The sequence below is a fragment of the Terrapene carolina genome, unplaced genomic scaffold, assembly GCF_002925995.2.
Source record: "Terrapene carolina triunguis isolate 2854851 unplaced genomic scaffold, T_m_triunguis-2.0 Scaffold236, whole genome shotgun sequence".
Taxonomy (NCBI): Eukaryota; Metazoa; Chordata; order Testudines; family Emydidae; genus Terrapene; species Terrapene triunguis.
Genome location: NW_020664587.1, coordinates 8,961,586 through 9,079,566, shown reverse-complemented (window position 1 = coordinate 9,079,566; position 117,981 = coordinate 8,961,586). Strand labels below are relative to the sequence as shown.

Genomic DNA, 117,981 nt, shown 5'->3' with positions numbered 1-117,981 from the left:
CACACCAGCCCAGAATCCACTCCCCCAAACCACCTCATCACTCCCTGTCCCCCAATGCACTGCTTGGGGCCCCTGTCTCCCCAGTCCGCCAGGGACCCTAGCCCCCAAACCACCTCATCACCCCTTGCCCTTCCACTGGATTGCCGAGGGACCCTGTCTTCCCAACTATCCCGTTATCCCCCAGCCCCCAAATCACCCCCTGCCAGGGAGCCCTGGCTGCTAAACCCGTCTTCTGCCCTGGCCCATCACCCCACTGGTGGGGAACCTGCCCCCAATCACTCCTTGCCCAGAGACCCTGGCTCTCCAGCCTGTGAACCACCCCCTGCCCAAGGTCCCTGGCCCGCAGTCACACCCTGCCTGAGCAGGGGAAGCTCTGCATCACTCGCTTTCTTATCCCTCTCAAATAATTCTCTGTCTGGGTATGGGGAGCTCTAGGGTCCCCAACGCCCTTCTACAACCTGCCCCCCCATCATCTCTTGTCTATGGAGGGGGTTCTGTGGGTCGCTTACCCACTCATTGTCTCCCGATCACTCCACTTTCTGGAGAGGGGAAGCTCTAGGACCCCCTCACTCCACTTATTCCCTTTGTCTGAGGAGGGGGGACTCTGGTGTCCCCAGCCCCCTTCCCATTGTCCCCAAGTCCTTTCCTGCCTGGGGTGGGAGAGCTTTATTACAATTGGAATTTTGATTTAAATTAAGTGCAGGTTTAGTTTTAACTAATACACTTTTAAAATCAAATTAAAAATCGTTAGCCTATGTTAAGGCCTAAATTTATCATAAATTTTTTTATTTAATGTTTAAATGATTTTAATAGATTAAGTAGTACGTGTCTCCTGCCAACTTTTAAAGAAAGTTCCACCAGTTCAGTGGGGTAAGTCGCTGTGTAAGCACCTGGAACCAGGGTTTGTTGAAGTGTTAAATCAGCAGTAGCTTCTTCTGCAGGTGCAGAGAGAATATTTTTATCATTTCGGTTTATTCATCTAGTTCAGTTCAATGACTAGTTCATTCACTGTTACAAAACCGAGAGTTGAAGAAGCGGAAAAGCTTGTTTTCCTCTTCTGATCTATCTGTAAAAAACTAACATCTTGAAGGACATGATGATTAGAAACAATCAGTTCAGTTCACTAACTACAGATACTTCCTTTGTTTAATAAATGAGTTTTAGATGCAAAACATGTTTTGATAAACTTTTTTCTTATGTATCCTGCACATTTAAGGTAATTTTATTTAATACAAAAATTATATGCTATTATTGTGTATTTTAAATTGAATTGCCATCCAGACGGAGCTGGGCACAAATCACAAGTAAAAAAACAAAACCATCATCTGGCAAATAATGCATCATTCACCATTTTCTAACATAAAAATGTAAAAATTAAAAATCTGAATAAATGTAAGTTAAACTATATATAGTAATTGCTTAAATAAATGTGTATGCTCCTGGTTAGTAAAAAGAAGTACTAAATTTAGCGTAAAGGTTATATTTAGTTGTAAATCAACATGTTTTAAAGGTTTCCAATCAATGAGACTCAACCTTCCTTTAGGAAAATATCTAAAAAGTATAAACATGATTAAAATTGATCATTTAAATCAAGGTTTTCTGCTTGCTGGTTTAAATCATGATTAAAATCAGGGATTTAAATCACTTTGACTTAAATCAATCCACCCTGCTTCAGAGGCTGTTCTGTCCATCTGTAAAGAAGAAAGCGCATGGCTGCGCTAGGTGGTGGAATTGGTTCTAGTCCAGTGGGGGTTTGTTTGTTTGGTGGCTGTCTTGTTCTGGACAGCTGAGCTCGGGAGTTGAAACAAAAGTTCTCTTAATCCCTTTGAACTGCCTTGTTGTATAGTGAGACTGATTCTTGTCCATGGACACCAGGAGTCGGACAGCTTGCGTGTCTGGGTTGGAGTCTGAGTGATTATCAGTGCTTATAATAGTAAAATCCCTTTGCAGAGTGAGGAGTGGGAGCGGGACTCCAGCGCTGCATTATGTGAACAGCTGCGTGCCTTAGAAGTCTTTAACTGTCTTGCTGTGAGTGCCTGAGCCTGCCCTCCCATTGTCCTCATGTGAGGGCAAAGGTGGGCCCTTGTCTCCAGGATGCGTAGTCACTATTGATGGCTCTCTGTACCTGTTCAGCAGCAGCAAGCCAGCTGCATGCCTGGAAACGAGTTATTGATTTAGATGTGCATTGGCTCATGTTACAACTGCGTCTGGTACAGAAATGTGTCCCTTTTTAAACACCTGGTGCAGTATGAAGGAGACAAATGTCATCTATAGATGGCAAATCTGAATAGAACCAGGGCCAGTTTCCCCTTCAGCTTCACACGCTGGGCCAAATGGAATCGCAGTAGTGCTGAATTTGACCCATTGTCTGTACAGAAAGGTCCATAAAAGGCTCCCACATAACTCATTCAACCTTGATACTCACTGATGTCATTTTCTCAGAAGGTAACTTGACTTCCCAACATCTCACTGATCTTTGAGACACGATTCTGTATCTCCAAAGAAATATAATGGGGACACTTAAGAGCCGGGTTTTACCCCAAATGCCCCCTCCCCACATTCCCACCCACAATTGTGCTGTGTTATGACTGGCTGTTGCCTGCCACTCCAGAGGTGGCTGCATGTCAGTGGTGCTGTGGGTATATAGTTTGTAAAGTATTGGGGGCTCTTTCCATTGAAAAGCACCCTAGAACTGTTCCTCCCCTGAGTCTGCACACATCAATAGGGTATGTACAGGAGTCAGGCAGTGTCCTGGTTGTATGGAGGCTGTTACATTCTAACCAGTCATTCACTTCAGTGTTGGGAAACAAAGTATGATTTGTTCTTCACATGGACTCCCTGGCTCTGGAACTTAGGTCCCATCTTCATGACAAAATCAACTGTGTTAGCTGGGGCTCCTAGGCGTTACCCCTATTCAAATAATAAACAGTAGTCATTAGAACAGCTGATCGAGGAGCTTGTGGGCGAATGCAGGGAATGTAAAAAACTTGTTTGTCTAATTATTTACAGCTGCCCCTTCCTTGCCAGTCACCTGACCCTGGCCATTCCCATCATCGGGGGTGTCCTGTTCTTCTTTGTCATCAGCTGTCTGCTGCAGACGAGCCTCAGAGACCCAGGTATTCTGCCCAGAGCCACCCCCAGTGAGGCTGCAGACCTGGAGAAACGGATTGGTGAGCCTTTCTGTCATGCATTTACTGTGGACTGTGCGTGCGCATGTGTTAGAAAAAGCTAATTCTTTAAAGGCATTTGGGGATCCCTCTCTTGAGCCTTGGCACCCTAGCAGTAGATGGGGAAGGTTTTGATGGGAGATGGCATTTGGAGTAGAGTCTAAGGACACACACTTGTGTCCAATTGATGGTGTCTCAGAGGGCCAAAAATCTAAAGAGCAGGTGATGATGGGAGGGGACTATCTGACCTGTCTAGTGCTAGCAAGCTGAGTCCCAAGATTGGGTATCTTCAGAAATGTAGAATTAGAAGTAATTTATTCTTCTGTTTAAAACTGTGATTCCCAAACTCTTTTGGTCAACAGTACCAATTTCCCGGACTATGTACTGTACCAAACACTACAGTCAACTCTACGTGCTCTTCGTGCCATGGAGCTCAGCTGGCTTCTTGCTTCCCGGGAGTGGAGTAGGTAGTAGAAGGGCAGCGGCCCAGCACAGAGTTTAATTGAGGGAGAGCCTGGAGTACCAGTTACCTCAGCCTGAAGTACCATTATGGGAAATCATCAGTTCAGAGTGACTGTGTACCATGCTCTTAAATACTGTGCCATTACTCTCATCCTAGAGTGTGGAGTAGAGAGAGGTGTGCTGGTTCAGACAGCAGTTGAAACACAGGGCTGGGATTGGGGAAGCCCTGAGTTCTAGTCCTGGTTATGAAACTTACTCTCTGTGCCTTTGGGGAAAGTCAGTTCACCACTGCGTCAGTTTCCCTGTCTGTAAAATGGATATAATACCAACCTCCCTTCTTCTCAGGGCTTCTAGGAGGATTAATTAGATAATGTTTGTGAAGCTGTTTGAACATGAAGCATTCTATGTAAGTGCTAAGAATTTATTCTTACTCCTTTCAACGGCAGGAAATGTGGTAGCACAGGTGTTTTTTCACCTTGGTTGGTAGGCTAATCATAGTATGTGTTGAGTAAGCTCTTCAAGCCCCGCGTATGTTCTGGTAGATCAGATAAAAAGTCTTGATAGGAGCAGAGAGAAACAAAGCCCTTGTTTTGTTTTTGACTGTGATCATCTCCATTGGTTTTGGTGACTAGAACTGGCACTGGGAAGGAGTTCTGGGTAACGCTGTTAATTGCAGGCCACATCCAGAGCATCTGAGACCAGTTCCCCTGGATTTTGTGACTGTGAAGCTTTGTCTGACATCTTTTGGGGCAAATGCTCATGTGGGGTTGTCGGAAAGCCTGTCTTGTGTTAGACACCACAGAGAACATCCCCACGTGTTACCCAAGCGCAAAGTATCTTGCTGCCCTGCTAGAGACGCCTGACAGTTTTGTGGATTTCAGAGCAGCTTCTGATAAACCACAACAAATCTCCACTCATGTAAAAATGCAGACAGTGGGGACTGATCCAAGATTATTTTGCCTAAAAAGGCATTTTAGACCCCTTTTCTCTGCTAGTTCTCAAAGGCTGCGTGTCTCAGTTAGTTTGAATGCAATTGTAATAATGCTAGGTAGGCCCAGATGTAATTGTGCCGAGGCTTGGGCGGAGGGGAATAGGGGTGTTGTTCTATACAGACTGTGCTGTGCTTACATTGTGCTGATAAATAATAACAATGCACCTATACATAAAACTGTAGGCTGGGGTTTTAAAGCAACCTAAGAGAGTTAGGTGCCCAATTCCGATTGAATTTCAGTGGGAATTGGGTACTTAACTCCTTTAGGCTCCTTTGAAAATCCCAGCCTTAATATTAATGAAGCATATCATACAACTGAGTCCAGTGCCAACAGAAGACTCTCCTCAGCACTCCCTCAACAGCTGCTGCTGCTAACTACCCACGCTCTGATTCCCCATTTGACTGTCCCTCTTTTAGAAGTTCAGAAATAGGTAGCTGATCCCAGTAACTGACTTGTAGACTAGATACTGAGCCCCCTGGCTATGTATCGTGATATCTTCTTACCGTGTTGCCAAACGAATAGCCAAAATAGTTGAGTCAGAGTGCCCAGTATAAAGTCCTATTACAATTTATTAATGAATTTGAAACAGTCCTCCTATCAACATCCAGCGGAATCTTCCTCTTGATTGAAACTGACTTAAAATCTCTAGTTAGAGCTTGTATTTACATTGGGCATTTATTCTGCAGATTGTGAATTTAGGGTAATGAATTTGGGAATGAATGCTTTTAGGGGCTAGGATTTGTCACTAGCCTGGTAGGACTCCTGTATTCACAGCTCATCACAGCTCTTATAAGAGGACAAGCATTGATGTAATGTCATGTATGTTTGTGTTTTTATGATGGCTGTATGACGGTAAGTGTGTATGTTCAGAATATATGGCTTGCTTTTTGTGGTGTTACCCATAGTAACGAATGCTCTAGCAAAGCTACTGTGAGACTTCTGGAAATGATCAAAGAAAAATAATTTCTCTATATCTGACCACATAACCATTTTGTGGGTGATTTTTAAAACTAGCTAGCTGTCTGCTTCACTTTCTGTTTCAAAATCCCCTGAAGTAGTTAGTCCATTAGCCCACTGCAGGGGCTACCTGTCATGTCAGCTGTTGCTCTTAATACAGTCCATTCATTTTCTTCTTAACATGCTTGACTGTGTCAAATCAGGTTTTTGAAGCCTTCATAAAAGCATGTGGTGCCCTCCCTGTTGTGATATCAAAGGGCTTATTTTTTTTTAAAAGTGACGTGCATGAATGTCCAAAGCCGCCCTTCCCAGCACTGCACCCATCCAGGACAGCACCCTCTGGCTACATGCAGAAGCGTATCTTGCAGTGTCCTGAAAAATCTCCAACCGGGGCCTTAGAGGAAGTAAATTCCACTTGTGCTACTAGTATGTGTCAAACTTCAATGGGATCTGTCTGAAACACTCAAGAGATCACCCCTCCACCTTGCCCCCAATTCTACTGCTAAACCACCCTGCCCATGGGCGGTGGGTGAACCTCCCCTTCAGGAAGGCTAGCTCCCTGGCCACTCCCCTTCTGCCGAGGCCCCGCCCTCCAGAGCCCTGAGCGACCCCCCAGCGGCCGAAGCCAAGAGCTGCCCCTGTTCCTTCCCTCCTTCCCCCTCCTCACCCCCTGTCAGCCCAAGCCGCCCCAGCCCCTGGCTGCAAGCCCGTGCTCTAGGCCACCGGCTGGAGCTGAGCCCCTGCTGGCTTCAGGGGACGGGAAGTGAGGACAGGGCTTCCCATGACCATGCCCCCAAAGGCTACTGCTCCTTAACTGTAGCTGTTTATTTGAGCATAAGCTTTCGTGGGCTACAGCCCACTTCATCGGATGCATAGAATGGAACATATAGTAAGGAGATATATATACACACACACATCCAGAGAACATGAAAAGGTGGGAGTTGCCCTACCAACTCTAAGAGGCTAATTAATTAAGATGAGCTATTATCAGCAGGAGAGAAAAAAACTTTTGTAGTGATAATCAAGATAGCCCGTTTCAGACCGTTTGACAAGAAGGTGTGAGGATACTTAACATGGGGAAATAGATTCAATATGTGTAATTATCACTACAAAAGTTTTTTCCTCTCCTGCTGATAATCGCTCATCTTAATTAATTAGTCTCTTAGAGTTGGTAGGGCAACTCCCACCTTTTCATGTTCTCTGTATGTGTATATATATCTCCTTACTATATGTTCCAGTCTATGCTTCCGATGAAGTGGGCTGTAGCCCACGAAAGCTTATGCTCAAATAAATTTGTTAGTCTCTTAGGGCTGGTCTACACTGGGGGGGGGGGGGAAATCGATCCAAGATACGCAACTTCAGCTACGCGAATAGCGTAGCTGAAGTCGAAGTATCTTGGATCGAATTACCTGGGGTCCAGACGGTGCGGGATCGATGGCCGTGGCTCCCCCGTCGACTGCGCTACCGCCGCTCGCTCTGGTGGAGTTCCGGAGTCGACGGTGAGCGCGTTCGGGGATAGATATATCGCGTCGTAACGAGACGCAATATATTGATCCCAGATAAATCGATTGCTACCCGCCGATACGGCGGGTAGTGAAGACATACCCTAAGGTGCCACAAGTACTCCTGTTCTTTCTGTGGATACAGGCTAACACGGCTGCTACTCTGAAACCTGTAGCTGTGTTGCTGGTGCACAGAACGGTTGTAGAAGAATCACATGTGTGTTAACAGCTTGTTACTTCCTTTGGTTGAGAACTGTTAGAGAGGAGCTTTGCTTCCTTCCGCTGTGTTCTAGAGATGAGTTAATGTTAGAGTGCTGCTTTAATGCTTACTATGTATATAGTGCCTCTGATTTTCAAAGCGTGGACTGACATTAATTCCTTTCGGCAGCCCTGCAAGGGAGATCAGTGTCATCCCTGTTGAACAGAAGGGGAATTGTGGCACAAAGATTAAATAACACTCTGAGTAATGCACAGAGCTAAGATTAGAGCTCTGGAGGTCCTGGCTCCCATCTTGAACTCAGTCCCCTAGATCACGCTGCCTCTCCCGCTTTCAGATTAGATATGAATGAGCACAGCACAGTGCATGCCAGCCGGCGCTGTGCCATGCAAGAGAGGAGCAAGCCTGCAATGGCTGGAGTGCCCTGTGGAATAGGTCTGTGTGAGCCTGACTCCTCCCACTTCACTTTCACTCCACAGATAGCATGGGCACCTCCACCTACCGCCCGCCTGCCCGGACAATGGAAGTGGTTATAAACAAATACGTGGTGAAATTAAAGTACTGCTATACCTGCAAAATGTTCCGACCCCCCAGGACCTCTCACTGCAGCGTCTGTGATAACTGTGTAGGTAAGTCCGAGGGGATCAGGAGCAGGTGAAATCTGCATAGATAAATGGGGGTCTAGTTTAAGCTCTTGAGCAAAAACCTTTCTGCTTCACCATAAAGGGCTTGAAAACTAACTAACAAACTTGTGATACAATAATCTCTCTCCCTTCTCCCCACTTCTAACTAATGACGGATCTGTACAGTGCCAATGGTGGCCTGTGGGCCGGGTACAGCATGTGCTGTGCTCTAATGCCCTCTCTTCAATAGTACCAGGTAGGATTGCACTGGTGAAATGCAGCATCTCTCCTATTTAAACCAACCTCCAAGCATCTGGGTGTGAAATAAAGCTGCAGGATCTCTGGTCCCTTGGCCACTCTGTGTTGCAGTCAAGGCTAATGTGAAGCAGAGGGGCCAGCATATGTTCTATTTTAGCCTTTCTGCCCCATGGCGCCTGGTGCTAGATGGGAGGGAGAGCTGGAGGCTGAATGAAGGAGTGAAAAAAGGGGTTGGGTACACCCACACTGGCAGATGTGAGGGGGACTGTGAAGCAGCAGATGTTGGTGTGGCAGTGAGGTTCCTGCAGAGTCTAGAGTCTCTGAAGGAGCAGTTTAAAAAGCTGTCCGTCTGGTGCGACGTACGGGCAGGATGGTGGAGTAGAGGTGAATGGCAGATCCACTGAGCACACTTACTTCATTAATTGTCAACCTATCTGAGTACAACCTTCTGTTCCAGTCAGCATGTTGCACTAAGAGTTGTGGATGCTGGGGCAGCTTGGGGACAGATGAAATTACTGATTTGAGAACTGCCACAAAATTCAAGGTCACCTGTCTAAAGAAGATGGCTCAAAGACAGGGAGTTTGAGGACCTACTGAATGGCTTTCAAGGATGAGGCATGACATCAGCGAGAGTCGCTCGGTGGCACAGGATGCAGCCCCACCCAGCTTTGTCAGGCCTGAGCGTTGCTTGAATGGGAGATCTCCAGGATGCTTCAGGTTTTAGTAGCTGGCATTCTTCCTTTTGAACCCAAGCCTCTGCCTAGTATTAAGCAGTGCTGTGCTGCTAGAGTTGCAGTTTTTTGGGTGAGACCTAAGTTGGAGGTCCTGGCCGCTTGTGGTTATAAAAGATGGCTTGGTACTTTTTTTTTTTTGCTAGCGGAGGAGTGTTAACCCATGTGTTTTGGCAAAATTTCTGTGTGGGTAATTTCATTCTGCCATCCTAAATTCCCCTGGCGGTTTCAACTGGATAGGATATTCTTCACATCCTGTATTAAATACCGAGGGAAACGGTATTCCGAGGGAAACGGTGGGGGCGAAAGACCTCTCTGGCTTCAAGATTAGGCTAGATAAGTTTATGGAGGGAATGGTTTGATGGGATAACGTGATTTTAGTCAATTAGGCAATAACGTCCATCGCTGGTAAAATGAGGGTCTGGCTAGAAAATCTTGCCTGTATGCTCGGGGTTCTGCTGATCGCCATATTTGGGGTCGGGAAGGAATTTTCCTCCAGGGTAGATTGGCAGTGGCCCTGGAGGTTTTTCGCCTTCCTCCGCAGCATAGGGCAGGGGTCGCAAGCTGGAAGATTCACTGCAACTTGAAGTCTTTAGATCACGATCTGGAGACTTCAACAGCAGAGTTAAGGGAAAGTGGGGGGGTCAGCTTTTGTGGCCTGCATCATGCAGGAGGTCAGACTAGATGACCATATTGGTCCCTTCTGACCTTAAAGTCTATGAGTCTATGAGTCTATGAAACTCTTAGGTAATGTTACCATGAGCTGTGAAAGAGTTGATAAGTTTCACCTCAGAGGTGGCTGCATTTCAGTGGTGGGTAAAGTGGTGTGCATGTTTTGCCAGCAGTGCTACTATTGTTAAAAGGGCTCTGCTAACTTGAAATCTAGTCCATTCTTTTAAGAGTCAGAAGTATTTTCAGGTATATTGCATCTGCCCTGGGTTCCCTTGCCAATCTTTGTGGCTTTACAATCAAATTTTCCTAACTTTTAAAATGCCTTTTCTCTTCACATGAACAGGGGAAACTGACTAATGCAAGGGAACAGTGAAACTGAGTCCCCACAGTTCTGTCAAATGCACAAAGTATACAGACTGAAGAAATAGAAATGCATTTTCTCTAATGTCTTTCAGTTTTAGAAATTGTAGGTGTTACAAGTAACCACAGTTAGTTAGAACAGTATTCTGGTAAAGTGATTTTTAAAGTTGGTGTCCGTATAAAGTTAAAGAAGGGCACATATACAGATTGCAAAGTACTATATAAATATAGTGATGGTGTCCTGTCATTCAGAGATACTGGGCTAAAATCTTAGGTTGGCAGGGTAGGGCAAAGGGCTGGCTTGTAGCCCCGAGGTTCCCAGAGGCTCTGCAGTGTTCACCCATTTGTAGGGAGTAAGATGTTCTAATGTCCTTCCCTTTCTGCCTTGTTTCAGAGCGGTTTGATCACCACTGCCCCTGGGTAGGCAACTGCGTGGGGAAGCGCAACTATCGCTACTTCTACGCCTTCATCCTCTCCCTCTCCTTCCTGACGGCCTTCATCTTTGCTTGTGTCGTCACCCACCTCACTCTGCGTAAGTACTGCGGCCGCTGTGAGTAACATGTGCATCACCCTCCTGGCCAAGGTGAACTCAGACCATCACCATGGGCACCTGGCTTAGCACAGACAGGGAAGCAGCCTCTAAATTTGTATCAGACTAGGTGATGGATGGCTCAGGTGACGATCATGAGATTCAGGGCCTTTCACTGCTAGGTCATCTGGATGAACTGGTCGAGGGCCGCAGTAGAGAACTGTAAACCTTATTTTGTTTGAGAGTTTTGGTGAGTGGGTTATTGCCCTCCCTAGCAAGTAGGATATAGACTATGTCAGGGCTGCAGTAGGTTGGAGGTGTATGTATACATTGCATCTACGTCTAGTCATGGCCTCTGATAGAAGGCAGCTTGCCTTTCAGCCCCTGAACCTCTTGGAGCGCGTGCTGCACACCAGCATCTAGATTGCGGGGGTTTCTCAGTCAGTTGGGCAGATCCATGTAGCCTTTGGCTGGAGATGTACATGTGCCTTCTTGATTTCAATATCTTGTCCTGTTTGCTTTGTAGGCTCTCAGGGAAGTGGATTCCTCACCACTCTGAAGGCAACACCGGCGAGATATCCTTTTAAAGCCTGCACCTTCCCATCTGTTCCCCTTTTTGTATGCTGACACAGCTGGATCCCTGCAGGGTATTGGAGGAGAGATACTAAAGCTATAGCTCTCTGAAAAGTGTTCTCTGATTTACAACATACAATAAGCCCCTTCTGTCAGGACATTTCACTATACTTTCAAACCCTAATGCACGTAGCCTCCTTACACCACAGGGCGGGGACGGGCAGACTTCTCTGCATTTACAAGAGGAGGTGGTGATCCTGTAGCCAAGCTGGTGAGACCCTTTGTTCAAGACACAGTCTCTTTCTCAGTGCCAGACTAGTACCTTGTGCGCTGTGATGCACAGACGAGGGTTGGAAACAAGCTCCCTTTCTGACACGTGGGAGGACACATGGAAAACGGGGGATGTCACTAAATTGGCCGTAGTGAGTTCTCCCTTGATGGGCACTCGCAGAATAGCACAGACAGTGGGAAGGAAGCTGCATGCCTGCTTTGTTGGCTGGAATGCACTCTCCTTTGCTAGCGAGGACGGACCCTTTTCCCCTAATGTAAGAGGTAGGGGTGAGAATCCAATTCCTTGCTAGGAGTCTCAGCCAGCCACTCAAAAGCAAGGGCACCTTGCTGAGCCCTTCATGACCCTCCCTAAGTCCCTGTGCTTGTGCCCCCCGCCAAGAGTCCTCACGGTTCATAGAATCTCAGGGTTGGAAGGGACCTCAGGAGGCCATCTAGTCCAACCCCCTGCTCAAAGCAGGGCCAATCCCCAACTAAATCATCCCAGCCAGGGCTTTGTCAAGCCTGACCTTAAAAACCTCTAAGGAAGGAGATTCCACCACCTCGCTAGGTAACCCATTCCAGTGCTTCACCACCCTCCTAGTGAAATAGTTTTTCCTAATATCCAACCTACACCTCCCCCACTGCAACTTGAGACCATTACTAGTTGCTGAGAGTGCCTCCATTACTTGGACCCGAGGCCTCCCCTTGCTCTGTGTGTGTGTGTGTGGTCTTGGAGGCTTCCTTGACTCTCTTTTCACCGTGCTGGAGTTGGTGATATGTTTTTTCTCAGTCTGGTCTATTTTGGGCCTCTCAGGTTTTCACACTTACCTAGTCGCCTCCAACCTGACAACGAATGAAGACGTAAGTATCCGTGTGTGTCTCCTTCCGTAGAGTGGGACCAGAAAGGGGTAAGCACCACCTCCTGGGCGTGAAACCCATTCCTTTCTAAGCAATGAAGAGATCAGCCAAAAATCTGTTGCTGTCTCTGCAGAAGTGTGTTAGAGGAAGTTATCTTGACAGGCCCTAGGTGCTTGTGGCACTTTATTACAGAGCAGATAAAAGATAGCACCTTTGGGCTGCCCCCAGAGTTTACACTCTAATTCGAGTAGCCCAGCAGAGCATGACCCCGCATGCGCACACAGGCAGAGTGCATGGGTTTCAAAAGGGCGAGCGGTGTGCGTTGCTTGGCTGTGTGGAGATGAGGAAAAGAGGTCATATTTTAAAATACTAGCTAATACACTTGAACCTTTGGGCTGCCCCTAAGATGGACCACGACCAGCTAACATGTTTGTAAACAGGACTTGCCTTGTGTACGCTAGATGCAAAGTCCTGTTTAAAATCATGTTAGTTAAAACATGTGAGCTTAACATATTTTGAAGCATGACCTGTTTCCCAGTCTAGACGTGGCCTTTGTTAATATTTGGACCACGGAGAGAGCAATAGAGAGGAAGGAGGCTCAATGGGTGGGCATTACTTGGTTCAGTTCCTTGCCTTGCCACAGACTTCCTGTGTGACTTTGGCAAGTCCCATTGTGTCTCTCTCTCTCTCGGCCTTGATTCTTCCTCTATGAAAGGGAGTTGATACATAGGGGTGTTATAAAGATAAATGTATTAAAGATTGTGACATGCTCAGCTACTACTGTAATGGGGGTCTGATAAGTACCTAGATAGCACAGCTGTTTGTATATGTCTGGTTACTTAAAGGGATTTGAAAATCACACTTCTGTCTGAAATATTTGTACCACCTTGTTGTTACAAGTGACACAATTGCTGTCTCAGAGAGAATGGTTCCTCTACTCTTTTACTTAGTGCATTTAACAGCACTTTGGGGCAATTTCTGCTCTCGGTTATACAACTGAGATTCCCACTAAAGTCAATGGGAGTTACACAGCGTGACTGGTGCATTGTCTGTCAGTTTCCTGTGTTGCTTGAGTGGCCTGTTTGTCACAGCAGCTGGGGAAAGGAAGTAAAAAGGGGAAGCGTGATTGTAAACTCTCACAAGCTGGCCGAGGCTCAGGGGCAGAGGTAGGATCTGGAACACCATCTAATTCCTACAGCTGACATGACTAAGATTTCAAGGCGACAGTGTTTCCTTAAACAGGCTCCTGTGGGTGCTCAGCATGAAGAAACTAAAGGGTTTCTTTACATTAACAGAGCTGCCTATGAACCCTCTTGCTGTTAGCTTAGCTCTGTAAGTGCACTATGTGCTTTACAGAAATGAGCCCCTGCCTTGTAGAACTTTCAGTCTAAATTTGGCAAACAAGAAATGACTAAAGTGAAACAAAGGGATGGGAGGGTGGGGGGTTTACAACCACTACACAAAGTGCGATGCATAGTACATGGTGTGGGAAACGTGTAACTAGTGGGCATTGTGACTGAGACTAAGCTTGGGCAAAGGCAGAAGGGCGAGCTGCTCTAGAGAGGACGTGCGCTGCAGAAGGCCAGCTAAAGGTTGCTTGATGCAATGGGAGGGGGAAGCTTTGTCTCACACAGTGCTGTTCTCTCAGCTAGCCGCACTGCCGTGGAGAGGATTTAGAGCCCAGGGAAGCGAGAGCCGTGTTGTGGGGCACAGTGCAAAGCTCCACACCCTCTGCCCTGGCTTGGGTCACTTCAGTCTTGGGCTTTTCAAGCAGAGTGTGGATGACACTGTCCAAGGCCCCCTCCCATGTGACCTGGGCAGTGCACTGACCATCTCCATGCCCTCGCCAGGCTGTCGCTTTCTAATCAGCCTGTGTCCTTTCAATTGCAGATCAAAGGGTCGTGGTCAAATAAGAGAGGCTCAGAGTTTGCCAATCCCTACAGCCATAAGAGTATCCTCACCAACTGCTGTGCAGTATTGTGTGGGCCATTCCATCCCAGGTAAGAGCCTCCGATCCTCACTGGACTCGGGACTTGCACCCTGCCCTGACACTGCAGCCACATGCGGAGGTGGAGACAGGCGAGGTTAATACTGGCTCCCAGGAGCCAGGCCAAAGCGACGGCACAGGGCTCTCGTGTAGGGTGGGGTGGGTAATTCTGAGGCTCAGGCCCAGAGGGAGAGGTAAATGTATAGGCGAGTGCTGACTGTTACTTTTCATCCATTGAAATCTGCTTAATTCAGGGCACTTCAGACTTCATTGTAGGGTGTAAACTGAGTGCAACTGGAATTTCCCCCTGCAGTGTAGTAAGGGTGGGATGTGCCTGTTACCGGAGGGCCCAGCAGCGAATGGTAATCGCTTGCTATGGATGTATTTACTAGATGTGTGTTTCCTCTTTAGATATTTAAAAATCCAGTGCCCTAAGGAGCTCAGGAGGGCTAAAGGATGCATCCTGTGAGCTTTAGCACTACATAAAGAATAACCCTGGGCTTAAAGGTGCCCTGCAAAGGACTTCCCAATACCTCTGACTTCTGGGTGATGGAGAAGTTCTTCACTGCTTGTTTTTACACTACAAATACAGGTCTTGTCTGCCCTGGCAGAGTCTCTGGTGACTGGAGAACTAGTGGAATGACACACTCACCAGACTCAAGGCAGTGAAAGCTGAATGATCGGGAGAGTACAGATTTTAGACTGTGGTTAAATAAAGCTGCTATTATTATTATTATTATTATTGAACAACTCTTTAATTTCCATGACTAACTGACCGACTGGGGGGGAGAGAGCTTTGTCTCACTCCTCACTTGTCAAAGAAGGCAGGAGGGCTCTTGCTAAATGTGCTCTTGATACAGCTCCAGGATCTCCAGGTGAGAGCAGACTTGACATACCTGATATTTCTAAGGTGAAAAACAAGCATCAAAACCCCTTCCATCCCACCATCATCCACTATAAAGAAGGAGAAGTAAGGAGCACCAGCCCAGGTTTTTCCTTTGCAGGTCATCTCTAAGTGGCTGGAATTCTACATGCATCTTGCAGCTGCTTTTCAGATCAAGATGGAGCATTGCATGCTGGGATATGTGGTCTGTGGAGGTCTTCACCTCTATCAGAGATGGGGTAGACTGCAATCCTCTCCATTTTATGCAGTATGCTGGAAACCTTAGCCTTCTGGCAAGTAGCCAATGCTGTCCTTACTCAGACAATTTGGAGACTCTTGCATTAAAAGGACACAATGATTTCCTATTTAATTTGATCCTGACAAATTCCCTTACCTGTGAATTATCTGCAACTGTCATTAAAGCAGGAAGGAATAATGCCAAACATCTCTCTGACTTTTCCTCAACTGTGCTGGTTTGCTTCTTGTTTTTCACTGGGCTTGGACAATGAAACCAGACCAGTGAGTTCCACCCTCTGCTCTTCCCCGGAGCAGAGGACAGGGTCCCTGAGTTGCAGAGTTCCTGGGGCAATGTTGTTCACTGCTTAAACTGAATTGCAGTTTAAAAAAATCATTTAATGAAACCTGGTTTGTACCTTTCAAAAAACAAACAAAAACCCTCTGTTGGATCTAACCTACCTAACATCTTCCATCTGAGGCGCTCAGACTAGACGATCAGAATGGTCCCTTCTGGCTTTAACAGCTATGAATCTAATCCCATCAAAAAATAAAACTGCCATGGTTTAGTCACATGAGGGCGCAGTCGGGCAAATTTAAAATAATCTCTTGTGTTGGGTGGTTGGGAGTTTCATCCCAACCCACGTTTTGTAGCTCTCAGCCTGTTGAATGCTTCAGGCACTTTTGAGACAGTGTTTCTTTTGCTGGGAGGAACCAATTTGAACTTACTGGGAGCATTCCAGAAATACTAGCCCAATGTAAGTGTAATGAAATAATTCAGGGAAGGTCAGCTGTTGTTTAACCTGTGCTCAGGAGGGCTGGTACACCATGAGCTAAGGAGGGTTTTGTTTTCCCCCTCGAAAAAAAATACTTCCCAAGGTTCTTGTCCTTTTCAGTGTCACCGTTACTATGGAGTCCATGATAGTAAGTGAGCTAATCTATTTCAATATGTTGAGAGCCCTGGGAGGCAGATGACTGCTAATGGGATAATAGTATTTCACTCCTGCTCTAGGGGGCCTCTCCAACTCCAGCCTAGCACAGTAGTGACACAACTTTGTCTCTAGTTCTGAGTGCTCAGGAACCCATATCATCCATCCCCCCACTGACACTTTGTCTAGCAGTCCCCACAAAGACAAGCAGGGCTTGGGGAAGCTTACCCTGCTGCTGTCACTATGGTACTGGTTCTGTGGCTGCAGTGGGGACTTGACTGTCCAGGGCGGACAAGCCAGCAGCTTCCAGGTGCACTCAGCTCACACCAAGAGATTTGAAGAAACGCCTTCCTGCCCAGAGTGCTAAGTGTTTTGGGCTCAGGTGGGTGCGTGTAGCCTTGCCGGTCACCTTGGGGTTTAAGCGACAAGTGTTTAAAAACATTCACAAGAAAAGTCTGAGCCATAGTTAAGTGCTGTCCTGTGTGCGGAGTCTGTTCCCTCTCCCCAGTCACCCTCATGAGATTTGGCCAAGGGGATTTTCCTGAGTGCATTCAAATTCCCTAATCTCTGGACAGTGCTGGCAGACACAGCTGTCTTGTGCTAATGATCAAATGCTGTCAGGGTTTGCTAGAATCACAGAAAAGTAGGACTGGAAGGTATCTTGATAGGTCATCTAGGCTTGGCCACTGCACTGAGGCAGGACTAAGTATTATCTACACCATCCCTGACAGGTGTTTGTCTAACCTGCTTTTAAAGGCCTCCAGTGATGGAGATTCCACAGCCTCCCTAGGTAATTTGTTCCAGTGCTTAACCACCCTGACCGTTAGGAAGTTTTTCTTGTCTAACCTAAATCTCCTTTGCTGCAGCTTAAGCCCATTACTTCTTGTCCTGTCCTCAGTGGATACAGAGAATAATTTATCACCCTCTTCTTTATAACAATCTTTTATATATTTGAGGACTGTTATCGTGTCCCCCTCAGTCTTCTCTTCTGTAAACTCAACAAACCCAATTTTTTTCGGTCTTTCCTTGTAGGTCATGTTTCTAGATCTTTATTTTTGTTGCTTTCCTCTGTACTTTCTCCAATTTGTCCACATCTTTCCCGAAGTGTGGTGCCCAGAACTGGAGACACTACTCCAGTGGAGGACTTATCGGTGCTGAGTAGGATGGAAGAACAACTACATGTGTCTTGCTTACGACATTCCTGCTAATACATCCCAGAATTGTGTTCACCTTTTTTGTACCAGTATTATATTGTTGACTCAATAGGTGCTAGCAACTCATTTTTATAGCATCACTGGTTGGCTTAGCACACAGCTTCGGGGGTTTGTTTCTTGATGAACATTGCTGTTTTAACCTCTCCCCTCTTTTTTCCCATCTTGTTTTCTAGTTTAATAGACAGAAGAGGATTTATCCAGCCTGATGCCGGGACCCCGTCCAGTCCCAAGAGTGAAATCCCCTCCTTTGGAGCCAAGACTGACACCAGCATGGTAGGAGGCATTCCCTAGTGGTGCTGTGATATAGTCCAGTGCCTGTCGTGCCTGTGCCTAGCTCCAGTCAGTACCTTCCCGTTATCTCCCTGACCTCAGGCAAGACAGCCCTGTGGTGCAGAGCTGCCAAAGACTCAGTCAAACCAGGCGTTCCTTTTTTATTTATTTATTTTTTGTTTCACTGTGATATGGCTTACCTGGATTTTCAACTGCTACAGCCTGATGCCGAGCAAGACCTTGGCCTCACCCAGGGAGAGGGGTTCGAACCACAGCTGGGAAGCAAGAAGGGCTGTTTGGGAAACCCCAACCTCTCAGAACCATCCAAGCTTGGAGTGTCCGCTGCAGAGAGCTGCCATCTTTCCTGCGGGGATTAGCTGAATGGGCTGCCGGGCCTTGTGGGGGCGGAGGATGGGGAGTCCATGGCCCATCTCCAGTGCTGCATTCTAGATTGGGGGTTGGGTGTTTGGGGATGATGAAGGCTGAAAGCTAGGTCTCCCTGCTGTGTCTCTACACATGCCTCCTGCATCTCTGCCCCAGGAGTGTGAGGGGCAGCTTCATGTGTCAGTATAAACTACGATCCCATCTAGGCCTGTGGAATATGTAGCGTCCCTTTCCCAGCAGCACCGTTACTTTTCAGAATTGCAGCTGGCTGGTTGGGATAACATTCTCGTTCCCAGGTGCTGGGGAGAGCTCTGAGGGTCCAGACCCATATGGGGCAGTGAGCATAGGCAGGGAAATAGATGTGCCATCCCAGTTGCTGTTCAGTGCTGGCTCTCACCTGATCACAGAGAAGGTGCTGACCCAACCCTTCCTAATGTTATAGCCATTTCACCCAGTAAGAAGCCGTGCAAGGATACAGTCCAGAGGAGCTCCTAGTTTTAACTGTTAGAAACAAAATAAGCAAAGTATTTTGTGGGTGTAATGGGGAGATGTTGCCCTTAGATGGTCACCTGTCAGACCTCTGCCCAACACTAGATGGCTAAAGCGTGAGTGGGCTCCAGCGTTGAAGAGGCACAGCTTGCCCAAATTGGGTTACCCTGACTGCTGGTGTCAGTTAGCCTGCGCTTGGTTTGGATTCCTGGCCAGTAGAATAGAGAGTGGGGCCACCTGCTGGCCCTCTGGGAATGATTCCTCTGAGTTTGTCTGCCCCAGGGTGGCACCATACCTGTTGCTGCTCCTTACCAGGTGTTCACCAGTCTGCCTTGTGGATTACTGACACTGGCGAGTGTGTTTAGGAGAGTTACAGACACATTAGCAATACTTGAAATGTGTTTATTAAAAGCTGCTGGGTATTTTTGCACAATTTTTTAGATTTTTTTCTAAGTAGTATTTTTTTATGTGTCGGTGTAGATAGCTGCTGTACATATTCCTGGCACCAGGGTAGAGATTTGCAATGTTTGTTCTGTGTTAAGCCACTTGGTTAGACGCCCCAGGCGTTGCAGTATGTATCGGACCCAAGCCCTTTCATCTTTCTCACCTGTGCTTTTATCACTAGTCAGTGCATTTGTGGGGCAGATTGTCACAGAGGTATTCCCCTGTATTCTGCTTTGCACATCATGAATGACAGCACGCTAGCAGAGAATTGCCGGCTGCTGCAAACATAAGGAGAACATAGGGTGTGTGGAAGGGGCTGGTATTGCTTAAGGCACCCCTCATTCGCCCTACCCTGTGAGTCAGTCTGCTGAGCAGTGGTGAACTTCAATGGGACAATGTTTAAATGCACCCCCCAGCATGGTGTTCTCACATTCCATGCATTCCCTTCCTCTCTAGTTTTTGGCACTCTTTTGTAGCCCAGTTTTGTTGCTGGCCAGAAAATGTCACAAATCCTGACTGTTCAAAGAGCAGTGCATGAGATGTGCCCCGCCCCTCCACCACCCACGTCCTGGGGTTGGGAACTTGGGATCTGCATTTACATGCTGCAGGCTTCTTGCAGAAGGCAGTGGTTTTAGGTGGGGCTTTAAGAGAAGCTTTAGCTGAGAAGAATATTGGACAATTTCAAACCATTCCTTTTTGGAGATTTGATTAAAAATCTGCTCCTGCCACCCTGTAAATGTTCCTCTTGCTTCATGTTTCTGGCTCAGTGCATAGAGAGCTCAGTATTCAAGTGAGAAGGGGCATGGCAGGGGTGCTGTTGTTAGTGGACTGATCTTATAGGATAGCCGGGGGGGGGGAGGTGCTGCTGCCTTGTTATATGTATGGCTGGGGACTGGATGATTCGGGCTTCATATGCTGTTCTCAATCAGTCCCCTTTCCAGCAGGGTGACTAGTCCAAAGCCAGCCCCTGTTCTTAGTGACCAAAAGCATTTACCAGCTGTTCCTCGGAGAAGTATCCTCGCACCACAACCCCCCCAGGATGTTAATGTTCCCCACTGCTGGCAGCTGAGGCGAAGAAGGGTCGCTACCAGCAGGTAGCGTAAATTACCACCTGAGCCCTGGGGGTGACCCCTGCAGCTCAGGGGTGAGGCAGGCTGGCAGGGCCGCTCCCTCTGCAGATTGACACACAAGGCTATAGCTGATGTGCCTTGCCGCCTCCGACGGCTCAATGCAACAGTGTCCAAAGCTGCTGCTGTGTCTGGAAAATAGCCCTCCAAAAATCCTTTCCAGAAACCATGCTGCGCAGCAGTTCCCGTCTGTCTTCCCCTTATCCACAACATAGCCGGTGTTCTTAATACAACGGCACTAACTCTCCCAGGGCCCTGATGCTGTTTCGTGGCTTGTGTAATGGTAGGACTGGCAGATGGTGTGTAGAGGGTCAGTAAAGCTACGCTCTAAGAGGCTGCAGCTTAATGGGAAGGGATAGGAAAACTGACCCGGCCTCTTACAGGAGTTCTGAAGGAGGGCGAGGGAGGCAAACTCTCTCACTTCTATTTGAACCAGTTTCTCTTGTTACTTGCTGTAATAAAGTTATATTTTTAAAGTTAACTGTTTGGGGATTTGTTTGTTTCCTTTTATGGGTTCGGAGGCATGTTCCTCAGCTTCTGCAGTGGGGCGAGTAATGATTCTCTGTCCGTCCAATGAAGGTTAGATGGCTTCTTCCAGCTGCGAGGCTTGCCTGCCCACTGTAAGCACTCCCCGCAGGATCAGGCTGGAAGGTATGCACAGCTGCAAACCCCAGCAACTTGGTGTGGCCCGATGGTTTCTCGGGGTTTCATCGTTCAGCTGCTGAAATTTGACACAGCTCAAACTGCATCTTCCTTCAGAGGCCTTAAGTTAAGCACCCTTCTCCCATCCCCCTCTCCCTCTAACCCAGTCCAGTGCTGTCCCAGGATCTGAGAGTGGCCTGAGACAGAGCGCCCTCTCTCTGACACAGTCTGCCCTGTCCTTGCCAGCGGATGCTGAAGTGCATAATCTCTGGTGTCTTCCCCAGGAGGATGCCTGCCAGGACTTTGCCATTTCCTGCACTGCCTGATGGGATCTAACACCCCGCTTTCTGGATGTTAGCCCTGCTTTCTGAGGGGTAGTTGGTAAGAAAGCACTTTCTTCTTCTCTCCCCAGTCCAGTGACTCATCTCATCCTCCCTGCATGATTTGCTCTGTACAGGAAGCCCCAGCTACCCTCTGGTTTGTGTAGGCATTGGTGTGTAGTGTGTGCGAAGAGCCCTGCTGGGCAGTGAGCCATGCTAGGCTGTGTGGTATGTAGGATTATCCCCAGCCTTGCAGAGGATTAGGGAAAGTTTCATTGCACTGCACTGCAGACTGAGTGGAGGCAGAGCAGATGTGCTTGGCTGAGAGCTGCCGTGCATTACTTTGGGTTTAGGCCAGTTGTTACTAGAGCTGCAGGGTTTAGAGAGTAGTGAGGATTGGACTTAGTTTGGAGGGAGATGGGATGCACGGACAGAAGGGTTAGGGCAGTAGGGCTTTAAGCCCTGAATGGTGGCTGCAAAGAGGCTGGATTGCAGTGTTGACTTTTAGCCCTGGCAAACGAGATGCTGCTGTGGGTGGAAGAGAAGCTCTGCTGATGCAGGGATGTGACATTCACAGCAAGGTGTGGCGTGACCACAGGACTGGGAGCCAGGAACAGATTCGTAATCCTGGCTCTGTCACTGATGCACTTTGTGACTAAGTCACTTCCCCTTTCTGTGCCTCAGTTTTCCTCTCTGTAACATGAAACTCATCCTTCAACATGCCTGTGACACCGGTGAGTAATTTGTAAAAGTGCTTTGAAGAGAACGTAGTGTTACATCAGTGCTCATTACTCCGTGACGACGGCAGGGGATTCTGCAGGGACAGCCCTGCTAACACTTGCATAACTGCGCTTCTCCTTCTTTCCACACACCGCTAATGAGCGAGTGTCCGCCAGAAGGGGAGCACTGATAATGCCCAGCTGCCAGGAAGCGGGATGGACCCTGCCAGTGTCTATTCCCTGTCTTCTCTGCACAGTCCATAGAACAGTTTGTATTTATGACACGAAGTCAGCTATCCCTGGAGCCTGTTCCACTGCTGGTGCCGCCGCTGTTCTCCGCCATGTGCTATCCACAACAAGTGTGGGTGCAAAGGAAGTCATGACCTAGCAGCTGTGGAGTAAACCGATAGTTACACACCTGCAGAGTGTCTAGTGGTGGCTGCACGTGTCTTGCTCCGATTCCCCTTCCTCCTCCTCTTCCTCTCCCTGCTGAGTGCTGTCTTGCTCATGTGGTAGTCTCCTAATCACCCCCTCTCCTACTGCATGATGCTTGAGAGCATTGGTCAGTAATTACTCCCTTATCTGTCTTGTTTTGAGGGGTCTAAACAGCTGATGCTTGCCTGGCATGGGTGTTACCAGAGGTCAGCTGCTTCAGCTCCTGAGGAGAGTGTTGCTGGAGCCTCGCTTGTGCTGCTAACACAGGACTGGCAATGATCTGACCCCATCCTGTTCTGTTATTTCCTGTAGCTGGCTTGGAGGATCCACTCCTGCTCTTGCTCCTGTTTCCTGACTCACTCTGGTATTTCTTGTACTAACCCTCTCTTTCTCTCCTCCACTTTCCTTTCCCTGCACTGACGGGGGGAAATCCAGTATGTTCAGGGGACTAAAGCGCTCTTGAGGACACGGATAATACCTGAAACAGCAGCCATTACCACCGCCTGTGCCTCCCCACGCCAGGGCTACGCTACTGCACCTCGGTCCCTCCCGTGGCAAGAGAGGGAGGAAAGCTGCTGTGCACGTGGGAAAGCCTTTCCAAACCCGCGTGTGGAGCTGACGCACGCTGCTGTCCCATGGGTTTGAAGCATAAAGCCATAAATGCATCTGTTCTGAGTGCAATAACTGGAGTTTTTACCGTCTCCTGCTGCTGGAAAGAGACTCATGCAACTGAACCAAGGCCCTCGCTGGCTCCTTGGAACTAGCCTTACTCTGCAGTGCCGGTGTCGCCCCCTCAATAGACTGAAGATGTAATTATAGTTATTTAGTTGAGCAGGTACGTGAGACTTTACCAGGTTTAGTGCGGTGTGTTCACAGCTGGTTAAGTGGGCTTGTGAAGCAGAATTCTGCCAGAGCTGGCCAGCGGCCGCCTCCCCAGCCGTGAGCTGCTCGCGCCGTATGTATGCAGGCAAAGGACTCTCCTGTCTCTGCGGTAGTTAGTGTGTGTGAAGAGTTCACCTTTCAAACACTTACTAGTAAGTTCTGTGTTTTCTGTCTCTTAGGATACACTAGTTTAGAGGAAGGGATTAAGTGCAGTAGTGGTTTCAGTAGTGACTTTTGCAGCCCCTGTGTAGATTCCTCTGCTACTGCCATCAGCATTATTGAAAGGACAGAGCAGAAAAGAGGGGAAGGAAGCTGGATGCTCTAACACTCTAGCAGCCACTGGGCAAACCAAGTAGGGTTTGTAAAAGGGAGCTAGTGTCAAACCGTGAGCCCCCACCCCTTGTCAGCTAGGCTACAGTCTGGTAGGGTTTGAAATCCATTTATGCCTTTTACTTTTTGTAACAAAATAAAGTTTCTCCTATTTACTGTACATGGGCATCTGGCTGCTGTTTCCCCAGCACCCAAGGGGAACGCCTCCAGGCTGCTGTTACCTGTGTGTGCTTTTCCTTTAGAGGGTGGAGTGAATGAAGATGGAGCATAGAAGGGTTTGCGTATGTCTGTATGACCTCTTGTGTTAACCACGGGGCTGAAAGCCAGGAACTCCCTCAGCCGAAAGCCAGCTTTGGCACTGACTGTGGCCTTAGGGCACGTTCGAGCCACCATTCCCCCCATAAAGTGGGAATGAAACATGGCTTGTTCCCAGGAATGGGAGGTGGTAATTGAAGAGCATCAAATGTCTGGTGCTGAATTGTCACCGTTTTTCCTGATCAGTACTAACCCAAATTCAAACCCTGTCACTGCTGAAATACCAGCCAGAGATCTGAGTCACGTCAGGGCCCTGTCGCCCATCTCTGCAAAACTGAGACAGGGTGGGCTATGGCTCTTGAGGGGCAGGAAGGGGCAGTTCAAACAAGCTTTTTTGGGGGGGGCTCATGGTCCTGCACACGCTCTGCAGGCTATCAGCAAGCATCTGACTGCTACAAGGGGCTATTTTAAGTGGCTTTCTAGAGCGGAGCTAGCAGAACTCTGCCTCAAGCCTCACATGTGAGAGCTGCTGAAGTGAGTGCACAAGACGGGAGGAGGAGGCAGGTGGTGATCCATGGCCCTGCAACAAGACATGGAGACTGGCATCTAGCCTCTGCTGAAGCTACTTAATAGGCCTCCCTTGGTAAGAGCTCGTTTTATATGATATTACTTCAGACGCACGTGTATTTAAATCAGATTGTACTGGCTGGAGGCAACTCCAGGGGCCTTATTTCTCACAGCTGCCCCACAGGCAGGGCAGAGTCCGCCCTAGCAGCATGAGGATGCAATGGGCTGTCCTCTCACACAGCTGCAGTCGGGGTGAGCTGGCTACCGAGAAACAAACCATGATTGAGAGCAGTGTTTGAAGTTGTGCTTAAAACATTTACGACAGACGTGTCCAGGGATGGAAAACTGTAGACGGCCGAGACTGGCGCTGGCTTTGTACTTCATACAGCACCAGGACTCCCAAGGTCCGTCTGTGCCGTTGGCCTTCCCACCGTGGAGTAGAATGAGTAGATGGGAAGAATTGTTTAAAAAAACCTCACACAGCTGCATCGGTGCTCGAACAGCTTTGCAAATGTCAATGGATTTAGTGCTCAGAGTGCGAGTTTGCTGCAAGCCCCACAGAAAGGACAAGTGCCACAGCCTGTAGGTCACAATCTGTAATATTGGGAAATGCATAGACCCCAACCTATTGCAGATTCGAGGTCGGTTAGTTTGTTTGGCCTTTGGTCCTTGATGCAGCTGCCTTCAGGTAAGGTTCGTGTAGTGCTGTCCTCACCAAGGGCATTCCACCAGTCTGGTCCGTGCACTTCAACTGCAGCCAGTTTAAAATGGAAGCCGCTCAGCCCATCTTGGCACAGGCAGCACTGGTGGCCTACACACAGCGACTCGGTGTATGCACTGGGCAAACCAAGGGAGATCGTTGGGTGATTGCTTCCATTTGGTGACCAGTATTAAAAAACAAGCAAAGATTCCAACTGTAACTAGGCTGTCACTTTCCCGGTAACAGACTGGCAGAGCCTTCACCCTGCCAGGAACAGAAATGGTGGGATAATTCAGGGACACATTGAGAACTACTGCTGAAACGTGCTACATAAGAGCTATTAATTCACCACTCGGGCTGGGAATGGAGAGAGTTTTCACAAGTTTGACACACAGGTGGGGCTAGTTTCCTCTCAAGAACAGAGGCGGTGGAATCTCCTTCCTTAGAGGTTTTTAAGGCCTGGCTTGACAAAGCCCTGCCTGGGATGATTTAGTTGGGAATTGGTCCTGCTTTGAGCAGGGGGTTGGACTAGATGACCTCCTGAGGTCCCTTCCAACCCTGATATTCTATGATTCTAGACCGGCCCTAAAGACAAGGACTGCGCTTGCCTCCTATCTGAAGGCAGCAGCCCCCAGCACTGTACAGTGGAGTTCAGTGGTTGGATGGATCAACAATTCCATTTCCTGGGGAGATGAATAGTTTGTCCCTTGGAATGTTCTGTGGGGAAGGAACAAGGATTTTCAAAGCTAGGGGAGGATGATACGAAGGAGCGCTCACCTAGAGTGTGTTAGCACTCCTAGGAGGTGACAGCGGGGACCCGAAGAGGATGGCCAGCCGCCCATGGAAGCCGGTAGTCTTGTGGGGCTTGCCCAGGGTGTCCCCCAGCCTCAGGTACTCAGCCCACAGCACAGATTCAGGCACCAGCATGTAGTTGTCCAAACGGGTCTGATCCCGGTGCCAGCATTAATACCTACGGCTTGTAGACTTCTGGCTGCTTTCAGAGAGATCACAGGGGCCCAGAACTGAGGTCTCAGGTAGAGCAGGACTCTGCCAGCAGCACGGCTGGGGCATTGGGTTGAGCGCTGACAAAGCAGAACCACCACCATTCCCTGCAGCATCTAGGACTCCCAGCCCAGCCTTACTGAAATACCAAGATCTGACAAGTATGAGGCTGCCAGAGTCCTAGCTTAGTGTTAATGTCGAATATAAACACTTGCCCTCAGCTAGGAAGTAGTGTCCGTGGGCACAGGCTCCAGTGGAGCCAGGTGAGAGGCCGGTGGCTAGAGCACTAGGCTGGAACGTGGGAGACTGGGTTCGAGTCCTTGCTCTGTGACAGGCTTCCGGCGTGACCTGGGGCAAGTCACGTGCAGTTGGATTTTCAAAAGCACTGTTGAAAATGGCACTAGTCTCTGTGCCTCAGCTCCCCCTCTATAAAATGGCGATAACAGTACTTCCCCATGGCACATCAGTGGTGTGAAGATGGGGAAGATTGTGTGTGAGGTGCTCAGATATGATTGTAATAGGGGCCAGATATGTACCGTAGTTAGCTACCGCGTCCACCATGCCGTGTTAATCCCATCTCTAGGGTCAGGAAAGTTAGTTTCAAGCCTCAGTAGTGGGTTTTCCTCAGCCCTTAAAAACCAGCATGAGAGCAAGAGCCACACTGGGCCATGCTATTCCCATCTGGCTTCGCTCAGCAGGGACAGGGACCTTCTGCAGCGACGGGCTCACACGTCAGCCGGAGGAGACACTCCGCTGCTGTTTGCACAGATGAGTAAACCAGTGAGTCATGCAGCTATAACAATTTACCTGCAAACTGGGACAGCTGAGTTACTGACCCCACCCTCCCCTCCCCATGTTACACCAGCTATATCCACACAGCAGATAAGGTGAGCGATTAAGGCAGGTTTCAGAGCGGGGAATTTGTCATGAAGCCTTCAGGCGGCATCAGACAGCGAAGCAGTCAGCTCCTGGCAAGTGGGAACAGGCTTAATCAGTTTGAGAGTGAAACTTCAGTGTAACATGAGAGACAGATTCTAATCGGAGTAGCTAATTACAAAGCAGCCAAGCAATCGCAGAAATTGTTTTTCAAGCATCTTCAATGTAATCAAAAAGAAGAATGAGCAATAAATAAATGGAGAAAGGCCTGGTTTGACAATCGGATGGAGGATACAATACAGGGCAGGTTTTATTTCACAAAGAGATGTCTGTGTCTCAAGTACACCCTTTCAACAGCCACAAGTCCCCTCCTGTGTTTAGATCTGAGCTGTGTTCCCTGCCTCTCGCATGATGAGCCATGCTGTTAGGAAGTGGCTTTAGAAGCTCTTATTTTAAAGCAAAACTTCAGTTTCATTGATGTTTGTAGTGGGGAATGGTGCTGCCTCTCATCTGAGGCATTTAACGTCAAGTCGCAGGAGTACACCATCCTGAAATGGGTGGGGCTACTTTAAACATTACTGTCCCCCACCCTCCCATGGTCAGTCCGACTCTCGGACATGCTTCCAGAGAGTGGTGTGCAACCAACTTGGACAATAGCATTATGTTCTCTCTGACACTAGTCTCCCTCAAGGGAAAGTGGCAGAGGTGATTTAAAAATGAACTTAGCAGTCGTGGAAGTTTTCCCCACCAGCTCCTCAGACAGGCAGTGCAGGCTTGTTTAACCATGCATTGCCAGCCTGCTCCTTTGCTCAGTAGACCGCTTTGGGTTGTACAGACACAAGTAGAAAGTGGCTTCTTTCTTACGCCTTCCTAGTTGCCCATAAACATATGCCTAGGGGAATAGAGGTCAGCTCTGATGCATATGGTTCAATTTTAACGGAAGTAAGAGAACTTCAATTTGAGGTATGATTTGAGCATAGGATTAGGAGCCAGAAATTCCTTGATTCTAATCTCACTCCTTTACAAAAGAAAGAAAGAAAAAAACAAAAATCCCCCTAAACTTCTGTGGATTTGGACAAATCATTTATCCTCTCTGCCGTGGTTCCCGAGCTGTACAATGGGGATAAATACTGGGGCCTTGCAGAATTGAAGAGCCCTGTAGACCTGCCAGCATTTTGGAACAGAAACCGCATTTTCAGAACTCTGCCCCATAAAGCTGGAGCTGCTTGGCCACCTTTGGTTTAGGAGCTTGTTCGCTGCCTCTTGCCACTTCTGCCACCGGGTTCCCCTGCGCGGCACCGCTGAGGACATTAGTGGGGTGAAGAGCTGCATCTGAAATCTCCCAGCATTTATGTCAAGCTTAAAACGATAAAATGTTTGAGAGATTCTGGAAGGTGAGTTTAGGGCTGTTGGAAGCTGCAGGATCAGCCACCCCAGGGCTTGATGGCCTCTATCGGGCCAGAGAGCAGGGACGGCAGCAGTGGGACAAGATTCCCCCACACACCCTGGCAGGGAGCCTAACTCCGATCAGGTGGCGCCTCCTCTAGCTCACCCTCCATGGTCTAGCAAGTCGTTGGCTGCCAAAAAGGGGGCCAATTATGACAGTGAGAAGAGTCAGCCATGCAAACTGGAACCAAACAGCAAGACCTCTGCTCCGGGTACCAGCCTCCTGCCCAGCAGGTCTCAGGGAGGGGGCCTTGCATTAAGGTGGATTTCTCTGCCATTGGCTAGTGCATAATCCGTTTAGCTCCAAGGTGAATCACTGCAGTTTTCCTTTTAAGGAGAGCACCGTCTGGGAGGAAGTGGGGGGAGGGGTTCATTGAGAGCTTCTCTGCCACGCCTAGTTGTTGCTCCAGGCTGAGACGCCAAGCCAAAAGCCGATCCCGTCAGCAGAGCTGAACAGAGACTCGGAAGGCTCCCAGGGTGACTGCCTGCTCCTTTTCAAACCAGCCTCCTTGCAAAGCGGTCTCCTTTCCACCAGCGCTCCCAGCCATGGCGAGAAACCACCAGGTGCAAAAAGCCAAGCTGGCCGAGCAGGCCGAGCGTTACGAGGACATGGCTGATTTTATGAAGGCAGTGGTGGAGCATGGGGATGAGCTCTCCAATGAGGAGCGCAACCTCCTCTCTGTTGCCTATAAGAACGTGGTGGGATGCCAGAGGTCCGCCTGGAGGGTCATCTCCAGCATCGAGCACAAGACTGAAGAGGGTGATGACAAAGCGCAGCTGGTGAACGAATACCGGGAGAAGGTGGAGGGGGAGCTGAAGGACGTCTGCAACATTGTCCTGGGGCTGCTGGACAAGTATCTCATTAAGAAAGCCAGCGACGCAGAGAGCAAAGTCTTCTACCTGAAGATGAAGGGAGACTACTTCCGATACCTGGCCGAGGTAGCCACCGGGGATGAGCGCAAGGAGACCATAGAAAATGCTCAGAAAGCTTACCAGGAAGCAATGGACATCAGCAAGAAGGAGATGCAGCCCACGAACCCCATCCGCCTGGGGCTTGCCCTCAACTTCTCCGTCTTCCACTACGAGATCGCCAACGCCCCAGAGCAGGCCATCACGCTGGCCAAAACCACGTTTGATGAAGCCATGGGAGACCTGCACACGCTCAGTGAAGACTCGTACAAGGACAGCACCCTCATCATGCAGCTGCTCAGGGACAACCTTACGTTATGGACGGCAGAGTGCGCGGGAGAAGACGGTGGAGAAGCCGGGGAAGAGCCTAAGAACTGAACTGCAGCCCACCAAGCAATGGTCACTCTCCCTGTCCCTCCTCCTTTTTTGTAAGACACGTCTCGGCTCCCAAAAGCTCTGCCTGGATTCCAACAGCAAAGGGGACTGACTGGTCTGTGCGTATGGTATTCACACGTATATCTCGCCTTTTCTCATGGCAGCTTTGGGACAATTCCCCCTTCCCTGACCTTCCCCCCCTCCTTCCACATTTCTTGTGATCTTCCTGCTGGGGCGGTTACTGCTGTGGAAGGGCACTAATAGCTTCACCCAGACTTGGGTGTCCCACCCATTGTCAGTAACACCAGGGGTTCCTGACTGCCCACCAGCATTGGGGCCTGCGGGTGCCTCCTGGCACCTAACATTTAAAAAGGGGAAGCTGAGTTTGGTTTTCGGGGTAAAGATACCAAAACCTAGTCCATCGCAGCTAGAGCGTGCGCTCTCCTTTGCTTTCTGTAGTGACTTATTCTGCAGGGTTCCTCTACGACCTCCTGGGTATTCCTTGCAGTCGGTAGGAAGCTGGAGGTTTTGGGCCATGGGGGGGTTCTTTGTAGTGGGTTAAGAATGACAAACTTGAGGTGCCTCCTGTATTTGTGTATTGCCAAAGCCACTGCCTGCCTGTCCCTCTCCAATAAAACTGCACTTACACTCCTGCCTTTGTAGTCCTCGGAGTCACTTCTTTACTGCATCCCGGTGCGCGGCGCAGCGCGGCCCTGCCGGGGCACGGCCAGCGCTGCCTGGCACACCGCAAAGCATGCGTTTCCAATGCACTGGAAGGGGAGAGGGAGTTGCTGGCGTGCTCAAGTCTAAGCAGGGAGTGAGCACGGTACTTTTCCAGGCAGGTTCATGCACGCCAGGCTGCCTGTAGTCGCTCTGTGCATGAATGCCGGACCTGAGCAGAGGAGCTAGACTGCAGTTAGCCTTGTGAGCAGGTTGTGCCCACAGAGAGACCAACAGGATGGGAGACCTGGTTACCTTTAGTAAGTGATAGAAATAGGTGGGGTGGAGGAGCAGAAGCTTTCCCAGGGGAGAGGGACTCCGAATGGCTCATGAGTGGGTAAGCAGGATCCCCTCACCCTCCTGAAGGGAACAGCATCAGTGACCCTTCTTCAGGCCATCTCCAGCGCCAGGTGGCATGACCCCCCCCCCCAGCTGTTGCCAAGAATACTGGTTTTAAAAAAACAGCCACTATTCTGTGTATTCCTGCACCTAAAACCCACAGGGCACTAAACGTCACATCCAGCTCTGCTCACAGCGTAGGAGCTAGTCAGCCCCCACACCTTGGTACGGTCCTTCTCTGCATAGCAAGCCCACATGCCTATGACTCCAATTCACTTCTGCTCCTGTGGCAGAGTATAGCTTTGTCCCTGGAACTAGGGGTCAGAAACCCCGAACCTAATTAGGAGCCTGATGCCAGATTCCAGAGATGCAGGGCTTGTCTACATGAGCTAGTGGCACTGGCCCAACTAAAGTGGTTATTTAAAACGGATGTAGTTTAACGGTGGCAAACCCCTGTAGTGGGGACATTTATATTGGGTAAAAAACAGGCTTAGTTGGGTTTAAGCATAAATGAATTAGGATGCTGTTTAAATTAAGCTGAAATCAGCTGCTCAAACCGAAAGGAGAGTGACCAGAGGGGTTTGCCCCGTGTAATTAACTCAGAAAACCCACACGGGTGCAACGTGTACGTAGAAAAGTTCTTGAGAAGATCTTGCAACTGGGAGCCTTTAGGGTCCTCCCCAGGGCTGATCCTGACCAGCCTACACATAAGTAAACACAACTTACTCTGTCTACACCAGGTGCTAAGTTCCGTGTAAGGGTGTGTTGGGCAGCACAGTTTACCGTGCCGTTTTCCTCATCCAGATGTGGGCGACTTCAGGATTTCACATGGGAGCAGCTGCTAAACTGCTACAGGATTTGTCAATGCTGGCACAAAATGTACCCATTTGTCAGCCGTATGAACGTGCCATAGGCTCATGAGCAAGTGGAAGGTCACAAGGGTCCAGTCTTAGGCATCCTTCAGTAACAGCATTAAAGAAAGAGCTGTTGAAGTGTGTTCATTTGTGTTTGCAGACAGCAGTAGGGTGGACACTAGCTGGGGATGTTTGGATTTCACGGACCACAAGCAGGGGCTTGTTTGCTCACAGAATGAGGTGATGTTAATGACAATGAGCTCCCATAGCTGTCAGGATCCTAGCACTCAGGACCCCAAAGGGCCTTACACACGGACACCTTCACACCTCTGGAGCGGAAGGCAGGATGCGTTTAGCAGCGCACAGCCACAGCCTAGGATGGAAGGCAAATACTGCATCCAGTTGGCAATGCAGGGGGAACGGAGGGAGACTGAATGCAGTAAGTAGCGCCACGAGGAGAACGTGCCATGGCGGCTTTAATGACCATGAGTGATCAGGACCTCTGGTTTACTCCAAGCAGCCTGTGGTAGCTTTATTCTAGGCTGAAAGCCCAGCATTAATAACTAGAGAGCCCACTTTTAAACTGTTCTGCTTTTCATTAAAAACCACCGGTAGAGCCCTAGAACCATAACCTCAATGAGGGGTCAATCAGAGAGAGGTAGATCAGACTCAAGCCTAGCGTCACCAAGACATTATATGGGCGACATCAGTGGCGGCGCCATGTGCCCGACGGGAAGGGGGTACTGACAGAGTAGGATTTCCACACAGCACTCTCCCTGCACTGCCAGCTTCCTGAGTCCTCAGCTAGAGAGGAAAGGAACGTTTGGGGCTTGGATTCCTTGGGCTGCAAACCTACATAAGACACGGCGGAGACGAGGGGCTTCTGGGGGGGATGCGTGGAAGACCAGGAAAGCTCAGCAGTTATTAACCTGGCACTTTTCCAGTGCATTCCTTTGGAGAATGGGTGTAGCTGACAGACTGTACTGAGTTCAGCTTTTGCCCGCCACTAGTTTCAACTTGACAAATCATTACCATAAAAGAGAGTCATGCCACCTTGGGCTATGAGCTCATCGGCTCAAGCAAAGCAGAGCTGGGCGGGGCCGGCATTTGGATGGGAAACCAGGCTGCTGGAAGATAGTGGCGGTGGTGAGTCAATAGGCCCTGCCCACACTAGCCTTTCTGTAGATCTCCCACCATCACTAGTGCCGGTGAGAGCGCCAGTGGAGCCAGAGCGCAGGCGGCGACTGGCATTTTGTCACCTTGTCACGTAGGGCTGTTTGAGCAGGGTTAGACAGCACGGGTCTGTCTACATGCGAGCTGCATTGATGATCGAGGGAGTCCAGCGAGCCGCTGAGTCAGTGCAGAACCTGACGTCCTGGGCTGCTGGAGGCTCCATCTTTCAGAGGAGACAAATACCAAGCTCCTGGACACTTGTGGTCATTGAGGTTTGCTGAGTTGCCTCTGAGATCTGGCCGCCCGGCACCCATTAAAGTTAGTAAGAATTTGGGGTCTAAAGCCCTACCGAGGTTTTGAAAGTCAGTCTGGAGAGCCCAGCCTGCACTTTGCAGCTGGGGGGAGAAGCTCGGTGCAGTTACACCTGCATGCAGTGAGCGTCCGGCCTTTGGCGCCATTCAGCGTTGCTGCATCTCCGTGGCAAGTGGTGGTGAGGAGTAAATTCCTGCCTCAGCTGCACTGAGGCGGCAGCAGTTGCACCAGTAATTCCAAACGCCTGCCACCAGTCTCCCCAGTGCACACAGTTCACAGCCCACGAAGAGCTGCTAGCCAAGAGCTGACAATTCCTTGCAGGCTGGGAACCAAGTGGGTGGCCCCCAGCCCCCGAAAAGCCACTCTGAGGTGCTGGCCTGTCTGGCAGACGGCCAGATGAGAGTATCATGGGTAAGCATTGGGACAAGACAATCCCTAATGTCCACAAAATGAAAACGCAGGAACAGTGACTTGCTCAAGGCATCCCAGAGTCAGCGGAAGAGCCAAGAGCGGGGGGGGGGGTCTCCTGACTCCTGGCCCAGAGCTGAACCCCAAAACCATCTATCCTGCCTCGCCCCCAGGAACTCCACATCCTCTAAGGGAGGGGGCTGACAGTCAAACCAATAGCTCAGGCTTCCGCCGCTGCTGCACTAAGCCCCTCCTGCCGCAGCAGGCAATGAGGGTCCAGTATTCGGGGCTACACCCTGCTGCTCCTCCCCATATGGAGAGTCGTCAGCCCATGGACATTAAAGGGGCTACTAGCCAGGAGGACAGAAAACAGGCTCTGGCCCTGTAAAACGACCGGAAGGTTGGGCGTCATGTGCCCTAACAAGTGCCCCCAAAACCCACCTGCTGAGCCACTATGCGCTGGACTTTGCTTCACCAGCCCAGGGGCGGAGGGGTGGTGTGTGACCAAACCAGTCGGGGAGCCCCTCCCAGCAGAGCGCACCGGGGAGCCAGGCGATTTGTGCCGAGCTCAGCACTAACGTCAGCACAGAACATTCCCTGCAGAGCTGCCGGCGTGTGATGCTGCAGCTGAGCTCAGCACCTTGTGCCAATTTCATCTCCAGCCACACCCCTGCCGGGCTCCTTCCAGCACAAGTACGCGGCGCTGAGCCTGTCTCGGCGGATGGGACTGTCCTGGCAGGGCCTCGGGTGCAGCGGCTGTTGAGGGCCCATTAGGTGCAGAGCGCAGCCATGCAGCCCTCAGGAACACTGTGTGCAGGTTGAGATTTGCCGCTGCTGCCCAGGAATGTGCAGCACATCCAGTGTCCTACGCTGGCCCCACTGCGCGCTCGCTGGGCTGGGGAGGGAGCGCCAGTGTCTCGTGCGGTTCATGCCGGGGCAGAGCACAGCACTGCGCCGTGTTTGCGCTAGGGAAGCTGCCCCGGACGTTTCCCATTATTTATCTAAGCCGAGCTGCGAGGGAGCAATGGCCCAATGCCCCAGCACCAGGGAAGCGTGGACCCAGGCCCCCAGCTGGGTGGCATGAGCCCTTCACACCCGGTCAGCCCAAGCGCCCAATGCCTTTGATGGGCATGAACGAATGCAGCCTCAAGTCCCGCGTGAGGGGGCGCCTTAGCCCCGGTGACACCTGGGGAGATTGGTACGGCTACGGGAGTGACGGCCAGCGCTGTGCACAGCTCAGTGGCAGAGGTGGGGAAAGGACCCAGGATGTGGAGGACTCCTGGTTAAACGAGAGGCGCTTCTCCTTGGCCCGGCTGAGTCACAGTTTCCCCCGTCTCTCCTAGACAGCTGACACCTCTGTGACCAGCATGTCCAGCAGTTCTTCCTTGCTGCCAGCCTGCTGCCTGCCCCAGCCAGGAGATCAGGCTTACAGCTGCTGGTTCAAACCCACCCCTGATTGGTAGCCATTTAGTCAGTCCCATCCATAGGCTGGAAGAGGTCCCTGCAGGGCATGTGCCCAGGCCAAGTGGGGACGCCCAGGCTGTCCCTGTGTAATGAAGCATCTCCAGGACTGGCTCACCATTAAAGTTTCAGAGGCATCTGTCACTGGGTCACTGGCAGGCCCTGAGCTCGCTGCCTAGTGCTGCGTGCGCCATCTCTGCACATTAATGACATGCATTATTCTGAAACAGGCCGTGTCAGCTGGACCGTGGGTGAGACACAAGATTTATCAGACTTCACAGCCCACTGCGAGGGAGGTTGCATTATTATACCCAGTTTACAGAGCGGTAACTCCAAGTCAGTGGCAGCGCTGGGAAGAGAATCCAGGAGCCCCCTGTCCTCCCCCCTGGGACTCCCTGAGTTCCAGTTCCTGACGAGGTAACATGAGCTTCCTTGGTGCTTTCCTGGGTGAGTGCACTGATGTAACGTCGTGGGAGGCCAGGCTGCGTAAATCAGAACCTGTTTGCCTGGCTGCATCACCCTGGGCAGTGCTGAGCTCAGCCTGCTGCCTGCAGTCAGTGCTGGGACTGGAGCGGCCCCCACTACCGCCTCATATGCTTTGCCCCCTGCCGCCCCTCCTTCCAGGACCTGTGATGGCCTCCAAGCTGCTCAACCATCTCTCACCCCCGCCCCCCCGCCCCCCTGCAAAGTGCCCCAGCCCAATCCCACCTCCCCTGTATCCACCTTGGCGTTTGCTAGCACCTCCCAGCGTGTTACTCTGGTCAGTTTGGGACTGACCGCTCAGCGGGATGAGAACGGGCAGCGGCTGGAGAATTTCACGGCATGAGTCAGAGCATCGTGCTGGAGAGGAGAGATGGGACCGGCTCAGTGGCCAGAAGGGGCCATTAGATCATTTAGTCTGAGCTCCTGTGTATCACAGGCCATAGACCTTCGTCCAGCTACCCCTTTACTGAGTCCAATAACTCACAGCACCATGGGCTGGAAGAGGGGCCAGAGGGCAAGCAGCATGTTACTGGCACTTACAAAGGATGCTAAACTGGGAGACGGGATGAAGACAGGGCCCTAATGATTCGAATTGTGAGCAAGAGACACAGCAGGAGTCAGCTGCCCCCTCAAAGGGACTGAGGCTCTGGACTTGCTCACCACACTGGGGAAGGCGGGCTGCAAAGAGCAATGCCCAGCCAGGCCTGGCCGGGGTGGTGCAGAACCCGTGAGACATGAGGCGGCCGTGCAGCATGGCCTGTGTGGGGCAGCACATGCTGAAGCAAACTGCACCAGAGCAAGAAAGGGCTAGTCCCGCTCTGCGCCCAGCTGTGGGGCGCCTGCACCTGGAACAGAGTTCAGCTCATCACCAGAAATATATTGATCAGCTGGGGGAGAATCAGAGCATCAGAGAAGAGCAACAGAAATGACTGGGTGGGAATCGATTGCTGGAGGAAGACAGAGGGCTGATTTGGCTTAGCCATGGCTAAGCGCTGGTAGGACCAAGCCACTGGGGGGCATCAGCTATCTGATTAGCTAGGCTACCACCCCAAAGGGCTGGCGCTAAGAATGGGAATACTCTCACCAGGAGAAGGTTCTGCACAGAGAAATGTGTTTAGCAGCAAGTGGAAGAAAGGGCTGGGCGGTGGGAGACCTGGGGGCAAGTTCTGCTTCACCACAAACATTGTGTGTAGCCCTAGCCATGTCCCCTCAGTTCCCCCTCAGTACGCTGGGGATAGTAGCGCTGCCCTGCGGCCCAGGGGGTATTGTGATGCACTCAGATACTAGGGTGATAGGTAACCAGCAGCCTCTTTTCCTGGGTAAGTGGTTGAAGTCCCAGTGCCTGGGACATTTAGAGACAGACAGGCTCAGAGTACAGTATATCCTGTTAGCAGTACCCTGCATCTAGGGAGTTGACACAGCCACCTAACTGGCGGTTAGTTTAAAACTGGGCGATGTGTAACAGAGAGTCTCTAGCCCTTACGGTTATAAACAAAACCTCCCAGCTGGGAACCCAATGGAACTGATGCAGCCAGATCTGCAAACAGCCTGAACACCCCCTCCAAATTGGGGGGGGGGGGGTAGTGTGACCCGCTCCGTTCCTCTATAGAGAGTGTTGACTCTGAAACCTACTGATAACACCAATGTCTAGTTTGTTAACTATTTCACTGCACTGCTGGATGTAGAAGCGGAAGTTGGAGCAAAGGGCATTTGGGCAGCTGGTTGTTCTCTGTTTGCTTGAGGGGGAGAAAGCAGAGGGAGAATGGACAAAGAATTCAACCCCTCCCTGAAAGTCATTTCAGCCCCCCACCTAGCATTCCTTGCCCCATACCAAAAGCCTCACCTGCCTCCTGGGGGCCAAACAAACACGAATGCCTCCCAGCTCAGCAGCCAAAGCCTCCCGCTCGCCCTGCTCTTATAGGGCAGTTACTCCAAGTCAATAGGGGAGCATGGGGCACAGTCTGGGGGAGGGAACAAACCAGATTGATAGCAAGGCACACATATAACACAAGGGATGCAGCCCTGGCAGGACAAGCCAGGGTGTGGGTAGGGGAAGGAAAATTGGGAGTGTCACTATTGGGTAGTGTAGATCGAGCAGACCACATAGGACATGGGCCCCCCCACTGTGGGGAACGGGGACCCACCAGTCCAGCCATGCTCCTGTTCCTGTGAGCTCCATGCTCCTCCGGGCCTGGGGGTGACGCCAGGACTGGCTGCAGAGATCACAGGCAGGTGATCAGGGAGGGCAAGGTGGGATTAGCTCCAGCTCAGTGCCCCCAAGGAACCCCGGGGGTCTCTTGCGGCAATGTCCCCCGCCCCCCCGGTGCTAGCCAGCCAAGGACTAGCCTGACTCCGAAGGGTTAATAGGGCACTGAGGTGGGAGCCGCAGTGCTGGATTTCGACAGAGCCGAAATTACAGTGTTGCTGGGCAGGGTGGGCGTCGATGCTCGCTGCACTCAGAGCCGGTCTTGCAGCTTTTCCTGGGATGTGCCGCAGGGGCCGGGGCTCAGCGGCAAAGCCGCTAGGAAGCATTTTGTGCAGGCTCAGCCTGTGGGACGTTCCACAGGCCCCGCTGGGCCTTTGCTAACGCAGCTCTTTGCAGCAAGATGGCGAGCTTGGGTGGCGGGGGGCAGAGGCAGCGGCAGCTGGGGCACAGACGCCGAAACTGAGTGAAACTCACCCGCTTTTGGTACTGGCTGTGCACGGGGAGATGCGGGCGCCCACGGCTGGGGACTCAGGGGCCCCATGGCGCTTGTGGGGGAAGGAGGGCACTGGCCTCCTCTGGCAGCCCCCAGGGAAGCCCAGGCCTTCCCCAAATCTCAAGAGAGCCCCAGGGTTGAATGGAACCCTAGACACACACCCCCACCCCCCATCTCCAGATCTCAAGCGAGTCTGGGCTGCTTTGCCCGGTCCAATTCCCACGACACTGGCTGGCGCTCTTTGCCTTGGCCAGACTCCCACAACAACCCACACCAAGTAGACCTGGGCAAGGGTTTTGGCCCAGCCACTGTGAAGTGGAACTGCCGAGCCTCAGAGCCAGGGCCCAACCCTGCTCCGTGACTCCACTAAAGTCAGCGGGGCTGTCCGGGTGCAGCTGGGGGTGGAGCCCGCCCTGCAGTGTGGTGAGACTTGAAAGGAGCTGGTGGCTGGGATCCCCCCGTGAAGAAATAAAAGGAAAGCTATAAAACTGCTCGGGTGCATGGAGAACAAGCGAGCAGAATCACAGCCACACGCCCTGCAAAGCCCATAAAGAGGCAGGGAAGCACCTGGCACCAGCCGGAAAAGCACCCCAGGGGAGGGAGCTGCTGACACCTCTGGTGCCTGAGTGGGAAGAGCGTTAGAACGAACAGCTCGACCCCGCCACTCCCTTGCGACATGTGACATTGTAAGGTTCCCAGGCTAAGCTGACATGCCCAGTCTGCCCCTCATGTGTGTGTGTGTGGGGGGGGGAGGCTGCAACCCCCCCATAAAACCTCCAGCCTATTGGGGCTGAACCCGCACTGGGAACAGCGATGGGCTACAAGCCAGTCTGCAGATCCAGCCTCCCCCAAAGTTTGGGGGGCATTCAGAGTCACACCAGCACAGGGGGCTAATTAAGGGGGTTCACCTCTGCATGTACCCTTCCCTGGCCTGGGTGAGCAGAGCGCCCCACAGCTCCTGGCTCTAGTGCAGTAACCCCTGGGTCAAACTCTAAGCCCAAACCCAGTGGGCAGGCAGAGGGAGCTTTTCACAGCCAGTGCTCTGGTTTGGGCCTTTCTCGAGGTGCTCTAAATTAGATGGCTTTCAATCTTAATCTGAATTAGCCCCAGAGATCAGCTCTGGATCCAGATCCAACCTGCCAAATTTGTCCCACAGGGGTCGATAGGAGGAAGAGGCAGGCTTCAGTTCAGGCCGTGCCGTACTGGACATAAGCCCAACTAGCAATCAAGTGCAGCTGGTTATTCTCAACGGGCCTGCAGCGATTCCTGGGTTTCTGGAAACTCCAGCCCAGAGAGAAGAGGGTCTCTATGCCCCAGAGCCTCCCCCCAGCACTTGGCTGGCCAGGTCAGAGTAGAGGATGCTCTTGGGTGCGAGGACAGATGTCACGTGGGCTGCAGCCTGAATCCTAGTCTCTGTGTAGGGACCCTGTTGCGGCAACAAGTGATTCTGCCCAACACCCTCTCCCCCAAAGTGCTGCACAGTCATTGGGCACTAGCTGAGACCTGAGCAGGCCCCTCCGAGCCACAGCAACACAGCCAGGGTGGAAGACCCAAAAATGCACTCAGGGTTTTTTCAACTAATTGCCATTGAATGGCCGTTTGGCCCCGCGATCACTGCTGACCCTCGAACCCCCCACGGCAGCACAGGGCCCAGGATTGCTCCGATCCATCAGTCAGTGTCACCCCCTCTGTGACCCAGACGGCACCAGGGAACAGCTACTCCCGGCGTGGCTGTGACGAAGGCTGAATCGCAGCTCGAGACCAGCATTGGCATCGCCGGCTCTCGGTCTCAGCCTGACCTGGGCTCAGCTCAGCTACAGCATCTGAGCCCCAGACTGCAGCACCGGTAACCCGGCACTTTCCTAATACTTCGCCTGACGTACAACAGAGGTGCGGCTGGGTGTCACGGTGCAATTGATGGAGCCCCCCAACCCTCTCATGACCAAGCCCCCTGTACTGTCACAGGGCTAGGGGGGCCCTGAAGCAGACCCTGCACTGAGCCAATTTTATACTGGCAAAAAATTTACTGCAGGGTACAATTACCCCCTATAAAACACTGCCCTTGCTGTGCAACACACACACTCTCTCATGTGGCTTTCTCTCGCTCTCTCTCTCACACACACACACCTCCCCCTGGTGGCGTGTGCACACACACACACACACACACACACAGCGCCCCCTTGTGGCTCTCACATACACACCCCATCTTGTGGCACCTGCGGAGTAATAAGATGGCACGAAAGCCACAGCCTCCTCCCCCGCAAAAGGAGTGCACTAGGCAGAAATTCCAGCCAGGCTGCTAAGATACAGATTTGTATAAGATCAGTTGCATCTCCACTGCCAAGCGGGAGCGAAGGGACGTGTTGACGCCTGCAGGAGCCTGGAAGAAATGAACCGATTCCCTGCTAGGAACCATCCCAAGCTCTTCCCGGCATCAAAGCCAGCATTCCTCACCCCACTCAGCAATGCTCCAGGAATGCTGTGCATTGCTCACAGGTGAGCACCAGCCCCCAGAACAGGGACCTGCAGGCAGGAAACCGGTCCTGACAGTGAAGCCGAAGGAGCTGTGGCGGCGTGTCCCCTTGTGAGAAGGTGGCAGCCCCGTCTCCGGGGACACTGAGGGAACAGTGTCGGGGCTGAGCCCACCACGAGTCTGCGAGGGCGGTGGACTGCACGGGACCCACAGGCCTTTTCCATTGTTATTTGAAGCATTTGCCATAGCACCCTGTCCCCTCCCTCCTGGTCATGGGGCAGGGTGTGTGTGTGTTTCTTCCACACGCTGGCTTTATGTGCCTATGGCCTGAGGATTGGCGGTGGGGGGGGACCCCCTGAGACTGCACACAGCCACCTCCAGAAACGGTGCAGTAGCCTAGGTCTGCCAGCTCCCCTCCTTCCCAGGGCGGCAGGGGAAAGAGCTTCCCACGCTCCAGCCGCTGTTCCCCCCTGACCCTGGTTTTAGTGCAAAGGGCACATCCAGCAGCAATTCAGGATCCTGGTGCACCAGGACAGGCGGGGGCTGCATTAGCAGCTCCCAGAGAGAAGCTAGCCAGGACGGCCCCCCTGCTGTCTGGCTGCAACAGCTGCAGAGAGGCAAAGGTGCCAGAGTTGTCTGCTTCCCAGGCACAGCGATGCAGGGGGAGGCTACAGGACATCACTGCATGAAGCTGTGGAGTACAGCACGCAGGGGCTCCTGACTCTGCATGGGGCACCGAGCAGGGTGAGGCCTTGAAACTCAGTATATTAACCCCAACCCCCGTGCGTCTCAGGAGCGACAGCAAGAAGTCCCCCAATCTGGAAGAACACCAAACTGCTGAGCCAACAGGCCCACGACGACGGCTTTGGCTTGGCTTCCTCTTAGGGACTAGCCCTCTGCCCCCATCCTGAGCTGAGTCATCCTCAGAGCATGTCCCAGGCCCTACGTCCTCCCTGCTCCCTTGGGAGGGGGGAGAGGCTCAAGTCCTATTTGTCAGGCAGGGAAAAAGGTGACTTACCCAAGGTCACAGCCAGAGACTAGAACTTGGGAGTTCCTGGTTCCCAGGCCTGGCCTCTGGCTACTAGACTCCTTCGTCCCCTAGCCAAAGAGCCACCATCCCAGGGAGCTGGGGGTGCCACTCACCAGGCTCAAACCAAACTGCTCAGACTAAGGGCCACAGATGCCAGCATCTTTCACTCCCCATCCTCACCCCCTGCTGCCCCACGGTGCCCACAGTGAGCGAACATGGTGATTTTAACCCAGTCTATTGCAGCCCCTGGTCATGTGACCAATTAGTGCGGAGTTGCAGCTTTTTTAGGGTAGAGCGAAGGATGCTGCAGATCAGAAAGTCCTTCAGTCGCCCACAGAAGATTGATTGCACCTGCCTGTTTTATGCCTCACTTTACAGGAGCTGGTTTTTAATGAGGAGTCACATGGTTGAATTGGTGGGTGAGGCCCATCAGTGGGCATTAGGTAGGTGAATGGGGACTGACTCCCCATCGCCTGTATCAAACGTATCTTTTGCATTTCACCCAAGCCTCCCCTAATTTCACCCCGGGAGGGGGATCTTTCTGGCAGCTGTCCCCACTTTAGGGGTAGCCTATTGTCTGCATTCACCGGGCATGTAAGGAGACCCTGTGGTTCCACTGGGATAGTCCAATGTGAAGATGATCTGAATATCTTTCTAGAGGGACCCTGAAATAGACAGCTGACCATGTTATTTGCCCAGGACTAGAACAGCAGAGTGTGCAAGAGGTCAGGATTGTGGTGCACTGGCAGAGTGGTGCAGGGCACCTAGGACTGGAAAAGCTGGGCGGGGGGGTGGAGGGGGTATGGACTGAAGGGAATTGGCAGAGGACAGTGGCTGGTGCATTTGCAGTGGGTAGGCTGATAGGGTGAAAGGATGCAATCCAGGAGGCCACAAGGAGGCCTGACAGGCTAGGAGAATTGGGCTGGATTGTGGGAAGAAGCCGCGGTATGCAGTCCCATCGAGCTGAGCAGAGGGCGTGGCAGCGGTGCTGTGTGCATGGAGCTTGCGAGGAGAGGTGCCACAGGAACGGGAAGCATCAAAGCGCTTGCAGCATTCGCTTTCAGGCCCTGAGCTACGAGCGTCTAGCAGCCCAGAGCTGGGAAGCACAGGGTGGGCACAAACCTCACCATGCAATGCCACACTGCAGGTTTCCTTTCTGCTTGCTTAGTGCTAACAGCATGTTGGGCAGGAGGGGTGCACAGGAAATGACAAGTCCATGAATGACATATAAAGCTGCTGATCTCAGCTGGGACGGGCGGCGTTAGTCAGACGTTGCCCCAGGGGCTACCCTTTCACACTCAGCTCTGAGCTGAGAGACATGGCGCTGGTCTCGCTCAGTCCAATAAAAGATATTACCTCATCCACCTCGTGTCTCTCATATCCTGGGCGCAACACGGCGACACCATTGCAAACAACTGAGCCGTTCAGGCATTTTCCTGAGGCTTCGGTTACTACAACAAACAGTCCTGACCCATGAGTGTGTCAATCAGCTCTGGCAGCCTTGCACTTAGGAGCCCTTTACAGAGAAGCTAGTGAGTGAGCTGAAACATGGAGACAGCCTTTGTGGAAGGGGAAGCCCGGCTCTGGTGGGAGTCACTGCGAATGCCTGGCTCTGAGTCACGGGCAGAGCCACAATCCCAAAGGAACAGCTTCGATACTCGACGTCAAGATTCTTCTCTGACCCCATCACCAGTTTGCGTGGGCCTCAGACACAACAGTGAATCTAGCCTCACAATCCCCCGGGGAGACAGGGAAGGACAATTAGCCCCTGTTTTACAGATGGGGAAACTGAGGCAAAGACACGGTTGAGTGACTTGCCCCAGTCTGTGGCAGAATTGGGACTGACCCCAGATCTCCAGTGTCCCAGGTCCGTGTCTTATCCACAAGACTTCCCCCCGCCCTTCTCTTTATCTTTGGGATGTACCTGGCCCTCATTTCCATTGTATCTGACTGAGCACCCCACTGTCTGATGTATGTATCCTCACAGCATCCCTGTGAGGCAGGGCACTGCTTTTACTTCCCCACCTGTAACATGGGGATGAGGCACAGAGCGACTCACGGCATGTCCACACTACGGGCGTGCCAGCAGCCCAGCTCCAGGGCTCCAGCTGCACTGCTGGAGTGGCGACACTGCCTACAGCAATGGAAGGGTTTTTTCTTCTGCGGTAGTAGATCCTCCTCCCCAAGTGGCAGTAACTAAACTGCTGGAAGAATTCTTCCACTGACGTCGCCACATCTCCACTGGAGTCAGGTCAGCATAGCTACAGCGCTCGGGGAGGGGAATTGTCACACCTCTCAGCACTGTAGTTACGTCGCTCTAACTTTTAAGTATAGACCAGGCCTAAGTGACTTGCCCAAGGAGTCTGTGGTGGAGCAGGGTCTCCCGAGTGCCTGACTAGCCCACTAATCACTGGGCCACTCTCCCCATGCTGACTAAAAAGACCCCTGAAAAATAGATTATAGAATAAGTCCCAGCCCCTTTCTTCTGCTCACCTTCCACCTTCACTCCATTCAGCCACCAATTGCTTAGACTACCTCACTACTGGCTGGGATCGGCTTCTCCACGTCCTGTCCTAAACTGATAAGTAGGGTTGCTGCACGCTCTTACACAGCTGCTGTGTTCTGCCCCAGAGGCGGCTGCCTGTCATCGGCAGATAGAAGTCCTACATACAGTAAAGCTCTCTAGCAAAGAATGAAAGACAGCAAATAATTTGCAGAGACAAGGTGGGTGAGGGAATATCTTTGATTGGACCAACTTCTGTTGATGAAAGAGACGAGCTTATGAACTACACAGAACTCTTCTTCCGGTTTCTGAGCTGAAGAAGAGCTCTGTGTGGCTCAAAAGCTGGTCTCTTTCATCAACAGAAGTTGGTCCAGTCAAAGATATTCCCTCACACACCTTGTCTCGCTCATATCCTGGGACCAACATGGCTACAACAACACTGGGAAAAACATGGAATTTAGTCAGCTCTGCTCCCTGTAAGCGAACTGTTCTGAATTAATTATCGTTTGCAGCGTGGTAGTCATGTCGGTCCCAGGAATGAGAGAGACAAGGTGGGTGAGGGAATATCTTTGATTTGGTGTCTCTTGTCTCGCTACATTAATCACATTATCTTTGTTCCAAATCAGGTCTTGTTTCCTTGCCTTCTCCACCACAGCAGAAATCACCAGCCCGGAAAGAGGGACCCCGTAAGTAGCTGGAGGGTGCTAGACAGCAGGAATAGGATCTGGAGCGTCTGGACGGCCAGCCTGCATGCAGGACAGAGCCTGTCTTTGAAGGTGGCCTTTGTGTGGCTGATGTCAAGGTGGCTGATTGTGGGTCAGTACAAGGCAGCTCTGGATGGGCCTGGCAAGAAGCAGCCCCAGGCCCAGCTGCAGGAGGCCTATGGTCTCCACCGCCTCTGGTTGTTAACACTACAGGAAAGGGAGGGTGTTCTCTCTTTCTGCCCTTCCCCGTTTCATCGCTGGGAGTGTTTCCCATCCCTCCTCCACCCCAGGCTCAGGCACAGCAAAAGGCCATGACTCATTCGCATAGGTCCAGGATGCTCATTGTGCCTGAGGGTGGAAGGCGGAAGGATATTAACCATGGGGTCTTCTGAGCGGGTGACTGGGGAACCGGAGGGTGGGAGGCCAGGGGACGGGGGTTGGAGCTCAGCTGGCCTGGTAATTAGTCACAAAGCCCTCCAAGCCTCTCCTCCGCCTAGGGTGACCAGACAGCAAGTGTGAAAAATCGGGACAGGGGGTGGGGGGTAATAGGAGCCTATATAAGAAAAAGACCCAAAAATCGGGACTGTCCCTATAAAATCGGGACATCTGGTCACCCTACCTCCGCCCCTCCCAGAAGCAAACCCATCCGGAGGGAGGGAGGCTGCCTCTTCTTTCCCATTGGAGGGAAGTCTCCTGCTGGATTTTAAACACAAGCCATCTCCTACACACCGCATGCTTTGCCGACTCATGACCCTTGTTTTACTGATCAACCAGTCCACTTTGGTACCCTAAAGACAAGGTCTCCTTGTGCACTGCGCCCTGGTGCTGTTAACATATACGCCCTGCCCTCATTCTCCTATTATACGGGAACCAGTTGGGCTGAATACAAGCAGCGGCCTGTAGATGAGCAAGGCATCGGGTCCTCGCTTTTTCTTTTGCTGTAGAGATTGCCCAGTTCTCGTGATTTTAATCAATAAATCTGTTAATCTATATGGTGCCACCGGACTCCTCGTTGTTTTTGTGGATACAGACTAATACTCTGGTATGTGATACTTGATGTTTTGCAGAAAGCCCCAGCTCCTGGAGCCAGGTGATTCTGTGAGACTCTCAGCTTTCATTAACAATAAAAGTCTCTTGCCCTCATGGCTGTAGAGAAAGACTGAGACCATGGCCTGGATGCAGCCTAAAGCAGTGGTTTTCAAACTTTTTTTCTGGCGATACAGTTGAAGAAAATTGTTGATGCTCACAACCCAACGGGGCTGGGGATGAGGGGTTTGAGGTGTGGGAGGGGCTCAGGGCTGGGGCAGAGGGTTTGGGTGTGGGGGTGAGGGCTGCGGGGTGGGGCTGGGAATGAGGGGTTTGGGGTGCAGGAGGGGGCTCTGGGTTTGGGGGGGCTCAGGGCTGGGGATTGGGGTGTGGGAGGGGGTCAGGGCTCTAGGCTGGGGGTGCAGGCTCTGGGGTGGGGCTGTGGATGAAGGGTTTGGGGTGCAGGAGGGGGCTCTGGGTTTGGGGGGGCTCAGGGATGGGGCAGGAGATTGGGGTGCAGGGTGGGGCACGGGCTTACCTTGGGCGGCTCCCGGTCAGTGGTGCAGTGGAGGTGCTAAGGCAGGCTTCCTGCCTGTCCAGGCACCGTGGACAGCGCTGCGCCCCAGAAGCGGCCAGCAACAGGTCTGGCTCCTAGGTGGAGGTGCGCAAGAGTCTCTCCGCGGCTCTCACCTGCAGGCACCCCCTATCCAGCTCCCATTGGCTGATTCCTGGCCAATGAGAGTGCAAAGCCTGTGCTCGGGGAGGGCATACGCATCAACTTCATGGGTGCTCTGGGGCTGGAGCAGCCACGGGGAAAAATTAGTGGGTGCTCTGCACCCCCTGGCAGCCAAGCTCCCCGCCTCGCCTCACCTCCCCCTCCTCTGAGTGCACCGCGTGCCCACTCCGCCGCCTACCTTCCAGCGCTTCCTGCTGGCTGCCGCCAAACAGCTGTTTGGCGGTGTTAGCATGCTCCGGGGGGGGGGGGGAGGAGCGGGAACATAGTGCGCTCAGGGGAGGAGGTGGGGAAGAGGTGGGGCCGGGGCGGGGATTTGGGGAAGGAGTTGGAATAGGGGCAGAGAGGGGGCGGAGTTGGGGCAGGGACTTTGGGGAAGGGGTTGGAATGGGGGCGGGCCTCATGGAAGGGGTGGAGTGGGGACGGGGCCAGGGGCAGAGGGGAGGTCGAGCACCACAGGAAAGAGGGGAAGTCGGCACCTATGGAGGCGGGAGCAGTGCGCGGAGCTCCATGGTCCCCCTGCCTAGGAGCTGGACCTGCTGTTGGCCACTTCCGGGGCGCAGCGCAGTGTCAGAACAGGTAGGGACTAGCCTGCCTTAGCCAGGCAGCACCGCCGACGGGACTTTTAATGGCCCGGTCAGCAGTGCTGACCAGATCCCCCGTGACCCAGTGCCTTACATTCTGTGACCCAGTACTGGGTCGCGACCCGCAGTTTGAAAACCACTGGCCTAAAGGCTCAGAGACCAGAAGGCAAAGAAAAAGAACCAGTTTTTAAAAAAAACCTCATGATTTTTGAATGCTTGGGCCAGCGATGCTGCCTGCTGTACGAGCACCCCGACCACTAAGGAGCTGCATGTCTGCAGGAGAGAGCGTTTTCTGTTGTAGACCTGCCCTGAGGGGGTACAGACATCACTGCTGAGCTCAGCCCAAACCCAGAAACCTCTCCACACCTCTGCTGGGTCTGTGCAGGGCATCCTGCTGCCCCTGGACAAGGGGAAGGTGTGGTCCTAGGATCCAGATTCAGTTCCACCTCCCACCCCCATGTCCTTCGAATGCCGAGCAGCTGCAGCTGGCAGTCAGCATAGCTCCTTCCCTGTACCGAGCTGGCTGCCAAGTTTAGAGGCTCTTAGGGAGCTGAACACAGAGGGAGTTGTGGGAGGATATCCCTGCAGCCTTCAGGTTAAGAAGCTGTGATCTACCCAGCTCAGGGTCACCATTATTTCCAGGCACTTTCACCACCTGCCCCCTTGCACTAGGCCAGTGCTGTCGTGTTTGGGTTGCCAAGCTCGCAGGGGCATGTTTACATTCAAACAGAAAATGGATCTCAATTTAAAAATAAAAGTGAATGTCATGGACACACTTCTATTCCCACTGGGAACTGGCTCTGGATACTTGTGTGTGTGTCACATATACACACACACACCCCGCCCCGTCCTGTGGACTCACATATTCTCAATCACTTTCTTGTGAGATTTGGGACCATGAAGCGTAAAGGAAAAGGAGTTGGGGGGATGGGGCGAGATCTCCAAACTCAATCAATCCTCAGACAGGCTGCGGGTTCAGGGCCGGGGTAAAGGTTTGGGTCACATCTCATTTTATCCCAACTGATTGGCCATGGTGCAGCTGCAACAGAAATGACCATCTGGGGCCCCACTGTCATGCATAGACTTGATAACTCCAGGGAAACCTCCCATCTCCCTCTCCCACAGTGGGAGATATCACCTCATTGGGTCCAGATCTCTCCCAAATACCCCTGGTGGGGGACATGATTGAGTGGCCACTCACAATGAGAGGTCTCCACAGCAGCTCACCCAGAACCCCACCGATCCTTGCCCCGCTGTTCACCCACCCCGTATGGAAGCTTGAGCTCAGCTGAGCTGCTGGCTTTGATCCCCTCGCACTGTGAATGGCGTGAGAGATTTCTCAGCTCTCTAGTGTAATTCCCAGCACCAGCGTGCTGAAGATTAGGCTATTCTCACCCGGGCTTCAGGGAGTTTGAGTCACTCCAGGCAGAAAATGTCATTCCTTGCCCTGTACCAGCTCCCTGTGTCCTGTTAATCTGCATGCCAGAGCATCTTCCGTTGTTTCCAGATGAGCCCCAGCAGAGGTTGTTTGTCCTGTGAGAATCTGATCTGTTGCTAATTCTCTTCATCCTCTAAAAGGTGGGGGGTGATTAGGCAGAGAGATCCAGGTTTCCTTGGTCCCACATGGAAATGGGGGGGAGAAGAAGAGAGGCAGGAAACATCCCCCGCTCCTCATTCAAACCTGTTGGTGGGAAGGCTGAGATGCCTTTCAAGCAGTTTCTGTATCCGCCAGTGAGAAATCAGGCAGGTGCTGTGGGCACATGAGCAGAAGCAATGGATGGGAAGTTCTGCACCACCACATGCTACTGCCTCTCACTCATTGCTCCTCTGGGTGGCACTGGATGTCATCCAGGCCTGCGGCCAAAGGAAAAATCTCTCCCCACATGGCATCACGCAGATGATCAGGTGCATTGTGCTTTTTCCCACCTTCTTCCAAAGCATCAAGTTGTGGCCACTGTTGGAGGCAAGACACCCAACTCGATGGGTCGTTGGCCAGATCCTGTCTTGCGGGCCCCATGTTTGAATAGACTAGAGACAGACTCAAGCCACATGCTTTAAATCTGGATTTGCAACGCCCTTCCCCCATGCTCCACAGTGCAGGAGGTGGGGACGTGAAGCTTTGGCTGCTAAAGGGAAGGCGGGAGGGACACATGAACGAATAAAGTCATCTGCAGGGTAGAGAACAGAAATCGGATGGAAAAGACGGACCAGGTCAGTGATTGAGGGGAAAGGAATTAGAATCTACTTCCAACAGGGCTCCGTTTAGCTGCGTGCTAAGTGCATTTTCATTATGAACTTTGAGACGGACTTAATCAATTCAGCATGACCAAGACCTGGGCTCCTGATTCATTGTTTTCATACGTGCTGCCCTCCCTCTCCAGCCACCATCCCAAGCCGAATATTTGCTAAGACTCCATGACACTTGAGCCAATGTCCCGGCCCCCAGGGTCCAGCACCCTGCAATATTTCACACATGGGTGATGACGGATCATTGCCGCTGTGCAGGAACCTCTAACTCCTCAGACGTCACAGCCAGTGAGAGCACAAGGCGAGGCCAAGCAAAACTCAACAGAGGAAACTAGAATTGTAAAGGCACTGAGCTGGGAGCCAGGAGATCTGAGTGCAATGCTTGTCTTTGCCACATACTCCAAGTCACTTATGCTCAGATTTTCAACGATGCTGTAAGGGATTTGGACACCTTAATGGGACTCAGGTATCCAAATCCTCTAGGCAGGTTTTAAAATGTCAGCCTTAATCTCTCTGGGCTTCAGTTGCCCATCTGTAAAAATGGGGTAATAACCATTTGTGGGGCCCCCTGTGGCCTGGGGCCCCAGGCAATTGCCCTGCTTGCAACCTCTTAATCCTGGTCCGGCAGGCTGCAAAGCAAAGTTTGGAAGGAACTTGGCATTTCCTCACGGCCTTGTTCTCCTGACAGGACCCACCACGTATTACAAAAACTTCACACTCTGATGGAAGAAACGTCGGGCATAAAGCAAAGCTAAATGGCTGCCAATATCCTGAAACAGAATCCACAGCGTGGACCCTGCATCATCAGCTCACTTCTCCAGAGGCTCAAGCTACTTCCGTGTTAAAAATCCCAGCTCCCCAGCCCAAGGGCAAACACACACATTTCACTGGCCTGCAGAAAAGCCAGCACGCCAGCTCCGTGCCTGCAAACAGAGCGGACAGAGGAAAAATCCCTCAGAGTCCTCAGAAAGATTAGAATAGAGCCATCCCAGAGAGAGCAATCCCACCTCATTCCTACTCACTAACCATGTCTCAGGCAGACATGGGCCTGATCCCACATTCTGGCGCTTTGGGCAAGACCAGAGCCACATCTAAGCTTCATAACTTGGGCGTTTCTATAAAGGGAACCCCAAATTCAAACGCTCTCCAACTCTGCCCTGGATCCAAACTGGGCTGCTCTGGCCCATCTCTGCCGTTCACTTTGCAGTGCCCTGGGAGGCAGCGAGGGCTCAGGGCACATGGCTCAACAGCAGGCCCTATAAAATCAACTGTGTTCGAGTTACAGCACAAGCAAGCGGCTGAGTTCCCCACGTCTGCGCATGCTGGTGCTCCAGACACACTCGATAGGGAGAACATTTTCCACCCCAGCAGGTGTGGTCTAGTGGTTAGTGCAGGAGGGTGGGAGCCAAGAGACCTGAATTCTGTTCCTAACGTGCTGTGTGACCTTGGGCAAGTCACATCGCTGTTCCGTGCCTCAGTTTCCCCATCTGGATGATACTAGATTTATCATAGACTATCCCTCACAGGGATACTGTGCGGATAAATACATTGTTTGTGAGGTGCTCAGGTACTCCAGAGATGGGGGCTAGCTAAGCGTCTAGGCAGAGGGTATTTCCCTATCTCACAGTGGGGTTGTGAGGCTTCGTTAGGTTAATATTTCTATTTATTATTCATCTTGTGGTAGTGCCTAGGCGCCTCAGTCGTGGAGCAAGCTCCATTGTGCTGAGTGCGGCAGAGACACGGAACAACAAGACAGACCCTGCCCCGAGAGCTGACCAGCTAAGGTGTAAGCTTCGTTACTTTGAAAACACAAAGGGCTCCAGAAGTAGTACTAGCCTTTTCTCTGCAGAGCCGTGCCAGGCACCAGGGCCTCAGCCCCACGACAATAAGGAGGTGGGGTGCACCTGGGGTGTTTGGGTTACACGTACCGGAGCCCTAGCTGGTCACTGGTGTCTAGCAACCCTTAGACCTCCAGGCAACGCCTTGTCCAGACTCGAGCCACACATGCAAAGTGGGATTTTAACCCTTTTACTCAGCACTAATGTCGGGCCCCTTGTGCGTTTAGTCAAGCGACTAGACCTGAGCCCAGCCTCTGTGTGGGTGTGGCACTGGGATTGAAGCACGTGCTTTGCTGAATCAGGGCCTTAAACAGGATTGTTACCGCCATCAGAGCAGGGAAAGGCAGAGATTCCCCTCCCTTAACTCGCTCTAAGCTCTCAGTCACTGCCCGGCTGGGGCAAGCAGCATTTCGCCCCTTGCTATAGCTTCCTGTGGCAATGTGCTAGATGTATTTGCCAACGTGCTATTGAGACTTTTGCACAGTTTTGTCCTCCCTCCCCACCCACCTTCCAGGGATTTCATAGGGGAAAGGGAGATCCTGGGGCAGAGGGGCGCAGGTGAGGGAGAGGTGGAAGGGGCTACGGCACTCCCCACCCCTCAAAGCTAATAGTTTCCTCGCTTAACGACTCCCTCAGCTGGTGTGTTAGAGGGGCTGCCTTTACCTGGACGAAAGGTGCTCGGCGGTCAATGGCAGGGCGATCTCTTCCCATCACCTGAACCGGGGGAAGCAGTGGTTGCAGGGACAGGACGGAACCCATCTCCAGAGCAGGGACGGAGATTGGGTTTCCCACTGAGTTTCACATAGACATCAAAGCTGCTCCCCCTCCAGCTGGGAGGACAGCACACTGACCAGCCATACCTCCCCCTCCCCTCCATCCCCAGGCTGGCCAATCACCGCCTCACCTCTCTGGGAGGGGGCACCTGCTAGCTCTTTTTAGCCAATGAGAAAGGAATCCTTCCCCCCAGCCTCCACGTGTCCTGCTGAGGGGGGTGGGGGGTTTAAAATCCCAGAAGGGTCTCCACCCCCTCCCCAGTGAGTCCCAATGACAAAAAGGTCTGGGCCTGATGCTAGGTGCTGGGCTCCAGGGCTTTGCTGTGGGATTCCCAGAGTGAGGCAGCGGGGAAGCCAGACACCATGAGCTCAGTCCCCAGCCACCAGTGGCTGGACCATGTCTTCAGCGCGGTGGAGAGCGAGTTGGAAATGGGCCCCGAGAAAGAGGATGCCTCGGAGAGGGAGATCAGGGTGGTGCTGGAAGAGAAAGAGCTGTGGATGAACTTTAAGGAGCTCACCAATGAGATGATAGTCACCAAAACTGGCCGGTGAGTGCAAAGAATTCTTTCTACCCCTCCTCTGAGCTGTCCGGAGGTACCCTCTCCTTCCACCCCTCTAGCTCCCTCCCTTAAGTATCTTTAAGATGCCCATCACCAGTGCCTCCAGGCCCCAGATACCACTGATCCACCAGGACCCTGTTCACCTCCTAGCCCCCATTTATGCTGCTCTTTGCAGCAGGGTGCTCACGCTTTGTCTCCAGGAAGCCACCACTGGTTGTTTTGTGGCTCTGAGCTCCTTGTGGCAGGATCACCAGACATGGGGGGCTGGGAGGGGAGGTCTCTCTCCCCCCACATTAGGGGGTAGGGGCCAAGGTCTAGGAAGCACCTTATTTTAAATCCATAGGGCTTTAGTAGAGCTGCATAGCTACATTAGTCTGATTTGTACAAATTCCCCATCAGGGACTTACGCTTTACCTGGGCTGTAAATAGCAAAGTCTTTGTGCTGGCCCTCGGCACAAGGCTGAATTTCACCTGGGCTAGACGGAGACAGAGAGCTGTTGCAGAGAAGATGGCTCTGATGGATTCCATTGCTTGGACAGTTATGTAGTCGGGCGGCGAGGACTCCGAATTTACAAACTGAGGTGTCTTCCCCACCCCCACCCCAAGACTGATCGAGGGAAACGAGAACAGACTGATCACTTTGATCTGATGGGAGGTGAATTTAAAAGGGTCATTAGTTTCCCCTCCCTGTTACGGGAATGGGACAGACTGGTCTGTTCTGTTTGAAAAGAAAGAAAACTGACAGCAAACAGATCCATTTATATTAAAATGAAAAAGAAGGTGCTGCCCTTACTTAAACCTTCCTGGTAACGGCTGTTACTTCTGGCATCCCCGGCCTTTCCAGGCCATTTGTACCAATTCACCCAGACTCTGGCCCTAGCAACACAGCAAGGTTCACTCTGCCAGGGGTCGAGACAAGGTTTACTCTTGCCTGGGGAGCTGGGCCTAACCTTTGTCACCCCCAAGTTATGGTCCTGTGCTGTAGCCCCGTCTGCATAGGCAACACCCAATCACGTTCTAGCACGGCCAGGCAGGCCTGTTGGAACACTGACGTGGCACGCGAGTTACTGGGGAGACAGGTTCAAAGGCTCCAGCTACTTCCCCCTGCCTCTCATTCACACCGACACCCCGAGAAGCTTGGGCACTGCTCAGGGTCACAAGGAGCAGGCTGTGCTCCATGCATAGGAAGGTGAGCAGCAGACACATTCCAGGGAGCAGGACAGTAGGGATGCCTACGGCATGCCAGTGCCACTGTGGGGAGAAGGTCTGTGATACAGGTGAAAGGTTAAGAACTACACTTGTTAAGGTGGCGGGAGAGAGACCAGCGCTGTAATTAAACCTGCGGCAGAAGTGAGTTTGCAACGACAGCTGAGAGGAGCAAAGCAGCCAATAAAGGAGAAGCAAACAACTAACCGTCTCCTCCTCCTATCCCCTGCGTAGGAGAATGTTCCCAGTGCTGAAGGTCATCATCTCGGGCCTGGACCCCAATTCCATGTACTCTCTCCTCCTGGACTTTGTGGCTGCAGATGGGAACCGCTGGAAGTATGTCAACGGGGAGTGGATTCCTGGCGGCAAGCCTGAGCCCCAGAGCCCGAGCTGCGTCTACATCCATCCCAAATCCCCCAATTTTGGGGCTTACTGGATGAAAGCCACCGTCACCTTCAGCAAAGTCAAGCTCTCCAACAAGATGAATGGAGGGGGGCAGGTAACTCTGGAAGGGGTTCACAGGGAGGGGGAGGGCAAGGGGGATAGCCGATCTTACAGCCATCGGGAGAGCTCTAGGATACCTGCCCAAGACAGCAAGTGAAGTTTCTATTTCCCTTATGCCATGGAAAGTATTGGTAACGCTGGAGCAGCAGCATTGGCTTGTGCAGTCATTCTCCAGAGCTTCCAGTGGACAAGCTGGACTTTCAGTTAGTGGCCCAAAGATGCCACTAGTTTGCCCTGAGCAAATACATGCTCCAGTAACTCACTGAGCGCAGTGCAGGAGCCTAGCTTAGAGAATAGCCATGTGGTTACACCAAGGTGGCCATGGCCCTATCGTATCCCATTATCCATGCACCTGCAGGACAGAGTGGAGGAGATACTGCAGGCACGGGGTGCACGGCTCCGGCCTGCATACTGACTGCTTTTCTGGCACCCTGAAAGATCAGGTCCTCCGCTGATGAAGCTGAGCCTGAAGGCCACTGTTTAGCGTGTTTGTTCTGTCCCTCAGATCATGCTGAACTCCCTCCACAAGTACGAGCCCCGCGTCCACATCGTGAAGGTCGGGGGGCCTCAGAAAGCGATCAGCAGCTTTGCTTTCCCGGAGACCCAGTTTATTGCCGTCACTGCCTATCAGAACGAGGAGGTAAGTCGGATAACTATGTCCTGCAGATAAGAGTGCGCTTGGGGTTTTTAATCATGAAAGGCACAGCCCTATAGATCAGAGGCACGTGGACCACTTCCCCTGCAACCGTGCTGTGGTCACCTCTGAGATGGAACCAGGCAGCTGTTTAACAGCACAACATTTCAAGACAAAGTGAAGAACGTATCCAACTGGAACCCTTCCAATACTTTCCAGCACAATGCACTGTTTCCTTTCAGTGTCCACGTTCTGTTCCCACCATCACCTGTCTCCAAGGGCATGCCCTCCTCCCTTGGGCAGATCCAATACACTGCACGTCACTTGGAATCCACTTTCCTTTATGGTGTGTAGATCATAAAGCGACTCCCCCAGCCCTTCATTCCTCTCCCCCAACCACGCAGAGACCTGGTTCACAGGGCAGGGCCTGGGAGAAATCAAACATCTGTTTGTCTCTTACACTCACGCGCTGCTCCCCAAGCCAATGGGAGCATTCTCACTGACGGTCATGGCAACAGGGACAAGCACGTGACACAGAGAACAATCCCTTAGACCTGGGAGCTCGGGGGAAGTGAAATGCTAAACCTAGGCATGGAAGCTGCTGGAAACGAAGGCATTTTAGGTCTCTGCTACTGAAAGCCAGCTCTGCACCTCGGGAAAGGCTGGAAAGTTCACACCTTGTGCAGTCACAGCTGAAGTCCACATAAGAATTAGAGCCAAATCCAGCCCTGATTTACAACCCTATTATTTCAGTGGTATTCCCTGGGATGTAAGGCTGGGTGGAATTTGGTTCTTAATGTGATGCCCTGCTTTGCCTTCCCTGGGGAAAAAAATGCTGCTTCTCTTCTGTTTTTAGTGTAAAATGGCTAGTGAGGCAGCGTTGTCTAATGGGTAGAGCATGTGGCAACAAATCTGAGCATTCTAATCCTGGCTCTGACACTGGTTCACTTGGCAAGTTGACTCCTCTGTGTGTTTCAGCATCCCCACTTGTAAAACCAGGACAGCTCTGAATCTCGGGGGGGGGGGGGGGGGTATTTTGTTAGCAGCTTCAATATGAGAAGCGGTTAGACAAGTGCTTATTAAAAAATAAAAACCACGAGCAGGCATGCACCATTCATGAGCAACCCTATAAACGAACATGTAAATAAGAGGGAGGAAAGTTAGAAAGATTCCCATTTCATGCTTCCAAGGAGCGAAGACAAGTGGATTTTAGGCATTCATGAGAAGCACCTTGAAACAACAGCAAAAGGGTCAAATTCTACTCTGTTACACAAATGTAGAGCCATTGTAATTTGCTTAACGTCAGTGGAGTTAATTGCAATTTGATACCAGTGTAGGATTTGGAGGGGTGTTGGAGATATGAAGAAGGGTCAGGAGTGGCTAAAGGTTTCTATTTAAGAAAGCCGAACTGCAGCCGTCTTCTGTCATTTCAGATCACTGCCTTGAAAATTAAACACAATCCCTTTGCAAAAGCCTTCCTGGATGCCAAGGAGAGGTGAGTGCTGGCTGAGGGAGACCGAGGCCGGCTTGCCTGAATCATTAGCAGTGCTTTGCCCCTCTTGGGCTCCTTTCATCTAAGTGTGATCATAAATGGGAATGACTTAAGCTTCACAATGCCCTTGTGAGCAACTGTCCCCATTGTACAGATGGGAAAACTGAAGCACAGGATAAAACCTCACTCAAGACCACACCAGTACCTCAGTGGCAGAGCCCAGAGGTCCCACCTCACTCCCCCGCTCTGACCACCCAGCCCCCTCCCCCTAAAGCAGCCGAGAGTCAGGATGGCACCTGGGTGTTGTGGCACTACTGTAAAGGGACCCTGTAAATGAACTGTATTTAATGAATGCCGGACGTTGGTTATTAACTGGAGACTTTATTCCCTCTCTGTATTCTCCATGTAGGTGCGAGTCCAAAGACATTCTCGACCCCAGCAATGAAGCTCATCAGGCTGGCTGTTCACAGCGTGAGACTTCCTCTTTTCTGACTGATCTCTGGGACACTAGGACCTGAACACACGAAAGGCCCAATCCTGAAGAGCACTGAGGCCTAGATCCCCCCAAGTGTATTTAGATTCCTAACTCATTTCAATAGATGTTAGGAGTCTAAAAACCTTTGAGGAGCCGGGCCTGAGTGCCCCAACTCTCCCTGGAGTCAGTGGGTGCTCAGGACACTCACAGGACCAGACCCTACCAGCGTTTACAACACTTTCTCGGGTTCCTTAGCCCCTCACTGCTGTACTGGAAACAGGTTCAGGCCGGGATGCAGAGTCCATGGTTTGTATGATCTGCAAATGAAGCCAATAGGACCTCGCTTTGTTGAGATGTGAAATTCTCTCAGGCTCAGATACCCAATGCTGGCCTATAACAGGTATCTGATTTGGGGTCTGTCTCTCGCAACAAGCCCAAAAGTTAGAGACCTACCATTTAAAATAATGCCACCGTTGTTCCTTTCCTGGACATTTTGGAGACTCTGGGTAGCATTTTCAAAAGCAGCGAAGTGACCTTGGCTCCCAAGTCCAATTGAAAACCAATTAGACGCAGGCTACTACATGACTTAGGAACTTCTGAAAATGCTCCCCTTGGTTCCATGGTTTTGTATTTCTGACATTGCTCGTTTCTAGTCCAGCTCTGTGCCATGCCATTGGACAGACCTCTGACAGGGTAGCTGCCTAAGGAGCCCTGAGTTACCTTTAACTATTTTTCTTTCGCAGTTGGGGGTTGGTTTCTGCCAGGCACCAGTTCTTTCTGTTCCTCTCCTGCCCAGTCTTCGTTCTCAGGCAGTCCTGGCCTCTCATCTGGCCACAGCTCATACTGCGAGACACACTCCGGCCTGCGGAACCAGAGGGCCTCACCTTATCCGAGCCCATACAGCCAGATCAACGCCTCACCAAGTAAGGACACCCCAGCCACATTCATCTTCCCAACTCCGGACTGGCCCAGGACTTGGGCTGCCTGTAAAGTTCGCTGCAGCGACTCAATGCAGAGAGCAGGGCAGGGGGAGGGAGAAGTGTCCTCTAAACAGATGGAGCATATTATTAAATGGTTCCCTTAGGGTCAGCTTTTCAGAGGTGCTGAGCCCCAACAGCTCTAACTGACTTCAGCTGGAGCTGTGGGTGCTGAGCACCCGCTGGATATCAGACCCCTCATTGCTGCCTTCACTCGTGGATACCCTCAGGGGAGAAAGGCCCATCTCCACTGGTGAGAGTGAGCACCCAGGCCTGCTCCATGGAGTCCTGTCCAGTGCCAAACAGAATCAGGCTGCTACGCTCCACCCAGGCTGGAGTTCAGTACTGGGGGGAGTCTTTCTATATAGAATTTGTAAAGGGCTTAGACAAAACTTTCTCTTTTAATCTCTGTCTATGGTACTTATCTGGCATCTATTACTGTAGCAGATGAGCACCCCACAATATTTAGTGTATTTATCCTCCCAACTCGGGAAGTGCAATTAGCCCCAGTTCACAGATGGGGAACTGAGGTACACAGAGGCTAAGTGACTTGCCAAAGGTCACACGGGAAGTCTGTGGCAGAGCAAGGAATTTAACCCAAGTCTCCTGAGTCCCAGGCTAGTGCTCTAGCCACTAGGCTATCCTTCCTCTTTATAAATGTAAGTTGCGACGATTATTGTGTCTCACCGTTTGCTCTACATCCAAATAATCTATTTTTGCTTTAGCGAATTATGTAGATAACTCCACTGGCCTCTCCCTGGTGCCTGCCCCTGACAGCTGGCCTGGCCTGAGTCTCTCCAGCTCTATGGGGGTTCTACCCAGCACTGCCTCTCCCACAAGGTACGGCACAGACGCGGATACTTTCTTTAATGAAGGAGAGCGCTTTTATCCCTAGACTAAAGAATGAAGGGAGCTAAGTGGGGTTAAATATCCAGTGGTAGCTGGTCTAGGAGCTGGTTTCGCAGCCCAATTTTAACCACATGGAGGGGGGAACATGGGGTCTTAGTTTAGTCCTTAGCTGAGCATTACATGTATCAGGACACTCAGCAGATTGTCCTCTCTATACGTTTAGGGTTAGAATAAGCCTGACAGCTCAGAGCCGAGGAGCTTGGGCAGTGCCTGGGGGACGGCAGTGATCGAGGGAGGCGGGTATTCAGGAGAGATTGGCCGAGGTTTACTTATAGGTGGAAGAGGGCTCATGGCTTGAGTAGCATGGAGTGGTGCACGTAGAGCGGGTAGCAATGCAGAAATTGGGGGTGCTGAATCAAGCAGGGCTGTGTCTGCAGGGGTAGGTTTGCGCAGCATTTAGGGGAGTGAGCACCAGGTGAACGGAGAATCAAGAAAGCAGGTAAGTTGCAAGCTAAGCTCTCAGCCTGTTCCTAGGGAGGTACAATTTTTTTCTCCCCACCTGGAATTTGCCTTGTAGGGAAGGACAAAGGCAGGAGATGAGCTCCCTGCTCTCCACTGCCAAAGATGTGAGGAGGGAGTTTTGCAGGAGGGGCACCCCCCACCCTGAAGGGGCTTGTCTCCTCTACAAGAACTACCTCATCAAGGGCCTAGTTAAAATGTGTAGTGTGGATGGACCCTAACCATGTTATATCTGTGCCATCAGCCTTAGGCATGTCTCCAGAGGGGTTACATGACCTAGTGACAACACAGCTATGTTCTGCCCATATTGCACATTTTAACCCGTCTCCTGACAAGACTGTGATGCAGTTACAGATGGGCTGTAAGTGCACTCACAAGCCCTCTAGTCCCATCCTGTTTCCACAAAGCTGAGTGACTTTGAGCATGGAGAAGTGTATCAGAATAAGGCGGCACTCCTGGAAGTGAGTGAGATAAGCCATGATGGTAACTCTCTTTTCACTTTACAGTCAGTATTCCAGCCTGTGGTCCCTCACCAGCAACTCTATCAGTCCTGCTACTCAGTCCAGCTCCAACCCCCAGTTCCCGAGAGGCTCTTCGGTCTCTTACAGCAGCTTGGCCTCTGCTATCCCAGCTCCCTCCACATCCCCAGTCTATGACAATGCCCTGGCAGAGGTGCCCTCGAGTGATGGTCAGTATGACTCTGCTATTCCCCGTCTGGCATCCACTTGGGCAACAGTCACTCAGACTTACTGATGCTGAGAAGCTGCCCTCGTTCATCTTCAAAGATAACTGGAGAGACGCCGGCAGAGGGCAAGGAAAGGGGCACTGAACAATGGTGCGAACCTCTCTGCTCTCACAGCACGTAGCTGATTGCATAGTCCTACAAGATGAGAACACATCTCAGAACCTCCATCATTGTTTAAAGGCTGTGGGATAATATGGAAGACGGACTCTTATAGAGCAAGCAGAGGATGATACAGGTGGTAATCTGTGCTCCGCAGCACCAGGGCATATCTCCAAGGAGAGAATTAGCTTTACCCCCATAGTTTGGAAAGCGAAGAAGAAAGATGCAACCTGTCTGACTCTCAGGATGGTGAAGCAAATGAGGGCTGTCTTGTACAGCGCATGTCCCAGCATAGCATGCTGGCTGGCTGGACCTTGTTATCACTTGCACACAGGAGACCCAAACAAGGGCAATAAGATCTGCAAACACGTGTGGGCCAAGATCTTGAAAAGCTGTGTATTATTTATAGAGCTTCATTGTAAATAAACCTTTCTGACAACTAAGCGTTGTTTGCCTTTTGCTGAAGACTGAAACCCTCCGAGTTCTTACCGATGTAAGTGCTGATAAGGGGGTTTGGAGCAGGTATAAGAAGAGGGCATCCTGGCTGTAAATGACCCTCTCAACTTACCGCCTTCTTGCTCCTCCCTTAGGGAAGGAGATCTCGGATACCAAGACTATGGTTCCTCCAAATCAAGCAGCCGACCGATTGCTGTTCCCTAGAAGTTTGGCAAACCCTCTACTAAGGCCTGGTCCACACTAACCCCCCACTTCGAACTAAGATACGCAACTTCAGCTACGTTAATAACGTAGCTGAAGTCGAAGTACCTTAGTTCGAACTTACCGCGGGTCCAAACGCGGCAGGCAGGCTCCCCCGTCGACTCCGCGTACTCCTCTCGCGGAGCAGGAGTACCGGCGTCGACGGCGAGCACTTCCGGGATCGATCCGGGATTGATTTATTGCGTCTAGACAAGACGCGATAAATCGATCCCAGAAGATTGATTGCTTACCGCCGGACCGGGAGGTAAGTATAGACGTACCCAAAGACTAATTATAGGGCAAACCTCAAACTTTAACAGAGACCCTCATCCACACCATAAGCAGTCATGGGCGTATTGTGACTGATCATTACAGCCCCTCCTTCTACAGATTCCTCTACCTCTGCTCTCAGAGCTCTTCAAAATATGCGTATGAGCCTGTGATTCAAATCCTTCCCGGATCCTACTGGAAAACCAAGTGGGAGAGAGGGAGGGGCCAACAACCAAACACCCAACAAAACAATATAGTGCCATAAAATGCAGTGCTTAGAATGCTTAAGAGTCCATCCAGGGAACTAGATCCTGTCCTTACTGGGGCTCATGAGCTCCACGAATCAACAGGGCTTTGCCCCCTCTAGTCAGTGTGATCCTGTGCCGCTGTACTCACTTCACCCTCCACTCCCTGCCTCTTCCCCTACGGTCACAGACCCAGAGCTACAGGTAATAAAGTGACTGGAATAAAAAGATATCTTCATGAATAGTAAGAAATACTAGTCACCATTTCAGGGTGGGTCAAACTTTACTATGCCCCTTAGGAAAGGGGAAGAGCGAGAACACACACTGTGCCTCAGTGAGATGTCATCCAACAAATATAATTTAAAAAAAAAGAAAACCCCTCACTATATTTAATCACTTCCTGGAGAATGGATTAAAAATCCCAGCTGGATTCCAGGCTCTCACTTCAGGTCAATGGAGCATTTCAAGGCTGAAAGCTCTCTACAAGAGTTAACTGCTAAACATACCCAGACCAGCTCTGCTTTGGAGATCCCTCCGAAATGAAAATGAATCAGGGAAGCGGGAATGAGGCTTTGGCTCCTGGGTGTTCCAGGAGTGCGGCTATTTCACACATTGGTGTCAGCAGAAGGTTAGCCTGAGTCATTTGTCGACAAATATCTAACTTGGAGGTATGTGGCCAAGCGAGGTTGCGGGAAAGAGGTGGAGGAACAGAAGGAATTTGCTGCTTCTGATTCAAGCAGTGACTTACAATTGGGAGTTGGGGAGTCCTGCAGATAGATCAGCTCTGCTCCATGAGACTTTCAGAGCCACATAAGCTTGCCATGCATTTAACTCACATTTCAGAAATAACTACTGTCCTTTACCCCCACATGATGTCTTTGTTAACCAGAGGCATGCTCCAAAACATAACCCTTCCCTGCTTCTGGGAACTCCCAGATACACAGCCATGCAGGATGTATAAACACAGTGGGTGTAAACCCACTTATATCACCAACTTTTCTACCACCTCAGTTTTAAGGCTCTCCATTTCCAGCTCCATTTCAAGGCCACTGAGCAGAGAGGAACAGTTATCAACAGGAATGGAATTGGTCCCACTGCATTTCTACACCCTGCATTTCATTTTTCTTCTTCACCCATGTTGAGTCTGTCATCGAATATGTGGGTATCAGCAGGTACATTGGGGCCTGAGTGTCCAATAGGCAACACTTGCACTGAGAGATGCAGACAGCAACATTTCCCTGTGGGTTTTTCAGTGGAGCAATCGTCCCATTACGTCAAGCCAGTTGTAATATCAACACTTACAGCTACCGTATAACTAAGCAGCAGTAATTCATACAGAGGTACAATTATATTACTCTGTCTGACTCACCTAGTTCACGAACAGGAGAGGCCTCGTTATTACTTTCGTAGGGGTCTGTTACCATACGCGGTGGTCTGCTGCCTTGTGTTTGCTGATCAGGCAATTGCTATCTTCTCTCCTCTATGATCTCTGTGGGTTCGCATAACGAGGAAATTCTGATACCCAAGTGAGACATTGCTTTCATCTGGTTATGCTCCTTCCATCTCCCCGGGTCCTAAACCCTCCTAGCACAGGGACAGAATTTCCACACTACACTTGGTTTTAAGGTTCCGAAGTGACGAGATAGCACAGAGAGCAACTTCTACCATTAGCCAGAACGAAATGGAGAGAAAGTGGGAAGTAAAATAGTAAAGGAAGATACTTCCAGCTATCAAGGTGTCTTCACATTAGAGAAACTGAAAAGGTTAAAATTTAGAGGGACTTAGAAATGGATTTCCTGACCTATTACTAAGAATAGCTTAATGCTGGAACTCTGAACATTTACTTTTCACTACTGATATTGTTTGTTTTTTGCATTTCTCTCTGCCTGGAAAAAGAAAAGGGACTACTCAGTTTCACACTCTGCATTCTCCTGCACTAGCATAGTGCTGCAATGGCAAACACTACAGGTGAATTTAAAAAAGTACTTCTGCCTTGGAAACTGAAAAAAGCCAAACCACATAGAAATGTTTCTATTGGTCTTCAATTTTATATCAAATTTGACCTAACAATGCCCTCTTAAAGCACTACATTTCTCCAAGCTGTAAAATTCACATTTAAGATTGAACACATTCCGAACACCCTCTCAAGCGACTGTACGGCTAACAGAAGAGCAGGTAAGTTTATATCCCACATGGATTACAATACCTACATGCAACAGGGTGAGTCAAGGAGGGAGTATCAATCTAAATACATGATTAGACAGCACTTCAATCTATATACATAATCACTGAAATGTAGCTACCACTGTGGTAGAGAATACCAACAGCAGGCACAACACCCACTGCTTAATGCAGGCATGACCCTACTCTTATAAAAAGTGCCATGAAAACTTTGAACATACAGAGCAGACAGATCTTTGGTTTTTCAATTCTAAACTCCAGAGTGGCCTTCATGACTTGATTGATATGAGGCAACCCAACCGTGTGTGTGTCATGTGCATCCCCATTCCGTCACCAACAAACAACATAGTAGAAAGTTTCCTTCTCTGAGCCACGGCCACGACACCATAAGATGTAGGAAAATGCAGATCTCACTCTTCTACCGTGAGTCTTTAGTACCACTCACGTTTATATTCTCTATTAACCGTTAGTCTACAATTGGGGAGGGTATAGGGGAAGAGAGGGAAACTCTCCTGCTAAATTCTACAGCAAGAAGCAACTATATTATTCTTTACAATATTTCAGCCGAAAAGGGATGGAAAACTTGGTCTGAGCACAGGACTGGGAGCCAGGAACTGCTGAACATTAAAATTTTGGCTCTGCCACTTAAGCCCTCTGTGGTTTTAAGTCTCTTAACCTTTTGGTGTCTCAGTTTTGCCATCTGTAAATCATTATGAATAAAAACTTGTTCAAGAGCCTCACCAGGGTGCTGTTTGGATTAACACATGTGTAAATTGCTTTGAATATTACAAGCTAATTGCCAGGTATGATCAGTTTAAAAAACAACATGTACCTGTCTCAAGCAGCCGCCTTCAGGGCAGATTCAGATCATTAGATGCCATTCTAGCAGAGAGAGGTGTGTTTACACCAGCAGTTAACTAGCCTCATAACTGTCTCTCAGTATCCAAAGATGTAAACAGCAACTAGGAGCAGAATTATTCAGGGTTCCCTCAGGGAAGTAGTGGACACACCGTTGCTTGGGACGTTTAAAACTCGAGTGGGTAAAGCACTGGACAATCAATTGTAGGGAACAATCCCACAAAGATGGAGGGATATAGCAAAGGAAGGATATAGTAAAGGACCTAGTAGAGACAAGGAAAGACCTAACTTCTATGGTTTGCTACAACCTTTGTGGAGCTACATTCTTCCGCTGAACCACACAGGCTCTTCCCCCGTCATAAGCCTACGAACACTCCTGTTAGTACAGTTTGGGAAAAGCTTTCAGGAGCTCACAACAGAACATTGGCAGTGTTTCATCATGCAGGGCAGAGAGACAGAATTTCTCCACTGGAACAGAGTGCACAAGAAGTGACCTCCTTTCCTCCACCCCATCCCGAGCAGATACTTGTTCTGCTTCCAGGTAGGTCACAGAAGGAAACAACAGAGACTAGAGTGATTTTAACAGAAACACGTGGCAGCGTCTGCAGCTGCAATAAGGAACCTATTCACAGCTCTTCTTGTCCCTCATGCTTTGCAGCACTGTTGCATTTTATTTTATTTTCTCCACTTCAGGGGAGTTCGTAGCAAACTCAGAAGTACAGGTGAAACTAAGGGGTGGAGAAGTGTTTTTGTTAAGAAAGAGCTGATAATTAAAAACAAACAAAAACCCTCACACCTCTCCTCCCCCCAGGGATGAACGGACAGGTGGCTGGCTCTCTAAGGAGTGGATACCCCTCACTGTGAGAATGCACAGAGGTCCCATTCAATACATGGAGAATTCATACCACAAGAAGGAGCTCCATTCATTCACTGCAGTAGATGCTGATTTGTCTTTCACTTGAGACATAGCCTTGGTCATGGTGGTGAGGGATGAGACTTGGCAAAAGTGGGCACCTATGTCTTGTCTGCTGTACAGAGAGATTGTTTTCTTCTGCTGCTGACGTCCCGGATCAGGTGAAGATTCCCTCTGGTTCCTGTAAGGAGATCTTGAATTTGTCCTGCACTCAGCTATGGAGGTCCTGATCTCATTGTCACCCAGAAAAACATAGCTCGTACACAGCGGGATCCAGACGCAGGACTGCATTCATACAAAGAGGGAACCTAACAGCTGGCCTTCTGCCCAGAAAGTACCGGGTCCGAGTCAAACTACACAGAGGGTCCCTTATGCTCCTGATGGGAAGAGGTGAGACACATTTAAAACAGGAAGGGAGCTCCTTCCACTACGAGCCTGCTGAAAGATACAGGAGCACTATATTTCCATTGCTTCCTGTTCCACGGTTTTCTCCTGAGGCTGCACATACTTCTCCTGGACTGCAAGTGTACTGATGATCCAGGAATCAAGGAAAACAAGACAGCAAGGAGGACTGGTGTTCAAAGCACCCTATGAGACAGAGGAGCTCTAACTTTCTCATCGGAGAATAGACTTCAACATTAGCCTGAAAGCTAACATGGGAACTAGCAGCACTGGTAAGAAGATGAAACGTTCAAATGCATTTGTAGTTCTTGCTGGTCCAAACAAGCTCCAAACAAAGTGGGCATTAATTCAAATTAATTAATGACGCTCTGTGGAAGGAACGAGCCCAGTGAGCATGAATTACAGAGATGCAGTCAGTGACATCCCCACAATTAAGATCCCAATTAGTGCCAAATGTGGCTGTGGTGAGTTTGATGTGGACACTTGTCCGACAGGATTGGAGTTGAGACCTAACAACTCGTTGTACACATGCCATTAAACAGCATCAGATAACAGTACTAATAACTTGGCCTGAATTCAGATCTTGAGAAGACAGGCCTATAGGAAATCCCCACAGCCACAAATCCGAGTTCAAGACTCCATACAGGAGAGAAGAGCAGCTGAAAGGATACGATGTGAAGTGGAAATCAGCTCCCACCGCTGCAGACATCAGGACTTCAAGGCTTCTCTGCTCCAAGTCTCCGAAGGAGTAGCCATTGGCTTTGTCCACTGCCTGCATCACCCGTCGCATACTCTCCTTGTCCTGGGAAGAGTGACACACGGTGGGGGTGAAAATGAGAAGCAGCAGATTTAACAGAGCATTAAGAAGAAAAAACAGCCAAGCAGCCTGAGCTAGCCGGGGTGGGTGCAATGCCATAGCCGTACGCTCAGCCTCGGGAGAGAAGAGGGAAAGCCTCACAATTCTCCCTGGAAAGTGATTTCTTTCTTATGAAGAAATGAGATCTGTGCGCAGCTCCCAACATCAGCGAATGTGAGGTTCAGGGCTTCTTGGGGGGGAGGGGGGGGGGAAAGAGAGCGAGATGGGGGAAATTGCAGCAGCTGCGTTGTGTATTCTTTCACTTGAGAAACAGCATACGAGGGCTCAGAATTCCAGCCCTTGGGTGCTGGCTCGACTCACATAACAGCCAAAATGCCAACATGAACTAATGAACTGTTATTTTAATAGCCCCCAAACGCATAGCAAATGTTTCACAGAAAAAACGTAACAGACAGATCCCTGCAGCAAAGGGCTTACAATAGAACGGATGGACTTGGCCATCCTTTAAGAGAACCTGGCCTAAATAGGGCAGTTGCTCTGGACCTACGTTGAGGATGCTCTGCAGCCTAGACTTGAAATAAAATCTCCATTTCCCCTGAAGACTTCAGTGATCTACAGGAAGCGGTTTAGTGGCTAGAGCAGGGCACTATATGTCAGCAACTCCTGAATTCCAGTCAGAACTCTAATAATGACTCCCTCCTGCAAGTAACCTAACCTTGCCTGAGCGTCCCTATCTCTAAAATGCAGTGAATGACCCTTACCCTGACCTACATCACAGAGCATGAGGATTAATGGGCGGAAAACACTTTAAAGAAAGTAACGTGCTGTATCATAGACATCAGAGGGGAAAAAAGACGTGTCAATCTTGGGACCTGAAGAACTGTCTCCTTCCAGTACAAAACTATTCTCTATAATTAGGGATTTGTTCAGTCTAGTTTTAAAAGTCCAAGTAATGAGGCTTCCACCACTGTCACGGGATGCGTTCTCCACAGCCTTCCACACCCCACTGTCAGGAGAGTTTTGCTGCAAAGCAGTGTGATCTGGGGGAACGAGTGCAGGATTGAAGGTCAAGAGGTCCAAAGATGCAAACTGGGCTTTGCCACTGACTTGCTGCGTGGCCTTGGGCAAGTTACTTCCCCTCTCCAGGTCCAACCCTATGCGCCCAAAGAAGTCAATGGGAGTTTTTCCATTGACTTCAATGAGAGTTGCATCAGGCCCTCGGTGCTTCAGTTTCCCAGTCTGTCCATAAGATAGGGATAACAATATCTACAAACTTAACCTATAAGTGGTGCTGGGTGATACCAATGCCTGCACAGTGCTTTCAACAGGCAAAATGCTATAGAAATAATTCCTCTTCCTCCCGCTCCCTCCAAACATTTGTATCTTCCCCTATTGTCACTTAAACAACTCTAGTCAACAAAGGATTAACTCCTTTTAATCCTTCCTTCTAAAATTATTCCTCCTGTCTCATTATTTTTGTTGCTCTTCGTTTGCTGCAAATTTATTGCCATATTTCAGGTGATGTAGTGCCCAGCAATGAATGCAGAACCCCAGATATAGTTACAAGCCAACTGTGTAGAGGGGGATCCTTAATTCCCTGCTCCATGATACAATGCCTATGCATCCCTAAACTGCATTTGCTGTATTTTTGCTGCCACACTGCATTTATAAATTCAGGCCTGATTTGCTCTCCATTTTCACCCCTATGTCTCTCTCAGTATTATAGCCTCCTGGCTTTCTCCATACTACTGAGTATCTGATATTTTGGATTCCCTCCCCACTCTGATATATTAGCTGTATTTTTCTAGGAGACTCATTTTTTATTTTCTGCTCAAGTTTTCACTCTCTATACCTCCCTTCTCTATTTCTGTGTCCTGACCAGGGTTTGCAATTCCTTTAAGTTTAGTGCCATTTGAGTTTCATTAGTCTCCCAAAGCCCTCTTCTAGACCATTATCAAAGGCACTCAATAAACTTGGACTTAATACCTATACCTGCACGGGTAATACAGGGTTGTTTTTTTTAATATGAGAGCCATATAAATATGCTTATTCAAGGCTACAGAAATCAAGCTGTGAAATTACTATTCTACTCGACACAGCCAAAGTCTGGGAAAAAAAAAAACCATGGGCAGTGACACGAGATTTTATTTTCACAGTGCTCATTGGGAGAATAGAGCTCCCTTTAGAAGCCCACAAACTTAATCTAGGCAGTTAATGAATCAGAAAGCTACCTGCAAAACGTTCCTTGTCATTTCCAACCCACCCACGCCTCAAGCTGGGTTACCTGGACATTGAGTGGAACAAAGGAGACCAGGCTGTAGTCCTCAATCACCTCCACCAACTTCTCATTGAGGCGACGGTAGTTCTTGAAGAATGGATCGGTGGCTAAATGGTCTACTAGGTAAGAGAGATCCAGAACCTCGGTGTAATAATCCAGGTTGAAGGCTACAAGGAAAGACAAGAGAAGCAGCTTCAGGACTAGCTTCCAGGGTCTGCATTTTTCCTATGGGTTTGGAGGTGGGGGGTCCTGGCCCACCCCTTTCTTTGCCATCTGAACATGCTCTGTGACAACATTAACTCTTCTGTGTGGCTAGCAGGGCAAGCGCCCTCTTCAAAGGCTCCAATGCCACCCTACCATCAAATGAGAATACGCAACAAAGCCTGGTGAACAGCATGTCTCTGCCCCCATAGAGGGTTGAGTCAGTCAGCTCCCCAGCTATCCCACTGGCACGAGAGGCTCCAGCACTGAGAGTTTCCCCAACAGGTACAATATGACTATTTTGTGTAGCGTCTCACACAAACTATATTGCAGTTTGCTTTTAGAGTCAAATACAAAGTGACATGGAGCAGGGAAGGAATGAGATGTGAAGATGAGCGAGAAGATACATCTTCAGAGGAGATGTAAAGAGAGGTGGAGAGATGGAGTGAGGCTGTTCCAGATGGCAGGGGCTGGAAAGGGGAGAGCAGGTGAATCTAATCACATCTAGAATGATGGCAGGTGCAACTACTTCCAGACACCTCAGCAAACAAGTTACTGCAACAGGTTCAGATTCGCACCCACCCGCCAATGTACAATGAACACCCCCACCTCACACATCACAGCTGAATTTGCCCCACTGAGTTTAAGTTGGTTTAAAATATATGTCAAAGGTGCAAGCTACACCAGCTTAGACTCACTTCAGCTCTCTGAATTTAGCCCCGAGAGCAGTGAGCCTGTGTGAAATGGCAGAGAGAGGAAGCTGATGATTGGATGGAACAGAAAAGGCAGAAGAAAGCACAGACAGGTCTAGGGTGCTGCCAGTGAATGGAACCTAGGGCCACTTCAGGATCTCCTTTTTCTTAATGACTGGCTTTGAAAGTGCTTATGAGAGTACTCATGCACACAGCTAACTGCACAGGCCAGAACATTTCACCAAGAACTCAGGGAGATGTTATATACTTTTCCTCTCCATCATCCCCAAGTTGCTGATTATCAGGAGGTTAGTTTCTCTGTGATAAGAGTCAGCTCCACAACTCCTTTGCATGGTCCTCATTTTCCTTCCACCCAGGCCCCCTTCCCAAAGGCGCTTACCCAGCTTGCCATACTGTTCTATCAGGTCCATCTTAGAAAGGACGTTGACGTGGGGCAATTCCACATGCAGCATGGTTGAGAGGGAGGTGCAAAGAACTGAGATGAACTTTCCAGGGTCTGTGCAGTAGTGAGAATCCACCAAATGAACTGCAGCCAACTGCAAAATGGAAACAAGAGAGAAATAGTGCAAAATCAGAGGCAGGGCAGAATCTGCCTATGCAAACATGCAGAAGTCACTAAGGCAAATCTGTGACACAGGAGAAAGATAAAGGCATCCAGCCCTTAGCAGTTCTAAGCAGAAAAAAAAAAGTCAGCCAACTTCTCCCTAGATGTTTCATATACTTATTTGTATACGTGTGACCACTAAACATGATCCACTGTATAGTATATTAACCAAAGAGTCGGAAGACCTGGATTGTTTTCCCACCTTTGTCACTGATTTGCTGAATGACCTTGTGAAAATCACTTTGCTATGACTCAGTTTCCTCATCTGTACAATGGGGATAATGATATTGACCCACTTTTATAAAGTACTTTAGTATCTAAGAATGAAAAAATGTTATAGACGTGCCAAACTTTCACCAACAACAAGAGAGACTGTTAAAGTTGCAACTCTTCTTCCACTTCAGCCCCTCTATTCACTTGCTTGGAATTTCTTTCCTTTGGGGATGAAACTTTCCATGCTTGGTCTCAGCCCAAAGGTGATGGAAGTCCGTGTTAAATCCAGTTTTGAATTACTGGACTATATGCAATTTTTTTACCTTTCCCATAGAAAAATTCACCCCCCAAAATAACTCAACAACAGTAATTTTAGAACATCAAACTTCTGTAGGATGAACAGTCAGTGTGGTTTGTGAAAGAGTTAATACATTTATAAACAATTTGATTAATAATTTTTCATACATATGAAACAGACTGGTTTAGGATTTTAGTTATGTTACTACCTGTCATACTACAAAATTGCACAAATGTATAGCTCCATATTACAGAGTTCAATTGTGTCAACAGCTACATTTTTTCCTGTATCTATAGAGTACTGAAGCTTAGAGACCTGCACAAGAACTCAACTACGCAACTCTATAGTGATTTTTCTTTTTCCAAAAAAGGATAAAAATTAAATACAAAAACTATGTGAATGCAACGTCACATTTGTTTATTCGAACACACACACAAATGCAAAAGTTAAGATTCTAAATAAGGTTCTCAAGTAAAATTACCTTACCTTCCTTGATTGTCCTGTATACTGGTTATACATTAATGGTCTAGCCAGTAATCCAAAGTATGAGATATATGTAATGTGAGCAAGCTAGTTTTATTATGGAAACCTTCACTTGTTCATTTGCTGGCTTGTGTGTTTCAATGTACAAGAATGTTGAATTAATGTAAATGTTTGCATCAAACATTAAAATACAATTTGCACCACAATTTTTGTTAACTGAATGAGATCTGAGTTACACATCTTGAAAGATCATTTGAATTTCTTGGGATAGAATCCTACAGGTCCCTAATAATCTGGCATACAAACATTCCTCCCTATCTCAAGCTACAACGTTCACTGGGTTAAAATGTGTAAGCTTTGCTCTACTCCTGGTGTCTTTCTACAAAGGACTGGGAGGGAAGAGCCCTGGATTCTATTCTTTTGACTTGCTGGGTGGCCTTGGGCAAGTCCTCTTTGTGCCTTGTTCCCCACAAAATACTTTCCTACCTTTGTAAAGTGCTTTGATATACTTGGCTGAATGGACCAATACACAGCAAAAGCATATCATTAATTATTACAGACAGTCCACAGATTCATAAGGCCTATCTGCAAGACGTTTAACACTTTTAAACATGATTCAGCAAACATGCGAGAGCTACGGGAGCTGAACCATCTTATTACTATAATAAAACCCAAAACATACCCTGAAGTTCCACTTAGCTAACTGTGCAAAGACGTTTTTCAATGCGCCATGGTGGGTGCAGAGTTCTACCTGCCCTGGGCAGTCAAACAAAAAGTAATGACCCTTGAGTTTAGCCAGCTTTTCCTGCAGCCAGTCAAAATTGGCTTCCAGGTACTCCATGCAATAGATCAAACCGCCATTGGGCCCCAGCTTCAGATTATCCATCACATCAGCCAGGGTGATAAGCTCTGAGATGTCCACAGCACACTGATAGGGAGTCCCTTCATTGGCTGGGTCCAAATTCACCACAGCCACCTTCCGCCCAATCTTGGACATGAATTCCTGCATGCCAAAGCAGTAAGTGGTCTTCCCCGAGCCAGGTGGCCCAATCACTGCCTGGCCAAAGGCCAGGGAAGACACATGGTTTTCTGACATGTCAGCTCATTTCTTTCTCCTCCTAGAAAGAGAAAGGAAAAGGTTAAGACGGTGCCCTTTATTCGTGTTTATAGGAATATTATGCATTGAAAACTGAAGTTGACAAGTAATTCTCAGACCTGGGAGGGCCTATCATGTGAAACCCCCCTTCCACCTCCTGAGCGAGATGGAGGGACCATGCCAAGACAGGGGAGTAAACCTCATTTTATCCTTCCAGTCTGGACAGTCTCCAGTCCCTTCCAGGCACTGGAGTAGGCAATATCTCAGCCTGTCCACAGGCCCAAACCAGCTGCAGAAAATAACCACAATACACAGGGCTACGCCACTGAAGGGAGGAGATTCAGATTCTTGCTGATAAGATGTTGAGTGCCTTTGAAGTTCTTTCAGCCTGTCTAGGACTGTTACTTTCAGACACACGCATTACGGTCACCCTTGCAATATGACAGGGATTCCTGCACGTGGATGTTCAGAGGAATTTATTTTTCCACTGGATGAAGATGGCTTTCGGTTGATGTTATAATTCAGAGGTCAATCTCATTTTGGGACACAAAGTCAAGTCAGTGTAGAGGGTTCTCAAGCTAGTAAAAATAATAATATCAAACCCAAGAGAAAAATCCCTGGGCAGAAAGCTTAGAAACCACAGGAAGCACAATTATTTAAGACCCTGGAGCCTGTAACACCTCCTCACGGCCAGGCTCAGCTTTGTGGGGTCACTGATGGGAGCATGGCTGGGGAGGAGATCTGGGAGATAATGGAGAGGGATGAGAGACTGGGGTGGCGAGGCCAGGGGGAAGCAGGTGGGTAAGGGAGGTTTGGCCCCTGGGGAGGGAACCTGAGGGAGGTTAGACCACTGAGGGTAAAGAGCAAGGGCCATTATGAGATGTCTGGGAGATCTGGAGAAGCTTAGAGAGATGAGGGTCTGGGGAAGGCTGGGCAGGGGGTTGGATGGCCGAAAGGAGCAGGTGCCCAGGGGTCCAATAGGGTTAAAGCCAGTGCATAAAGTAGTCCGAAAAAAGTGTGGGTGTGTGTGTGTGTGGAGGGGGGGGGGTGTCAATCATAACCCCAGGCCAAGTAAATGTTCAAATCATTTGAAACAGGCAATTCACCAGTTCTTTTATGCATCTCTGACATGATCACATGCAATGTTTAGCGCATTACGCTATTTATCGTTACTGTTTATGAATGAAACAACAAAGCCTCGTACACATTATTCAAATTAAATACACCCTGTGAACGTGGGGTGTCTCTGGGGGTTCAGTGGGGTTGGGGGGGTCTCTGGGGGTCTCTCTGGGACTGGGGGGGTGCAGTGGCCGTCAGTGGGGCGGGGGTCTCTGAGGCTGAGGGGCGCAGCCCCACTCAGTGGGGGGGGGGTCGCTGAGGGGCCTGGGGCCCGTCCCGGGGGAGTTGCCCGCCCACCCCCGCCCGGCTCCCAGCCTGTCCCTGAGGCACTGGGGGGGGGAGAAGGGAAGGGGGGGCCGCGCTGCCCCCGCCCCGCCAGGCCCCGTGTGAGCAGCGGGCGGGCGGAGCCCGAAACCCCCTCAACGACCCCCGGCCCCGAGCAGCCTCACCTCCGCGGCTCCGCCCGGACCCTCCCTCTTCCCCGGCCCGCCACTTCCGGCGCGTGTCCCAGCTACTCGGGTCCGGCTGCCTGGGCGGAAGCGAGCGGGAAGGTTCCGGGAGCCGCAGGATCTTCAGCGCTACAGCCTCATTATAATAACGTAATGAATATTCATGAGGCGCTGCCCCCGCCGGGCAGGGCTGAGCTAGGAGATTAGCGCCCCCTGGCGGCCACACGGGGAAGGTAGGAAACTGAAGCAGACAGGGAAATCCCAGGGGCTCTGGTGCCATAGGAGCTAGCACAGCACAGCTTCACCCCTTGCCCTAGGGAGAGCCCCCCCCGCCCCATACAGCCTTGGGGGGGGGGGGGAAACAGGCAGCCTGCCCCGATGCGGCCAAGCACTAAAGTTGGTTTTGCTGTTTATAGCTTCCCGGCCTGCCCAAGGGCCCAAGTGCAGGACAGAGGACCCCCCCCAAAAAAGAAATTATTTATCCAGGACCATAAACACTGTGGGGCTCCATTCCCACCCCCACAGCCCTAAGCTAATTAATTTAAAATTAAGGCAGAGCCACCACACTGGTGTGAAACACCATTAACAATAATCCACCCCCAGCCTTAAGGCGAGACCTCAGCCCCCTCACAGAGGGAACCCATGCCATTGTAAGTAACAGCTCCGGTAGTGAGTAAGAGGCAGCTGGGTGGCCTTCGTCACAGGTTGGTCCAGCTGAAAAGAGGGGAGCATTCACACAGCACTCAGTCACTGCTAGCCAGGGGCATGTCATGCAGTGACAAAGCTTTTATTTACAGATTAACCCCTTTATTTCTACAGGAGAGCAAGAAGCTTCTTTAGTAATAGAGATTTACCTGAGAAAGGAGCTCTGCCCCATCCCTAATAAATAGTTGGGTGTTACATGTTTAAAATTTTTGTATGAGGGGGCCTAGGATTAGCACTCATCAGCCAGACTCCATTGGGCTACATGCTGTTCAGATAGATTTTTAAAATCTGGAAAATGGAGTTAAACTTCTTGATCAGGCCTTAGATTAGTAAACCCTAAAAGGAATTTGCCCAGCTATTGTTAAAAATTAATAGGCATGAGTTTCCGTGTGTTCATTCTGTGTGAGAAACTGGCATCTAGTCTCAGTGGATGATTCCCCAGAGCCAGGCTATGGATGATGCAGACTAGGCCTTCTAGCCGAGGAGGCTCTCAGAGGTTTGTGACAAATGGAAGTTACTGTACATCCTTAAACTAATTTTAGTGCCACCGTAGGAGTAGATAATTAGATCAAACTCTTTCCCACAGGCTGTTTCTAAACCTTGTTTACAAAGGGCTCAGCCCACAGCTGGTACTTTTCTGCCATGGTATTCCAGGGGTAAAGCAGTTGTCAAGCCAAAGAGGAAGGTACAAGGTTTAGCATGTGTTGTTTTAACAAGCACATTTGATTGAAGGAAGAGAAACTATAGTTGTAGCCTGTGCTAAACTAGTTAGGAGGTGATGTCTAGGTGAGCACTGAGCTTTCTAAACACAGAGCTCATGCTAACTAAAACTGTAAAGAGAGAACAGAAACCTGAACTCTGCATTCCTCTCACCACATAGTCACAGTCTATGGCTGTGGCATAAACTGGCCATGTCAACAGGCACAGGCTACAGGCTTCCTGAGCAGATCCTGCTGCTAATTAGTTCTTCATGCTGCAGTGCAAAGCCCTGAGGGAGAAGGTAGTGTGTAGTGGAGAAGTGTGTAGCTAAGTACATGGGGGGTAAAAAAAGCACAAGTGCTAGTCACTGGAGAAGGTAGCAGAGCTTGAGGTGCACATCGTAGCCTGTGGTTTTACCCACTTTGTGCAGCACCTGACACAGAGGAAGCACAGCTAGTCTCACTACTCCTATAGAAAAGTCTTCATTTTATCTTCAGCACTTAGTCCAGTGAAGGCCACCAAAAGGGTCATTTGGCCTCAGGAAGTTTTCATTTGAGTGCAGTGTAAATGCCATTGACTGAATGATGCTCTGGACCAGTAGTAAGTTTTCTAGAAGACAGTTACATTTCTTCCTGAGATTAAGAGATGAGCTCAAGCCTGCTTGCAGACAGTTCACCTGAAAACATCTCACTGCAGGAGCCTAAACAAAACGCACAGCAGCCTTGCTTACAGCATTCGTGTTAACACTCATTAGAAGCTTAACCTTCCCCCTGCCAAACAAACAGGATCAAAGACCTCAGCTGGTGGCAGGGATACTGGGACCCCCTCCTAATACAGCAATTGTTAAAACAGAAAGACTTGCGTGCTACAAAAGAGTCCAGAAAATATATTAACATTTTGCTTAGGATCAGACAGCAGGAGAAGTCAGCCTCCAGGTAACAAAGGAGCACAGAAGAGGCTGTTCTAATATAAAGGTTCTGCTATTGCTCTAATGAATGAGTCCCCAAGTCTCTGTTCAGCAGCAACTCTCATGAGGCACCGGGCCTCTGGTGAGCACTCTGAGTCGCTCGGACAAATGCCATGTCTTGTCTGTACTTCATGGCAGTGGGCAGCTGGCGCCGGAGTAGCTGGTCCCCACTGTCTACAGGCTGGGGCTCATCGTAGATTGTGGAGATGAGGATGGGGCCATCCCGGCGAGGTTTTTTCGGCTTGCTGAAAGTCTGCAGTTTCTCTCCATGGTACCTAGAGAGGTGTGGGCAGAGAGCAGTGTTTCAGTGCATTGTTGTTTAGGACACGAAAAATCACTCTACACTAGCCCATATTTACCAAATGCTAATAAAAGGAAGGGCCAGGCCCCTGGTTAGAGCATGGGGACTAGGAATCACGGCTCCTAGGTCCTGTTCCTGACTGGCACCGACCTCTAGGTATAGTTTCACTAGCATGGCTCCAAAGTGAGCGAATCTCTGTTTTGCAGGCCGTTAAGAGGCATGTTTGTAAAGTATCTGAGGGTCTATAAATGCAAGGAGCTCTGAAGGTGCAGAGAATCCGAAGCAGTTTAGGCATAAAGCCTGAGCTGGCGGACTCAAAGCTGAGACAGAACAATTAATAACGTTTACTAGGTCTGCACATAGCATCTGCACATGGATCAGTTGTTTCCACTCTCACTGGATCTGCAAGCAAAAGAGTACTGTAGGTACCACCCCCTGTTGGCTCTGCTGCAGCAGTTTAGTTTCCAAAACTCTGCACACCCCATCACCAGCATCACTGATGTCACAAGCCACGTTTGTTTCAAGCTCCCCTATAAGGAAGCAAAGAAACAGTTCACAAAGCAAGAGCCGGAGCCATTACGGACAATCCATGTATTGATGGAGGACTGCCGAGTAGCAAAAACAAGGGTCCAAGATTCAGGACTTGATCTCACTTGAGCGGCACAGCCACGAGGACAGAAGCATATTCCATTCACCTCTAGATGGCACGAGTTGTATCCTCAATACTCACATCAATGCTGCCTATAGAGACTGCTGCAGAATCCCTGGGACATCCCTCCAGTTTTGACTGCTCAGGAACGTTCTTTTGTCAATTACCTACTACATTTTCCCTCTTGGTATGGGGCCTTTGAGTGGCACTGTGCACAAGCAAAGAATGCCAGGAGTTTGTAGCACTTACCCCAATCCTCTCTTGCACTTGGGATGCTGACCCTCATTGTCCAACGCTTCAGCCATTCCAGAGTTGCTGCTCCCCAGACCTCGCCCCTCCATCCAGCCCTGCCTCTCCAACACCTTCCTGCCAATACCCTGGAAGAGAAGAAACCACTCCACGTAAACCAGCATCAATTCTGGGAGTGAGTGGGCCAAGTTATTACACTGAGGTCAGTGACACACCAAGGGATCAAGCTTCATCAATAGCCCCTGTTGCAGAGCCTTAATAAGAGGGCTAGTCAGTCCTGGCCAAGTGTCTTCTGCAGCGGTTACATGCATTTCTAAAGCCCCCAACCTCCCCAATATGCCCCTAACTAAAACCCAGCTCCATGATGCCTGCACTTTTACAGGGATTTATAAATAACTTTGAAAAGCAACCCGAAGAGAAAAAAGTTTGCGAGTTAGTCCAAGTCCTGTATTTCTCTGTCATTTCAAGCCTCCACTGGCCAACTCTCACTTGCCTCCAGCCCAGACACCACGAGCAGCACATGTTCTAGCGTTACCTTGGTATATTTCTCAAAGGTCCCAATCTGTTGCCCTGAAACAGACCCATCCTCCAAACCATCCCGGAGTCTCTGTTCCAAGCGCATCTGTACTGCATCGCGGGCATCCTTATCACCTCCATCTGAGGACAAACATGACACAGCAGAATTTATAAGGGAAAAAATAGGATATTGCAGCCATTTCCCCAGAGAACACAGTGAGCAAGGTAGCTTCTGGCAGCTTCCTTTGCCAAGTCAGGAATGATCCAACTATGTTGGCCTCTTATTTCTCATTTAAACTAGTTTTAAAAGACAAGCTACACAGCAGCACCTTGAGAGGAAGGCGCCTGGCTCCAAATGCAGGTTTTAAAAAGTCAGATTTGAACAAGAGAATTTCATTAAAGGGTTTCAAAGAATCTCATTTGTTTGAAGTTGGGGCATTCACCTGCAATGCTGGAAACCTAACAGCTTCATTCTATAGCAGTGACGCTCAACCAGGGGTACATGTACCCTTGGGGATACACAGAGGTCTTCCAAGTGGTACATCAACTCATCTGGGTTTTTGCCTAGTTTTACAACAGGCTACATAAAGAACACTAGCAAAGTCAGTACAAGCTAAAATTTCATACGACTTGTTTATATTGCTCTATATACTATACACCAGGGGTTCTCAAACTGGGGGTTGGGACCCCGCAGGGGATCACGAGGTTATTACATGGGGGGTTGTGAGCTGTCAGCCTCCATCCTAAACCCTGCTTTGCCTCCAGCATTTCTAATGGTGTTAAATATATAAAAAAGTGTTTTTAATTTATAAGGGGGGGTTGCACTCAGAGGCTTGGTATGTGAAGGGGTCACCAGTACAAAAGTTTGAGAACCACTGCTATACACCAAATGTAAGTACAATATTTATATTCCAATCGATTTATTTTATAATTATATGGTAAAAATGAAAGTCAGCAATTTCCCCAGTAATAGTGTGGCTGTGACACTTTGTATTTTTAGGTCTGATTTTGTAAGCAAGCCATTTTTAAAGTGAGGGGAAACTTGGGGGTACGCAAGACAAATCAGACTTCTGAAAGGGGTACAGTAGTCTAGAAAGATTGAGAGCCACTGTTCTATAGTACAGAAACCAAAACAGGAGTGAAGCCCGTTCGCTAGTTTGGCTGTCCCAAGCAGAATGCCTTGCTAAGTGGCCAATTATACTCAGAGTTTTAAAGTTTCCTATTTCAATATTCTCAGGTGCTAATCCTGGGAAGGTTTAGCATCCTGTCTTCTAAGGACACTCAATAAGACACAGTATTAGACTTTTCAGTTCTGAACTGTTGACTAACTATGTCCCTTTATAACCCTAATCTTCAGAGTCAAGGCCTTGGAATGTTATAGTTGGCAGTGGCACGAGGAAAAGTCATTATGAGATTTAACATCTCCCTGTAGCAGAGAGGGAGAAACAGGAGGTTTTATACAAAGCATTAAATATCTCCCTCTTACCAAACTAGAGCCACACTACACAGACTTCTGTTCAAAGATCCCTGCCTATTTGAACTCGCTATGGCTCCCAACTCCACTTTACGTTCAGATCCCTTGAGCCCTAAAAGAGCCTGGTGGAGAGGCAGCCATGCTTCTTTGCATTCCTGGTTCTGGAGATGCTAGACCTTTGGAGTACGTCTCAGTTTAACTGCAGCCCCAATGGGAGTGCAATGAGTCTTGCTGTTGTGCTGTCACCACTACCTGTTCATATGGGATACAGCTCAGATACCTTTGTCGTAGTAGATACTCATGTCCACATCCCAGTCATCTGCCGTCTGTTCGTCAAAGTCTGTCAAGAGAAAAACAATTGTGGAATTAGATCAAGGATCCGTGTCACGGGAGCAGCTTTTCTGTCAGGGGCATAGCCCTCCATCCAGCACAGTGTTTTTCCCAGCACAGTAGAATAAGTGTGTTAATAGCCATATGCAGGGTTGTTGTAGCCCTGTTGATCTGAGGATTAGAGACAAGGTGGATGAAGTAATATCTTTTATTGGACCCACCTCTGTTGGTGAGAGACAAGCTTTGGAGCTTACCCAGAGCTCTTGTTTGGGTCACAAGAGCTTCTTCATACCTGACCTGAGGAAGAGCTCCAAAGCTTGTCTCTCACCAACAGAAGTGGGTCCAATATTATCTCCCCTACCGTGTCTGTGTTAATATACAACATTTGGGGAGTCTACAGAAAGAGCTGCCATAGGGATTGGTGATAGCATAATGAGCCTCGTCTCCAGTCACTGGATCAAAAACAGCCCAGATTTGTGGTGTCTGAGGGGTACGTTTTCCAAACAGGGGCGCAGTGCTTATATCCACAGAGGAGTTTGCTCAGGGATGGTACAGTGCTCATCGATCACTATGTGGTTATACCTGCCAGGCCCACTTCTGAAAATTCAGCCCCAAGTCTTGTTACACCCTAGTGCTTAGTCTGTGGCTTATGTAATCAGAGTTAGCGCTCAGCCACGGTCCCAGGGGACACACATTCACATCCAAAAAACACCCACCACTGCCAGCAAGAGTGATAGTTATCTCAGACCAAGAATTCTGAATGGACGCTGAAAACAAGCCACCCTCTCATCCCTAGCAGTCACCCTCCAGCTCAGGGAGGATGACCATTAGCAGAACATTTGGATGGGAGGAAACCTGTATTGCTTTGATCCATGCTGGAGACTATCTCCAGGGCTGCCAACATGGCCTCAACACACCAACACTAAGGGCTGGTCCACACTAACCCCCCAGTTCGAACTAAGATACGCAACTTCAGCTACGTGAATACCGTAGCTGAAGTCGAAGTATCTTAATTCGAACTACTAGGTACTTACCGCGGGTCCACACGCGGCAGGCAGGCTCCCCCGTCGACTCCGCGTACTCCTCTCGCGGAGCAGGAGTACCGGTGTCGACGGCGAGCACTTCTGGATCGATTTATCGCGTCTAGACAAGATGCGATAAATCGATCCCAGAAGATCGATTGCTTACCGCCGAACCCGGAGGTAAATATAGACGTACCCTAAGTTTACTGAATACTTGAAAGACTCAGGACTTTTGAAGGATACTTCGAGTGCCTGGCTCCTATAAACTCTTTAAAATATAAGATCTTCCACAGGAGGTACTGTGGACCAGTTGCTGACCATGTAGATGACCAACCAGATAAAAGGAAGAAGTCTTTCCTACAAATTACAACTTCTCTCCAATCTGTTTAGAAGTTGGTCTAACTTGATTCCTATAAAACATCCCCAGGGCTTCTCCAGATTTATTGCTATAATTTGTGATCAAATCCTTTCACAGAACACTGGATTATCGGACAACTTGCAAAGGTTCACACAACTGAGCCCTTGGTAAAAGATGGTCATACTTAGATAACTATTGTGCAAAAAACGCGCCCCCCCCTCCTCCCAGGAGAGCATGAGCAATATCACCTCCTTGCTCTTCCTGCCAGTACTGAGCATCTGTGTAGAAGACCAGCCCAGAGCCTCCCTTCTCCCACTTCAGCTCAATCTCCTCTTCATACAGCCGCTCCTCTGCGCGTTCCTGATTGGTTACATCCTCATGCAGAGCCTCATGTCGTTCCCACTCCTCGCACCTATCATCATCCTGCAAAGGAACAAGGAAAAGGGTTGACACCAATAAAGCAAGGGCACTTGCCCAGACCCAGCCTTCCCCATCGCCCATCATTCCATCCTATCACCCACACTCCCGTTGCCCTGCTGAATATGTTCTCTATAGAACAGAGGCATTTTGGTCAACACACTCTATTGTGGGCACATCACCTGCAATTTCCAATCACTGGCATTATCAGTGCCAGTCCCCTCACTCCCCCACTGAGCAAGGCTTTTCAGAGTCAATTACCAGGCGAGCTGGTGAAAGAGCTTAATTCCCTTTCCGCCCTATCCCCATTCATACACCATTTTATGAGTAAGGAAATGGAAGCAAAGCAGCAAGGTGACTTGCCACATGGCAAGTGCATCAAAGCAGAGGTGGGTGTTTAAAGTTCCAGCCTCCTGATCCTGTGCTCAGAACTCCATGCCAAGCCCATCCGAATGAGTGCACTGCCACTCCATAATCAGCTTACCATGGAGAACCAGTTTTGGTTATGGTAAAACAAGTTTTGCTATCTAAGCCAACGTGAAATACCACCAAAAGCCTTACAGCCAGAGCTTAGCATATACAGATAAGTGCATATTCATGCTTTAGAATACAATTCTCAGATACAAGATACTATCTGTATGATACTGTTACACAGGTAGATATCAGCTCCCCAGGGAGCAGCAGCATTCTCTCCCTGCGGTTTACAGGTATATGGTTAGTCTTGCAATTTGACAGGAGAAAGCCACTTACATCATCTGAGTGAGACTCTTCTGCTTCCTCCTTTCCTGGTCCTTCCCAGTCTTCCTCATCACTAGTTTGAGTCATCCCAGTTCTTGCCAGGGGTCCCTTTTCCATTGTGATCTCCTCCCCCGTGTCTGTATAAACCAGGTCTTCTTGTTCAACAGTCTCAGTGTCCCGATATTTAAAGGGCACATTCCCATACCTGCGAGAGGATCCTGTCTTGGGGAATCGTAGCTGCAGTTTCTTAATAACTCGGGGAGGCAGCCTGCAGGCCTTGATCAGCTCCAGGAAGACTCTCAGAGGGGTTCCCACATTCCCATGGGGCATAAACACAGGGGGGTTCAGTTCAGGCAGCCACTTTAAGTCTGCCTGAGTAAACATTTCACTCTGGGTCTTATTATGAAGCTCCTTTTTAGTTTTATACTGGAACATGCCCAAACCTAAGAGAAATAAATAATAGATTGAGACAGAATCGCAGATTTGATAAAGAGTGCAGTTTCACCAAGCCACTCTGAGATAGAAGGCAGACTGAGAAAGGGAGCCCGTGATACAGATTTTACCAAAGAGTTGCATGAGATGATATGTCAGAGGGCTGTTCTAGTTTGAAAAATCAAGCTATGAAAAAGTTAACTGAGAATTTCATCAGCCTTTGGTTTCAAGCCTTTATAAGTCCATACCCATAGCAAGGTAGCATTCCTTTCTGCAGCAGGCAAGACAGAGTTGTTTCTGGTCTTCAGCTACTCAAGGCATAATCAATATATCATATTTTGAAGTGTGCAATTGCTTTTGTGAAGTGATCTACTTCTGGAACCGCCAAGTCCAATTATACCAGGTATCTACAGTTCAGAGCTCTGGTCTGCCAGATGAGCTTTCATACTTTGCAGCCAGAACACACGCTAGCTGTATTTACACATAACAAACCTGAAGTGCTTCCCCCCAGAAAAACACTTCACCCAACAAAGTTATGTCGAGACTACTTTTTGCCCCTGGCGGGTGGGTGAATTTTGCAACTGCAGCTCAGCAAAACTTCTGTCCTACTTCTACCCATTTTACTTCCCACTGATATCTTTATTGTGAACGCCATCCTTCCAACCGACAAAGAACTGGATGGAACCCCTTGAGCTTCACAAGGAAGATCGCTGGCCATTCAGAGGGGAGAAACAGTGGGCTACATAAACAATTTCCCCCAGGGGTTGAACCCACCACCTCTAAGCCACCCAGGCTCCTGCAAGCCTAGGAAGTAAACTACTTTCTGGGGAGGAGGGGAAGAAATGTAAGAAGGTAGAGAGGGGCCTTGTAGCTGCTTCCTCTTCCATCAGTAGGAGCCACTGCTTCACAGACTCCCCCCCGCTATCATTAGCAACCCCTCCCTGCCCACACCGCCCCCCGTCCCTATTGTCCTTTCAAGCCATCTCCTCCCCACTCTGTTACCCCGCCCCGTACCTGTGTCCGGGGAGACTCGGACCCTGCGGATCACGCAGCGGCCGGGCAGCCCGTCGCCCTGGGCATCCAGCCAGCGCTTGCCCGAATACATGCGGACCAGCCGCCGGGCCTGGCCGGGCCGCACCGCTACCAGGCAGCAGCAAGTGGCCGGGCCCGGGCCCTGCCCCGGGGGCCCGCTGCGCTCGGGCCGGTGCCGGTAGTGGAAGCAGAGGAAGCCGCCGGCCTCGGCGAACTGGCTGAAGTAGGAGCGGAGCTGGGCGGAGCGGAGCTCGGCCGGGATGCGGCTCACCAGGCAGTAGCGGGCAGGGCCCCAGCCGGGCTCGGAGCTCCCGGGCGACGCCATCTTCAACCCTCTGGGCCGCGGTCACGTGAGCAGCGCCGGGGGTGGTCGACGCAGACACGCATCTCGCGAGATTGAGTGGCGACGTCACTAGAAGGGGCGACGTCACCTATGGCAAGGGGGCAGGGATAGGGATTCATTTCCCCTGGCGCACATTGATGATGTCACAACAGTGGCACAGCTGGGTGCCAGGGTGGCCACACAGATGGGTGACCCAACGGCCCAGGGGTATGACCTCAGCCTCCCTTTAGGAATGTGCCCCAGCATTGCCCAGGCACACAGTGACAGGGCATGGCCCAGCACATGAACATCACATCGTCACGGGAGCCCGGGGGGCCTAGAACATCGTGTTTTTAGGATCTGTGCCTGTGTCTCAGTCACCGTGTTTCCAACACTGGTGATTTTGATTGCAAGACTCATGGTAATTGGTGTTTTTCTTAAAGCCCCAGCGCCTGGAGTCATGTGAGGCTGTCAGCTTTCTTGAAACAAAAAACAAAGCAACTAGCCCTTGTGGTTGCAGAAAAAAGCTTGACAGCATGACCTGGGTGCAACCTAAAGCTTAAAAACACAACAAGTCAATAAAAAGGACCCAAATGGATTATTTTAAAATCTTGTATTTAAGCTGATCTCATGACTTTGGGGTCATGACTCATTTTTTCGAAAGCTTGAGGTTGGCAGTACTGGGAGCTGCAAGTAAAGAAAAAATGACCAGACAAAACAGGGAGCAACCCAGAAACGGAGCCTTGTGGCAACCCCTGTTGTGAACACACAGCAGAGGGTGCGGATGCTTTTTTAGACCTTTGACAAAATGGGCCCTGTATTAGCAGGTGTCTCTGTGGTAATGACATTGTTTATTATGTCCTATGCCAGTGGTTTTCAACCTGTGGTCTGCGGACTCTCAGGGGTTCTGCAGACCATGTCTAAGGGGTCCGTGAAAGGGTGTCATTGCCATAGAACAGTGGCTTTCCACCTGTGGTACATGGACCCCTGGACGTCTCCAGACTATGTCTAGTTTCCAAAGTGATCTGCACCTCCTTTTGAAATTTTTTAGGGATCTGCAAATGAAAAAAGCTTGAAAACCACTGACCTATGCTATAACTCAAGCATTCATCATTTCCTTACATGCTCAATAAAATAATAATAAAACAATCATCTGACGACTGGTGTGGACTGTGTGAAATCACTTAATGGATCTCAGCTCAGTTCCCAGTGGAACGTGGCCACAACACTAAGCCACCAGCACAACTGGCACAAATTGGCCCAGTTAATTGGCAAGCTCAGCAGAGAGGCCAAAGACTGAATGGACATGGAGCCTGAACTTTATTTTCACCGCTAGTGCCTAGGGGCTAAATTTTGAGGTGTGTCTATGTTGCAACAAACACCTTTTTCTAGACCCACCCACATTATGTTACACCAACTAAGGCTCCCTGAGACTAATACCCACTTACACCCAACTCTTCCACATCAGTTCTGAATCTGGCCCACAGTACACAGGCCATGTCTATACTACAGCTGCTACATTGGCACAGCTAGGGCACTGGAGCAGTATGTCTGTAGCACCATAGCGTAGATGCTTCCTACATAGAGGGGAAGGGTTTTTCAGTCAATGTAGGTAATCTATCTTTCCGAGAGGCAGGAGCTAGGTCAAGAGAAGAATCCTTTTGTCAACATAGGTAGACCTTACCCCGACGTAGGCGCGGCTAACTATGGTGCTTAGGGCACAACGTTTTTCAAATCCTGTGCAAAGTAACTAGGTCGACCTAAGTTTTAAGTGTAGACCAGGCTAAGGGAGTCTAGTGTTGCAGCTGCGTCACTATAGCATTTCTAATGTAGACACCCTCAGTGAGTGTCAGGGAGTCTCGTTTACACATCATTTCTGAATCTGGCCCAATGCCTTCAGGGTGGGATTGAGGTACGGTTGGTGAAGGGAAGTGCCGTAGGGGAATGTTGCAATTCCGCTGACTGTGATTTTCCTGTTCAGTCTCCATGGCTATTAATCAGACACCTTTCCTCAGCAATGTTTATGTACAACATTAATTTTGTTTTGCAGTTTAAGATGACAAATGCTGTCAAGATAGGATGCATTTTTGAGGGGATTTTCTGGAGACTGTGCCTCATCCCATTCAAATCATCTTTGGGTTCTCAAACCTGTGGCAGGATTTCCTAAATTTCAGTAAAATGCAACATGCACCAATGTAGACCCTTTCCAAAACAGAACCACCATTTTCCAAAATGTAATACATTTTATTTAAAAAAAATAATTTACTGCATTTTATATACAAATCACAGACTAACATCCACTCACAAAACACTGACCTCTGAACTCTGTACAAAGGCTGTTTTCTTTGTGTAGATCAGTACCTAGTATGGAGGAATGGGAGCAACCAGTCAGTAGTCTAGGAAGCAGATGCTCAGCTGCAGAATCTGCAGGTCTGTGCAACCACTACAGCTCCTTCTCTATAGCGTGTACCATCTAGGTAATATCACTCACTGTTACACAAATGGACTTAAGCTCACCAGCCCTACCTGTTCTTAATATCACTGCAAACACCTTCATAACATTTAGCTAAAATGGAGCTCTTAGTCACTTAAGCTCATACATTAACTAAGGGGTATTAGATTCCGCCACCCTAACATTAGTGGTACAAACATTAAGTGGAACATTACTCAGAGTAGTCCCATTTTCTTCCACATGTCTACTCAATTTGAGTAAGGGTGGCAAAATGTGGCTCTCTGTGAACTCTTTTAGCTTTAATACTGTCTGGCCCTTGCCCTGTCCGTGTTTGAAACAGGGATAGATGTTTTATGGCTACTTCTCTAAGATTCCAAGGCACTTAGTTAACCAGTCACACAATACACACACACACAGGTACTATATAAGGGCCTGATTCCACAATACTTGTTATCACTCATATGAGTGATTCCATTCACTCTCAGTACTGCTCAGTGTGATTAGAGTTTGCGGAATTAGGCCCTTGTGTATGGATCGACTGAGAAGGTGAAATCCTGGCCTCACTGAAATCAATGGCAGAGCTCCCATAGACTTCAGTGGGGCTGAGATTTGACCCTGAATCACAAAATGTGGATCATGCTCTAATCCAATGCGTTGTGTATTGCAGGCCTGTTTTCAGAGGTGCTGAGTACCCACTGAATCCATTGAGCACGGCAGGCAGAGTGAGTGCTGAGCACATCTAAAAATCAGGTTATGTGTGTGTAACAGAGGCTTTCTATGGCAATTTTATCCTTTAAAACGGTAAGACTCCATTTGGTTCAAAGCCCTGCTTTCAATCCCCTTCTTTCTCAGATAAGTGCTTCTCTGACCTGAATATTTCCCAGGGGAAATGTCAGCCCAGAGGATTATTTTGTATGGAATGTTTTAAGGACATTGGCCATGCTTTTTTCATGTTACTGTGCAGTGAAATAGTAACATCACACATACTTCAGAAACGACTTGGCTTTATGAGTTCAGTATGTACAGGGGCTGATGTCTGCTGTAAACAAATGCTAAATAAGAGTTACATTCTTAAATGTTTTGTGCCTTAGTTGAGATTTTCAACCGCTCAAGCTGTTGCCTGAGCCCAACTGAAATACAAACACAAATCCAGGTGTCTGCAAGTCCACAGTATCTTTCCCACTAAATCCCCATTCCCAGATTAACGTTACTGTCCCTTGAAACTCAGCTCAATGCTCAGGAGGTGCATGTGAGAGTGGCCGCTGAATCTGATCTCTCAGGAGGCTGTGTGTGATGAAAGAGTCAGTCGCCTGCAGGTTATTTCATACAGCATTTCAGTGATCACCTCAATAATGTCTGCATTGCCAATGATCGGTCGAAAGAAGAGGTCTGTGATAAGTGCAGGAGGAATGGACCGCAAGGTGGAGGCAATCAGCAAGATGCGGGCAAAGCGGCCCTGGTCCTCTGGGTGGAGGGGCACTAGGACTTCTCGGAGCACTCTCTGTGCTTCCCGTTGGAGGCTCTCGATGTACAAAGAGGCCCTGAGACCTGGGACATCTATGAAGAGAGAAACAACAAGAAATACAAATGAAAGTTAGGCTCTGCTTCCCAAGCTAAGTCCCAGTTTCTTACCATGCATGTGCCTCTGCTGAAGGCTTGTTAGGCACTATTGCTAGTGATTCACAATCAAATCTGACTTCTTTCTACTGCACAGGCAGGCAGAGGCACAGGCAGGCACACAGAGAAATATACATGCCTCCTTAGCATGTATACATGCCTTCCATAGCACCAAGGGATTCTAAAGTACTTCAAAAAGAACGAAGAGTACTTGTGGCACCTTAGAGACTAACAAATTTATTTGAGCATAAGCTTTCGTGGGCTAAAACTCACTTCATCGGATGCATGCAGTGGAAAATACAGTAGAAAGACATATATACACAGCGAACATGAAAAAATGGGTGTTGCCATACCAACTATAATGAGAGTAATCAATTAAGGTGGGCTATAATCAGCAGGAGAAAAAAAAACTTTTGTAGTGATAATTAGGATGGCCCATTTCCAACAGTTGACAAGAAGGTGTGAGTAACAGTAGGGGGGGAAATTAGCATGGGGAAATAGTTTTTACTTTGTGTAATGACCCATCCACTCCCAGTCTTTATTCAAGCCTAATTTAATGGTGTCCAGTTTGCAAATTAATTCCAATTCTGCAATTTCTCAACAGTTGGAGTCTGTTTTTGAATTTTTGTTGTTGGAATATTGTAACGTTGAGGTCACTAACTCATACATGCAGCACCACTGATATGCAGCCACTTCTGGGGTGGAGAGCATCAGTTCTTTAATAGTGTGTAACACAACAAGGGAGGTGAAATATTGATCAACGAAGCCAGGGCAAACCCCAGCTCTAGCAAAACATGCCCTAAAATCCTATTGTCCCTGAAGGATATGCAAGAACTCCATTTTAAAGTCTTATTTAAAATATTCCCTTCCCTCTTCACCCACAGTAAACTGCATAGGACTCAGTTTATCTGCCTCAGAAAGATGAAGAACTGAATCAACCCTGTTAGGATTTGAGAGACTGCAAATCTAATGAGCCATCCCGATCAGCATAGTTGGCTCCGAGGTCTATGAGTTAAAGCAGGTGACTGAGTGGAGAAAGTCACTTACAGTCTGAATTCCAGAAGTCAATGGGAGCTGGAGATGCTCAGCACCTCTGAAAATTAGCCCCTAAAATGCCCTGTGCCTCAGTTTACCTGTCTGTAAAATGGGGATATTCCTTCCAGCTTATAAAGTGATTTGAGCTCCCTGGATGGATGGACAGACAGATAGATATTCATTGCTAGATGCTATTGTGTGCCATGCCTTCTCTCCCTGCCGATGGAAAGGTGTGTGAGGATAAGGCACTCACCAGGGTTAAAGAGAATGGCTCCTTTCAGATAAGCATACTCCTTAGGGCTCAGGTCCAGGCTCCAGAATGTGTTCAGGCAGCACTGCAGCCGCTGCACCCCGGCTAGGGTGGGCTGTGTCCTCTCAGGCTCCTGTCTCTTACTCTGGCCATCGAGGAGAATCCTCTTGAGCATGCTAGGGGCTGGGGTTTCCATCACCTCGAATGTCACCATCTCCTGAACCAGCCCCAGAATGAAGAGGGGAGCCCAGCAGCTGTCCAAAAGCAGCCGCTGGTCTCCCCGGGGCAGCAGCTGGAAGGAGGGCAGGTTCTTCATGAAGCTGACCGTTTTCACAAGCACATCAGAGGCTGCCTGGCAGGTGACCTCAGGTGTTTGGAGGCAGACGGTGCGACGCTTCTGGCACAGGCAGCGCTGCTGGGATGGGCTATGGCTGCCCCATTTGTGGTTCAGGTTCTGGCTCAGGAGGGTATAGAGGATGGCGTTTCGATTCTCCTCACTGTGGCACTGGCATCTCTCACAGTCCAGGTCCATGCTGCACGTCGTCATTGCTGAGCCTGGCAAGTGGATCCCGTCAGGTCCCAAGGATGAAACTCTTGTGCACCTGGCCGGATGGATCTGTGAGCACGACTGGTCCCTTGCAAATGCTGCTGTATCAGTCAAAGCTCTCTGACTGCAGCCTGCTTCTCCCAGCTCAGTAGCCCCTCTCACCTCCTTGGCTGTTATTCCTGGCTCTATTTATAAGGCTCTGTGATGAGTGAAACACCCCCTTAGCAGCCTTGACCTCTCTCTGACTGAGCAGCATTCATTGAAAAACAACTCGACCCTGGACTGATTGGCTAGGGAAGTGGGGCCTCCACGTGGTGCCGATAAGCGTTTTCTCAATGAAAGTGCCAGTTGGGGCCAGGAGGATGGGACAGGATCGGGATGGCAGATGAGTGGCCTTCTTATCTGGATTACCCAAACAGTATAAATAAAGTCATTAACCTAGCCCGTACCATGGCACCAAGGCCCCAGGTGTGTAATCAGGCAATGCTATATGACAGGTGTCATTGCCAAAGAGTTCACACACAGCCCTTGTCTGGAGCAAGAGACCAGTAGCAAAACAGCCTGTAAACTCTGGCCTTGGAAAGAGCAACCTGGAAGTCATTTTATCAGCAGGTTGTTTGTTTAACCTTGTTGACAACAGGCTGCCGTTGTTGCAGATAAAGAAAAGAAACCCAACGAACTACAAAGGGCATCTCTAGTACTTAGAGGAAGGCTGGGGCCTAAGGTATCTTGTGTGTTTCAGGAAGGGAGGAAATACTGGGGAGTATGAGGGTCTTTTTACTTTCTGTCTTGATTTCCCAGGAGATTTCATCAGTTTATAGACAGAAATTGTGTTAGACACAGGTTAGATACATGGATGTGTATGTCTTCACATTTCAAGGAGTGCCATGACTCAGAGGAATTTCTAGAGCAGGAAGAAGTCCCTTAATTGAAACCCCTCCGCATCCAGGATCCTGAAGCCCAATCCTAAAGAACATGAAGGAAGGAAGAGCCATGCTATCTAGTTCCTTGCCTTAGTGAGTGGGAGGGAAGAAGTTGGGAAAGCTAGGTGGGAATACAGAGGGGGACCTAATGGAGTGAAGAAAGAGGTAGGTGACATGTTTACAAGGGAGAAGAAGACACCCGTTTACCCAGTGCAGGGCAGAGTGGAACTTTTTGTCACTAGAGGTGCCCAGTGGAGATCACCAAACTATGAAAAGTCTTAGGAAAATAATGACTACTGGACCCCTTCTCCCAATGGTAAACGGTGTAATTTTCATAATGTTAATAGGTTCATTTAGACAGGTTGAGTCATGGGCATGTGTCCACCAGACGAGCATTGTAAGTAGTAAAGAGTTGATTTGAGCTCTCACTGATTTACTCTCTGCATGAAATTAGAATAAAAGAAGATCAGCACTTCTGTTCCCAGATGTCTTGCTACATGATCAGTGCCAGAATCTACATATCTCAGTGTGGAATTAAAACCAGGATAAGAAAGCTAGAGGAAGGTCTGGGTTACATATGAGCTATTATGATCAGATTAGGCAGAACTGAAGAGAAAGCCATCTAAGATGGCATATCATTGGAGAAAGGGCGGCAAACCTGCCTAATAAGATGCTCTGTGACCAGAATTAGCATTTAGCAAAAGAAAGGAAAACTGACTGCTCTTTCAGGAGTCCTGCATCCCAGGCAAGCTCTATAACTCTCTACCTCTAGCAGCAGGATCAGAGGGGAGGTGTCATGCTGTCTGGAGTGCTTCACGGCCGTGAGTGCCAACCTCAGGGCAGACTGTCAAAAAGCAGACAAACACCCCAAACCGGTTGTATGTTCTATAATTAAATGTCACCAACTCAGTAACAAATGTGAACTCCTGAAGCACTATAACAGTCTTACCATGGAGTCCCAGACAGTCCCCTTGGACATTCCAGTCTATCTTGCCACCCAGGCAAGCTGGACTGAGTGATAGATGGTTGCCATACACCAAAGATCACAAAAGATTCAGGTTGTTTCCAGTCCCAAGAGACCAGTCGCTTACCCCAGGTCAATTTGTACTTCAGATCTTACACCAAAGATAACACTTGTAGCCAATCCTATAGTAAACTAAGGATTCATTAACTAGGAAAAAGAAATAAAAGTTATTTGCAGGTTAAAGCAGGCAACATATATACAGAAATGAGTTACAGTCTATGGTTTCAAAAGGTGACAGAGATGTAATAATCCTGTCAGCACCAAATGTCGTTTAGGGCTAACCTAAGTTGACCCTGAGGATCTCTGCTAATTTCCTAGCTCCAGCCCTTTGAGAGTCCAAACAGCAAAGAGATGACGAATTTTCATGCCAGCTATCTATATTTCCTTCCATAATCCAAGACGATGAGATGAGCTTCCTTGCACATAGTGGGGGAGGACCATTAATCCAGGCTTTGTATCGTGATGTTTCACAATGGTCCACTTAGTTTTGATAGCCCTTCTTGATGGGCGGGGGAACCACTCCTCCTGCTGGGTCCACAAATTCAGAGCAACATTTTACAGCTATAAAGCAAAACTGACATATTACCTTATAGAATGGGATACAGACATTTCAAGTAAGATTAATGCATACAGCAACTTACAAGCATTTTATAGAAACTAAACACGTCTTTACAAGTCTAACACCTATCTTGAATAATACTAACATACAGGTGAGTTAGTTTGATTTCCTTCCAGCTATCTATTTGTCAGTGCTCAGCTGACATCTTCAGCCTTGGCAAAAGCTGGCACCTGATCTACCAGCGTCACAGGAGGAAATAACTTAATGGCAGAACCTCTCACCTTCTCCTGCAGAGGGACTCAGACACTATGATGGTGAGCACGTTATAAGAACCTGGACAGAGAGAGGTTAGTTAGATTCACTGTTTTGAATTATGCAGAATTCCCACTGAAGTCAGTAGGTCTTTGTCTGAGTTAGGATTGTGGCATTTTATATAATAAAAATAAATAAATAAATAAATAAATAAATAAATACAGGACACTGGGCCACCTTTGCAAAATGTGCCATGGAACTGTTAGTGAACACAAATGGTCAGGACCTCAGTTTTACATTTTGTCCTAAAGATGGCACTTCCAGCAGCACAAGACCTCCTAATACCATACTGGAGCATTTGTTCAGAACTGCTTCAGAAGGAAGAGCTCCATCTTCTGAATCACAATCACCACTAAGAATCCCGAATTTCCACATCATCTCCAGGTAGCCCTAACGTAGATATTTTCTCTTCATATGATACATACATGCTGCTTAATTTTTTCAGCCCTGGATTTAGCAGGTCGAATAGCAATGGATTTGGGAGTGAAAATATAAGAACCTACTTAACCAACTACTATTTCTGCTTTTCTCTCCCCTCCAAAATCTGAGCAACCAACAAGATGAGGAAACACAAACACAAACTTCACCCAAAGGAGTACCTCCACATTTCCAAACTTCTCCTAATCTTTATTTGAACTGCTCTTACAGCATATTATTGGATGTCATTTTTACAGCAGCTTTCATGCTGAAGGCTCCCACAGCAGTGGATAGTCAGCACATATTATATTCAACAGTGAGTGGAATGGAGATTTTGGCCAAGGACAGTGAGACAAATCCACAGTTCTTACCAAAAGTGCAACTTGAAAGGGCCTTATGACCGGATTTTCAGAGGGGCTGAGCACTCAGTGAAGTCAAGGGGAGCACCTCTGAAAATCAGCCCACTGGATTTTGAAGATCTTGTCTGAAAAACCCACGTGCAGGAAACTGCATGGAAATACATTTAACTTCTTCTTCTGAAGAAAGGGCTGAATGGAGCCTAATTCTTAGTACCTGCAGTTCCAAGGAATCCCAAAACTGATGCTTAGACCATTAAACAAACATCTCCTCAAGATAGCCTCTTTGTACCACTAACGTCGGAAAGCACGGAGATCTCTCTGAAGCAGAGCAGAGTGAAAACGAGGTGCTTTGTTTTGATCAGATGTATTGCACTCAGAACAAACTGACCTGGCATTTATCTCTTGTTCCACCCCACTGTTTTGCACAGATCTAAAAAGAGCCCATATTTTGCCTTCCCATTCCAGCACACAAGAAAAGGGGAAATTGATAAATTCACACTGGTCAAAAAGACCCAAGCTGTTTAATCACAAAATTGTGTTGGCTCCTTAGCAACAAGCAGAGCAACCCAGAAAGGGTGAAAACAGAGAGAAACTGGTCCATATAAAGTGTGACACATCGGGTGCTGCTTAAGAGAATGATCCATCTTTCCAGCCTCAGTCATGAAATTGGTCAGGGCTACTCATAGCAGCATGGCAAGGGTTAGGAGCCATTTCCTCTTGTGACTATAGCGATATCTTCATTTCTCTACAGCAGCCTGTTTGACCATTGAAGCGGGTGCATCAGCTGGGACCTGTGTTTGCTGCTCCTGATGTTTTTCATTGTGATTAGAGACGGGAACACGTTCCTTCCTTCCGTCAGCGCGCAAGCTTGTCATCAGCAATCTGCCTGCCCTCAAGCAACAGAGAGCCGTCTTCCTTGGTTTTGTTTGGATGCCCTTGGTTCCACGCGTGAGGCTGACCTACTCTTTGAAGGAGTCTGAGAAGCCCTGGTTTAAACATTCCCTCACAGCGTTTGCAACCCAGACATCGAGGCCGCCTGGCGTGCGAGGAGAGAAAAAGGAAACGAGCTCCTCCAATCACTACCCAAGTGGAATGAGCAGGAAGTGTGGTGCTCTCCCCCCACCGCCCTCCCAGGGTAGACAGGATCCCCCCCTCCCAACCCCCATGACTCCCTCCCACTGCCAGGAACATAGATTCCCATAACCCTTCCCTTTTGGACACCAAGGCACATGACTCCCCCCCTTTGACCCCATCACAGGCATCTGGCACCATGACTCTCCCTTTGACCCTAATACAGGAGCCGCCCCCGCTCCCCGGACACCCCAGGGCTCCCACCCCAAAACTAGGACCCTTTACTCCCATCATGCCCCTATAGCCCCTGACCTTTGACCCCTCCCTCTGGGGACCACGCGGCCCTTGCGCAGATTTTTCTGGAAGGCCCCGGACGTTGTCAGTAACCATAGCAACCAACGCCAGGCGCCGAACCTGGGCCGGGGCTCCCGCCTCTTCTCCGTTGATTGGCCGCGGCGACAGCCAATCAACTAGCGGTCGGGGGGGGATTGGGCGCGAGGATTGGCTGGCGGGTTTAGCGGCGAGGATTCCGGTTCCGGGGTGAGGGGCTGAGGCAGCAGCGGGAGCGGGATAATGATGGGGCCGAGCGCGGCGGACGCGGCGGAGCAGGAGGAGCGCTTCGACGGGATGCTGTTGGCCATGGCCCAGCAGCACCAGGGCGGCGTGCGCGAGGTAACGCCCGGACGGACGCGCTCGTCAGGCCGCCCCTCCCCCCCGAGCCCCTGACTCTGTTCCGGGCCCGCGTGAAATGGGAACGGGGGCGGGGCTTCAGGGCTGTGATTCCCCCCCCCCCAGCTCCTGCGCACGTGCGCCGGCGGCTGCGTTAAACCACGTGGTCTCTCCCCTGGATCTGAGGTGCCTGTTCCCCTCCAGCCCACGGGCTTGGCTCCTTCGGCAGGGAAACGGTGATTCTCCATAAAGAGGAAGGGGTCGGTCTGGTGCTTGTGTCCTGGCCGTTTCCGAAGCGCTGAATGCTGCTGTTGGTGACCCAGAGGTTGCCATGTTGATGGGGGGGCATAGCTCAGTGGTTTGAGCATTGGCCTGCTAAACCCAGGGTTGTGAGTTCAATCCTTGAGGGGGCCACTTAGGGATCTGGGGCAAAATCAGTATTTGGTCCTGCTAGTGAAGGCAGGGGGCTGGACTCGATGACCCTACAGGGTCCCTTCCAGCTCTATGAGATAGGATGTTTGCCAGCAGCCTCCACCCACGTTGGTCTTGCTTCCACTAGAGTCCTCTGTTGGTCCTCAGGAAATAGGGTGCCTGTGGTAATGGCTGGAAGACATTGACTTGAATGTATGTCTCTTGTATTTATTATTAATATGGTGCCATTGACACACATGGCTTTCATAGACAGCCAAGAAGACAAAATCCACACTCATGTTACAATTTCAATAGACAAAATATAAGCAAAGGATGTAATATATAAAAGTAAGTTGACTGAGTAGCTATATTAGAGAGACAAGGTGGGTGAGGGAATCTCTCTTATTGGGCCAGCTTCTGTTAGTGAGAGAAACAAGCTCTGGAGCCACACAGACCTCTTCTTCGGGTCTGGAAATGATTCTCCAAGTTCAGTAAAAGATATTACCTCTCCCACTTTGTCTCACTAATATCTTGGGACCAACGCAGCTACATTACATTTATTAGTAGCTGTATGGCAGGTTCCTTGTTTGTCACTCATGTCATTGAGCCCTATCCCTGGTGAGCTGTGACCCTAAGAACAACCATATTGAGTCAGACCTATGGTTCATCTAGCCCAGTATCCTATTTTCCAACAGTGACTGGTGCCAGGTACTTCAGATGGAGTGAATAGAACAAGGCAATTTATCAAGTAATCTATCCCCTGACATCCAGTCCCAGCTTCGAGTGTTGCAACCCTGATACAAACAAAATTGTTTAAACATGAGCAGTTTCTTTGGCCACTGTCGACAGAGATTTATTTACTGACAATCATCCCAAAATGTTGTGATGACTGTTACATGGTATTTCAAATGACCTAGGAAGATAAATAGGATGGTTAGTTTACCATGGCTTTCAGGCCCACATCAGTCAGGGAAACTGTAGTAGCAACAGCACTCCCTACTGACATAGCATAGCTTTCACCTGAGGTGTGGCAAGGATTTAGTCTCAGTGAGCACAATTTTCCTTTCCTCTCCCATCTCACGGGAATTTTAAATTTCTTGTAGAAATGGCCATGCTGAAACATACCTATATAGTCTAGTCTTCTCATGTGTGAGATGTCTATGGCCCTACCAAATTCATGGTCCATTTTGGTTAATTTCACATTCATAGGATTTTTAAAATAGTAAATTTCATGATTTCAGCTATTTAAATCAGTGTTGTAATTTTAGGGGTCCTCGCCCATAAAGGAGTTGGGGGGTTGCAAGGTTATTGTAGTGGAGGGGGGTACTACTACCCTTCTGGGCAGCTGGAGAGTGGTGGCTACTGGCTGGGAGCCTAGCTTTGAAGGCAGAGCCACCGCCAGCAGCAACACAGAAGTAAGGATGGTATAGTCACCCTTACTTCTGCGCTGCTGCCTGCAGAACAGGGCCCTCAGTCAGCAGCCGCCACTCTCCGGCTGCCCAGCTTTGAAGGCAGCAGCACAGAAGTAAGGGTGGATGGCATGGTATTGCCACCCTTACTTCTGCACTGCTGCTGGGAGTGTGCATCTTTCAGAGCTGAGCTAACAGCCACCTCTCTCCATCCGCCCAGATCTGAAGGCAGCGCAGAAGTAAGGGTGGCAATTCTGTGACACCCCCCCTCCCCAAATAACCTTGCTACCCCCCCTTTGCAATTCCCTTTTGGATCAGGACCCCCAATGTGAGGAAGCTAATCTCCCGTGTGAAATCTGTATAGTATAGGGTAAAAGCACACAACAGACCAAATTTCGTGGGGGGAGGCCAGATTTCACAGTCCATGATGCATTTTTCATGGCCATGAATTTAGTAGGGCCCTACAGAAGCAATTCCTTCTTTTTGCATCCGGACCATTATGCAATGCTATCCTTTAGCTGTGCCATATTAGAGCAGCTATTTGTCTCTGCTTCTATTGAGTCCACTTATCTTTTCCTTGGACAGGGAGAACTTTGCTTGGTGTATGGCCTGGAAATGAGGATACTTGCTCAAATAGTTCTGTCATTCACCAGACTGTTGATTAAAAATTTGCTCACTGTGATACTACTAAGATTAGGAAAAAGTGATAAGGGATTGTAACAACTGTATTTCAAGACCTACAGACTTTTATTGCAGCTGTGCACCAGCCTGGCTTTATTAAACCAGCATAGTAGACGTTAAGCCCCTAGTTTGCATTGTTGGCCACTGTGAATTACAGAATTTTACAGATTAATTTTCTTCATTTATTTAGTGAAGTCCAGGATACTGAGTCATGTGTGCTTTACTTCTTACAAGTGTAGCTGCAGTTTATAATTCTTCATATTTAAGTAAGTGTGCTGTAGTCTCTCTTGTAAAAATAAATAAGACTTGATCACATAAGGTCTCCTATGGCTACTACAACGTTGCTCAGAGCTGAGGAATGATTTGGGGGGGGGGGGGGTGTGTGAAAAAAAATTACTGGGTTTTTACACGAGCAAAGAGACCTAAGCTTATGAGAGTTATTATTAAAAACAAAAAACAAACCAATCCTCACACCAGATAGTTTTAAGGTTATAATTCTAGAAGCCACCACTGTAACAATAGTAGTCATGGTGGTTCTGAGGGAAGGTGACTTCAAAAGGAATTTTTCAGTCCTCGCCCATTGTATAATCTCATGAAGATCTCAAAGGTAGAGAACCCAGAAGGCGTATCTTTGCAGAATACGCTAGTTGTTGTTTATCTGAGAAATAGGTACAGGAGTTTGATGTCATGCTTTAAACAGATCTCCAGGTAGACTTGGCTGGGGATTACAGTACAGAACATCAAAAAATCTCTCCTTGCTGAGGCGAGAAGTACTGATGGGAACTAGCGTCGCCTGTTGATCTGGCGGCAGTTTGATGTCCTGGCAGGCCAAGAACAAAGTTACTTTGTTTGTTTTTTCTTGGGTAGGTTGAAATCTTTATTTCAAGTCTCCTGAAACTGCCCGTCTTTTGTCTTTCAGCTTGTGAACACATTCTTCAGTTTCCTCAGACGTAAAACTGATTTCTTCATAGGAGGAGAAGAGGGAGTAGCAGAGAAGGTAACTCACCTCATGTGTTCATGATTGATTTCTGACATACTTAGAGCAAGCTATGCCCTATCTGGAAACACTCATTTCTGTGGAGACTGAGTTCTCCATATTCTCCAGTTACTGCGCCTCAGTGTGCTCTCCTGTTGCCATCTGATTCTTTTTCACTGCTCTATGGGCCTGACTTTTTATGAAACTGCTGAAACATATTAAGGAAACAAGGTAATAATAAACTGCCCCATCCACAGCTGAGCATGTTTGCTTGTGCAAGTGGCATCAGTGGTGAAAGGTGGTTGTTTTTTTTGCCTATGCTCTGGCCAAAGGCTTGTTTGGAAAGCAAGCCTGCCAGACATACTGATTTAACTGTGACAGACACCGCAGGATTGATAACCCCAGGTTACCTTGTTTGTTCATTTCAGAAAAAGCACAAAGTCCGTCTCACAGCATATGCAATTGCCACTTTGTCTCTGAGCTGCAGGGTACGACAGTGTTGGTGTGAGGCTGGTGGTTGCTATGTGGGTGTGGGAGAATTGGACCCTTCAGATTCCAGCAGGCTGGCATTCCTGACCCTACTGCAGAGTACTGCATTTCATATTTAATCTCACAATAGACCTAAGTGCTCAAATATGAAGTACCCAAATTTTCTGAATGGCTTCTGTAGTTAGCTACATAGCAGGAGTTCTAAACTTCTTCACAGTGTGGACTATGTTTTAGTAGCATCTCATGGAAACATTAATTTCCATACAGACCACATCCCCTCCTACTGGCTACTGGATAACATCTGTGGCAGGCAACTACAGCAATTCTTGCATGGGGAAAAAAAAATCAGTATTGGGAAATTATTAAATAGATTTGTCGATGCTTTAATGCAGTTTAGCAAGTGGAGATGAGGAACAAATTCTCTGTGTGCCACCATTAAGTGCTCTACCAACCACTGCTGATCTGCAGGCCAGAGTTTAGGAACCACTGCCATATGGCTTTGTCAATGCTGCATAATGTATACATGCTGCCTAATCTGTGAAATGGAAAAAGAAACTTTAGGATGAAAATGATGCAAAAGATTAACTCCTCTTTCCCCCTCAGTCTGGGGAGAGAGGGACTAGAAATCTTCAAGATCGCAAAGGGATGGGCATATAGTTATAGAAAGAAAATGTGATTAGCACTCTGAATAGATTTTCAAATGACTGACACCTGTAGTGGCTAGAGTTGGGAACTAAAAGTTAAGACTCCTGGCTTCTATGCTGTACTGTCGAAAGTTACATAGCAAGTCAAATCACTTAGCAGCCGTACCTTAGTTTCCCCACCTGTAAGAGAAAGATAAGACTTAATTCTCTTGTCAAGTGCTTTGTGATCCTCTGAAAGACATTGCATACAAAACAGGACTTCCTCTGCCTTTCACGACATAGTGCCCCCCAACAAAGGTTTGAAGAAGCCAGACTGCTCTATCCCATTCTCCCACTACCCATCCTTATGCTGAAGTTTCCTTTGGGACTGAAATGTCTTGTCTCATAGACTCATAGACTCATAGACTTTAAGGTCAGAAGGGACCAATATGGTCATCTAGTCTGACCTCCTGCATGATGCAGGCCACAAAAGCTGACCCCCCCACTTTCCCTTAACTCTGCTGTTGAAGTCTCCAGATCGTGATCTAAAGACTTCAAGTTGCAGTGAATCTTCCAGCTTGCGACCCCTGCCCTATGCTGCGGAGGAAGGCGAAAAACCTCCAGGGCCACTGCCAATCCACCCTGGAGGAAAATTCCTTCCCGACCCCAAATATGGCGATCAGCAGAACCCCGAGCATACAGGCAAGAATCTCTAGCCAGACCCTCATTTTACCAGCGATGTCCGTTATTGCCTAATTGATTAGAATCACGTAATCCCATCAAACCATTCCCTCCATAAACTTATCTAGCCTAATCTTGAAGCCAGAGAGGTCTTTCGCCCCCACCGTTTCCCTCGGAAGGCTGTTCCAAAATTTCACCCCTCTGACGGTTAGAAACCTTCGTCTAATTTCAAGCCTAAATTTCCCCACGGCCAGTTTATATCCATTCGTTCTCGTGTCCACATTAGCACTGAGCTGAAATAATTCCTCCCCCTCCCTGGTATTTATCCCTTTGATATATTTGAAGAGAGCAATCATATCCCCCCTCAGCCTTCTTTTGGTTAGGCTAAACAAACCAAGCTCCTCGAGTCTCCTTTCATAGGAAAGGTTTTCCATTCCTCGGATCATCCTAGTTGCCCTTCTCTGTACCCGTTCCAGTTTCAGTTCATCCCTTTTAAACATAGGAGACCAGAACTGCACACAGTACTCCAAGTGAGGTCTCACCAGCGCCTTGTATAACGGAAGCAGCACCTCCCTGTCCCTACTAGAAATACCTCGCCTTATGCATCCCAAGATCGCATTAGCTTTTTTCGCAGCCACGTCGCATTGCCGACTCATAGTCATCCTGCGATCAACCAGGACTCCGAGGTCCTTCTCCTCCTCAGTCACTTCTAACCTATGCGTCCCTAGCTTATAACTAAAATTCTTATTAGTCATCCCTAAATGCATCACCTTACACTTCTCACTATTAAATCTCATCCTATTACTAATACTCCAATTTACAAGGTCATCCAAGTCTCCCTGCAGAATATCCCGATCCTTCTCCGAGTTGGCAATGCCTCCCAACTTTGTGTCATCCGCAAACTTTATCAGCCCACTCCTACATTTGGTTCCGAGGTCAGTAACGAATAGATTAAATAAAATCGGACCCAGAACCGAACCTTGAGGAACCCCACTGGTGACCTCCCTCCAATCTGACAGTTCACCTTTCAGTACTACCCTCTGCAGTCTCCCCCTTAACCAGTTCCTTATCCACCTCTGGATTTTCCTATCGATCCCCATCTTATCCAATTTAACCAATAATTCCTCATGCGGAACCGTATCAAACGCTTTACTAAAATCGAGGTATATTAGATCCACCGCATTTCCTTTATCTAGAAGGTCTGTTACTTTCTCAAAGAAGGAGATCAGGTTGGTTTGGCACGACCTGCCTTTCGTAAACCCATGTTGTAATTTGTCCCCATTGCCATTCACCTCAAGGCCCTTAACTACTTTCTCCTTCAAAATTTTTTCCAAGACCTTACATACTACAGAAGTTAAACTAACAGGCCTGTAGTTACCCGGGTCACTTTTTTTCCCCTTCTTGAAAATAGGAACCACATTAGCTATTCTCCAGTCCAACGGTACCACCCCCGAGTTTACAGATTCATTAAAAATTGTCGCCAAGGGGCTCGCAATTTCTCGCGCCAGTTCCTTCAGTATTCTAGGATGAAGATCATCCGGTCCGCCCGATTTAGTCCCGTTTAGCTGGTCAAGTTTGGCTTCCACCTCTGATACTGTAATGTCTATCCCCCCTCCTCTATTCCCCTCTGTCCTACTCCCTCTATTCCTAAACCCTTCATTAGCCTTATTAAAGACCGAAGCAAAATATTCATTTAGATATTGTGCCATGCCTAGATTACTGTTAATTTCCACTCCATCCACATTCTTCAGCGGTCCCACTTCCTCTTTCTTTGTTTTCTTCCTATTTATATGGCTATAAAACCTCTTACTATTGGATTTAATTCCCCTCGCAAGGTCCAACTCTACACGGCTTTTGGCCTTTCTCACCGCATCCCTACATGCTCTAAACTCACTAAGGTAGGTTTCCTTGCTGATCCCTCCCTTCTTCCATTTTCTGTACGCTTTCTGTTTTTTCTTAATCGCCCCTTTGAGACTCCCGCTCATCCAGCTAGGTCTAAATGTCCTGCCCACTAATCGTTTTCCCTTTCTTGGGATACAGGCCTCAGACATCTCATGCAACTTCTGCTTGAAATAATCCCAGGCGTCATCTGCCTTTAGATCCCTAAGTATGTTAGCCCAATCCACTTCCCTAAGTAGTTGCCTTAATTTATTAAAGTTGGCCTTTTTGAAATTGTAAACCTTAGTTACAGTATCATTTCTGTTAATCCTTCCATTAAGTTTAAACCGAATTAGCTCATGGTCACTCGAGCCAAGGTTGTCCCCTACAACCATTTCTTCAACGAGGTCCTCACTACTCACCAGCACTAAATCTAAAATGGCATCCCCCCTCGTTGGTTCACTTACTACTTGATGAAGGAATTCATCTGCTAGTACGTCTAAGAACATCTGAGCCCTGTTATTGTTACTAGCACGACTATTACTATTACTAGTTACTATTGTGTGTGGTCTCATCACCAAGGTGAAGCTTTTGTGGTGGCGGGGTAAGGGGAATTATGCTGACATGGGAGGTGAGAATACATGCTCCCCCCCCCCCCCCTTTTTTTTTTTTTTAAGGACTTTCTTGTGCTTGACTAACTGAGGGTTTGTTTTTAAAATCATCATAGAATATCAGGGTTGGAAGGGACCTCAGGATGTCATCTAGTCCAACCCCCTGCTCAAAGCAGGACCAATCCCCAACTAAATCAATCCTCACTAGGGATTCATTCCTCAGTAAGGGCAAGTCTTTGACAAGTCACTATACAGACAGTAAACTATACTACATGCAAATACAGATTTTGTGCTTCTGTTCATGGCTATTCGAATGCTGAAGCAACTTTAAGGGTCTTCCAACAGCAAAGACACTTGAAACAGAGCCAATTTCACAGTCAAATGGTTTCATAACACCCTGCCACTTGCTGCCGGGCATGCGTCAGTGCCCTGATCTCAATCCCTGACTCTCCTGAGATATGGGTTAGGCATACGGTGGACAGAAATAGCATGCTTCTCCCACCTCCATTTGGGAAAGAACACTGAGCCTCTTTCACACAGCTCTTTGGGATCAGAGCTTGGAATTTGACTAGCTGTAGAGGCAGGGAAACCATAATGTTGATTCCTCTTTTGTGGATGGAGAAAGATCCTGGAGAAAACCTTTTTCATAAGGCAGCTTCACCTCGAGCAGCACCCCTGCAACAGGCTGTGGCCTGTCAGGTTCTCCCAGCCTCAGTTTCCCCTTTTTATCCACACATGAAGGGAACAATAGTCTGTCTCTGATACATAGTTGCCCCTGGGCATAATTGGTATACACCAGTGCAGTAATTCCCCAAAAACCTTATAATAAAACCATTCTGCAGTTTCCACAGTAAATGTATGAAGATAGTGTGTTTTTTTTTTCCCCTATTCCCCTCTTCAGGTTTAGCTCTGCCACATCACTAGCAGCACTCTGTTCCAAATTCTTTTTACACCAATCTAGAATCCCTTTTTCCTGCCTGTGGGTAACCAGTCTTCTTGCAGCCCTTCACTCAGGTCTTTGCCCCAAGAGCTCTCCCTCCTGCAGTGTTCCTCCAGGCCTTCCTACCTGTAAGTCCTTCCCCTTGGCAGGGGATCAAATTCCTGCATCAACCCTCTTTCTTCTAGGCTTAGGCTTCCTCTGACCAAGCTGTATCATCCCCTTTTTCCTAGGAGCCACTGCCCACGCCTTCCACTCATCTAGGATCCCCCACTTCAGTGAGTTCTCACCAGCAGTTCTGTTCTAGCTCTTATCTGAATTCAGCTCTCTTCCAAGCAACTCCTGTAACCTCTTCCTTGCTGCTTCCTGTCTGTCTCTCTGAGGTTCAGCCACCATTCACCTGTTCTGATTCTCACGATCTCCTGCCCTCTAGTGCCCAGATGCCCTCTCTTAAGCCTAATTTGGGGTCAACTGACCACTTGCAGGTGCACTGGCCTCTTCCCTTTTAAAGTGCCAGTGTTACCCTGTGACACATCTGCCTCCTTTTCACTTCCCCTCCCCAAAATGAATTAGAATGGTATTTTAGTAGTAGCACTCTTTTGGCTTTTTGGAGACTCAATTCCACTTCTATGTATGCAACAGAGGGGGTGTGTTTTGAATATCATATCAAAGAAGGTACTGCAGGCCAGTGTTCCCTCTAATTTTTTCCATCCATGTGCGAAATGAATTTTGCTATGTGCACCACTATTGAGGTAATGTGCAGATCTGCGTCACTAGTAGAAACAAAAAACCTAATGAAAAAATTACCATAGGGATAATTACTCCAGCCAGGACAGGTTAGGCATTTTAGAGCTCACTACTCAAAGAATTACATTTTAAGCATAAGAGAGAAATAAAATTATGAAATGCGCAGACCAGTCCAGAAACAAAAAATAACAGCACTTTGAAAGAATAAAATTACAGAGAATATATGTGCATTGCAGGAAGACCACCAACAACACAAGTATGTGTTGGGAGATGAATGTGTCAGAGACTGTGTGTGTGAGACACAGAGTCAGTGTGTGCAAGCTGGCTGCTGGGGAAGTCAAGAGACCATGCATTGTCTCTTTAAGGCACTCACTCACCAGAAGGCTCATTCAGACCACAGCAGCTCTCCTGCTCCTGAGCCCTGTGCTGCCCCCCCCCCCCCGTGGAGATGGGGTACATGGGCAAGGGGAGGCAGGGGAAGGGGGACACCCTGATATAAGCACCCTCTCTGCCCCCCACAGCAAACAGGAGGGTACCAGGAGCAGCTGGCCAGAGGCTCCAAGGTAGAGGGCAAGAGCAACGTGGCTGCAGAGCAGCGGGGGGAGGGGCACCTGAGCACATGCTGCTCTGGCTCAGCTAATCAAGTGCGTGATTCACTCCTGGGTGGCCGGGCTGCTTAGAGGGAACAGAGTACTGCACTTCTGCTGTGTACATAAAGATTTAATAATAATTGTATCCTTCTCCCCCTGTACTGGTTTGCAGTCAGTTGTATAATTAGCTGAGGTCCAGAATCTCTGAGCTGCTTTGGGCCAGTTCACCCTGATAAGTGCCGATCACATCCTTGGGACTTCCTCTGGTTAAACTCGTACCCTTTGATATAAGGAATCTCTTCCTCCCTTTGATTCCTGTCTGTGACGGTTGCCAGGGGTACCCAGCATTGCTCCCACCTGCCTTGCATCACATTCTCCCCAGATGTTCTCTTTCCTGTCTGAAGAGCTAGTGTGTCTTCCATAGCAGAACTGTGTTTTCACTACGTGCTGCCTCGCACAGTACCTCTGGCATTATCAACAGCTGGGTTATTCCTCTGGCTTCCTGCCTGTTTACTCAACTCTCCCGCCAAGCAGTGCAGCCATTTACATCACAGACCTCGATATTCTGCCTTTCTTGAGTGCTCCTGGAGCAGGGTTATATGGTAACTTGTTCCCAAGCGATATAATTTGGTTTTCAAAGCTCTCTCCGACAAACTGTAGCTTTCAGGTAAAAATTGATGCTTTTAGGTTTTTAAGTATTCATTGTTATTTCTTTTTCCCTATTCTGCCAACAATGCAAGGTGTTTACAAAGAATAGTATGAATGCAAGGTCTCCACCCTAAATAGCTTACTATCTAAATATTAAATTGGATAATTATCCATCTAGTATACGGGGACACTTCAGATGGGAAAGGCCTTCTGTGTACTCCACCTGGAAAGCATCCGGATCCAGTTATAACATATTATACACCTATAACTTCTTCCACGGGGGGATCTCAAAGCACTGACAAACACTAGTTATCAGAGCCTCCTGGTCGGTATTCTCACTTTACAGATGAGTAAGGCACAGAGACTACATGAATCGTTTAAGGTGAGACTACAAATCCTTGGCACAGAGCTGGGTATACAAACTAGGGTCCTGAATCTCCATTGCACTTTTGCCTCTGCAAAGTAGCTGTTAAACACTGCCAAATCAAATGGTAGGATTTTACACTACACAAGGTACAGGGCAATGGAGAATCCGGCTCAAGGAGTACTTTTCTTCTATGCGCAGGGACTTGGAAAGTATTCTGAACTTTCCCAGATATCCTGTCAGACACCACCTCAAATCATGGGATGAAAAGAGAGGGAAATATCCCTAGGTCAGTGCTTTTGAGGAACATGTGTGCTCTGCAGTAGACTTATGAGGGAGGTGGAGTCTCCCTTCAGCTGCTGCCACCCAGGTTCGTGGTGAATTCTTAAAACTCATCCATCATTGGGCTCCTTTCTTTCAGTTAATCACAGAGACGTTCAACCACCACAACAAGCTGGCTCAGAAAGAGCGGAAGGAGAAAAAGGCCCGGCAAGAGGCAGAACGGCGTGAAAAGACAGAGCGAGCTGCCAAACTCGCTAAAGAAAAGAAGCAGGAAGATAATGAGCCAAGGATCAAGGAGCTTACAGAGGAAGAGGCGGAAAGGTTGCAACAGGAAATTGACCAGGTGAGAGCTCAGTATGGTGAGCATTTGTGTGCGCACTATGTGCCTTTTAAAGGGAGACTGTATGGGGCTAGAGCCAGCCTTCTTGGTTGGCTTGTGTGCAACCCAATCAGTAGTGACTGGTATAATTCAGTTAGAAGCTTGGTGCTTGTTCAAATATCCAGAATACCAGACTGGAGCAGCTGTTGCATTTCCAAGTTAATCTAAGCCTGCCCAATCTTCCTTCTCCTTGGTTCTCTTACAAGTTACTTTGCCCCAGTGCCCTCAGCAAGCGCTCTTATTGCAACAGAGCGCTCTGGCACGGTCTCTGAGTAACTCTCTCTGCAGTTACACTGGGGAAAGGAGCAGAGGCGGGCTGATGCCATGCCAGTCTGCCTCTTGGACAGTGGGGCTTTCCTGTTACATGGTGCAGTAGAGCTGGAAATTTCCCCCCTTCCCCCCCCCCCCCAAGTTTCCTGTAGTTCTGAGTCATGCACAGGCCTGCAGCTTTATCTAAAGAAGGAAATGGGGCCACCTAGTGCTGTATTAGTACATTTCATTTGTCAGAGTTTCACAGACATCAGATAATCAGTCTGGGATGTTTGGGTTTTTAACAGAAAAAAGAGCAAAAACAAGATGAGCCCAAAGATGTCTCAGTGAAACCCTGTGAGAATCAAACGGAATCTCCAGAGCCCAGTAAACAGGTAATGTGTTCCCAGAGTCTTCCTCAGATCTGGGGAGGGGGAAGTGTGCATCTGAACAACATGGAGGTGGCCTCTCAGTATGTGGGGGAGTGTGCCATCTGAACGGTGTGGAGTGTCCTCTGTGAGAGCGTGCACTGGAGGTCTTCAGTGCTTCTGCCATCTGTACTCCCTGCCCATTTGGAGAATGCAACAGATTCTCAAAGACATTCCCTAATTTTTTAAAAATATGATGCTTTGAAAGGGAAATCTCTGCCTTCTAATTCTGGACTGGATCTACGTGGAGTGCCTTGGCCATCAAACACATAATTAACTGGAAGATCCCATATGAATTTAAAGAGCCATTCTTACTAGTGAAATGTATATGCAGGCTTGAAAACCTCTTTACTGATGCTTAAATTGTTTGTTTAGGAGACAGATGACGAGGAAGAAGATGAGAAGGATAAAGGAAAACTTAAACCAAACTCTGGGAATGGGGCTGATCTTCCCAACTATAGGTGGACACAGACCCTTTCTGAACTGGATGTAAGTGCTGCCTTTGACTGGGGATGCGAGGATTTCTAGCCTTGAAACTTGAGGGCAGGCACTGCTATGAACTGTGCAGCTGTTGATCAGTAACAAGGTCAGCTAGCTCAATGATATGCTTTGTATTCTGGTTGTCCAAGAAGATAACAGTTAACAGTGTTTAGCTGTAGCACACCAATAATGGGAGAGAGCTTGGCAGGTAAGATGCTTTGAGGCCCTTTTGTCATCCTGCCTCAATCTTGACCTTGTTGAAGTGAGACCGCACTCATATTTTGCTCATCCTGTGTGACCCACTTGAGAGCTGTCAGGCATCATCTTGCCAGATTTCTGCTTCAGCCCCCACAGAATCCATATATTTAATGCACAAAGAGCATGTCCTGCACTGGCATATACCTTGTAGCTCAGATGAACTCAAGGTAGAGAGTCTTGGAGCAGTAACACAAGGGGAAGTGAGAGAGCTCTCTGATCCCTCCTCTCTCTCTCTCTCCTGTCCAGCTGGCCATACCATTCAAGGTGAACTTCCGGCTGAAGGGGAAGGATGTGGTGGTGGACATTCAGAGACGGCACCTGAAAGTGGGGCTGAAGGGTCACCCCCCAGTGATTGAAGGAGACCTATACAATGAAGTGAAGGTGGAGGAGAGCTCCTGGCTGATTGAGGATGGTAAAATAGTCACCGTGCACCTGGAGAAGGTAAGACTATAAACGCCATACTGGGTCAGACCAGTGATCCATCTACACAGTATTTTGACACCTCAATCTGGGACAGTTCTTCATGGCTTGTCTACACTTAAAATGGTGCAGCAGTGGGTACTCCACCTCCCCGAGAGGAGGTAGCTAGGTCAACAGGAGAATTCTCCCATGGATCTAGCATTGTCTACACGGGTTAGGTTAGTTTAATCGTGTTGCTCAGGGTGTGGATTTTTTACTGTGACATAGTTATACTGACCTAATTTCCTAGCGTAGACCAGGCCTCAGTTTTGTCACCTAAAAAGAACGGCTCTGGTCTGGAACTTTCTCTCACATCCTGTACAAGGTACAGCAGGGTGAATCAGTGATAGCATTCAGGCTCATGTCTGTTATACATCCCGCAGAGCCAGGAACCTTGAGAGTTAAGGTTGTATTTTCACTCCTGTTCTTTGGTACAGTATTTCTTGAGCCTATATACTACTCCACTTAGGCACATCAGATTTTTGAGGACCAGAGTCTGACCAGATTTTCAGCTGTAACTTTTAATTGATCCATGCTCCTGGATTGGTCACTCACTCTTTGAGAATGGAGTCAGCTTTTCTTTTAAAGTGGAGTGCATTATCGGAGTGAAGGGCTGGTCTGTCTTTCACCTGCGGTATGTGAACATCTGGGCACAGCTGGTGTCATGTGCTGGCAGGTTTCAGTGTGGCACTGTTCCTTTTATGCCATTTCAGTTGGAGTTGATTTAATAATAGGAACATGGGTTTGCCCATTCTGGACGCTGTCTCCTTGCAGCTTGTTCCTGCCAGGGGTAATTCCTGCCATTTGGGATTAAACTGAGGTGGCTGAGAATGGGAAATCTGCCTTTTATATCCAGGTTTTATCTTCTGATGGGCATTGTCAGTTAAGGGCTACACAAGCTGGGTTTGATTCCAGCGACTGTTTCTTTGTAACAAAAAAGTAACCCCCCCTAAATATCCCATATGAGCATTTCCAGAGAACCTGCTGTTTGCGAAGTGTTCTTTACTGCTGCCTCTCCTCCTTAGATTAACAAGATGGAATGGTGGAGCAAGCTAGTCCCCACGGACCCAGAAATCAACACCAAGAAAATTAACCCAGAGAACTCAAAGGTAATATCTGTTTGTCACCCCATTAGCCATAGTGAAGAGGGGCTGTGAACTTGATCACAAGTTGATCACAGCCGTCTTAAACCTTTTGGCCTCTACCATGTATTCACTCTGCAAGCAAAGTAAATGGGGCCAAAGGACACAGAATCCAAAGGGGATGAAGACTTGGGAGAAATATTGATCTATGGAACTATAAGAAGCGTGGCAGGCAACTCTTCACACTGCCCCATGAGAGACCTGGTCTGAATTAGAAGTGGGACTGCAGAATTTCTTGTGTCCAGGGAAAACAAGGTGTAAATTTGTCACTGCCCATGGTGACAGTGTTGCATTAGTCTGAGAAGAAACCTCTGCTCTGAATAAGGAAAACCCCTTCCCCTGACTTCATATACCATGCGTTCAATGTTACTCCAGAGACGTTTACTCCTATAGAATCCAGTGAGTGTTCACCTGGAGAGGGGTGTAGGGAGCCTGTTCAAAGAAACATGAGGAGCCTTCTCATGGAACAGTTTTTGGATCAGAGTATGACTGTAACGGAATATTTGTGAGAGACTTTGTGAGTGTATTCCCTGACTGGGGGTATGGCTGGCATAACTAGAAAGAGGTGATCTAGCAAGTTAAATCATTCAAAAGCATGAGATTGTGTTGGCTACTTGAAAGCTACCCTACCATGCAATCTGAATCCAGCAAAACCTTATTGCAGTGAGTGCAGTTGGATTTACAGGTCAGTTGCTATATAAGTAGGTCTGTAGCTTGCATGCTATGGTGCACTGAAATTTTACTCTGTCTTAGTTCACTGTAAGCAGAGGTTCTGTATGTAGGCCATGGGGCCTGTGGCTTGTTCCTCCATCTATAACAGAATCTCCTTGGGTTTTAGTTGTCAGACCTGGACAGTGAAACTCGCAGCATGGTGGAGAAAATGATGTATGATCAACGTCAGAAATCCATGGGGCTCCCCACGTCTGATGAACAGAAGAAGCAGGATATACTGAAAAAGTGCGTAGAGAGAATTCATCCATGGGTACTTTCTTCCCCACCTCCCTTGAGCAATTTTGTGTGTCAGCCATATGTCATGGAGTAATAGGAGGGGGAAGAGTGACTGACGGCGCCTGAGACGGGTTTGGCCTTGGAGCCTGTCTGCATTCACTTGCAGAATTCAGTTGAAATGTTTTAGACATTGACCCTCAGCGTTGGGATGGGAACATACTGAATTGTGCTGTGTTGTACAGCCCCGCTCTAGGGCTAGCTTCAAGTGCAGGGAGTAAGACACAGCAGGTGGTGTCTGGGCTGGAGGTATTATCTCTATGGAGCCACTGAGATCATGTAAAAGCTCATTAATCTCTCTCAACCTAGTAGCCCAGATAACTTTTCCTCCCCCACACATCCTACATTAGACAGCTGTCTCCAAGCCAATAGCACGTTTATATCTTTATAGCTCTGTTTGGCGTAACTGCACCTTGGAGTTCCTGTGAGTAACTTTCCTGCCAAGGCCATGTGGGGTCAGTGCCCACATCTGCTGGGGATGAGAGGAAGGGTAACTGTGGGTCATGCAGCTTCCCCTTGTAAATGCAAAACTGCCTCTTTTCCCTGGGGTGAAACAAGGATTAGTGTAGCAGGACAGTTTCTCCTGCTACCATCTCCCCTTCCTTGGTTTTTCCGCACAGATGCAGACTTGACTGATGTTTTTTTGATCAGCACCATAGGGGCTTGTTCAAGCTAAAGGTCCATCAGGTTTATGTGCTGTGCGCTTCTAGTGAGATGACTTGTCGTTCCAAAACGTACATCAGACCCTAAACTGAGACTGTCTCCCCTCACCCCTTAGGAAGAATCTGGGCTTGCCCTTGCTTCCCTGAGCAGTGTAGACAGGATCTCTTGTACACAAGATCACTTGTTGAATGTTCTCCATAAGCTTAGTCCCAGTGTTCTTTGACTGGTGGAGAATGGGCATGAAGTTTAGACTGTCTGGCCCAGTTAGATTCCTTCTCTCTGCCAACAAAGTCCTCTCTGCTGACATACAGCTTACTGGAGCTGGGTTTCTGTGCCATCCTTCTCTTGCTACTGTTCTCACTACCACAGTAGCGGAGACATCTCCGACAACCCCAGTAATATGTCTGACTAAGTAATATGTCTAAATTTAGATCAGAATCCCCTCACCCCGATTATCAACATCGCAGCTGCTACGTGTCTGGCTTGAAGGTAACAGTTCCCAAGGGTGTGTCCCATTAATAACCGTTGCTCGTTTACGCCTGTTGGCCTTGATGACTGGGTAACGTTACTGATATTATTAACAGGAGCAGGAAGGAGTGAGGTGGTGTCCAGGGTTCCTTGCACGGGAAGCTCTGCAAATCAACATGGCTAATGTGAGACCTGCAGGCCTGGGGAAGGGGAGCGCAGCAGCCATCATGGTAGCAAGTGAAAGTGACAGCAGAGAGGGCATTGCTATCCCCTTCCTATGTAGAAGAGGGGATTAATGCGTCCCCACTATACAGGAGCTGTTGTGAGGATAGATTGAACAGTGCCTAGGAAATGTCAAGCTCTCTACTGTGTGTGTGTAAAATGTTGCAGAATAGCATTAAGTAGCATGCAGCCTGCCTAGCTCGTTCACTTGTGCACCTTTCTTTCTTGCAGGTTCATGGAGCAGCATCCAGAAATGGACTTTTCAAAGGCTAAATTCAACTGAGCCCCTCTTTTTTCCCCCTCTACTCCCTTCAGACAGGCCATGGAATGGGGCAGGATGTGCATGGGTCGGGGGGAGGGAAGGGTCATCTCCTGACCTTGGGCGAGTAAACACTCCTGTCATCCCCAAGTGAACTTGCCATGGAAGCAGCTTCATGACTGGCATCCCCGCTGTTGCCAGTCCAGCACAATGCAAGGTCCTTGTATCAGTTTGCAGCAGTAGCACCTGCCAGACATGTAGCCAGCTGGCTCACATTGATATAGACCGTGAGGACCTTGCTTGGCAGAGAGGAGGGAGTAAAGCAAAAAAGGCTACGCAAGTCAGGCTAAAGCAATGTTTGAACATCTCCTGGGACTGTCACTTGCCTCTTGAGGACCCCCTAACCCCAGTCCTTGGTTAAGAACCAGTCTAGTTGTGACAGGAGTGGAGCTGTCCTCCCAACTCCTGCTTTGAAACTGAGCAGTTGGAGCCTTTATGAGCAAAATTCCATCTTCTGTCTCCCCCTGACCCTCCCTCCCCGATGTACCTGCTCCAAAGCAAGCTGCACCTGTAAAACTCTTACAGGACACAGCACCCTGGCTAGGACCCATGCCCCTGTGTTTATTAGGCAAATTGACCCAGAGGGTGGATCAGCTGTGGCATTTGGGGTATTGGTCCTACCTTCAGTAATACAGCACTGTTCACAGTGGGTAAGTCCCTTAACTCTTCCTGCATGACTGCTCTGCTCTCCTGTAGGAACAGTTGGCTTGTTTTGTAACGCTTTCCTAGCCTTCCTCTGTTTGCCGTAGGGGGCGCTCCCCAATAAGGCCTGCCTTCACCCTTGGTCTTTGGATTAGAGGCTAATGTGCCAATTAAACACCATTTTATCTACAACAGAGAAGGATTTTACTCCTCCCAGTCCACACTGGTACAAATCTATTTCAGTTATCGGAGGACATTGCTCCACTAGTCACCACACTGCTGCTCAAATGAGCTGGGAAGGGGCTTTGTGGCCTTTCTAACTTGGGGGAGGCGCTAGAGCTGAATCGTGCCTGGGGAGCGAGGAGGGGTCAGTGGCTGATTTGCCCACTGCGTGGGATTGGCTCAGTGCTGTTGTTGGGCTTGGTGAAAATGGGACAAGTGGATGGCTACAGACTTCAGGGGAGAGGCCACTAAAGTGGGGTGGGTGGGTGTGTGGGTGTTGAAATTCTGCTATCCTGTGAATGAGCAGCACTGAGGCTCTCCAGCTGTTGCAAAGGGAGGGGTGGATGGTAGGCAGGAGAGAGCCCTCTGGGCAGTGACAGCTCTTGCTGGAGGTTTGATCTCTCCACCTATTTCAAGTTAGTGTTTGCCAAGAGGCCTCCTCTCTTCCATCTGTTGATTGGTCAACAAGCATCCCCTGCATTCTCTCCTCTCTAGGGTGCTGCTGACTCGAGTAACTTGTTTTCTGCATGTTCATATCATTGTTAAAGCTGCACTTGTAAAATAAAGGAAATAGAGTGACGTGCATGTGTAATTGTGTGGGTTGATAATGGGGCAGCACCTGGTCTGAAAGCAGTAGAAGGTGGAAATGGAGAATACTAGGGGCTGGCCTGATGAGGGTTTAGGCCAGGGAGTCTCAAACTGTGCCTGGACCAACTGTGAGATGCAGCGCCCTGCCTGAGGCTCCCCAGAATGAAACATTTGAAAGCAATAAGGAGGTGGGGTCTGCTGGAAGAAGAGGCTGCTGCACTGCTGATCTGGGATCAGCTTGCCTAAGGCTGGGAAGCCACCTCTGACTTGCCACTAACTGAAGCACACAACTGGGGTGTGATTGAGCCTGGGCCCAGCTTGTACACTTTAGTCCGGGCTGGCCAAAGGCCCTATTCTTTGGCCTACCCTCTGCCTGTAGCAGCCCTTGTGCTTGATCTGAAGTAGCTGCCCCCTGCCTGATCAGTGCTGCGCTTGTGAAAAGGAGCCTTGGTGCATAATATGGCGTGGAGGCTTCTTTTCACCACACACACTGCTGTGGTTATGGAGTGAAAGCAGGTCTCTATTGATCACATCTGCTGCCTCTATGACTTCCCCCCTATATCAGATGGAGTGGAAAAGTTGCCTTTTGGTATCACTGGAGGAGGCTAGTCAAACTGACAGAAGGGGCAGGTTGGGCAAAGGGGTAAAGTCCCCTCTGCCCCTGTGCCTGGGCTGTTTGTTTTCAGTTTAAAGCAGTGGGACACAGTGGCTTATTTGCACTCAGCTGAGCCAAGGCCAGTCTGTTCTGTCTCAGCTCTTGTACATTTTGGCCCTACACGTCAGTGCTGCCTGCACAATCCCCTACAGCGGCAGCCTTGTAACCAAGAACGTGGAGCTGGGCAGCTGCCCTACAACTGCCACTCTGCCGGGCTGCTTCCTTACGCTCTGCCTAACCTTCAAACCCTGCTGGCCAGGCTATGCTGTCGCTTCACAACCAGTTCTCTTCCTTTCTACCCTCACTGAAGTTAAGTGTGCAGACATATAGGAAAAAAAGTAGTTCAGGGTCTTATATTAAAACTGACTGGGCCAGCCACTGACATGACACATATAAGCATTATTTCTCTCTCTTGTGCAGGCTGAGTAACTATGTTAAGTTCCTGGAATGTATGGTTTATATATGCCAACTCTTCTGCCCAGTTCTGTTCCTGGAGTACAGCAGGCAAAAAAATCGGGTCAGTATATCTGCAGCTCTTCAGGCTGCTCTGGGGCAGGTGGATTGAGAGCCTACCCTGATTCTGAACTGCAGTGTAGAGTGTGTGTCACTGAGGGCAGGTGCCTGTCTGGTTCTGTCTGTCCCTTGAGGTGGGAGAACAGGAGTAATGGTAAAGACAAGGCTAGCCTCCATGCTTGCACTAGGCTTAGCTTCCAGCTGTGAGCCCCTCCTAATGAGTCAAGTACAGGCAGGGGCAGTTGCAGAGGCTGAGGCCAGACCTGCCTGTAGCACCACCCTCCTCGAACCATGTCCTCGGTTCACCAGCACCACTTCATCCCTTGCTGGAGAAATCTAGTTCTGTCACCCTGTTTTGTTGAGGGAAGTAGGGTCAGATCCCAGGTGAGGAGGAGGAAGATAGATGAGCAAACTGCACCTCTTGCTTCAGATAGTGCAAACCCCACATGAGAGCAGGATTCGGTCCACAGCAAGCAGGGCTCTAACATCCACATGCAGACATAAGAATATTTATTGCTAACCCAGCAATGAAAATAAGATCAAAGGTAGCAAAAGTCATTGGGATGTAATTGTCTCTAGAACTGAAGTGAGAAACCTTTAGACAAGCACCTACACTAAAAATTTTTTTAAATATAGAGCCTTCCTCTTGTTTTGATTGAGACAATTCCTGATACTGAACTTAGTCACTGTTCTTGTTCACTGCATGACTGTTGGGGTACAAAACCCATCTTATACAGCACATGATGGTGGTTAACCTCAACCATACTCTTAAGATATTATATCTCAATTTTCTAGTCCAATCTGGCACTAGAATTCCCATTTTATAAGTGCCAACTAGCTACAGCAGCACTCCATCAAAGCAGACCAAATATGGTTGAAGGAAGACCGCAGTGGCAGAAACAGATGCCATCTTACAGGTGGGTGCTGTTGATTCAGGGGAATAGTTCTGCTTTATTATTCATGTGTGCAGGGAAATTTACCCCCTCATAAGAATGAACCTGCTCAAATTATGGGAATAGAATGCAGAGGCTAACATCCTAGGTTGTGTTTGTGAATCAAAGCTTGGCTTTAGGCCTAAACCCCTGGACTTCAACCCTTCCAGCCAGCGGAATGGAAGGTGTTTCTCCCTGCTGACCTTGTCCTGTGCCACTACCGGCGTGTCATTGACTCCCGCCAGGGAAAGGTCAATAAAAACAACACCCCCAACTGAGTGTCATGCTGGAGTGAAATAAACCAAAGCAGGGAAAGGGGGTTTCTGGTTCCAAGCAGCTGTGAAGGTGGATCCACAATTGCAGACCCCAAGTGGTCTAGTTACACACGTTGTAGACACTTCCTGTGACTAGGAGTCATACTTCACATGATGCAAGTAGGCTCCCCAAAGCCCTGTTACATCAGCTGAAAAACATTTCCATAGCTAAATTGCTAGCAATGCCTGGTAATGGCGAAAGCTTTAGATCTCCACCAGTACAGGGTGAGAGAATCTGGAGAGGGGCACCTAACCTTTCAACTGCTTTGCTACAAAAGCAATTAATCACCTGGGTCAGTGCTGCCACCCCTTGGCAAAGAAAGGAGCATTCAGCGCACAAATATGTTAATACTAGTCACCATTCCCAAGCAGGTTTAACTTGAAAGGTGGTTTTCAAGATAGGGGCAATATCCCCCGGGCTCTGTGCCCTGCTGTGGCCACTCAGACTGCATGCAGGAAGCACAACAAAATCAATCATCCTATGGCAGGAGCTGGAGTTGCCTAAGACAAGCGTGCCTCCAAGCAATAGAACTCTACAGAAAGCAGCCGGGGGAGCTGGCTGTGCATAGGTGACAGATAAGAGCAGGAACAACAGAAGCAGCCCAAGACCCATGAAAGATCTACTCAAGCCTTTGGGTTCATGGTTCAACAATGGTTCCTTAGGTCCGCAATTGACCATGCCTTTGGAGGGGTCCTGCACCTCTTCGGCTGTGTCTACACTGCAGCTGGGAGCGAGGGTAGAGACACTTCCTAGCAGGGCACTAACAATAGCCATGTAACCATTGCAGCTCTGACTCTCAAACCCACTTGACTTCCTAAGCTTCAGAGCCTGAACTCCAGCCCAAGCTGCAACGTCCGTGCTACTACTGCGCTAGCTCCGGCCCTGCTCGAGTCTGGCTGCCTGGGCTGGGAGGCTCGCTCTCAGCTGCCATCCTCAGCTCTTCCCTCCCCACAGATTTAGGCAAAGCCCTGAAGAGACTGTAGAGGCGTTTCCAGACTGAAATACAATTCTCTCCTCCTCCCACTTTCCTTTTTCTAACATCAGCCCCTGGCTTAGCTTTTTAAGCTACACGCAGGGCTGGCTCCAGGCACCAGCTAAGCAAGCTGGTGCTTGAGGCGGCATTCTGCCCAATCCTAGGGAGGCACGGACACTTTTTTTTTTCTTTTTTGTTCCGCTCCGGCCGCCCTGTAGGGGGCGGTGGCGCGGAGAACCAGAGCGCCCTGCAGGGCAGTCCTCTTCCTTCCCTCCCCGCCGACCGGAGCGGAGCCCTCGCGGCAGGCGGCAGCGCAGCGGGAGGGGCCGCGTGGCAGCGCCCCTGCTGTAACCCTGGCCGCCCCCTTCTCTCTTTCTCCCGCCCGCTCCCTCCCCCAGCCGGTCCCCCTGCACCCGCGCTCCGTTTTTTTTTTTTTTTTTTTTTTTTTTT

General features: G+C 49.2%; 7 protein-coding genes across 11 annotated transcripts; 4 read left to right on the top strand and 3 right to left on the bottom strand.

The window, feature by feature from the left end:
* The first annotated feature begins 3,087 nt into the window (after nucleotides 1-3,087).
* Nucleotides 3,088-23,602, top strand: ZDHHC18 (zinc finger DHHC-type containing 18). 5 transcript variants are annotated; one of them, XR_002908279.2, is made up of 9 exons: nucleotides 3,088-3,170; nucleotides 7,777-7,926; nucleotides 10,336-10,473; nucleotides 10,997-11,045; nucleotides 12,072-12,174; nucleotides 14,062-14,171; nucleotides 17,592-17,691; nucleotides 21,059-21,155; nucleotides 22,684-23,602. XR_002908279.2 is itself a non-coding variant. In XM_024203328.2 (9 exons), the coding sequence occupies exons 2-8, from the start codon at nucleotides 7,782-7,784 to the stop codon at nucleotides 20,754-20,756; spliced, it is 690 nt and encodes a 229-aa protein (XP_024059096.1). In that variant the 5' UTR covers nucleotides 3,088-3,170; nucleotides 7,777-7,781; the 3' UTR covers nucleotides 20,757-20,783; nucleotides 21,059-23,602. The 5 variants fall into 5 exon arrangements, 4 of the variants coding, with proteins under 4 accessions (XP_024059096.1, XP_024059097.1, XP_024059095.1 ...); XM_024203328.2 differs by adding an exon at nucleotides 20,712-20,783 and having other exon boundaries at nucleotides 21,059-23,602; XM_024203329.2 differs by having other exon boundaries at nucleotides 21,059-23,602.
* A 4,480-nt stretch (nucleotides 23,603-28,082) lies between these two features.
* On the top strand, nucleotides 28,083-30,188 carry SFN (stratifin). Its single transcript, XM_024203331.2, has one exon. It carries the CDS (start codon nucleotides 28,853-28,855, stop codon nucleotides 29,591-29,593), a length of 741 nt encoding a protein of 246 aa, XP_024059099.1. The 5' UTR covers nucleotides 28,083-28,852; the 3' UTR covers nucleotides 29,594-30,188.
* A 22,125-nt stretch (nucleotides 30,189-52,313) lies between these two features.
* LOC112108987 (T-box transcription factor T-A-like) lies at nucleotides 52,314-59,919 on the top strand. The gene is made up of 8 exons (XM_024203325.2): nucleotides 52,314-52,498; nucleotides 53,951-54,215; nucleotides 54,726-54,860; nucleotides 56,288-56,349; nucleotides 56,756-56,817; nucleotides 57,565-57,744; nucleotides 58,524-58,638; nucleotides 59,673-59,919. The coding sequence occupies exons 1-8, from the start codon at nucleotides 52,314-52,316 to the stop codon at nucleotides 59,917-59,919; spliced, it is 1,251 nt and encodes a 416-aa protein (XP_024059093.2).
* Nucleotides 59,920-63,315: 3,396 nt separating this feature from the next.
* On the bottom strand, nucleotides 63,316-73,931 carry GPN2 (GPN-loop GTPase 2). Its single transcript, XM_024203367.2, has 6 exons — nucleotides 73,847-73,931; nucleotides 71,865-72,300; nucleotides 69,964-70,120; nucleotides 68,677-68,837; nucleotides 66,247-66,377; nucleotides 63,316-65,702 (listed from the first exon to the last, which is right to left on the bottom strand). The coding sequence occupies exons 2-6, from the start codon at nucleotides 72,276-72,278 to the stop codon at nucleotides 65,630-65,632; spliced, it is 936 nt and encodes a 311-aa protein (XP_024059135.1). The 5' UTR covers nucleotides 72,279-72,300; nucleotides 73,847-73,931; the 3' UTR covers nucleotides 63,316-65,629.
* Nucleotides 73,932-75,621: 1,690 nt separating this feature from the next.
* Nucleotides 75,622-84,159, bottom strand: GPATCH3 (G-patch domain containing 3). The gene is made up of 7 exons (XM_024203366.3): nucleotides 83,718-84,159; nucleotides 82,284-82,714; nucleotides 81,365-81,539; nucleotides 79,687-79,746; nucleotides 77,952-78,073; nucleotides 77,417-77,544; nucleotides 75,622-76,492 (listed from the first exon to the last, which is right to left on the bottom strand). Exons 1-7 carry the CDS (start codon nucleotides 84,058-84,060, stop codon nucleotides 76,279-76,281), a joined length of 1,473 nt encoding a protein of 490 aa, XP_024059134.2. The 5' UTR covers nucleotides 84,061-84,159; the 3' UTR covers nucleotides 75,622-76,278.
* A 1,999-nt stretch (nucleotides 84,160-86,158) lies between these two features.
* NR0B2 (nuclear receptor subfamily 0 group B member 2) lies at nucleotides 86,159-90,139 on the bottom strand. Its single transcript, XM_024203370.3, has 2 exons — nucleotides 89,415-90,139; nucleotides 86,159-88,066 (listed from the first exon to the last, which is right to left on the bottom strand). The coding sequence occupies exons 1-2, from the start codon at nucleotides 89,956-89,958 to the stop codon at nucleotides 87,786-87,788; spliced, it is 825 nt and encodes a 274-aa protein (XP_024059138.2). The 5' UTR covers nucleotides 89,959-90,139; the 3' UTR covers nucleotides 86,159-87,785.
* A 5,032-nt stretch (nucleotides 90,140-95,171) lies between these two features.
* On the top strand, nucleotides 95,172-113,819 carry NUDC (nuclear distribution C, dynein complex regulator). The gene is made up of 9 exons (XM_024203332.3): nucleotides 95,172-95,295; nucleotides 98,713-98,790; nucleotides 106,759-106,962; nucleotides 107,556-107,642; nucleotides 108,051-108,164; nucleotides 108,660-108,854; nucleotides 109,898-109,981; nucleotides 110,853-110,971; nucleotides 112,604-113,819. Exons 1-9 carry the CDS (start codon nucleotides 95,197-95,199, stop codon nucleotides 112,653-112,655), a joined length of 1,032 nt encoding a protein of 343 aa, XP_024059100.1. The 5' UTR covers nucleotides 95,172-95,196; the 3' UTR covers nucleotides 112,656-113,819.
* The last annotated feature ends 4,162 nt before the right edge of the window (nucleotides 113,820-117,981 follow it).

Bases quoted from the DNA above. Each gene is read 5' to 3' on its own strand.
- GPN2 (XM_024203367.2), bottom strand. From the start codon at position 72,278: ATGTCAGAAAACCATGTGTCTTCCCTGGCCTTTGGCCAGGCAGTGATT. The intron at 68,838-69,963 runs GTAAGCGCCTTT...CTTTCCTTGTAG, and splicing joins AGAACAGTATGGCAAGCTGG to CCTTCAACCTGGATTATTAC. The intron at 66,378-68,676 runs GTAACCCAGCTT...CACTCTTCCCAG, and splicing joins TTGTTCCACTCAATGTCCAG to GACAAGGAGAGTATGCGACG.
- GPATCH3 (XM_024203366.3), bottom strand. From the start codon at position 84,060: ATGGCGTCGCCCGGGAGCTCCGAGCCCGGCTGGGGCCCTGCCCGCTAC. The intron at 79,747-81,364 runs GTGATATTGCTC...TTCTCTTGACAG, and splicing joins CTGGCAGGAAGAGCAAGGAG to ACTTTGACGAACAGACGGCA. The intron at 76,493-77,416 runs GTAAGTGCTACA...ACACCTCTCTAG, and splicing joins AAGTGCAAGAGAGGATTGGG to GTACCATGGAGAGAAACTGC.
- NUDC (XM_024203332.3), top strand. From the start codon at position 95,197: ATGATGGGGCCGAGCGCGGCGGACGCGGCGGAGCAGGAGGAGCGCTTC. The intron at 95,296-98,712 runs GTAACGCCCGGA...TTTGTCTTTCAG, and splicing joins ACCAGGGCGGCGTGCGCGAG to CTTGTGAACACATTCTTCAG. The intron at 106,963-107,555 runs GTGAGAGCTCAG...GGTTTTTAACAG, and splicing joins TGCAACAGGAAATTGACCAG to AAAAAAGAGCAAAAACAAGA.
- SFN (XM_024203331.2), top strand. From the start codon at position 28,853: ATGGCGAGAAACCACCAGGTGCAAAAAGCCAAGCTGGCCGAGCAGGCC.
- LOC112108987 (XM_024203325.2), top strand. From the start codon at position 52,314: ATGAGCTCAGTCCCCAGCCACCAGTGGCTGGACCATGTCTTCAGCGCG. The intron at 54,216-54,725 runs GTAACTCTGGAA...TCTGTCCCTCAG, and splicing joins AGATGAATGGAGGGGGGCAG to ATCATGCTGAACTCCCTCCA. The intron at 58,639-59,672 runs GTACGGCACAGA...TTCACTTTACAG, and splicing joins AGCACTGCCTCTCCCACAAG to TCAGTATTCCAGCCTGTGGT.
- NR0B2 (XM_024203370.3), bottom strand. From the start codon at position 89,958: ATGACGACGTGCAGCATGGACCTGGACTGTGAGAGATGCCAGTGCCAC. The intron at 88,067-89,414 runs GTGAGTGCCTTA...CTCTCTTCATAG, and splicing joins AGCCATTCTCTTTAACCCTG to ATGTCCCAGGTCTCAGGGCC.
- ZDHHC18 (XM_024203326.2), top strand. From the start codon at position 7,782: ATGGGCACCTCCACCTACCGCCCGCCTGCCCGGACAATGGAAGTGGTT. The intron at 7,927-10,335 runs GTAAGTCCGAGG...GCCTTGTTTCAG, and splicing joins CGTCTGTGATAACTGTGTAG to AGCGGTTTGATCACCACTGC. The intron at 10,474-10,996 runs GTAAGTACTGCG...TTTGCTTTGTAG, and splicing joins CGTCACCCACCTCACTCTGC to GCTCTCAGGGAAGTGGATTC.